Source organism: Alligator mississippiensis, chromosome 11 (assembly GCF_030867095.1).
Source record: "Alligator mississippiensis isolate rAllMis1 chromosome 11, rAllMis1, whole genome shotgun sequence".
Classification (NCBI taxonomy): Eukaryota; Metazoa; Chordata; order Crocodylia; family Alligatoridae; genus Alligator; species Alligator mississippiensis.
Genome location: NC_081834.1, coordinates 47586324 through 47728214, shown reverse-complemented (window position 1 = coordinate 47728214; position 141891 = coordinate 47586324). Strand labels below are relative to the sequence as shown.

The following is a 141891-nucleotide window of genomic DNA, read 5'->3' as shown; positions in this document are numbered from 1 at the left end:
GAGCGGCAGGAGCGTGGAGCCCAGGATTGCAGAAGCGCTGGCAGGGGCTCTGCGGGCAACCCCTCCCCTTCCACACATGCCACAACCCTCCCCAGCCACACACTCACAGCCCCCCATAAGCCCCATACTCACCCATACCCCATGTATCCACACACACTCACATGTTCCCCCACCCCACATACACATGCACCCACACCCCCATGCCTATCCACCCCTCTACAAACCCCACACACACATCCACACCCTCCCCTATACCCCACATACCCACACACCCACAGCCCCCCACAAACCTATACCCACCCCCCATGCCTCTACCCCCACAATATATAAGAGTAAGACTTAATTTTAAGCTATTATACAATCACCTCTATTGTATATTAAACAAACACATGTAAATCAGGACAAAATTATTTTTTCAAATCAAATTAATGCATGTTGTAGTAGATGTTTGATTTTTAGAATATAATTTGGTATTTTTTCTGGTTCTGAGATGGCAAACCCCCTTGCTGAAAGGAGTATTTCCAGGGGCCAAGGGGTGGGACTTCTGATGGCAAAAGTCAGGGGTTAGGGGGCAGGATTTCTGGTCCCAAGATGCCAACCAGGGGGAGGGGCTACCCTTGCAGCCCTCAACAACTTGCCAAAAGTCGATAAGTAGCCCTCCAGCTGAAATAATTGCCTACCCCTGATCTATATGTTAAAACAGCACTGGTCCCAGCACAGATCCTTGGGGGACCCTGCTGTTTACTTCTTTCCATCCTGAAAACTGACCATTTAAACCCATTCTTTGCTTTCTGTCTTTGAGCCAATTTCTAAACCATAAGTGGACATTCCCTATAGTACCATCTGTAATGCCATGACTACCTAATTAATTTAAGATAGGGGCAACTAGATTGCCCCAATCCACCTACTTATCAATAGCCTCAAAGAACTCTAGTAGGTCGGCAAGGCATGGTTTCCCTTTGACAAAGCCATGTTTATGCCTCCCAGCAAGCCAGGTCCATCCATGTGCTGAACAATTCCTTTCTTAACTGTTGTTTCTACCAGGTTTCCAGGAACAGATGTCAGGCTTACTGGCCAGTAGTTCCGTGCCTCCCCTCTACATCCTTTATGGGCATCACATCGGCAACCCTCGAGTCATTTGGTACCAAGGCTACTTTTAATGATAGGTTGCATACTACTACAGTTAGGAGGTCAGCAATTCCCAATCTGAGCTTCTTCAGGACCCTAAAGTAAATGTCATCAGACCCTAGTAATGTGTTACTGTTCAGTTTATCAATTTCCTCTATAAACTCACCTATTGAAACTTCAATTTGGGTCAGCTCCACTGATTTGTCCCTAGAGAGGAGTGGATCTGATAACAGAATTTTCCTAACTTCTTCCACAGTGAAGGTGGGAGGGAGCAAAACTGCATTTAGTTTAGAGGCCCCTTTTAACTTCTGTCTAACTAGCTTTTAAGGATGTGAGGAACTTGCAGACAGCATGGGAAGTGCTTCAGAATGCCGTACTGGAGGCGCAAAGCAAATGCATGCCAGGAATTTAAAGAAACAAACAAAAAACACACATTTCCTGAATGTGTCACCATCTGTCCAAGTCACTCTTTCTTCAGTCAAGGCCACATTATTCAAAAACATCACATAACCATGGCATCCTTCAAAGCATCCCTAATTAATGTATCCGGGACTAGCAGAGATTGGGATGAGCTTCATGCTGTACCAGTTAGACCCCAATCTTGACTAGAAACTTCTCAGCCAAGAGTTCTTAGCCACTTAGGTAGGTAAAGTGATATAGTATTTATATAGTATTTGCGGTTAACCCCAAAATGAGAAAAAGCATGAAAACCTGAGAATAGATTATGTATTGATATAGATATATATATATACCTGGGATGCCAAAAAAGGGAAAACAAAAATAATACCTGAGCAAATATTATCTTTCTAGAACAGGAGAATACTAATATAAAATGTTATAAGCCCACAAATGTTTAGAAAGACATTTTTAAAAATGGACTTGGACAAAAGAGCAACAGAAATGCTTTGTTGCCACCCTAGTCAAAATGCCAGACAACCAGGTTTTTCTTCTTTGTAGAACATTAAAAAAATGTTGGCTCCAATATTAACTGTCTTAAAAATTCACTGTCTTTGTTTTGATATGCTTTGTTCAATCTCATGATGTAGATGTGCATCATTGGTGTATAGAGACTCTGGAGATAGAACTCTATGTTCTTCGTGAGATATGTACGCAGCAGTATATCTAGAGGTAGGTGACCAGAGCACAAGCCCCAAGGCACCAACTTAGAAAGCACACAAGATTAGGAGCCCTACTGGGAGGGCACAAAATTGGCAGCCCCACTGCCAGGCCCGCTGCCACAAGGTGCAAAAACAGTTTGTTCCACCTCTGCCTACAAGTGGCACACAGTCTTTGGTATCTAAGTCACCCAAGGACATTCTGCTTTGCCTCACCAAATCCCGCAAAACCAAAACACACAACCAAAACTACAACTAGCAACTCTTTGATGCTGGTAGCTGAGTATGTTGCACTTCTGCCCAGTAGCCTGGCAGCTAGAGGCAGGAAAGAGGAGACCTGGAGAACCCAAGTTTTAGGGTCACTTCCTTCTTACATGACACCAACCAAATCACTAGGCCACAGCTCAGGTAGGGCTAACAGCACCTTCCTGCCACTGGGCAGGCGAGAGGGAAAGCATCCTGAGGACAGAAAACAAGCAGAAAGGAGCCTGACTCTGTGGTTCAGGGATGGAGCCCTTTCTTCCTCTGCTGTTTTTGCAGTTTACATTACTGACTCATTGGGAAAAGTGAATAGGAAAGGAACAGGCTCTCCACATGGTGCCCCACCTACCTGGCGCACCCCATGGGACTGGACTTGATGCCCAGTCAGCAATCTCTGGAAAGCTTTCAAGCAGCAGTCTTCATTACAGTACCTCTTCATGCAGAAGCCTGTTGGAAGACATGGCTGAAAAACCCTAAAGGAAGGAGTGCGTTGCTGTGTTTGGAGAAAGGAAAAGAAATCCTGATGGATTGAAAGTAACAAACCTCAAGGTCTCCAATTTTCCTTTTAGAGAATAAAAAACCCTATTCATGCAAAATATGCAGCCTTCTCAAGATGTCTATCTCCTGCCGCTCTGACTTTGGCTGCCTCTTCCCACTGTCATTTTTTTAAAAACCCCACACGCAAAGACTTTTTTCTAGTGATCGTATTTCTATATTATAAAATATTTTTCACAATGCTGAGAAGGCTTTTTTCATCAGGTACACACTGGCTTCACGTATTCATACTCGGTGACTGCCAACCTTCATGGTGTGAGATTTGGGGAAAGCGGGCTGCAGGTCCACAATGGAACTGACTGACTTCTGCACAATTAATCACAGAATTAATTGTAGAATCACAATTAATCGTAGAATACAGAGTCTGTATTCTATAAGAATAAGAGATTTCAAAGGATATGGTTATGGGGGAGAGAGGAAGAGTACTGTATGCACTGCAAATAAAAGGGCTGCAGTATACATTGTCTTAACTGTAACTTCATCACCATCTCTCTTGATCCTTGATAACACTGTGAAAATGTTGATCAAAGATTGCTGTAGAGAAAGGCATAAATAAGGACTCATAGGATCATAGAAAGTTAGGGTTGGAAGAGCTCAGGAGGTCATCTAGTGCAACTCCCTGCTCAAAGCAGGACCATCCCCAACTGTATCATGCCAGCCAGGGCTTTGTCTAGCCAGGTCTTAACCTCCAAGGATAGAGATCCCACAACCTGTCTGGGTAACCGGTTCCAGTGTTTTACTACCCTCCTAGTGAGAAAGTTCTTCTTAGTATCCAACCTAAACTTCCCTTGCTGCAACTTGAGCTCATCGCTCCTTGTTGTGTCGTCTGCCACCACTGAGAACAGCCCAGCTTCATCCTCTCTGGAACCAACCTTCAGTTGAAGGCTGCTATCAAATCTCCCCCTCACTCTTTTCTTCTCCAGATTAAATAAACCCAGTTCTCTCACCCTCTCCTCAGTAGTCATGTACCCCAGCCCCCTAATCATTTCTATTGCCCTCTGCTGGACTCTCTCCAGTTGGTCTACAAATCTGTGAGCATGTCCTTTCACAGCATTTGATTAAGCTCAGATTCATGAAAGCTTATGCATCTCTATTTAGTTAGTCTACAAAGTATATCTCCATCCTACCTTTTGCATAAATAAGGATTACCCATCTAATCTTCATTTGAGATAGCACAAAAGTAACACTGGTAGGGAATAGGCCAGTACCCCAGGGTATTACTGAGTCTTATTGCAGATAAATGAGTGGCCGTGGACATTACCTGAAACATATTTTAGAAATCTGGCCAAGTCAAATGTTGCTGTTGGATGCCATGTGACCAGGCACAGCTATAATAATTGCTCCTTTTTCCCCTTTTACAGATGCTTCAATTTGTCTGCAGGTGAATTTCAAGCTCAAACTTAAATCACAAATGAAGTTATGGTGACCAGTAGCACAACTAAGGGGGCACCTACCGTGGGCAACAACCAGAAGAAGGTGCCAGAGCCAACCCACCACCTTCGCCCCATCTCCCTGTCCAGGAGTTTTTACCAAGAAACCTTGTACTGCCCCCACCTGACCACAGGAGCTGGGCAGCACAGTGCTGCACCAAACAGTGTGTCTGGAGGTGGGGGGCAAGTGGGGAAAGCACATTGGTGCTCCCCCTGCCCCCCCAAGGAGCCTTTGCCACACCACAGCCCTACTTCCAATGGGTGCCTGTACATGCCACGGGGGTTTAATTCAGTTTAGTTCTCCCTAAATTGAAACTGTGGGTTTTTAAAAACCCATTTCTACTGTTTCAATTTAAGGAGAAATAAACTGAATTAAACCCCCGTGGCACGTACATAAGGGTGGGGGCCCACTTTTTACCTGCCTCTCTGGGGGTGGGGGTGGTGAGCTGTCAGCAGGCCAAGTGGTTCCTGAGCTGCACAGGGGCCCAGTTCTTCCTTCCTCAGCTGCGAGGGGGCTGGTGCTTCCATCCGTGGTGGCAGTGGCACCCCCCAGGCAGCACCCGCCTGCTAGCACCCAGCCTGGGTGGCCCTGGGAGCCATGGAAGGAAGCACAGACCCCTATGCAGCCATGGAGGGTAGCACCAGGCTCCTGCACAGCTCAGGCAGGCAGGCTCTGGGGAGGGGGAAAAAACAAGATTAGGCTCCTCACTGCTGCTTCTTCTGTGGAGCCTGCCTGCACAGCCCCTGAGCAGCAGGAGAAGGCAGGAGAAGGCACAGGATGCTGGAAGCCTGCTAAGCCCCGAGCACATCGGCTTCCAGTGCCCCACGCACTGCTCCACTTTGTTAGGTAGCAAACTAAAACACCTCGGAGGTGTTTTATCTTTCTACATAACAAAGTCATTTAAAGCACGGAATACACTACCGAGCATGCAAAAAGCAACACCATTAAAGAAGAATACACCCCCAAACGTGCAAACAGCAATGCCATTAAAGCAGTGCAAAGGGGCATTTAAGCTGCTTTATAGGCCAATTTTGTGGTATGTAAAAAAGCCCAATGTGTATGTATCCTAGAACTGAGGAGCGGAGAGGGCGCCAGGATCTGCTCCCAGGAAGCCTGGCCATGAGACTGCCACTAGAGCCCATGAAGCTGATGCTGAGCAGCAGCAGAGGCAAGTGTGACTTCCCTTCCTCTCACCCATGCCGCCCCCTTTCCCTTCCCCTTCCCCTTCCTCCCCCACCCCCATCTACCATGGTCAGCAAACCCACACCCCCACTCTCCACGCCACCCTAGGCTCACTACTTCCCTGATAGTGACTACTTTCAACCCACTAATCCTTAGTTCCCTTCCTCCAGGATTTCTTTGTTATGCAGTAGGGTCTTCAGTGCCCAACCCAGCTGTGCCATTCAAGAATAATATAGTCATGATCAGGACATTCACTTGCTCATGTCTGTCTTCTGCACCAAAATAAACTCTACCTTGAAAGGATTTTGTGGCCTCAGCAGCTAGCAGACCTTGTTCCCTGTTGCTGCACATAACCCCTGTGAAATAATCTGCACTGGGTATTTAGATGTGTGGAATTCATCAATAGGAAAGAATGTCACTGCTGTAGTATAGCCAAAAAATAGCTGCAGTGGCAACACCTGCTTCCAACCCCCTCAGGCCTGACTGCAATAACATCACCTATTTCTCTATTATGGCACACACGGGTTGGTCTCACTAGGCCTCCCATCCCTTGATGGGATCTTGCATTTCCCTTTGTTGTTCATCTGGGGAAGCAGCAAGAAACCTCCTGCAGTGCTAGCAGACTCCTGGCAGTAGTACAAGACACTCTTGTGTGGGAAACAAGGCAAGACTGCTACTAGATCTGCTGCTATCGGATAACCCGAAAGCCAGTAAGCAACACCATTATAGGACACACCTGCTGATAGCCAAGGGCAGTAAGTTTCTTGCCACTTCCCCAGGTTACTCTACTATTGCACTATTGCTTCACAGCTAGTACAGCCATATGCGCTTGCCATTTATGGGCTCTGGCTGCCTGTTCCTTTATGGCTATCCCAGCTCTGCACTGCCTGAGCACAGTTTGCCCCTATTTTCCTCTTTGTAAGTAACAGGAGCCATAGGCTGTGTTACAGGGAGTCATTTGCTGCCCAGCTGAGCTTTTTAAATTCTCATAGAAAGATTTTTCACTTGGATATTGGTCTTCCATTACAAGATACTTTGCCTGCCCTCAGGAATGCTGACACCCACAGGAAAACCCCACTGACCAGCCACATCCTGATTTTCCTTCCACGGAAACAAGATGTAGAGTGGACAGACATGTGAGCCAGAGGGGAACACCCCTCTTGTACCTCCTCTGAGATCAAGCCACTCTCCTCTGGCTCTTCAGCCTCCTTCTCCACCTCCTTCACACGTGAGCTGGCAGAGGTATTCCACATTGCATCACAAGATGATATAGGATGGGCTGTGCCAGGAATACCTTGTTCACCTTTACAGTGCTTTGCTGTACTGTAGCAGATGGATGGAGGCACCTCCATCGCATCCTGCACATGCTGACAGCTGCATCAGTCACTGATGTGGTGATGGCCCCACAACGGCATTGCAAGGTGCACGATCAGGATGCAGTGCAATGGTTGAAGGCAATAACTTTAGTAACCCATAGGCAGAGTGGGAAACAGACATGCTTCAGCACTCCCAAAGGGCAGCTTTGTGTTGCAGGGGTTGTGTGTGGAAGTCTCCAAAGGTTGTGTCCAGCCTGTTTGGAAAGCATGCTGTGCTGGCACAGGCAAATCCTGAGGGGGGAGATCAAGCATTCAGGGTAATTCACTGACCAGCCAAACACGGTTGAACTCTCCCCACTGGAATCAGCTGCAGAGATCAGGCCGTGACCACACATAGATGCCATGCAGGGCTATGAAGGTAAAAGGAAACTTATGTCTGATGCAATGGAAAAGTGGAGCCAGTGGAGGGATGCAAATGAGGGATAGGAAAGCAAATACTTTATGGTGTTGGTGACACATTTGCAGACACCTCATTTAAGTACCTGCTCATAATAGTATCCCAGTGGGTAGCCGTTAGCTTAGGTACTAGCCAAGATAAGAAAAGGCAGTAGAAATGAGTCAGGATAAGCACTGTTCCGTGCAATGTCAGAAGTTCATCCTTCACTTTCAGAATCACACCCTTCAGTTTGGGAGGATCCTTCACATAAAAACATTTGAATAGCCATACTGGATCCGACCAGTGGTCCATCCAGCCCAGTATTCAACAGTGGTAGAAGTAGATGCTATAGAGGTAAAGCATTGAACCAGATATCTCTACCCACCCTGGCATCCACAATTTATTGGTTTAGAGACGCCAGAGGAAACATCTCCAATCATTCTATCTAATAGCCTTTAATAGTTCAATCATCCATGAATTTATCCGGTCCCTTTTTGAACCTGGCTGTGCTATCTTCTGCCACCACTTCCTGTGGCAATGAACTCCACAAGTAAACTAGGCATTGCAAAAAAAATTACTTTCTCTTGTTAATTTTAAACTTGTCACCTACTAATTTCAGTGGGTGCCCCCTAGGCTCTAGTATTTCAGGACCTAATGAACAACGGTTCCCTGTTCATTTGGTCCACACCCTTTATGATTTTATAGACATCTATATATCCCACCATCAGCCCCTCCTTTCCAAACTGAAGACCCCTAGCAGTTTCTAGTCTCGCCCTATATGGCAACAGCTCAAGACCCCTGATCACTTTGGTGGCCCTACTCTGTATCTTTTCTAATTCTACTGCATCATTTTTGAGGTGTAAGGATAAGAACTGCGCACAGTATTCCAGATGTGGGAGCACCATGGATTTGTATAATGGCATGATGGTGTACTCTGTTTTGTTTTCAATTCCCTTAACGATGCCTAACATTTGGTTGTCATTTTTGGCTGCTGCTGCACGCTGAACTGATTTTTTTGAGTACTTAAAGAAACTTTTTGTCCTACAGCCCCCTACCATAGCAGGATCAGGAAGTGTTGCATTCCAATTTTCTCAGAAATGAAATAATTTACAAGGTCTCTGAATATACTACATTCTTTTACTCATTCCAGGATACAAACATTTGTTTCTGCTGATGGTCCCTGAGCCCAAAGCTGAAGCACAAGTAGCAAACACTTGCATGTAAAATACCGAGAATTATTAGCATGAGTTACAACACAGATCAGATGCCTGGTAAAGGCAGCACTTTAATGCCATCAGGATCCACCTGTTTTCATGTAATTCAGTGTTAGGGATATTCTTACAAAAACGTACCTGACTAGAACTGATGTGGAATTAAAATGAACATCACCCTTACCTATTCCATCATCTCTCTCCTGTAAATGATCATACTTGATAATTAATAAATAGAAAAAAATATTGACAGAGAAATATTGACTTATTTTCATGTATGTTATCACTGATAATATGCTAAACAATACATATAGAAATAACATTATATATTATATTATAGATTATATATGCCCCTGCCCATTCTGTTGCCCCTCACTGCCAAGACACAGCCCCCTAGCCCTGCTGCTGCCCCACACTGCTGACCCACTGAGCCCAGCCCTGCTTGTGCCCCTCACTCATCAAATTGCAGTACCCTGCCCCCTGGGCCATGATGGTGCCCCTACTCCTGACCCATAGCCCACTGGTACTGCCAGGGACCTGCATTCCCAACTCACAGTCCCCCGTCCCAAATCCGGTGCCCCTCACTACCGACCCACAGCCGCCCCACTCCCTGTCCCTGCTGGTGCCCCTCAATCCTGACACAGCCCCCTGGCACTGGCAGTGCCCCTCACTCACCAAACTGCAGTATCCTGCCCCCTGGCCATGATGGTGTCCCTCACTCTTTACCCGCAGCACGCTCCTCCCTGCCCCCAATTCCCTGCTTGTGCCCCTCGCTCCTAACCCACAGCCCCCTGGCGCTGTCAGTGTCCCCCACATTGCCAACCCACAGTCCCCTGTCCCCACCCTGGTACCCCTCACTCCCAACGCATGCAGTGGCTCCAATTCATGCAAGCAGCACTGGAGCATGTCTGGTCCCAACGTGGATTAGAAGGAAGAGGAGGGGAGGTTTGTGGCACCCTTGCCCTGGGATAGGGCTGTAGTGCCCTGTGAGCGCCTGGCTGCAGCCCATCTCCTCCTTCCCTGCTTCCCCCACCCCGGGGAACTGGGTCCTGGCCGCTCAAACCCTCAGAGCACAGGCTCCTGTGCTGCCAGCCTGGCCACAGAGTTCCCCACTGCCCCACTGCCCCTCTTCCCTGCAGGAGGGGCAGGCAACCCACCCCTCCTGCACTGGCCTCTCGCAGCTGCAGCCCCTGCTCCTCCTGCCCTGACCAAATATCCTGCATTTTGCTGTGTTCCAGGGGTGGAAGCAAGGGGAGGTGATTAAGGGAACCAGGGAGCCCTGCATGGGTCTGCATTTGCCTCTGCAACTGCTGGCACCTACATCTGTGCTCCCTGATGCCTCTGATTGCCATCCCCCTGCTCCCACCAGTGGAGCACAGGAAAAACTTGGACATCTGGGAAGATTTAAAAAAACCCACCCAAATGGCAAACAGAGGGCTCAAAAAGAGGACACTTCCAGGGAAACCCAGACGTATGGTCACCCTGTCTCAGGAGTGCATGTGCACTTGAGCAAAAGCATTACGTACAGACAGACAGACAGACAGACTAAACCCTTTATTATATATATATATATATATATATATATATATATATATATATATATATCTTATAGCTATATAAGATGATATATGAAGTGTGCGCTTGAGTTATAACTGTATGCTTGTGCATTAAATAAAAAAGTGAGTGTAGTGCATTTGAGCAGCAATTATTTTGATGAATGAGTTTTCTCTACTGTTGTTCTACCTGCCTAATGTTTCAAGAGAGAAAGCAAAAAATAATCCTATTTGAAACACACCTGGGGCCAAATTCTAAGCTGTTATGTGTCAATGTGACATCATTGACTTGAAAGGAAACACCTGGATTTTCACCAGCTGAGGATGTGTGCCAGGTAAAGGTGCGTAGCAGCACAGTTACTATGTCTGGGTTTGGTGTCCAGCTCTTTTGTTTCTTCCCCAAATATTCCTGGAGACATTAAAGTTCATCTCTGAAACCCAAGCTAACAGTCTCCGGCTCCTCTTCCTGCTGCAGCTATTGTCCTGGAGGTAGGTTGCTATCCCGGTGAATGTTTCTTGCTGCTCTCACAGCAGATTTCATAGAAGAATCAATCCAGGCATGAGGCCAAGCTGTGTGTTCTCCTGCAAAATAGACCCTCCCTTCTTTCTGAAACAGGGCCTTGGAATAGTCCATAAACTGGTACGGGGTGAAGAAGGCGAATGCCCCCATGGAATGTTTGTCCAAGTTCCACCTTTGTATCACGTGCTTATCACAGACGTACTGGATGTAGTCCTTGGATATGTCGTGTACTGCTGAAAGGTCGTCTAGCACTACATCAATGCACTTCTCATCACTGAGAGGAACAAAGAAGTCAGCATCATCGTTCCAAGTATAGGAAGCCAGGATCACACCCACACCACTGGAGAAGTTGTGGTTGGGGTAGTAGATGAACCTGGAGGGACGATCTGTGATTGACTGCCCACCATGAATCCCGTCTCTTTCCCAGAACCTTTCAGTGCAGGCCAAGGCAATCTTGGTGGAGCTGGAGTAGTGAACAGAGCGCAAGGCACATGCCTTTTGGGGGGAAAGCAGTGGCATAAAATTGATAAGTCTTGTGGCTTTGGCTGAAACTGTAATGAGGACATAGTCAGCCGTCAGAACATAAGGAGTCAGTGTGTCTGGTGCACGGTAAAGCACTCGAACCATGTTACCATTTGTTATTATCTTCTCAACCGTGGAGTTAAGCTGGACAATGCCAGGCATAGAGTAATAGAAGGCAATGGGCAACTGGTCGAAGCCCCCTGCGATCTCATCAAAGCTGAAAAAATAAAATAGACACTTAACTATTTGTAGCAGTAACATAATTGCTTCTAAGAGGTATGGCGGAGAAGGGGATCCCTGTAAGCTATGGTTAGCATATAACGTGACTCTCATAATACGATTCCCACCTAAAGGAATCTAGGTGGAGTGATTCAAACAGGCCCCAAAACTCAATAGGCACCGCTATTTTTGATGGCAAATTTCCCTAAATGTTTACGCTGGGGCTTCTGAGTATCCTCAAAAGTGATTCTGAGCATCTAATTACTGTCTTAGAGCCACTGCAATTCAAAGTGTTGCGGGGTGCACCTCAATTCTGCTTAAGTCTCTGGAGAGGTTGGTGCAGAAAAAAAGTACACCTCTCATTCATGCTGACTATAGCACAGTGGTTAGAGCACTGTGCTGGGAAGCTGGAGGGATGCAGTTCCAGCTTCACTCTGGGTGAGAGGCCTAGAGCTCCAGTTATCTACTTCCCTGGGTGAGTGCCTTAACCATTCAGCTAGAAAGGCTGAAATCTGAAGAGCTGTCATTTGGGTATGTCAAGTGCAATAGGTGTTGCCACAAGTAATAGGGTTGCCAACTTGGACTGAAGCTATTCCAGGAGATTAGCTGTGAGCAGGGGCCAGGGGTGGCACCGGGCTCTTCCCAGCAGGAGCGGCTGGGGCGGGGCGGGCAGCGGCACTGCTGGAAGGGGGGCTGCAGCCACCTCAAAATTTGCACGCACCCCCTATGCCCTCCCATCGTGTGTGCAGCAGCAGGAGCCACCCACCACCCTGCCTGTGCCACCCAGACAAGCCGCTAACTGCTCCGTCCTGCACCCTGCCCCGGCTGTGCAGCGCCTGCCCCTGCCCCAGCTCCAGCTCCTCTCCCTCCCTCACCACCGGGGCCTTGTATGGCCCCTCCCCGACTTCCTTCGCAACAGATTTACCTGCTGGACCCGGGTGGTCTCCACCCTGCCGTGCTGCACTCCTGGCCACCTGCATGCTGCGCTGCGGCTGTGCACATGCACAGGGCATTTATTGGCTGCTCAACCCATTCATAACATCAATCTCCTGGATTGCTTTCAATAGTCACCGGGAGATCAGTGCTGATTCCAGTAGACTCCCAGCCAACCTGGGAGGGTTGGCAACCCTAACAAGTGAGTTAAAGTTCCTGTTCCTGCCTGGTAACACTAGCTTAGGAAAAGCAAAGGCAATGTCTTAGCAGTAAAGTAGAATTTGAGGCCTGGCATACTGTACATACACATGACACACTAGGAAGAGTGACTGTCCCTGGTTTAGAAATAGGGAAACCAAGGAACAAAGGAAGCAACACTCTCCAATGCTGCCCCATGAAATCTTTACTTGAGCCAGGAACTGAACTCACATGAGCCCCAATCCAGTGTTTTAACACTCCTTAAAAAGAAAATGACTGAGAAGGCAATAGTAAGAATTGCAGCCCACCACAGGCTTGAGCCAAAGACCTCCACTTGGAGCAGATAATCATATCAGGGACTACAAGGCCCCCAGAAATCTCTCAAAACACAGCATAAGATGACATGGGGCACTGTTGCTGCTATTGGCTCTCTGTGCAGAGGTGAATTTAAGTCAACCTTAAAAAACACAGGTCGTTCTGCAAAGGTTGTTCCCCAATAATGTTTGTAGCAATGAAGGGATACAACGCAGGCAGCATAGCACCTGTGGTTACACACACAGGATGCATTCTGCATATCCTAACTGCCACAAAGCAGTTTCAAGCTGAGAAGCCACAGTTTCTGTTTCTTTCCCCCTCAACTCTGCAAATAAGGATTTTTTTTTCAATAACATCCAGGTCCCAGCAGCCAAGAACTGGATCCCATTTCCAAGGTCCTCATTAAACTTGTACAAAAGTTGCTGTCCACCCCAAAGAGTTTGGAATTTCAGTATGTTCCTTCCTTACCCCTCTTCATGAGAGAAGATATCAAAATCCATGAGAGAGCTGAGAAATGACAGGTAATACCCAGAATCCTCATTCAGCAAGTCACCAATCATCTTCACAGCCCCATGGCTTAATTTTCCTTTTTTAATCAAATATTCCTGTTGGTGAAAAGAAGAAAGTGACTAACTGGGCAGCATTTGGGACCTAGCTGGACTGATCCTGGTAGAAGAAAAAGTCACCATGCAAACTTGGTGCTAAGCTACAAAGCCTGTATACACACTCTGCTGTCCCTGACACAATAGAAACAAGAAATCAGGAGGCAGTTTTTATATCTGCCTTTTCAGGAACTTCTGTCCCCAAAAGAAGTTGTGTCACTTGGTGTCTTCCTAGGACCATGCTCAGCTCTCCTACTCTCTCACTCTCCTGACTTCTTACCTTCCTCACTTAAAGAAGCACACAAAGGCACGGACACATACACATGCACATGCACACAAGTGCACGCACACATACACACAAGCACACACCTTGCAGCTCCTGCGTTTGCAACCAGTCTGAAGGAAATACCATCATCCTACATGGGTTAGCCTCTGCTTGGTCTTGCCATGTAGCCTATTGCATTGGGTAGTAGCTTCCTTTGTCTCAGATGTCTCATATGACAAAGAATATTAATAACACCAATGAAGAATGGTTACTAATAAACATGGGGAAAATACAGAATTTGGGGATTGGTGGCAGAACCAAAACTCAGAAAAGAAAATAATTCAGACAAAATGGAAACAGATTTTCCAATATTTTGACAAAGTAAAAAACACAAACACATTCATTTGGTTTTCTTAAGATTTTTAGCCCTTATTGAAAGCTTTTTCTTACCCTTTTTAAATTAAATTTAGATAGATTTTTAAATGGAAATATTTCAAAATTTAGAGTAAAAGACATTGTTTAAAATAACATTACCATGTAAGGTTTTGGCCTTTCCAAATGGAAACATTTTATTTTGAAAATGTCAAAATGAACTTGTTTGACATTTTCAACATTTGCCTCATGTTTTTCAACTGAAACCATTCACTGAATCTCACATGATACTGTAAAACTAATCACTTGAAAACTGTTCTTCAGAGAATTTTTAATGACTCCAAAAACTTGTCTAGCACACCCACTTACTTTATCCAAGTTTGTGATTTATCTATAACAAGAAATGCTTAAGCATGAATCTCAGTGCCTTCCATCAAAACAACGTTACAGTAAAAATGGAAACAAGATTGACATTTTCAGGATGTTTTTCCCCACAAGCTTGACATTTCCTTATGTTTGATTAATAAAGCCATAACTCAGGAGCTAGGTTAAAATGAGGATTCTGGTCATCCAAACCCAGCCAATTCAAATAAAGTGTTCATCCAACTTCAGAATATGATTTTTCCTTTCTCCTTTTAGTTTCTGCTTTATTGGTTGTTTCAGTAGATGACAAAATTGACATGAAAAATTATGTCATTAGGTTTCCTCTTTGGGGTGAATATGGGTAGCGCAGAGCAATTGTTTCAGTCTTGCCGTTAAACATTTGGATGTAGAAGCACTCAACAAACATTTCCATTACCTTGGTAGAAAAAGAGTCGTATTTATCCAAATATTTCTTGCATTCTGAACTCTGGAGCTCCGATATGGCCTGTGTAGGAACCAGGGGCATATGAACAGACAGAAAGAGAAATGTGTTTAGAAGGAATAGCAGGTGGGATTCTGACAAATTAACTGGGACCTGAGAAAAACTAGATCAAATCTATTCTGCTGGATAAGGCTATGGACACATGACAATATCACAAATAGTCATTAGGCGGTGGGGAGTTAACACTCACTAGCTGTTTTATGATAGCTGTTTGTGTGCCAGCCCTTATTCCACAGTACGGGGAACTAATCCATGGAACATTAGCACGTTTTCATTCAGGACATAAGAAGTTTAGTATCCGTCTGCCAGGCAGTAAATGCATGCACATGGACATTTACCATACAGCAGCTGATGCATGATAAAGCCCCTCAAATTTCACCCCAAGATAGTATGCTCCTACAGCCATAGGGTTACCATACATCCAGATTTTCCCGGACGTGTCCACTTTTTGGATCCTCTGTTCTCCATCCAGATGGGTTTTTGAAATATGAACAAATATCTGGGATTTTGCTGGGTTTTTTGCTGCATTTCCCAGCTTGCCCCAGCAGCATGCATGTTTACCAGGGATTCAGGTTTTCCACTTGCTGCGGAATAATGCGGATTAGCCTCTTTAAAGGAGGAAACCATGGGTTTCCCATCGCAGGCTGGCAGCCTTTCAGCCTGCAAGGAGCTGCTTGGGGTGACTGGAGGCAGGGGGTACCACATGCATCTATGCACACACATGCATTTAGCCAACATACAGCCAGGCAGGATGGTGGGAGCAGCTCTGGCAGCTGGATGCAGATACTCCTATGGGGGATGGGGGTTGGAGGGCCAAGGCTTGGGGACTGTCTTGGGGAGGTGTGTATGTGTGTAGCAGGGGTGCGTGGAGGAGGATGGGGGTGGGGGCTATATGGTAAATGTCCATGTGACCTTACTTCTGGATGAGAGCATTTAAACAGAAGTTTACTGCATTTTAAATAATCCACTTGACATTCACACCATTAGTAAATGGACTGTCCTCAGTATCTCTGTATGGACAAGACCGAAGAGAAGAATCATGGCCAGATCCAACATTAGGTGCATTTTAATGCAGCAGCCAATACTTTCCTTGTCACTGGGATGGCCTTAAGAAGGGATGTGTTAACAAAGGAGAAACCCAGGACAGGTCAGACCACGAAAGACCTAATATGCCACAATACAAATGAGAGCAATCCAAAATAGTCCTCCAGTTGCCCCCAAAATGGTACAGCAAGGGAGAAAGCCAATATTTTAAAACCTAAATCGCTGATTGTCCTCCCACTCACCCCAGTGCAAATCAGGATTTTATCCCACTGAGTTATTGGGGCTGATTCCCAGAAATAAATCAGGAATATACTCCAATGGACTCACAGTAGCGGTAACTCGGAGTACTGAATGAATTTGAAGTTCACTGAACTAGTGTTATGATGCATGTCTGTCTCACAGTTCTTGGCCTATCATACAGACTTCATCCCATCTCTACAGCAGCGATTCTCAATCAGGGTGCTGGGGGACCCTGGGGTGCCTCAAGATCCTTTGAAGGGCACCTCAGGAAGCGAGAGGAGATAAGCAAGGTGTGAAGAAACAAGCATCTAGGGGAAGACTCAGAGTGTTCCTGCCTAGCTGCTCTCCACCCCAACTGCCTTCCCTATCTGCAAAGAGGTAAGCACTGTAATAAATAAATTAGATTTTTTTATGGGATGCCACTCACTTCACAGAAGTTATGGAGGGGCACCTTGAGTTTGATGAGTCTAAAATAGTCTAAAATAGTTAAGAACCTCTGCTCTAGAGACTTCAAAGCTATGATACACCTGCTCAGGACTGACCCCCACACCAGGAATTAGCATTCCTTTCTACAACCCACCAATATACATACCGCCTGCAGAATTTCCCTATAAAGTTCACTAGCAGATTTGCCCCTCTCTGAACGATGCAGAGTATAATTCAGCATGTCGGGATTTTGCTTGACTTCTCTTACTCTTGCCCTGATGCCATTAACCAAATACCAGGCATTGTCGTTCATCTGAGAGAACTCATTTAGCTTCAGGTGAAATTGTCTAATAAATTCACGCACAATCCTGGAAAAGAAAAGGGGACAGACAGGAGAAAAAGAAAGTCAAAATGAGAAAACAAATTACATGCTTAATTGGATATAAAAATGGTATTGTTTGAAGTATGTCATTTGTCAAATTGAATAATCCCCGACTACAACTTATGTTAGGAATATTATTCATAGATAAATGAATAAATATGATGATAGAACCTGCTCCTTGCATTTTCAATTATTTCAGTGGTGTTGCCACCTAGCGCATTAATTAGTAACAATATTTCTATGGTTGTTCTGGTCATAAACTTCAGTGATGATTTCCTTTGAATTAAAAGTGTGTGTTGTGCTTTTTTGTCTTATTCTTTGTCATGCTTGTGATTTTGCTTTTGTTCCATACAATTAAACAGAAAAATATTCTTGTCTGATCTAGTCTAATCTAGTCTGATCTGACTTTGGTGCAGGACTTTATCTACCTTCCTTCTGTTAAAGTTAATGGGAGGTTTTCTATTAATATAACATGTGTGTGCTGAGGCTCCTACAAGTTATCAGTTGCCAATCCTACAAACCAGGCTACTGAGTGTTCTGTTTACCCCTGGGCATGGTCCCACCCAAACTGATGAGACGAGGAATGGTGGGAAATATTACGTCCTGAAGTCAGACTTTTGCCTCCTCCTTAATCATAGTACATATTCTTCACACCATCCTCCCTTCCTGAGTGTGTTGGAGAAATGAGAGGTACATTACCTGTGGCTTCTTGGTAAACGCATGGCTCCCAGCTCCACGTACCAATCTTGTGTCTCATCACGATAGGTCTTGACCCGTCCTCCTATACTACCACTGGTTTCCAGGACTATAACCTAGGAACATACGCAGCCCATGACTTCCAGTCACTAATGAAGTCGCTGAAAAGTTCTTAGCTGCCAATGAACCACCCTCCAAGCCCTGGGACCTTAATCCTGGTCCAGGCAATTAAATGTTTTGATATCTCAAAGGTGCTCCACTGGCACTTCATCAGAGTCAACAGAAAGGAAGAAGTGCTTTGCCCCTCCAAAACTGGATGGAGGACAGTGCAGGTGGTAAGTTTCTGCCTCATTGAGTGCAAGCAGCCAGTCGAGAACTCAAGGCCCCTATCTCAAGACACCTCCATGAACTGTAAATCTTCTGGCTGGTTTGCTTCTTTTTGACCCCAACTATCACCTTCTCATGGCTGCCTAGGGGGCCACTTTCAAAAGAAGTACTAGACAATGAATTGGCAGTACTTGATGTGTGGTTGGAGTCAGAGCTGTCCCTAGAGGTGTGTGGGCCCTAGGGCATATCAACCCATGTGGGGCCAGGGGGTGGCGAGCAACTAGAGCATGGAGTGGGGTAAAGGGTGGTGAGCAGCCGGAACGTGGAGATGAGAGCTGCAGCAGGGCCTGTACAGCACTGTCCGCAGGTCCCCCCAAAGCGCAGGGCTTGGGGCAGTCACCTTGGTTCACCCCCCCCCCCAGCGCCTCCCCCGCAATGGTCCTGGTTGGGAGTATCATGCTAGAAAGGCAGATATTCAAACCCTCTTGGGAGAGGGGGAGGGCTAAAACCTGGGTCTTTGGTTTCCTAGTCAAGTGCCCCAATCACTGTACCATCTACATGTGCAGAACGACCTGCACAGGAACAAAACCCCTACATGCACATATATGCAAAAAGTGCCATGTAGACAACCAGAAAACAGCCACTTAGATAACCAGGAGGGAATGTGAGCTACCCTGACTGTTCATGTGGTTTCTGAGTCAATCAAAACTGAGTGTTGTTGTGTTGGCATTTCAATCGTCACATTCTTGAATAACTCTTGTAAAATGTAGGTCCTTTACAGATATTTGTAACTTGACATTTACTACTTTGATTTATTCCCTTTTTAGTGTGGCTAGGGTTATTTTTAAATTGTAGCTTCTCCATTATTTTTCCACTTTCTGTGTGCTGTGCTCTTGACTGTAATTCCCCCAAATTTACTGAAGATTCAGGGAAGTGTTCAGAAACAGAAATGTGAGCTAGGTGCAGGGGTGAATCTAGGGAGGCATGCTGTGCTGAAGTTGCACCCCGCTTTGATTTCTGCTCCACCCAAACTTTAAAACCAACTGCCTGAGAGGTGCAGCAGCATTTCTATTCAGACAGCACTGAGAGAGTCAATTAACATCATGACTCATTGTCATCTCACTCATCACTCCACAGGTGTTAATAATCCTATCTGTTTTAATGGTCTTGACCTTCCACTATTCAGACTATCCTTTCTTCTGCTATTCTGCTGTTTAATAGCCATTCCTGGAAAGATGATTCTTTCATTTCACAGCCAGGCAGACTGCTTTTGATTCTATCTGAAAAGCTTAACTCAGGTGTAGAAATGATGGACATTAAAGTATTGGAGGCACTATCAAGACACTCAAGAAGGTTACATTTTGTTTCATGAATATGAATCAGAGATGTATATTTAGCTACAATGATTATGGGATAAATGAGAAAATATTTTTTGACTATTTTTGACTATTTATGTGGGTTTTTTAAATGTTAAATATAATGTAGCAACTTAGGGCACATTCCGATAGTTATATTAGTTTTTTGCTTTAATCTTAAACCGAATAATATTGTGTTAGCCCTCTAGCATATAGTAAAGCTGCTAGTTTCCCTTTCATTGGAGAAAAATAATTGCTATGTTGTATGTAATGATGTACCACACCAACTGCACCCCACTTTTCAAAATCTTAGATCAACCCTTGGTTAGATACCTGCTTATTTCCAAACAGAGACAATAGGGTCTGGGAACCAAGTCTCATTGGTGCTTTTGGAGGTGTCTTCCATTAGGGCATAAAAACCTACAGCAGCTTTTCCTCCTTCCTGCCTTCCACACCCTGAATAGCCATTTTAAGTTTCATAGGATCATAGAAGAGTTACAAGGGACCTTGGTAGGTCACATCTAGTCCAACCCCCTGCTCTAAGCAGGACCATCCCCAACTAGATCATTCCAGCCACGGCTCTGTTGAGCTGGGCCTTAAAAACCTCCAAGGATGGAGATGCCACCACCTCTCTAGGTAACCCATTCCAGTGCTTCACCACCATCCTGGTGAAAAGATTTTTCCTACTACCCAACCTAAATGTCAGTGGCTGCAACTTGAGACCTTTGTTCTATCAGTTTAACTTGGTTTGGCCCGTTCTTCAGCCTAACCAGTTTGATTTTCAGAAAATAAAAAAGGAAAAATGTGATAATTAGCACTGACTGCCTCTGACATCTCTTTCTTCAGTCAATTACCTTATGACCCGCATCCCTGAGAAGTTTGGCAGCAGTGAGTCCACTTATTCCTGCCCCCACAATGACAATCTTCTTTGGATGGGCTGCCTTTCCCAGTCCGTGTTTGGCGATCTTCACCAGATGATCATAATCAGGATCATGAAGGCAGTGTTCAGGATAGCTAGAAAAGCCTCCCACACTTAGAGCTAGCACAAGGACAAACAGCTGGAAAAGTGCTAGGGATAGATGCACAAAGGAAAGAATAGTTCTGTTAATGACACAAGTAATCAGCAACTTCATTCTCTGTAACCCTGAAGGCAAGAGGCATGACAACTGAGAGACCAACTGGCGGCTTCGGCAGTGGTGTCTCGAGGCAGGCTTCGGTTTCCTGGACCATGACCCGCACATCACGACGAGGGACATGCTCAGCTGGGATGGGCTTCACCTGTCCCCCAAAGGTAAGCGTGTGTTTTCTTCTAGGTTGGCAGATCTCCTCCGGCGGGCTTTAAACTAGGCTCGTCGGGGGGAGGGGAGTACGAGGGCAGGGGAAGCTGTGGACCACCAAACCATGTGGCACCCACAAGGACAGCCCAGCCTGAAGAAGGAGAACATTGGGAAACTGAAAGCCATGGGGAGGCCAGCACAACAGAACAGGTAAGGAACAAGAAGGTAAGAAACAATGGGCCCCATGGGACTGGGAGCGGGGGGGCAACAAAGGCACCAGTCGCAGGGCTCAAGTGCCTATATACTAATGCTAGGAGCATGGGGAACAAGCAGGATGAACTAGCGCTCCTGCTTGCACTAAACACCTATGACTTAGTGGGGCTAACAGAGACCTGGTGGGATTCATCCCATGACTGGGCGGTACATATTGAGGGCTATAGATTGTACAGAAAGGACAGGTCGGGGAAGAAAGGGGGGGGGGTTGCACTTTATGTCAGTGAGCAATATACATCAACCCTCATCAAGACAGAATCCGAGGCTGAGGAAGTAGAAGGATTGTGGGTTAGGCTACATGGGGGGCAAGGAGAAAGGGATTTGGTGGTAGGGGTCTGTTACAGACCCCCACACCAAGGGGAAGAAATAGATGCGGGGCTCCTGAGGCAACTCTCGGAGACCATAAAAGCTAAAGAGGCGGTAGTCATGGGGGACCTAAACTACCCGGACATCTGCTGGGAGACGCAGACAGCAAGGTCCCATCGCTCACGCAGGTTTCTAACTTGTGTACAGGACCTCCACCTGACACAGGAGGTGTATGGTCCCACTAGGGGGAATGCCATACTGGATCTGGTATTGGCAACGGGAGATGACATGATAGGGGACCTCCAAATCGGTAGCTATCTGGGAGACAGTGATCACCTTATGATAGAATTCAACATAAGACGGCGAGTGGGTAAGGTAACTAGTAGGGTGAAAGTGCTAGACTTTAGGAAAGCTGATCTCATTGCACTCAGGCGATTAGTCAAGGAAGCACTGCAGAGTAGGAGTTTTGATGGGATGGGTGCCCAAGAAGGGTGGCTGTGCCTAAAGGAAACGATCCTTTGGGCACAAAGCAAGACGATCCCCGAGCGAGGCAAAAGAGGGAAAGGGGCCAGGAGGCTTCCATGGCTGACCAGAGAAATCCAGGGCAGCCTAAGGGCCAAAAGGGGAGCACATAAAAAGTGGAAACAGGGTGAGATCACTAAAGATGAATATACCTCCTCTGCTCGTGCTTGTAGGGAGGCAGTTAGGCGGGCCAAAGCTACCATGGAGCTGAGGATGGCAACCCAAGTAAAGGACAACAAGAAATTGTTTTTTAGATATATTGGGAGTAAAAAGAAGGCCCAGGGAGGAATAGGACCCCTGCTAAATGGGCAGCAGCAATTGGTGACAGATAGAGGGGACAAGGCTGAACTCCTCAACGAGTTCTTTGCCTCAGTGTTCCTAAGCGAGGGGCGCGACAAGTCTCTCACTGGGGTTGTAGAGAGGCAGCAGCAAGGCGCCAGACTTCCATGCGTAGACCCTGAGGTGGTGCAGAGTCATTTGGAAGAACTGGATGCCTTTAAGTCGGCAGGCCCGGATGGGCTCCATCCGAGGGTGCTGAAGGCACTGGCCGACGTCATTGCAGAGCCACTGGCGAGAATATTCGAATGCTCGTGGCGCACGGGCCAAGTCCCGGAGGACTGGAAAAGGGCTAACGTGGTCCCCATTTTCAAAAAGGGGAGGAAGGAGGACCCGGGCAGCTATAGGCCAGTCAGTCTCACCTCCATCCTTGGTAAAGTATTTGAAAAAATTATCAAGGCTCACATTTGTGAGAGCCCGGCAGGACAAATTATGCTGAGGGGAAACCAGCATGGGTTTGTGGCGGGCAGATCGTGCCTGACCAACCTAGTCTCTTTCTATGACCAGGTTACGAAACGCCTGGACACAGGAGGAGGGGTGGATGTCGTATACCTGGACTTCAGGAAGGCCTTCGATACGGTATCCCACCCCATACTGGTGAACAAATTAAGAGGCTGTGATGTGGATGACTGCACAGTTCGGTGGGTGGCGAATTGGCTAGAGGGTCGCACCCAAAGAGTCGTGGTAGATGGGTCGGTCTCGACCTGGAAGGGTGTGGGTAGTGGGGTCCCGCAGGGTTCGGTCCTTGGACCGATACTCTTTAATGTCTTCATCAGCGACTTGGACGAGGGAGTGAAATGTACTCTGTCCAAGTTTGCAGATGACACAAAGCTATGGGGAGAAGTGGACACGCCGGAGGGCAGGGAACAGCTGCAGGCAGACCTGGATAGGCTGGACAAGTGGGCAGAAAACAACAGGATGCAGTTCAACAAGGAGAAATGCAAAGTGCTGCACCTAGGGAGGAAAAATGTCCAGCACACCTACAGCCTAGGGAATGACCTGCTGGGTGGCACGGAGGTGGAAAGGGATCTTGGAGTCCTAGTGGACTCCAAGTTGAACATGAGCCGGCAGTGTGACGAAGCCATCAGAAAAGCCAATGGCACTTTATCGTGCATCAGCAGATGCATGACAAATAGGTCCAGGGAGGTGATACTTCCCCTCTATCGGGCGCTGGTCAGACCGCAGTTGGAGTACTGCGTGCAATTCTGGGCGCCGCACTTCAAGAAGGATGCGGATAACCTTGAGAGGGTACAGCGAAGGGCAACTCGTATGGTCAAGGGCCTGCAGACCAAGCCCTACGAGGAGAGACTAGAGAAACTGGACCTTTTCAGCCTCCGCAAGAGAAGGTTGAGAGGCGACCTAGTGGCTGCCTATAAGTTCATCACGGGGGCACAGAAGGGAATTGGTGAGGATTTATTCACCAAGGCGCCCCCGGGGGTTACAAGAAACAATGGCCACAAGCTAGCAGAGAGCAGATTTAGACTGGACATTAGGAAGAACTTCTTCACAGTTCGAGTGGCCAAGGTCTGGAACGGGCTCCCAAGGGAGGTGGTGCTCTCCCCTACCCTGGGGGTCTTCAAGAGGAGGTTAGACGAGTATCTAGCTGGGGTCATTTAGACCCAGCACTCTTTCCTGCTTATGCAGGGGGTCGGACTTGATGATCTATTGAGGTCCCTTCCGACCCTAACATCTATGAATCTATGAATCTATGAACTGGCCTGCCACCACCTACAGTAGATCTTGGGTCGAGTCTCAATTGTATCAGAAAGCAAAGATCAGTGTTTGACTTTACCAGCAGACATGTAACGTCATCATAGATTATGATAACTTTTGGGATGGGACTGCCATTTAAAATATGTTTCTCCCATGCCTTTCTGAATGCTGGGGGTGAGCCCAGGTAGCACGACTCAAGAATGTGACTTGTTCTCCAGGACAATGCAGGTGACACCCTTCACTGGTACATCATACCCAACATATAGGGACACAGTAGTAACTTCTCCCCTCCCAAACCTCCTAGTGATTTTGTGTAACCAGACTGAGATGCCTCAACAGGGCTAATTTTCAAATAGCAGGATGATCAGCCTTTCCAGAAAAAATAGGTTTCTTTTTAATACCTTTCAACATGGAGACAAACAAATTTCTCTTTGCAGCTCAGGTCATCTACAAGACATGGGCTTGCTGCTGGAATTGTAAAGTGAAATCCTGCAGTTTGTGTTACACAGGAGTTCAGACACAGTAGTTGTAACTGTCCCTTCTGGCCCTTAGCTTCTTGGAAAAATGAAGCCACCTATAATCTACAGACATTTAAAAAAATCTCAGCCCAAAAGAGAAAAAATATCATTGTTGCTCTAAAGGCCTTGTCACACTGAGAATATTTCCCTCAAAATATAAAATCAGTTTTAAAATCAATTAATATCATTGTTAAACTATTTAGCCCTAGGATAGACCATAGATTGTTCTAGTGATGTCTGAATTGTAGTTATAACTTTCTTCATGCTGATTTTCAAATTAGCTTGATTTAAAAACAACAACAATTTCACCCATGTGGAAAATGCTTTTAGTTAAGGTTACTACTTAATTTTAAAGTCATAAAATATTTAATTTCATAGTAGGCGCATCTACATGAGACACTACATTGCCATAGTGATGAGCTACCGTGACATAGCTTGTCATTATGGCAACGTAGCATTGGTAGGCACAAACCGTGACACTGATGCTACATCACGGTAGCACGCCCAGTGATGATGTTGTAAAGACTAGTACCTGTTGACTTATCTCCACAAGTCAATGAATTACCACATTTTTATAGTAAGACTACATGAATCCTACATAAATACTAACTGGCTGGGTCTACATGGGATGGTGACTGCGCAGTAGCCCCTGACTACTGTGCAATAAGACTGCAGGGCAGGAAGCATGATGTGATGCTACTGTACAATAGAAGCTACTGCATAGTCAGCATCATGAAGAAGTCATTCCTCAGCACAACTGTGCAGTAACTCCAGTTACTGTGCAGTCATTTAATATTTGTTTATACAATACTAAATGACTGTGCAGTAACAACTGTGCAGTCAGCATCTCACATAGACATGGTCACTGAATACTAATTCAGTTCTTCCTGAACAGAAACTTAGTTTCCAATTTCTCTTTCTATTTCCAAAGACCTGCTGCAGAGTAGGACTAGTTCTCTCTTTCCTTCTCCAATGATACCAGTTTCATTCGAGAAAAGAAATTACATAAATTCCCCATGAGCAATATCGCTGGCTTTAACCACAGATGCTATAAATCTTATTCACATAAAAATGCCCATGAAATCATTGCTTTTATTAGACTGGTCTTCTCCTGTGCAATCCTGGACAAGCAGAGGTATTGAAGATGGAGCCATCAGCTTACTACCATTTAGTTTTTGTCTCACAAGAGTTACATCACATGAAGAAAACAGATCTATCTGTTAGATGCTGATCCTGTTTCCCATTAAGTCAATGGGGAAACAAAGAGTGTTTCAGGATCTGACCTTTAGTGCGACCAAATTTTACCTTTGATACTCATGTATGTAAATGAGCATTTTCTCCAAAAATTGCACAAGCACTACTAGTGTTTGATCCAAAGTATGATAATGCATAGGAATTTTCCCACCACTGGGGAAGAAACAATAAATATGCATGCAAAACAAAAAACACAGTTGGGAAGAAAAGGGAAAAAAAGTAGAAGTGTTAAAAAGAGATGGAAGCAAAACAAGAAATCAAGTTGTCAGTTAACACGCAACACAACCCAGCCCCACATCAATGAACTCAACGTAGAAGTTTCACTTACAGAATTTGTCCATGTTACCAGCACAAGCACAGATCATCAACTGAGAACATTTATAGCCTTCAGCACCCTACCACACAAAAAAAAATATCCTGAACCTCCTGACAGTCAGTATTTCCAAATTAGAGATGTAATTAGTACAGTGAAGGGGAAGTCATGTTCACCAAAACCAATTTCTACATAAGTTTCCCTCTCCCTGTGATGCATCCTTTATTCTTGTATCAACTGTTTATTACAATGCACGTAATTTTTTTACTGGAAAGTCCCATATGCTTTGAGTTCTGGTTCACGTATCTATCTGTCTTCATCTCACTGAGGATTATATTAAGGCCTATTTCTGCTAGGCTGATATCATATCCAATGACAGAGGCAAGGATTTCTAAAGGGGATATCTTTTATTGGACCAACAGTATAGTTCAGATAGAGTTAAACAAACTTTTGAATGCACAACACTCTTCATCAGGTGTGGAGAGCACAGGCTGCTCCTGGCTGACTGAGCTCTCTTGCCATAAATCTATCTGGTGCCTGTCACACTAAAGCAGCACAAATTGATGCACGCTAAAGCTGCACCACTTGGGCATGTCTACACAATGTTTACTGTGCAGTAGATTAATTAGCTGCGCAGTAAATGTCTTGGCATCTACACATGCGCCCCTATTATGCTGGAGTAAACTAATTTACTTCACAGCATGATAGTAATTGTAAATACAAGTACTGTACTGCTATGGCTTAAAATACTCCGCAGCAGTGCATGTGTAGACACCAGAGGGGTTGGCTGGGGTACAACAGTGCGTCAGTGCTGGGGCTGCCTGCTGGCTAGCCTCACAGTGAAGCACCCTCATGCCCCAGCCAGCCCCTCCACAGCACATTGAACTGGGGGAAGCATCCCCAAGTTGACAGGAGGCCCAAGGGGCCAGTCTGCCAGCCTGGGAGGTCAGCCTCCTAGGCACATGTTCAAACAGTAATAAACTCTGAAGTTTATTGCTCCTGGACACACATTCAAACAGTGTACCCAAGAGCAAAAACCTCTGGAGAAATAAACTTCAGAATCTATTACTTCACATTACTTGCATATGTAGACATGTCCCCTATGTTGCAGCCACAAATGTGGGGCTTTTGTGGTGTGACAAGGGATAGGGATATTGTTTAACTTTTGTACCACCATAACATTTTTTATGGTGGCACAAATGTGATGTCTCTTTCTACCCTCTGCTACTTGGGGGGCTGCCAAAGATTGCTGGGAATTGCTGCTCCAGTCAGTACCTTTAAGGGTCACCACCACTCCTCCACCACCTCCAGGGGTCATCCTTTCTCCTCCAAACCACCCAGGATTGCTTCTGGTCCTCTTTGGGTTGCCTATGAAACCCCAGTTCTTTTAGACCACAACCTACCTCAAAAGCTGGCTCAGGGATCTTCAAATGCCTCAATTATTGTGAGTGTCATGCTTCTGACTCCATTATGGCACTTTCCCTTGAAAAGTTGATGATTCACAAGGCCATCCAGGGCATGACACCGTCCCTGCACTAAAACTGAGGGCCACTCCACTGCAAGTCTCTACATAGCTCACAGTGAATGAACTTTGTGTCACTATAGCAACTGAATACATATGGTTACTATTATAGACGGGAACCATAGCCCAATATAGAGAAGTACACGTACAAGGAGGATTACACATACAAGAAAGCTGACAAGATGAGGTTATTCATGCACTGAGGCCACTGCCTATAATGCTAAGCAAGAGTTTTTTTGTTTCTTTTGTGCTCCCCTGCTGACAATGTCTACAGTCATCTACTGTCCCATCTCCTGCACTCAGACTGTAACCTCTTTAAAGGAAGTTTCTCATCTTTTTTTTCTATGAGAAAAAAAGGGACCTGCAGATAGAGGACCCTGTCTATGACTAGGGATCCCATGCTGAACACCTGTGCAGTGGCAACGCGCCATAGCTTTATGCATGTAAGTAATCCCCACTGAACTTAAGCACAAGTTTAAGAGCCAGATACAATCAACTTTATGGGGTCCTTCATACAGGTGTTGGAACACTTAAAAATGTAGATGGCTCACTTGAGGAGGTTAAGCTAAATGAATAGGGTAAGGGCGTAGGCAGCTAATAGTGAGACCAATGTGCCTTCAAAGGCTGATCCAGAACACCTCGGGACTAAGCAAGGAGATGAACCAATAGAAAATACAAAGCAGAAGGCTGTGTCTGCCTTCTTCCAGGCTTTCACTTCTCACTAGGCACTTTCACCACATGGGGATCCTGAATGCCCAGAGAGGAGGCGTCTAATACTCCTCAAAAGCAGCACTGATTTCTGTACAAAGTACAATTCTCCAAGCCCACTCCAGGTCACAAACAAGGCCACTGGATGTGACCACTTTTTACACTCAACACCACAGTGGGGAGAGCACTCAGCCAGAAAGTGGGATACCTGAGTTATTGTCCCTCCTCAGCATGGGGAAGGACTCAGAAACATCTCCCACCTTCCTAACTAATAAGCTATAAAATAGTCTGGTTGGGGCCATGTGTTTAAACTACACCAAAGGTCAGGAAAGAACGCAAGATTCCCGGGGACCAGAAAGACAGTAAGTAGGGAAAGGCATGCCTTTATTGCTTTGACAATCTGGTGATGAGGGCAATCTCCTGGGGGGGAGGGAAAGACTTGAGTTCCAATTGCTGCTGTTGGGATAATTTGTCATTTCTAACAGTTTAATACACAAGGCATAAACATTGCTCAAAACAGGACTGTAACCCAAGACTCCCCACTTGCAAGGCAGTGTGCTCCTCCCTGAATCATATAATCATGTGTCTTCTTGCTTATTCTTCTGACCCTGTGGCTAAAGAGTCATTGACCCTTCTACCCAGTGGCCCAACCTTATCAGGAGGATGGAGGGTGCTTCCTTCCCTAATCCCCACCACCACCCCACAGCAATTTATTCTATAGCCTGGTGTTCAGGATAATCTGCTTGTAAAATGGAAATTGGACATGGTAGAAGCACAGCCTTAAGGGAAAATGACCTCCAAGCTTCTGTTCATGGCCTCTGACCACTGCAGAGTTGCTCATTTTCACCTTGGGAAGACACATCAGTGTCATGTGTATCACTCGGGTCCACAGGTCAGCAAGAGAGGTAGAGAATTGTTGGGAAGGGATGGCTTCTACCTCACCCTGACAGAGAAGAAGCTGTTCTTGGCCAGAATGGCTGACTTACTTGACAGGGCTCTAAACTAAGATCGCTGGGGGACAGGTGGGCAATCAACAGTTCTAGCCCATGTCATGTCAACTACAGTAGTAACAGCTTAGGTAGCCCAAGGGAACCCACTCCGATGACAGCCCAAGAAAAGGTCACATCCCATCACATAAGGAAGCCTAGGGCTTCCCATGGCAGACTCAACTGCCTGTACACCAAAGCCAAGAGCTTCAAAACTGTCCAAGCAAGAGGAACTGGCCCTTCGCTTGGGCGATACAGATTACGATGTGGTGGGGATAACAGAGATCTGGTGCGATTCCACCTATGACTGGTCTGTGGGTATAGAAGGCTATACCTTGTACAGGAGAGACCAGGTTGGGAAGAGGGGTGGGGGTGTAGCTCTTTACTTTAAGGAACACTACACTTCCCTTCAAACTGAGTTCACTAACCAAGAAGGGCATCTTGATACCCTCTGGGTTAAAATACAGGGAGAGCATGGGAAAGGGGATATAATTGTTAGGCCTGTGTGAGTAGGCAGGCATTCGATCTGGCTTCAGATCCAGCTGCTTTGGCTGTCAGAGATCTGATCTGGAGCTCCGGACCAGTTTGCCGTTTCGATCCGGCTGAAGTGACTCTGAAGCTTCAGAGCTGCCTCGGAAATCTGGCCATAGGGTATAATGGGGGATCACTGAAATATCTATAACTTTGTTGTTTTGTCTCTGATTTGGGTGACACTTGCAGGGATAGTAGCCTCTGCTGAGAGCATGAAGACTGCCAAGTTTCAAGAAGATAGGTGCAGCAGTTTGGGGGAAACTGTACCTCAAGCTGCTGACAGGCAAAACTTGTGACATAGATGACCCTGTGTGTGTTAAGGCGCAGCAGGCTGAAAACTGCAGGGATGGTAGCCCCTGCTGAGGCCATGAAGCCTGCCAGCTGTCAAGGAGATCGGTGCAGGGGGAGTCTGGCTTCTGGGGCCCTGAAAAGGCCAGCTCTGAAAAGTGGTTTGTACAGTCAAACAAGTACCTAACATCACCAGAACTGAAGCCAACTTCCTGGCTCAGAACACAAAACCTGCCAACTATCTCCAGTGCCCCACAAACTGCACACCAGAGTCTATCAAAGACAAGAAAACCCAACTCCCTGTGGGGGCACATTCCTCACCAAAAACCCCCCACTCTGCCTCCAGTCTCTCAGGCCTGATCCTGAGAGGGAACAAATTACAATGCAAACCACTCTTCAGAGCTGAGCCTATGAACTGCACTTCATCAGCCTCCTAGGTAGTAGGTACAGAAACTCATGAACTCGATATAGACAGTGGAGTTCTGCATGCTGCGGACGGCCAGACACCTGACACCCCAGGCACCTCTGCACTTTTACCTGCACTGTTACATCCCCTTTCCCCCTACCCCCCACCCCAGCCTGTCCCTCCCCCCCGATACCTCCATTTCCATTTTCACTGACTGGCTTTCTTGCCCAGATCGCAGGCCAGGCCAGCCTCTGGCTTCTTTACTATTTTTTCCATCCAGCACCAACTGCAGGTACTTCCTCAGCTGAACAAAGGGGGTTTCAACACAAAAGCTGGCATCCCAGGAAGCTAAGTTGAGCTTACCAGGAGCCTCACAACTGCACTGCAACTAGCAAGCGTCAGGCCGGTCAAAGATGTGACGGGTCTGGGCGTTCCCCAGCCAGGACTTTGTGCATGCGTGCATTAGCTGGAGGTTATGGTGCCTCCTACCCACCTTTCACCAGGGGATCGTTGGTCCTGGCATTTACTGGGCTGCCGCATCGCCAGCAGTCCCACCAGGCCTCCCTACCCTGGCAGGGTGCAGTTTTAGTGGTCATGCCCAGGACCTGGGGCCTCCTCCTTCCCCAAAGCCCCAATCCCATACCTCCAAGTTCATCCTGGCAGGGGAATGAGCTCAGCAGGGACATGTTCTTCCCCTGCTGGCTGGTGATGCAGTTAGTGCCCCTTCCAGCTGAGAGCGGGGCATTACTTGGCTTTCAAAAAACTCAAAAAAGGAAAATTGGTGCAGAGTGAGGAGGGTGGCACTTAGTCCGTCTGCAGGTGGAGCTTCGGGAACCCCAGCAGGGGGAGGTTCACCGTCAGGAACACCAGCTGCTCCCCCAAAACAGGATCCATGCAGGTGCAGTGGGGTGTCACAACATCCCCAGCAATGCTGAACACCCTCTCGCTTGGAACACTGCTCGGTGGACAGGACAGGTGTTGCCGGGCAACCGTGGCCAGATCCTGCCACATCTGGCTGCAGTTTACCCAGTAGGCCAACAGGCCACAGTCCAGTGGCTCCACATCCTCCGCGAGATAGGTAGCCACCGAGGCCTCAGCACTACCTGCCCGAGGCTGGGGTCTGGTGCGTTTGGATCCCGGCATTGAAGCCATGCCTACGGCTCACATTGGCAGTGGCTGGCGTGGAGGAGACTGGCTGGTGCTGGTGCTGGGAGTGCTGCCACAGGAAAGTGGATCCCCCTCTTCCACATCCCCTCGCCTGTGCACTTCAGCCTGCTGACTTTGTTGACCAACACCTTCGTCCAGTGATCAAGGGTTTTGGAGCTGCCAGTACACAAGGTCCCCTTCACCGTCAGGTCGCACATGCCTGCCGTCATGTGGACCGTACTGGACCGCAAGGGATCCATCCATCTCCTGATGCCCTCCTTCAGCCACCTCACCAGGGTCTGCATGTTTGGTGACAGCGGCTTGCCCCAGCCAGGAACATCGATCCCCTGCAACTTCTCTATTTGGTTCTCCAGCTCCCTCACTAGGGGATCACCTGGCTGAGGAGGCCATTGCCAGCACTAAGGGTCTCGGTGGCCTCGAGGAAGGGCTTGAGGACCACCAAAATCTGGGAGATGGTACCCCATTCAGCTCTGTTCAGGGGAGTGCTGATCCCAATCTCCCCAAGCAAGGCCATCTCGTGGATGGCCTTCTGTTGCTCCACCAGCCTCTCGAGCATCAGGTACATGGCGTTCCACCAAGTCTCCACATCCTGCATGATTCTGTGCTGCGGGATGCTCAGCTCTGCCTGTTTTCTCCCGCAGCATCTTGCCCCTCTAGAAGCTGCGGTGGAAGTAGCCCACCACCTCCTGCAGTTTGAAATCAGCTCACTTGTAGCAGTAGTGGTGGCAATGCCATCACTGGCAGCCCTGTCCCGCTCCAAGCCATCCCTCACTATTAGGTGCAGCCTGTGTGCCACACAGCAGATGCCAACAAAGTTGGCATCACAGACAGCCTTCACCATATTGGCCCCATTGTCAGTGACCATGAACGCGCGGGTGAGCTCAGCCTGCCCAATGAGCCACCCCTGCACCATGCGGTTCATGGCCCCCATGATCTCCCTTGCCGTGTGGGACTCATCCAGTACCTGAGCTTGCAGAAGAGCCCACCAACAGCCTGACTGATCACACCAGTGCCCTGTGAGGGAAAGGTAGGTGTGATCACCACCCCGACTGCTCCATATGTCAGAGGTGAAGTGCAAAGCTACCTGCGGCCCTGCCTTGCACAGCTCCTCCCTCATGTACTCCCTGCATGCCTCATACAGGGAGGGCATCACTGTCTTGCTAAAGGTGGTCCATGTGGGCACTTTGTAAAATGGGGCCAAAAGTGCTACAAACCACCTGAACCCTGGCTACTCAACTAGGGAGAAGGGCTAGCTATCCCAAGCAAGCATCTCCCCAGTGATCTGGGTGATCTCGCTCACCTTGGGAACATGCCCCCCTTTCTGTCCACCTTTCCCACACTGGTCCAGGGTGGCCTGCCTCTGCTTTGTGGGGAGGAGGTCTTTGGAATGAGTGGGGGACTTCCCTTTTGGCACACTTGCACTGGTGCCAGGCTGAGTAGGAAGAAGGGCAAGGGGGTGCTGCCTCCTCAGATGCATCAGCATCACCATTGTGGAGAAGTGTCTCACGTCCTTGTCACGGTTCATGTGCCTTCAGCAGTGCTGACAGATGGCAACCCTGGGATCATCTGCCAGCTCAAAATGTTCTCACACTACACTACTCCCCCGCTTCTGGGTTGAGGGTGACGATCCTGCCTTATCTCACGCCTCAGCAGTCTAAGGCTCAACAGCTGCCTCAGCTGAGCCACTTGGCTCCACAACCTCAGCCTCCTCTGAGGTGCTGCTTTCTGGAGGAGACCTGGGTCTAGGGGAAACTTGAGGGGTGTGGAGCACAAACTCTGATTCCCCCTCGGTCCCCAGAATTGCTTGAGCCAGCGCACTCAGCATCCCTGGTTCCAGCTCCAGCTCCTCCTCTGGCAGTGGGAGGCTTACACTGAGAGATGACATGGGGGTGGAGGAGACAGTGATTCCACGGCTGGTGCCCACTTCGGGACTGAGCGGAGGTGGTGCAGGTGCAGGGATGTCAGGTGCTGACACTACTCCCACCTCCTTGCTTCCCCTGGCAGCACAAGTGTCATGGCTGCCAAGGAAGAGAATGCATCTGTGTTTGGGCAGGGAGGGGCTTGCAGCTCTAGCTCTCCCTGTACCCCCTCTCCCTCCCCTGCCAGAAGACCTGTCACCTGGCTTTCCAGAACACTTCATATTGATCTTTCCTGTGCTACAACAGGTCTGTGTGTGTGTATCACTCCTTTTGTGTTGTGTGTTTTATTCCCTCTGTTGCATGTGTGCACTGGACTCCTCTTTGATTGTTTGCTTTGGTGTTAAGAGCTATGTAAAAATTGTGTGCTGTCTGTCTGTCTGTCTTCTTCTCCTATGAATATCTGATTTGTCTTCTTTATATTGTGTGTATGTGCATGTGTGTGTGTGTGTGTGTGCATGTGCACGTGCATGTGTGCAATCTGTGTGCCTCCCTGCACAGTGATGGATCACACTGGCAGGGAAAACACAGCTTTCTTTTTTCAAAATTTGCACAAAAAAAGAGCAAATATAAATTGAAAGAAATGAATTGAATAGTACTAAGAGAAGCTAGGCTAAGGTAAGATAAGCTAAATCCTACCCAATCCTTTCTAACAACAAAAAGGAGCAGGCAAGTTCAACTACTGAGTAAAGCAACCAAGCTGAGATGCCTGTGTCTGAGGGTACCTTTCTCACACAGTTCCTGAGAGAGAACAATCTTGCAAAAGGCACAGCATTCCTCCAAACAGAGGCTCTTATGTTGTTTCTAGGCCCCTCCCCGCAGATGCTGTCACTGGAAAGGGAGCCAGAGACAAATCTTTCTCACTGGCCACCCACACGTCAGTCTTCCCCCCTACCCACCACCCCCCCCCCCGCTCTCCCTCCCTCACCCGTTCCCCTTCCCTCTTCTAACTTTCATTTTCAGCATCCAAAGCATCCAAAGCTTTTCCGAAGCTCTTTGGAAGCTCTGAACCACTTCAGACAACTTGAATGAGCCGGCGCTTCACTCCAGGCATGCTGCTTTGGACACCAAAGCGTCCAAAGAGGCCCCGGATCTGAAGCGCGATCCGAAGCTTCACACAGTCCTAATAATTGTAGGAGTCTATTATAGACCTCCCAACCAAGAAGAAGAACTGGATCATGAATTCAATAGGGAACTGGCTGAGGCCTCATTCTCCTGATGCATGATCATCATGGGGGACTTCAACCTCTCCAACATCTTGTGGGAAGAGTAGACAGCCAAATCTGATCAGTCGCATAGCTTTCTCTCTTACATTGATGACCTCTATCTAATGCAAGAGGTCTATGGGCCGATTAGGGGTAGAGGCACTGCTGGATCTGGTTCTGGCCAAAGGGGATGATCTGGTGAGGGATCTGAGGATCAAGGGGAAGCTTGGTGACAGCAACCATGAACTGATCACTTTCTCTATCCAATTCAGGGTGGGCAAATCCTTCAATAAAACAGAAATCCTCAACTTTGGGAAGGCTGACTTTCACAAACTCAGGAGACTCCTTAAGAATGCAATCCTCAAAGAGCAAGGGAAGTCCATCCCGACCCACAGGAAATGCAGTCAGCGGACAGGGAATCCCCCTTGACTAAACAGGGAACTTTTGGAGCCCCTGAAACTTAAAAGAGAAGCCTATACCAGATGGAATATGATGGTGGGGGCGGCAGTGATATGCCAGTGCCCTGCCCCTGCCCGTTCTGTTGCTCATGACACACATGCCCCCTGCCCCCAGCCCTGCTGCTTCCCCTCACTCTGGACCCACTGACCCCAGCCCTGCCAGTGCCCCTCACTCCCAAAGTGCAGTACCCCGCCCCACACCCCTTGCTGGCGCCCCTCACTCCTGACCTGCAGCTCCCTGGCACTGTCAGTACTCTGTACACCCAACCCACAATCACCCATCCCGTCCCCCATGCCCCTCACTCTCAGCCAGCAGCCCCCTGCCCCTCAGCCCTGCTGGTGCCCCTCACTCATGACCTGCAGCCCCCTGCCCTGCCCTCCAGCCCTGCTGGTGCTCCTCACTCCCAATCCATAGCCCCTGCCCCACCAGCACTGCTGGTGTCCCGCACTCTACACCCACAGCCTCTGCCTGTTCCCAGACCTGATGGTGCCCCTCATTCCTGGCCCACAGACCCCTGCCCCCACCCCAGCCCTGCTGCCCAAGCAGCTCCCACATTGCATATGCCTGCTCTCTCTCTTACACATACACACTCACTCACTCTCTCTCACCAGGCTTCCTGGAGCCCGCTTAGGGAGCACGTCACCTTCAACAGCCAATTGCCCTGCCCGCTGCTCCCAGCCCCAAGCAGCTGGCCCAGGAGAGCAGAAAACCCAAACATTTTCTATTTTAAAAACCCACCTGGATGCAGCACAGGGGGGCCAAAAAAGGACACGTCCAGGAAAACTCAGACGTATGGTAACCCTAGTTCAGGTCACCACACCACATGGTACACATTTAGTGCCTGTTCTAGTTCGCTTCTTGAAGCTGGCTCCCTGGGCTGCAAATATAGGGAGATGTGTGGGACCAGGAAGTAGCAAATAAGCCAGAGCTTACAGGGTCCATGAAATGTGGTGCTGGCCTTGACAGGAAAGGCGTCTGGTTTCTCATCTGGGCTTTGGTCCTAGATCTGTTTATCCAGGGAACATTCAATGCCAGCTGTAACTGTGCTGTATTTTCCAGTCATATTGAGAACACACGCCATTTTTTTCCCTGAAGGACCAGTAATTTTTATGTGAAGAATCTCCATCTCTTACTGCAATGCGGGTCAGTCTTTTGCTAGGCTGCAAACTCACAACCGCTCTAAACTACAGGTCAATCCCTGAACCCCCGGGACCCAACAGGAAACATCTATTGGGTCCAGGGAATTGCTGTAACTCCTGGTGCTTCCTGCCATGAGTTACAGTGGAAATTTGCATGTCTATCAGCTCCCTCTGTTTCCACCATCAATAAGTATCAGTGAAGGAAAGTAAATTGCCTGAAAACCCATAGGAGGGAGACTTAGCCATTGACAGGAGCTGAGATCAAGCCACTCTCCTCTGGCTCTTCAGCCTCCTTCTCCATTTCCTTCACATGTGAGCTGGCAGAGGTATTCCACATTGCATCACATGATATAGGATGGACTGTGCCAAGAATACCTTGTTCACCTTTACAGTGCTTTGCTGTAGTGTACCAGGTGGATGGAGGCACCTCCATCACATCTTACACATGCTGAGAACTGTATCAGTTACTGATGTGGTAATTGCTCCTCACCATCATTGAAAGGTGCACTATCAGGATGAAGTGCAATGGCCAAAGGCAGTAACTTTAGTAACCTGTAGGCAGAGTGGGAAACAGACACGCTTCAGCACTCCCAAAGGGCAGTTTTCTAATGCAGGAATTGTGTGTGGAAGTCTCCAAAGATTGTGTCTAGACTGTGGAAAACGTGCTGTGCTGCCACAGACATATTCTAAGAGGGGAAATCAAGTTTAAGGGGTAACTCACTGAACAGCCAAACACAGAGCAGAGCAAATAGTTAGTGGTGTTGGTGACACATGTGCAGGCATCTCATCTAAGTACCTGCTCATAATACTGGCCCAGTGGGTAGCCATTGGTTTAGGTACTAGCCAAGATAAGAAAGGGCGGTAGAATTGAGTCAAGATAAGCACTGTTCCATGCAAATGTCAGAAGTTCATCCTTCACTTTCAGAATCACACCCTTCAGTTTGGGAGGGTCCTTCACGTAAGCACATTTAAAGAGCCAAATTGGGTCCAACCAATGGTTCATCCAGACCCTATTCTGTCTCCAAAAGTGGTAGAAGTAGATGCTATAGAGGGAGAGCTTTGGACTAGATATCTCTACCCACCCTGGCATCCACCATTTACTGGTTTAGAGAGGCCAGAAGAAACATCTCCAGCCATTTTGTTTCATAACCATTAATAGTTCAATCATCCATGAATTTATCCAGTCCCTTTTTGAACCTGGCTGTGCTATCTTCCTCCACCACCTCCTGTGGCAATGAACTCCACAAGTAAACTAGGCATTGCATTAAAAAAGTACTTTCTCTTGTTAATTTTAAACCTGTCACCTACCAATTTCAGTGGGTGCCCCCTGAGTTGATGTTTGTAGAGTATGGCATGCTGGGCTGATGTTTGTAGGGTACTTAAAGAAACTTTTTGTCCCACAGCCCTCTACCGTAGCAGTATCAGGAAGTGTTGCATTCCAGTTTTCTCAGAAAAGAAATCACCACAAGATCTCTGAATATACTAAAGTCTTTCACTCATTCCAGGATACAAACATTTGTTTCTGCTTATGGTCCCCGAGCCCAAAGCTGCAGCACAAGCAGCAAACACTTGCATGTAAAATACCAAGAATTATTAATCTGAGTTACAACACAGACAAGATGTCTGGTAAAGGCAGCTCTTTAGATTAATGCTATCAGATAATGCTAAACATTACATATTTTTTTTATGTAATTACAGCATTAGGGATATTCTTAGAAAAATGTAACTGACTGGAACTGATTTCGAATTAGGATGAACATCACCCTTACCTATTCCATCATCTCTCTCTTGTAAATGATCATACTTGACAATAAATAAGCAATAGGGGAAAATATTGACAGAGAAATAGTGAGTTATTTTCACATATTTTATCACTGATGCTAAACTATACATATAAAAATAACATTATATATATAGCAATATAAGGTGATATATGAAGTGTGCAATTGAGTTATACCTGTCTAGGCATGTGCATTAAAAAGGCAAGTGCAGTGCATTTGAGCAATGATCATTTTGATGAAAGAAACCTTTGATTACTAAAATTATTCCTATGGAATTTTCTCTACTCTAGTTCTATCTGTCTAATATTTGAAGGGAGAAAGAAAAAATTAATCCTATCTGAAATACACCTGGGGCCAAATTCTAAGCTGGTATGTGTCAATGTGGCATCACTGACTTGAAGGAAACACTCTGATATCCTCCAGCTGAGGACTTGTGCCAGGTGAAGGTGTGTAGCAGCATAGTCGCTATTTCTTCGTTTAGTATCCAGCCCTTTTGTTTCTTCCCCAAATACTCCTGGAGACATTAAAGTTCATCTCTGAAACCCAAGCTAACAGTCTCCGGCTCCTCTTCCTGCTGCAGCTGTTGCTCTGGAGGTAGGTTGCTATCCCGGTGAATGTTTCTTGCTGCTCTCACAGCAGATTTCATAGAAGAATCAATCCAGGCATGAGGCCAAGCTGTGTGTTCTCCTGCAAAATGGACCCTTCCTTCATTCTGAAACAGGGCCTTGGAATAGTCCATAAACTGGTACGGGGTGAAGAAGGCGAATGCCCCCATGGAATGTTTGTCCAAGTTCCACCTTTGTATCACGTGCTTATCACAGACATACTGGATGTAGTCCTTGGATATGTCGTGTACTTCTGCAAGGTCGTCTAGCACTACATCAATGCACTTCTCATCACTGAGAGGAACAAAGAAGTCAGCATCATCGTTCCAAGTATAGGAAGCCAGGATCACACCCACACCACTGGAGAAGTTGTGGTTGGGGTAGTAGATGAACCTGGAGGGACGATCCGTGATTGACTGCCCACCATGAATCCCGTCTCTTTCCCAGAACCTTTCAGTGCAGGCCAAGGCAATCTTGGTGGAGCTGGAGTAGTGAACAGAGCGCAAGGCATGTGCCTTTTGGGGGGAAAGCAGTGGCATAAATTTGATGAGTCTCGTGGCTTTGGCTGAGGTGGTAATAAGGACATAGTCAACCATCAGGACATAAGGAGTCAGTGTGTCTGGTGCACGGTAAACAACTCTAACCTTATTACCCTTTGTTATTATCTTCTCAACCGTGGAGTTAAGCTGGACAATGCCAGGCATAGAGTAATAGAAGGCAGTGGGCAACTGGTCGAAGCCCCCTGTGATCTCATCAAAGCTGAAAAAAATAAAAAAGTGAAAGTCAAACCAGACACTTTACTATTTGTAGCAGTCACATGATTGCTTCTAAGAGGTATCACAGAGAAGGGGATCCCTCTAAGCTACGGTTAGCATATAACATGACTCTCTTAACAAGATTCCCACCTAAAGGAATCTAGTTGGAGTGATTCAAACAGGCCCCAAAACTCAATAGGCACCTCTATTTTTTATGGCAAACTTCCCTAGATGTTTACACTGGGGCTTCTGAGTATCCTCAAAAGTGATTCTGAGCACCTAATTACTGACTTAAATCCACTACAATTCAAAGTGTTGCTGGGCGCACCTCAATTCTGCTTAAGTCTCTGCAGAGATTGGTGGGGGAAAAAAGTACACATCTCATTCACACTGACTATAGCACAGTGGTTAGAGTGCTATTGGGGTAACAGGTGCCTCCTGAGTTGGGGGGGCACAATTTGTGGGAGGACCAAAAGCCCCACATCCACTCATATACTTCTGTGTTGTGGCTTAGTGCCTCCCCTGCAACATGCTACCAGCCCGCATAGCAAAAAAACTGCTCTGTCCTGGGTGGTGCCAAGTCAGGGACCAATCTCAGGGGGGCACATGCCCACCCTACCAGTTGCCTGTGAGCACTGTGCTGGGAAGTTGGAGGGAAGCAGTTTTAGCTTCACTCTGGGTGAGAGAGGCCTAAAGCCCCAACTATCTGTTTCTCTGGGTGAGTGCCTTAACCACTCAGCTAGGAAGGCTGAAATATGAAGACCTGTCATTTGGGCATATCAAGTGCAATAGGTGTTGCCACAAATGAATTAGAGTTCCTGTTCCTGCCTGGTAACACCTCAGAAAAAACAGAGGCAATTCTTAGCAGTAAAGTAGAATTCAAGGCCTGGCATACTGTACATGCATATGACACACGAGAAAGAGTGACTGCCCCTGGTTTAGAAATAGGGAAACCAAGGAACAAAGGAAGCAACACTCTCCCATGCTGCCCCATGAAATCTTTACTTGAGCCAGGAACTGAACTCACATGAGCCCCAATCCAGTGTTTTAACACTCCTTAAAAAGAAAATGACTGAGAAGGAAATAGTAAGAATTGCAGCCCACCACAGGCTTGAGCCAAAGACCTTCACTTGGAGCAGATAACCACATCAGGGGCTACAAGGCCCCCAGAAATCTCTCAAAACACAGCATAAGATGACATGGGGCACTGTTGCTGCTATTGGCTCTCTGTGCAGAGGCAAATTTCACCAAAACTGAAAAAACACAGATTGTTCTGCAAAGGTTGTTCCCTAATAACATTTCTGATTGAGCAATGAAGAGCTAGAACAGGGGCGGGCAAAATACAGCCTGCAGGCTGGATCCGGCCCTTCATACCATTCTGTCTCGCACACAGGGCCCCTGAAAACTTTAGAAAATGAATATTTGTCAGTTCCTGGCTGCCTGTCAAAGATGACCAAAGATGAACGCCAGCCAGCCTCCAGCACCACCTGGCCCCCGGCTGTATTGCCAGACCATGGGAACACTGGGCATGCAAACACGTGTGTGTGTATGTGTGTGTGTATGTGTAGTGAGAGAAGCACAGTGTGTGTGTGTGTGTGTGTCTGTTCATAGGGTAAGTCCCACATGCAAACCCCACCATCCCCATTCACCCACACCCTCCTTGCACTGCCATTCACACAAATCCCCACACTCACACCCTCCAGCCACCCTCCCCACTCCACAGTCCCCCCACAAACCCCATACCTACCCACAGCCCATATATGCACACACACCCACATGCTCACCCAACAGCCACACCCCACACTCCTAGCCACCCCCCACAAACCCACCACACACACCCACAGCCTCCCCACACCCCACATATACACCCACCTGCAATATACAGGAGTAAGACTTCATTTTAAACTATTGTGCAATCACCTCTATATATAATACACAAACACATGTAAATCAGGACAAAAAATATTTTTAGAAGTCAAATTAATGAATGTTGTAGATGTTAGATTTTTAGAATATAATTTGGTATTTCTCCGGTTCTGAGATGGCAAAACCCCTTGCCGAAAGAAGTATTTCGGGGAGCAAGGGGTGGGAGCTCTGGCAGCAAAGGTCAGGGGTTTAGAGGTCGGGACTTCCAATCCCAAGATTGCAACCAGGGCGTGGGGTACCTGTCAATGAGTGGGGCTACCCATACGGCCCGTGATACATGCTAAAACTCGGCGAGTGGCCCTCCACCCGAAATAACTGCCCTCCCCGGGCTAGAATGCAGGCAGCATAGCACCTGTGGTTACATACACAGGATGCATTCTGCATATCCTAACTGCCACAAAGCAGTTTCAAGCTGAGAAGCCAGTTTCTGTTTCTTTCCCTCTCAATTCTGCAAATAAGGATTTTTTCCTTAATTTCAGTAACATCCAGGGCCCAAAAACCAAGCACTAGGGTCCCATTTCCAAGGTCCTCATTGAACTTGTACAAAAGTTGCTGTCCACCCCAAAGAGTTTGGAATTTCAGTATGTTCCTTCCTTACCTCTCTTCATGAGAGAAGACATCAAAATCCATGAGAGAGCTGAGAAATGACATGTAGTATCCAGAATCCTCATTCAGCAAGTCACCAATCATCTGCACAGCCCCATTGCTTAAGTTTCCTTCTTTAATCAAATACTCCTGTTGGTGAGGAGAAGAAAGTGACTAACTGGCAACATTTGGGACCTAGCTGGATTGTTTCTGGTAGAAGAAAAAGTTACCGTGCATCCTTGGTGCTAAACTACAGAACCTGTATACACACTCGGGTGTCCCTGAAACAATAGAAACAATAAATCAGGAGGCAGTTTTTATATCTGCCTTTTCAGGAACTTCTGTCCCCAAAAGAAGTTGTGTCACTTGGTGTCTTCCTAGGACCATGCTCAGCTCTCCTACTCTCTCACTCTCCTGACTTCCTACCTTCCTCACTTAAAGAAGCACACAGAGGCATGGACACATACACATGCACATGCACACAAGTGCATGCACGCATATGCGCGCGCACACACACACACACACACACACACTCACACACACTCTGCAGCTCCTGCATTTGCAACCAGTTTGAAGGAAATACCATCCTACATGGCTCTGCTTGGTCTTGCCGTGCAGCCTATTGCATTGGGTAGTAGCTTCCTTTGTCTCAGATGTCTCATATGACAAAGAATATTAATAGCACCAGTGAAGGATGGTTACTAATAAACATGGGGGAAATACAGAATTTGGGGGTTGGTGGCAGAACCAAATTCAGAAAAGAAAAGAATTCAGACAAAATGGAAACAGATTTTCCAATATTTTGACAAAGTAAAAAACACAAACACATTCATTTGGTTTTCTTAGGATTTTTAGCCCTTATTGAAAGCCTTTTCTTACACTTTTTTAAATGAATTTAGATGTGTTTTTAAATGGAAATAGTTCAAAATTTAAAGCAAAAAATGTTTTAAATTGCATTACCGCATGTAAGGTTTTGGCCTTTCCAAATGGAAACATTTTATTTTGAAAATGTCAAAATGAACTTGTTTGACATTTTCAACATTTGCCTCATGTCTTTTTAGCTGAAGCTACTTACTGAATTTCACTCAATACTGTAAAGCCACTCTCTTGAAAACTGTTCTTCGGACAATTTTTCATGAATCCAAACACTTCTGTCTAGCACACCCATTTACTTTATCCAAGTTTGTGATGAATCTATAGCAAGATGTGCTTAATCACAAATCTCAGTGCCTTCCATCAAAACAGTATTACAATAAAAATGGAAACAAGATTGAAATATTCAGGATGTTTTTCCCCACAATCCTGACATTTCCTTGTTTGATTAATAGAGCCATAACTCAGGAGTTAGGTTAAAATGAGGATTCTGGTCATCCAAACCCAGCCAATTCAAGTATTCATTCAAATTCAGAACATGATTTTTCCTTTCTCCCTTTGGTTTCTGCTTTATTCATTGTTACAATAGATGACAGAATTGACATGAAAAATAACATCACTAGGTTTCCTCTTTGGGGTGAATATGGGTAGCGCAGAGCAATTGTTTCAGTCCTGCTGTTAAACATTTGGATGTTAAAGTACTCAACAAACATTTCCATTACCTTGGTAGAAAAAGAGTCGTATTTATCCAAATATTTCTTGCAGTCTGAACGCCGGAACTCCGACATGGCCTGTGTAGGAACCAGGGGCATATGAACAGACAGAAAGAGAAATGTGTTTAGAAGGAATAGCAGGTGGGATTCTGACAAATTAACTGGGACCTGAGAAAAACTAGATCAAATCTATTCTGCTGGATAAGGCTATGGACACACGACAATATCACAAATAGTCATTATGGGGTAGGGAGGTAACACTTATTAGCTGTTTTATGATAGCTGTTTGTGTGCCAGCCCTTATTCCACAATACGGGGAACTAATCCATGGAACATTAGCACGTTTTCATTCAGGACATAAGAAGTTTAGAATCCGTCTGCCAGGCAGTAAATGCATGCACATGGACATTTACCATACAGCAGCTGATGCGTGGTAAAGCCCCTCAAATTTCACCCCAAGGTAGCATGTTCCTCCAGCCGTAGGGTTACCATACATCCAGGTTTTCCCGGACGTGTCCACTTTTTGGATCCTCTGATCTCCATCCAGGTGTTTTTTTAAAAATTGAACAAATATCTAGGACTAGCAAAGTGCCCATCAAGAATGACAGGGCGGGACCCTGCATCTGTTCCCATGCCTCCCCCTCCAAGCCCCTCCCCACCACTCTGAGTGTGGCCCTGCTCTACCCCTCCCCCGCTGCCCCCCTTGCATACTCCGCATCTGACCCACTCCATCTCCCCGTCCCCCTCCCCCTCCCCACCCCGCCGCTCTGGGCCTCCCTCTACCACCTCCATGCCGCTCCAGCTCCGGCTCCAGCCCTCCTCCCCCACCATACAGCCAGGCAGGATGGTGGGAGTAGTCCCAGCAGCTGGATGCTGGATTGCCAGGGCTTGGGGACTCTCTTGGGGATCTGTGTGTGTGTGTGTGTGTGTGTGTGTGTGTGTGTGTGTGTGTGTGTGTGTGTGGCAGGAGTGTGCGGAGGGGCATAGGTGTGCTGGGGGGAAGCACGTACCTGCCGGCGCTGGGGGCTGTATGGTAAATATACATGTGGATGCATGGAGGATGATGCCTGAGTGCTGGGGCTGTGGCAGGGCAGCAGGGGCAAAGGGGAGGTGCCTGCCCTTCCAGTGAGAGAAGGGACTGGGGGGGCCTTTGGGGGCAGCAGGGAGCTGTGCATCTGGGTCAGCAACACCAGAGTCCATGCCCATGCCCGCAGGGGCAGGATGGCCAGGTGATGCTGCCCAAGGTGGCCGGTGCCCAGGCTGCCTGGCACAGTATGGCACAGCATGGGAGCCCCAGCCCAAGGCAGGGGGTGCCACAGGCCTCCCCTCCTCCTCCGAGCCTTCTCTGGTGCACTGGATTTACAGCACATCAGAGCAGCCTCCCTGCACATCTATAGGAGCTGAAAATGATTAGTTCGTTTCCACAGAGTGAGTTAGACCTTACTTCTGGATGAGAGCATTTAAAAAGAACTACTGCATTTTAAATAATCCACTTGACATTCACACCATTAGTTAATGAACTTTCTTCAGTGTCTCTGTACAGACAAGACCTAAGAGAAGTATCATGGCCAGATCCACCATTAGGAGCACTTCAATGAAGCAGCTGGTGCTTTCCTTGTCACTGGGATGGCCTTAAGAAGGGATGTGTTAACAAAGGAGACAGCTAAACCAGGACAGGTCAGACCATGCCACAGTACAAGTTAGAGCACTCCAAAATAATCTTTCAGTAGCCCCCAGAATGGCACAGCAAGGGAGAAAGCCAATACCAGACTTTTTAAACCTAAATGACTGATTGTCCTCCCACTCATCCCAGTGCAAATCAGGACTTTACCCCACTGAGTTATGGGAGCTGATTCCCAGAAATAAACCAGGAGTATACTCCACTGGACTCACAGTAGTGGTAAATTGGAGTATTGAGTGAACTTGAAGTTCACTGAACTGTTGTTATGATGAGTCTGACCTGTCATACAGACCTCATCCTATCTCTACAGCAGCAATTCTCTATCAGGGTGCTGAGGGACCCTGGGGTGCCTCAAGATCCTTTGAAGGGCATCTCAGGAATTATGAGGACATTTATAGATTTCATGTTCCAGGTCACATAAGCCAAATCAGTTCCAAATCATATCAATTGAGCAGAACTCCATCGTTCCCGAAAACCATATCAACTGAGCAGGCAGAACTCAACAGTTCTAAACACTACGTATCACACTACAACTGGTGACCATCCTCCATCCCAGACTCTCACCCTGGGAATTCAGATATTCCCAAATCCACTGGCAGGCATCCTATGCACACGCCCAAGCCTGGAGGTTTTGGGGTTCGGATGCCCCAAATACTACAGGCAAGCATCCTCCATCCCAGACTCTTTAGCCCGGGAGTTCAGATACTTCCTACACTCAGTCTTAGCTCACAAGAGGCCAAGAAGCAAAGTATGAGGAGATAAGCAAGGTATGAAAAGATAAGCAGGTAAGGGCAAGCTCATGCTGTCTTTGCCTAGCTGCTCCCCACCTGAACTGCCTGCCTCTCCTGCAAAGAGGTAATAAACAGTGTAATAAACATATTCTTTTTTTTTTAATGGGATGCCACTCACTTCACAGAAGTTATGGACGGGCACCTTGAGTCTGATGAGGTGTGCCTTGAGTCTAAAAAAGTTAAGAACCGCTGCTCTAGAGATTTCAAAGCTATGATACACCTGCTCAGGACTGACCCCCACACCAGGAACTAGCATTCCTTTCTACAACCCACAAATATACATACCGTCTGCAGAGTTTCCCTATAAAGTTCACTAGGAGATTTGCCCCTCTCTTTAGGATACAGAGTATAATTCAGCATGTCGGGATTTTGCTTGACTTCTCTTACTCTTGCCCTGATGCCATTAACCAAATACCAGGCATTGTCATTCATCTGAGAGAACTCTTTTAGCTTCAGGTGAAATTGTCTAATAAATTCACGCACAATCCTAGAAAAGAAAAGGCAACAGACAGGCAGAAAAAAAGAGTCAAAATGAGAAATCAAATTACATACTTAATTGGATATAAAAATGATATTGTTTAAAATATGTCATTTGTCAAACTGAAAAATCCCCCACTACAACTTAAGCTATGTTAGGAATATTATCCATAGATAGATGAATAGATACGATGATAGAACCTGCTCCTTGCATTTTCAATTACTTCAGTGGTGTTGCCACCTAGCTCATTAATTAGTAACAACATTTCAATCATTCTTCTGGTCATCAGCTTCAATCTTCAGATGATTTCCTTTGAAATAAGAGTATGTGTTGTGCTTTTTGGTATTATTCTTGTCATTGTTATGATTTTGCTTTTGTTCTATACAGTTAAAAAGAAAAATATTCTTGTCTGGTCTAGTCTTATCTAGCCTGAGCTTTCTTTGGTACAGGACTTTATATACCTTCCATTAAATTTAATGGGAGTCTTTCTATTAAAATAACATATGTGTGGTGAGGCTCCTACAATTAATCCTACAAACCAGGCTAGTGAGTGTTCTGTTTACCCCTGGGCATGGTCCCACCCAAACTGATGAGATAAGGAATGGTGGGAAATATTACGTCCTGCAGTTAGACTTTGTTTTGGTTTTGACGTTTTGCCTCCTCCCTAATCATAGCGCATATTCTGCAAACCATTCTCCTTTCCTGAGTGTGTTGGAGAAATGGGAGGTACATTACCTGTGTCCTCTTGGTAAACGCATGGCTCCCAGCTCCACGTACCAATCTTGTGTCTCATCGCGATAGGTCTTGACCCGTCCTCCTACGCTACCACTGGTTTCCAGGACTGTGACCTGGGAACAAACAGTCCATAACTTCCAGTCACTAACAAAATAGCTGCAAAGTTCTTAGCTACCGATGAACCACCCTCCAAACCCTGGGGCCTTAATCCTGGTCCGGGCAATTAAATGTTCTGATATCTCAAAGGTGCTCCACTGGCACCTCATCAGAGTCAACAGAGAGGAAGAAGTGCTTTGCCCCTCCAAAACTGGATGGAGGGCAGTGCAGGTGGTAAGTATCTGCCTCATTGAGTGCAAGGAGCCAGTCAAGAACTCAAGGCCCCTATCTCAAGCCACTCCATGAACTGTAAACCTTCTGGCTGGTTTGCTTCTTTTTGGCCCCATCTATTCCCTTCTCATGGCTGTTGAGGGGGCCTATTTCAAAAGAAGTGCTAGACAAGGAGTAGATAGTGCTTGACTGGGGTTGGAGTATCATGCTAGGAAGGCAGATATTCAAACCCCCTTGGGAGATGGGGAGAGCTAGAACATAGTCTGTGGTTTGCTAGTCAAGTGCCCCAATCACTGTACCACCCACATAAGCAGAGCTTCCTGCACAGAAACAAAACTCCTACATGCACATAAATCCCAAAAGTGCCATGTAGACAATCCAAAAATGGGCACTTAGATAACCAAGAAGAAATATGAGCTGCCCTGCCCTGACCGCTCATGTGGTTTCTGAGTCAATCAAAACTGAGTGTTGTTGTGTTGGTATTTTAATCTTCACATTCTTGAATGAAAAATATAGGTCCTTTACAGATATCTGTATCTCTACATTTGCTATTTTGATTTATTCCCCTTCTAGTGGCTAGGGTTATTTTTAAATTGTAGCTTCTTCATTATTTTTCCATTTTCTATGTGTTGTGCTCTTGAATACAACTCCCTTAACTTTACTGAAGATTGAGGGAAATGCCCAGAAACAGAAATGTGAGTTAGGTCCAGGGGTGGATTCTGGGGGGGTACAGTGATGCAGTTGCACCCCCTTTTGATTTTTGCTGCACCCAAACTTTAAAAGAAATGCTTGGAAGGGGCAGCAGCATTTCTATTCAGACAGTGCTGAGAGAGTCAATTGACATCATGACTCATTGTCATCTCCCTGATTCCTGTTAACTGCTCACCACTCCACAGGTGTTAATAATCCAATCTGTTTTAATGGTCTTGACTTTCCACTATTCAGTCTGTCCTTTCTTCTGCTATACTGCTGTCTGAAAGCCAATCCTGGTGAGGTGGCTCTTCTATTTCACAACCATGCAGACTGCTTTTGACACTATCTAAAAACCTTAACTCAGGTGTGGTAATATTAACTCAGGTATAGAAATGATGGACATTAAAGTATTGGAGGCACTATCAAGACATTCAAGAAGGTTAGATTTTGTTTTATGAATATAAATCAGAGATGTATGTTTAACTACAATCATTATAGGATTAATTGGACAATATCTTTTGACTATTTTTTGCCTATTTTTCTGGGGTTTAAAATGTTATATACAATGTAGCAACTTAGTGACATTCCAATAGTTATATTAGTTTTTTGCTTTAATCTTAAACTGAATAATGTTGTGTTAGCCCTCTAGCATGTAGTAAAGCTTCTAGTTCCCCTTTACCTGGAGAAAAATAATTGCTATGTTGTATGTAATGAATAATGATGCACCACAACACCTGCACCCCACTTTTCAAAATCCTAGATCCACCCATGGTTAGGTACCTGCTTATTTCCAAACAGAGACAATAGGGTCTGGGAACCAAGTCTCATTGGTGCTTTTGGAGGTCTCTTTTCTTAGGGCATAAAAACCTACAGTAGCTTTTCCTCCTTCCTGCCTTCCACACCCTGAATAGCCATCTTAAGTTTCGTAGGATCATAGAAGAGTTAGAAGGGACTTTGGTAGATCACATCTAGTCCAACCCCCTGTTTAAAGCAGGACCATCCCCAACTCAACCGTTCCAGCACCAGCTCTGTTGAGCTGGGCCTTAAAAACCTTAAAAACCTCCAAGGATGGAGCTGCCACCACCTCTCTAGGTAACCCATTCCAGTGCTTCACCACCATCCTAATGAAAAGGTTTTTCCTACTACCCAACCTAAATGTCAGTGGCTGCAACTTGAGACCTTTGTTCTATCAGTTTAACTTGGTTTGGCCCGTTCTTCAGCCTAACCAGTTTGATTTTCAGAAAATAAAAAAGGAAAAATGTGATAATTAGCACTGACTGCCTCTGACATCTCTTTCTTCAGTCAATTACCTTATGACCCGCATCCCTGAGAAGTTTGGCAGCAGTGAGTCCACTTATTCCTGCCCCCACAATGACAATCTTCTTTGGATGGGCTGCCTTTCCCAGTCCGTGTTTGGCGATCTTCACCAGATGATCATAATCAGGATCATGAAGGCAGTGTTCAGGATAGCTAGAAAAGCCTCCCACACTTAGAGCTAGCACAAGGACAAACAGCTGGAAAAGTGCTAGGGATAGATGCACAAAGGAAAGAATAGTTCTGTTAATGACACAAGTAATCAGCAACTTCATTCTCTGTAACCCTGAAGGCAAGAGGCATGACAACTGGCCTGCCACCACCTACAGTAGATCTTGGGTCGAGTCTCAATTGTATCAGAAAGCAAAGATCAGTGTTTGACTTTACCAGCAGACATGTAACGTCATCATAGATTATGATAACTTTTGGGATGGGACTGCCATTTAAAATATGTTTCTCCCATGCCTTTCTGAATGCTGGGGGTGAGCCCAGGTAGCACGACTCAAGAATGTGACTTGTTCTCCAGGACAATGCAGGTGACACCCTTCACTGGTACATCATACCCAACATATAGGGACACAGTAGTAACTTCTCCCCTCCCAAACCTCCTAGTGATTTTGTGTAACCAGACTGAGATGCCTCAACAGGGCTAATTTTCAAATAGCAGGATGATCAGCCTTTCCAGAAAAAATAGGTTTCTTTTTAATACCTTTCAACATGGAGACAATGGGCTTGCTGCTGGAATTGTAAAGTGAAATCCTGCAGTTTGTGTTACACAGGAGTTCAAACACAGTAGTTGTAACTGTCCCTTCTGGCCCTTAGCTTCTTGGAAAAATGAAGCCACACATAATCTACAGACATTTTAAAAGATCTCAGCCCAAAAGAGAAAAAATATCCTTGTTGACCTAAAGGTCTTGTCGCACTGGGAATATTTCCCTCAAAACATCAAATCAGTTTTTAAATCAATCGATATAATTTTTTAACTCCTTAGAACCCTAGGATTCTAGTTAAATTCTTCTAGTTATGTCTGCATTGTAGTTATAACTTTCCTCATGTTGATTTTCAAGTTAGCTTGATTAAAAAAAAACCTAACAGCAATGACTTCACCCATGTGGATATTGCTTTTAGTTAAGGTTACTACTTAACTTTAAAGTCACAAAATATTTAATTAAAAAATGATGGTGAGGTAAGAATCTGTTGATTTATCTCCACAGGTCAATGAATTACCACATTTTTATAGTAAGTCTACATGAATCCTACATAAATACTAACTGGCCGCGTCTACACAAGATACTGATTGTGCAGCAGCTCCTGACTACTGTGCAGTAGTGTTGCATGACAGCGTGATGTGACACTACTATGCAATAGTCATAAGCTACTTCACAGTGAAAGCCATAAAGAAGCTATCTCACCACAAGTGCACAGTAACTCCAGTTACTGTGCTGTCATTTAGTCCTTGTTTATACAATACTAAATGACTGTGCAGTAACGACTGTGCAATCTGCATCTGATGTAGATGTGGCCACTGAATACTAATTCAGTTCTTCCTGAACAGAAACTTAGTTTCCAGTTTCTCTTTCAATTTCCAAAGACCTGCTGCAGGATAAGACTAGTTCTCTCTTTCCTTCTCCAATGGATACCAGTTTTACTCACGAAAAGAAATTACATAAATTCCCCATGAGCAATATGGCTGGCTTTAACCACAGATCCTATAAATCTTATTCACATAAGAAGTCCCATGAAATCGTTGCTTTTATTATACTGGTACTCCTCCCATGCAGTCTTGGACAAGCAGAGGTATTGAAGATGGAGCCATCAGCTTACTATCATTTAGTGCTTTCTCACAGCTATATCACATGAAGAAAATAGATCTATCTATTAGATCTGATCCTGTTTCCCATTAAGTTAATGGGGAATTGCAGTGTTTCAGCATCAGACCTTTAGGGGGACCAAACTTTATCTTTGATACTCATGTACGTGAATATGCATTTTCTCTAAAAATTGCACAACCACTCTTAGTGTTTGATCCAAAGTATGATAACGCATAGGAGTTTTTCCACTGACTTCAAAGGCTTTAGGAATAGTGGAGAAAAAGAAAAAGGATCACTGGAGAAGAAAGAAAAATATAAGCATGCAAAACAAAAAACACAGTTGGGAAGAAGAGGAAAAAAAGTAGAAGTGTTAAAAAGAGACGGAAGCAAAACAAGAAATCAAGTTGTCAGTTAACAGGCAACACAACCCAACCCCACATCAATGCACTCAGCATAGAAGTTTCACTTACAGAATGTGTCCATGTTACCAGCACCAGCACAGATCATCAACTGAGAACTTTCTGTTTATAGCCTGCACCAGCCTATCACCAAAAGAAATGATCATAGAGCTCCTGCCAATCAGTGTGTTCTAAATCGGAGACGTGGTTAATAATGTTAAGGGGAAGTGATAAGGCCAATTTCTACATACATTTCCCTAGCCCTATGATGCGTCCTTTGTTCTTGTGTCAACCATTTATTGGAACGCACGCAACTTTTATTTGGGAAACTCCTCTACACTTAGGAGTCCTGGTTCACATATCTATCTATCTTCATCTCACTGATGATTGCATTAAGGCCCATTTCTGCTGGGGTGACATCAGATCCAGTGACCGAGGCAAGGATTTCTTAAGGGGATATATTTTATTGGACCAACTGTATAGTTGGGATAGAGTTAGACATGCTTGTGAATGCAAGGCACTCTTCATCAAGTCTGGAGAGCACAGGCTGCTTCCTGGCTGGCTGAGGTCTCTTGCCATAAATCCAACAGGTGTGTGTCGCACTAAAGCAGCACAAACTGATACCACCTAGGCACACCTACACAAGATGTTTACTTCGCAGTGGACTAATTAGCTGTGCGGTTAACCTTTTGGCATCTACACATGTCCATCTATTTGGGCTGGAGTAAACAAATTTACTCTCCAGCATGATAGTAATTGTAAACACAAGTACTAATCCTGCTGTGGAGTAAAAAATTCTGCCTCAGTGCACTTCTGCCTGCCTGCTAGCCCCACACTGAAGCACCTTCATGCCCCAGTCAGCTGCTCCACAGCACACTGAACCAGGACGAGCAGCATGGACGGGCAGGCTGACCCCCTGGGCCTCCTGCCAGCCAGGGCTGCTCCAACCCAGGTCAACATGCTGTGCTCCTGGGCACATGTTCAAACGGCAATACACTCTGGAGTTTAATCTTCTGAGTTTATTGCTCTTGGGTACACGTTCAAATGGTGCACCCCAGGAGCAATAAACTCCAGAGCAATGAACTCCAGAATTTATTACTTCACATTACTTGCATATGTAGACGTGTCCCCTATGTTGCAGTCACAAATGTGGGGCTTTTGTGGTGCGACAAGGGATAGGGACATTGCTTAACTTTTGTACTGCCATAAATTTTTTTATGGCGGCACAAAGGTGATGTCTACTTCTACCCTCCGATACTGGGGGGGCTGCCAAAGATTGCTGGGTATTGCTGCTCCAGCCACTGCCTCCAAGGGTCACCGCTACTCTTCCACCACCTCCAGGGGTTATTGCTTCTCCTCCAAACCACCAGGGATTGCCACTGGTGTTTAGGTTGCCTATGGAACCCCAGTTCTTTTAGAAGGCAGAAGGCTGTGTCTGAGTTCCCAGCCTTCTCCAGGGCTTTCACGTCTCACTCGGGGATACACATTAAGCACCTTCATCATGTCAGAATCCAAAATGCCCAGAGGGGAGGTATCTATCACTGATCAAAAGCAGCGCTGATTTCTGTACAAAGCATAACTCTCCAAGACCACTCTAGGTCACAAACATGGCCACAGGGGGGTGACCACTTTTTGCACATAATGCCACAGTGGGGAGAGCACTCAGCCAGAAAGTGGGAAACCTGAGTTATTGTCTGCCCTCAGCCTGAGGGGACTCAGAAACATCTCCCACCTTCCTAACCAATAAGTGATAAAATAGTCTGGTTGTGGCCATCTGTTGAAACTACACCAAAGGTCAGGAAAGAATGCAAGATTCCTGGGGACCAGAAAGACAGCACGCAGAGAAAGGTATGCCTCTATTGCCTTGACAATCTGGTGATGAGGGCAATCTCCTGTGGGGAGGGAAAGACTTGAGTTCCAATTGCTGCTGGTGGGATAATTTGTCATTTCTAACAGTTTAATACACAAGACATAACCATTGCTCAAAGTAGGACTTTAACCCAGGACTTCCCCTTTCAAGGCAGAGCTCTGCTTGATGAATTATAAAATCATATGTCTTCTTGCTTATTCTTCTGACCCTATGATGCAAGAGTCATTGACCTTTTCTTACTCAGTAACCCAGTCTTATCAGGAGGATGGAGAGTGTTTCCTTCCCTAATCCCCACCACCACCCCACAGCAATTTATTCTATAGCCTGGTGTTTAGGATAATCTGCTTGTAAAATGGAAATTTTGGTTCAAATCCCCTTACCCAGGTCTCCCACAGCCTGGGTGAGTGTTCTAACTACTAGGTCACTGGGGAGAAGGTAGGAAGTATCACCACTGTGGTGTAATTAAAACATTTAAATGACCGTAGATGACCCCTGTGGTCATTTAACAGATTGGAGATTTAAGCAGAGGTTTGTCAAGCTCAGTCTGGAGCTAAGCACCCCTGAACTCCATCACTTTGAACTCAATCACTTCTGAGCATGCTCCAAAGAACTTTAGAGCACTTATCAGGATGAAACGGAAACATGTAATAATTTCAGGTATCTAAGGTTATGGACATATGTGAAGGGCTTCAAAAGTGCCACTCTAAGTTGAAGTGCTTCAAATTTAGAGTGCTTCAGTACTGTATGTACAGGGGCCTCTCAACCGAAGTGCTTCATAGTGTACTGGAGATGATGTTGTTTTTGGTATTCTACAGCCAGTGGCCTAATTACGGCATCTCAGCATGCCTCTTGGCCTATCGCCATGATCCCCCAAGGCTTCTTAGGATAGCCAAGGGGTAGAAGCACAGCCTTTAGGGAAACTGACCTCCAGGGTCATGGCCTCAGACCACTGTAGAGTTGCTCAGTTTCACACTGGGAAGACACATCAGTGTCATGTGCATCGCTTTCACAGTGGGAGCATAATAGACCCATACCCAAGCATGTACAGTGGAGCCATATGAAATACTGGCTCTGCTTTCCTGCTTACAGGAGAGAGACTACCTGGTCCTGCTTTCCAGCTGCTTCTATCTTGTCATGCTGTGACACAACAGATGGAAGAAAAAGGATGCTAAAACTCAAAAGGCATCTCCTTGCAGTGTACTATATGCTCACTATGTCCAGGAGCTACATTCCTGAGTGTGATGAAAGGTGTCTTAAGTGGGGCTTCCCCAAGTGGCATACTATCCGTCTGGTGAGGGGCCCCTCCCCTCAGCTCACCTGCCACGACTTGGTGTTATTGGATAAAGGGAGGGTTCAGTGGAGATCTTCTTCCTGGGGGACCCTGGGGACAGTAGTACTCACAGTTTGGGCGCAATGTTCCACGGGGATCCGCCCCGTCCACTCTCCAACCAGATGGGTGCCACCTGTGTGGTTTGATCGTGCTTGGTCAACCCCTGTTTGCCTAGGGGTAACCTGTGTCAGTGTGGGTCCTGTTGGGACCAGTCAGGCTGCCTCGATGGGTAGCGCTTCCGCTGCAGAGACTGGCAAGCTGGGCTCGAGTAGGCTGGCACCTTCTTCAGCACCTCTGGGCAGGCCGCTTCTGGTTTGCTCTTTTTTTGTCAAAAAAAAAAAATAGACTGCTGGAGAGGAGACTGGTGTGGGATTGCCTCCTTCCTCCCAGCCTGCTACAGGGGATTCAACTGTCTCCCCTGATCTGAATGCTGGTGTCAAGCTGGCTGTACTGCTCCTGCCTGTTGCAGGAGACCCAGCACATCTGGCACGCTCCACGCCAGTGTGCTCCCTCACTCTCTCTTCCCCCCAGGTCCCGATGGAGCTTTTAAATCTTCCCACGGTGGCCATCCCAACTGTAATTGGCTCAGCTTTTCCCCACCCAGGGAACAGCTGATTAAACAGCCAGCATAACGCCAGTTCGTGTAGCCACAGCTCCTGCTCCAGCTGAGCCCCTGGAGGTGAGTTTCCCCCATGGGGGGGCTGCTCGTGTGGTGTGGGGCCCGTGGGGACTGCCCTCTCCCCTTCGGGAGCCTGTGGGGACATCTTGCTGTCACAGACCTCCCCACTTAAGTTGCCTTGTGGCGTCTGGACCCCTCGTGCAGCTTCTCACAGAGCCTGATGCTCCTCCATATGGGTGTGGCATGCTTCCTCAGCCAACTCACCTGAGCTACCACATCTGGAAAGGAAATCAGCTACAAAATTATCTTTGCTGGGGCAGTGCACAATCATAAACTTAAAGCGTTGTAATGCCAAAGCCCAGCAAGTAATATGAGCGTTTTCACTTTGTTTCCTGGTTAGCCATTGCAGTGGGGCATGATCTCTCACCACCAGGAATTCTCATCCCATCAAGTAATACTTAAAATTCTCTATTGCCCAGCGTATCCACTGTGCCTTGTTGATCCGGTCCTGCCGTTCTTGCCAGTATCTTTCCGCGGATGTTACTAACCCCACCGGTCGTTCCCATTCTTTTCTGATGACCTGTAACAGCCCCCTAGGGCTATGGCTGTATACTAGCTGGAACGGGGAATACTGCATCAACTCTTGGGGGGCATCCCTTAAGGCAAACAGTAACGGTGTTAAGATGGTATCCTACCTCCAGGGGGTCTTCCTGCGAACACCGCCTGAGTGACCTCTTGATTGTCCCATATAACCTTTCAACTAGACCGTTCGTCTGGGGATGGTAAACCAATGTTTTCAACTGGGTGATGCCGAGGGTCTTACACAGAGCTTTCATCACACCAGACATGAAATTCATCCCCTGATCTGTGAGCATTTCACACGGTATGCCTACCCTAGCTATCCATTTAAGTAATTCTTCTGCTACCCGAGTTGCTGTAATGGATCTGAGCGGGACTGCCACTCAGTATATAACCAATATATACTGATAATCGCTGTGCAATTTTGGGAGGGGACCCACTATGTCAAGCCAAGTGCGACTCAGGAGAACAGTGTCTCTTTATTGGCATGGTGTGCAACGGTGCCGTCTGTGGTCTCCACTCCTGGACCCTCTGGCACTCTGAGCAAGCGGCCCCCCATCTTTCCACCTCTTCTTGCAGACACAGCCAAAAGAATTCTTGGACCAGCCTCACCCAGGTCTTGGTACGTCCTAAATGGCTGCCACTGCGCTGGGGAGTCATGGGCCAATGTCCAAATGGAGCGGTGGAGTGAGGACAGGACCACTAACTGTCTCCCTTTCGATGTGCCCTCCTCACCCCATTGGACCCAATATAATAACCCCCCTATTACCTCAAAGTCGGAGTGACTTCACAATGTTCCTTCTCTGGGGTCTTCTGTCCAGAGCCACTGGAGTTCTGGATCTTCTAACTGGGCCTGGCGAAACTGTGACACACTAACCACCTGCTCTAGGTTGATACTGCCCAGAGTCACTTCCCTACGGTGAGGTGGGCTCTCGCTGGCCCAGCCTTCTCCCGTTCGGAGCCTCTTCCTTTCATCCTCCATTGCTCATACCCATTCGGGCACCATGTACAATGGTCCCCATTCTTGTCCAAGGATCATTTCACAGGCCAAGACAGGTGCCAATCCAACCCGCAGTTCGCCATAGAACTCCATCACCTTCAAAGGAAGGTAGCAGCTTCGGAAATGCATCTCACCACCCAGTATACACGTCATCGTTAAGGGTCCAGTCTCCTTCACCCCAGTCCATGGGGCTAGGTCTGCTCAGAGTAGGGACTGGGAACATCCCGTATCCAGGGTTGACCTTACCGCCTTGCCCCCTATCCAGGTGGTAACAACGAGGCAGTCCCATCATCCCTTATGTGTGACGAACCCAAAGCTACAGTCCATGGGCTCCCCTCTCTCTGTCTCTTTTCCCCTCTCGCAGGGCAGAGTGGACGCAGCTGGCCTGTAGCCCCTGGAGGAGAGTTTCCTCCATGAGGGGACTGCTCATGTGGCTTAGGGCCCACAGGGACTGCCCTCTCCCCTTTGGGAGCTTGTGGGGCCATCTCACTGCCACACTGAGGAAGAAGGAATACGGGTCTCCACGGAGGACAACTTTCTTTTGATCCACTTGCAAACTGTATGCCACAACCTCCGGACCAGAGACACAAGCAGTGACAAATGGAAGTGGAAAGGCCTGGCCTGCTGGGACAATGCAGTGGCAGCAGAGCTTCAGGATGATTAGGACCACATTGGTGGTGATCTCTGCTAAGATGACCCTATTCCTCCACAGGCAAATTAGTAGCGTGAGGTGGCAAGTGACTATGGAGAACCGGTTGACAGTTGCTATCTGAAAGCTGGCAACATCCACAGCCTCTGGTCCATCATTAGCTATATAGCATAGGAAGGTTGACATACAAATCAGCCATCAAAGAGACATCCAGAATGTGCTGGCACCATATTTCCTCTACTTCTCCATCCTGTAGGACAGGAGCGGGCAAAATACAGCCCGCGGACCAGATGTGGCCCGCCAGGCCATTCTATCTGACCCACGGGGCCCCTAAAAATTTTAGAAAATCAATATTTATCTGCCCCTGGCTGCCTGTCATGTGGTCCTTGATGGCTTGCCAAAACTCAGTAAGCAGCCCTCCGCCCAAAATATTTGCCCACTCCTGCTGTAGGAGGTTAGAGGTGGATTTTCTTGGATGGGCTTTCCATGCTGCCATAAGGCCATCAATGGCACCTACATTCCCATGATGCACCTACTGCACCACGGCTCAGGGTACATTAGTGGCAAGAGCTACTTCTCCGTCATGCAGTACTGGAGGATGGTTCACCCCTGTGACCACTGGGTGGTGAAGCAAAGTCCACAATTCCAGAGTTTACAAGAACTCTGTTCTGATGCCACCCAGGACACAGAGAACATTTTTTGCTCATGGTGTGAGCAGCACTGTGTTAAAGGAATTAACCATTTGTTCCCCACATCTTGGTGACACAACTTACTGACTACCCCCATGACTGGGGTCTGAAGGTTACTGTCACAGCTAGGACTAAATGGGAAGAGTGAGCTCCCAGCAGCCAATCGGGAAGCCAAACAGGTCACTAGCTGGGACATAGGTCATCAGCCAGATACTCAGATCAGGTGTGGCTGTTTAGGAAATTAGCCGAGGTTGGGTGTTTTCCAGAATGGAAAATTCTTGAAACTTCCCAGCAGGTTTTTCATTGTTTCCCCTCCCCTAAAAGGCACCCCCTTCTTTACCACCTACTTGGTGTGAATGGGCTGGATGGGAGAAGTGCTAACTCCACAATCAACCTAAAAACAGCATCCCCCCAACACACTTCCTCTTCCCTTGTGACCACAGTAAGCTTGGCTAACTTTCCACAGCCCTAACATACAAAAGATGAAGAGATAGTAGCACCCCACTCCCAAGGTGCCTAGACCCCTCCCCTGGGGTCTTCCCAAGGTCCCTGCCATGTCCCTGCCCTCTATTCACCCTCTGATAGGCCCTGCAACACTTAAGTCCTGGCCTCTGTGGGTACCAGAAATCAGCTAGTGGACATGTGTGGGTCCAACAAAGCACAGACCTTGCTCCAAGCTGGCTTTGGCATTACCCTCACTATTTTTTGGCATGTTGGGAGTGTACCCCTGCTTACATATGGATGTTTGATTATGTGTTTTGATAACACAACTCAGCTCTCCTGTACATGTTCTAACATTTGGTCTGCGTGTTCAAAAGTTTAGGGACCTGTTTGGGCCTATTCCCTGATCTGTATCCTAAGAGACTAAATGTAAGGCCAGGAGAGATTCCCAAATGGAGCTACCTGTTATGGGTAGTTTTGTAGAGGCTGGTAAAATTCTCTGGATTGGAACACAGCTGGAACTATTCTGTTTGCAAAGTGAAGAGCTGCAATCTCTGAGCAGCAAGCAAACAGGGTGGGGTTTGAAGGTGTTAAACTGCCTGAACTACTAATGAAAGAGTCAGGATCAGAAGAGTTCAAGTCGGTTTGATAACCCAACAAGGAGCTGCTGTGACTCGGGATGGTGCTGTGGTGCCGGAGACACCAAGAACCCAAAAGGAGTGATAGCAGGCAGCACACCTCTTTTGATGGTGGAGTGGCAGTGACCCAGGAGTGGTAGCCAGTGACATGATCTCCACCAGAGAGAGCCTGAGGGAGATGCCTCTCCCTCCTGGACTGGGCAAGGCAGCAACTCCTAGGGAAAGGGCAGTTTCAGAGACTAGATTAAGAGACTAAGCATGGGTGACTAGTACCTCCTGAGAGGGCACCAGATCGCCGACTGGGGGGGGGAGCCCAGCAGCCAATCGATGACCACGGGGAGTCCCCCAGTGGCCAATTGCCAACTGGGAGGAGGGGCCCCCCAGCAACCAATCGCCAAGCCAGCGGTGAAACTGGAAGTGCACTTCCGCCGGCACTTCCAGTTTTGCAGCTGGTGCTTGCAGGGGGTGCACAGCCAATCTCAGGGGGTGCACATGTACCCGTGTGCACTCACGTGCACCCCTTATGTATCACCAATGAGACTAAGGATGATTTGGGGTGTTTGACAGTCGGGGGTTTGATATTTTGGAGTGTTTAATAAGATGTTGTTGTCCTCATTTTCCTTTAATCAACTTTTATTCTCTGTTCAATAACAAATTGCTTGTGAGTGGGGAAGTTGTTCTTTTACCAGCAGAGGTCATTTTTCCCAGGTTTGTAGGTGGGGGTTCCAGCCCAAACCCCCAAATTTGAGCCCAGCCCTTGTACTGCCATCCAGGGCCTGGCAGAAGTGTTACAGGAGGAGGGAAACAGTCATTTGCGATGATAGAGGATAGATGGGTGAGAAGCTGCCAGGATGGTTGGGTTTCTCTCTCCAAGGTTAGCACCCTCAGTGTTGTCCTGTCCCTGCTGGTATATCTCCAGCAGGACAGTCCCAAACAGGAGCGGGGGATTCACCATTATGCTCCTGACCTTCCTGTGATTGCACATTCGCTGGAGTCTAGGCCAGGGCTCCTGTACAAGTTCTCCAGATCTGTCCAACACTGACATTGGGTGGCTCTGGATTAACTCCACTTTCAGCAACAAAGCAGGGCTCAATGGAGTCATCCACAGCAAGGATCCATGAAGTTTATCTTATGAAAGTAGGCATGTCATTCCATGAGCACCCAAAACACAGTTGGTGTCCCATGCTGTTTTATACTGAACCTCCAGCACGTTAGTATGGCATTGATGCCAATCCCGGTTATGGCCACAAGCTACTATCCTCACTATAGCCCTCTTGTATACAGCTGTAGCAAAACCCCCAGGTTTTTTGTTTTATATATATATATATATATATATATATATATATGATAAATATAAATTCCCTTCCCTTCCCCAATCATTTCTGGCTTTTCTTTCTCTCCCTCTGTATTTCCTATAGACAAGCATAAGCGAGCTCAGACTTAGGATAAGCTTTAACATTTTTATTTTGGTAACAAGTTTTTGGTTTTGGATATCCACAGACCTCACCCAGGAACAGAGACAAGACCCCAGCATTTGAAAGACAAAAGACCCTGCAGAACCAGCAACTCTACCATTGCACCCCACCATTACAGACACCCAAAACTGCAAATCCCTGCATGCAGCACACATGCTCAGTACGCCAGGGGCTGACCCTTGCCTGGGCATGCCTCCTCTCACTAGGGTCACACAAGGTCTGCCCCTATAAAAAGGGGCAGTGAAGACAGACCCAGTGGGACGCTCTCTTCATCTAGACCAGCACCGTGCCACACCACCTATCCACCCAGAGGCCCTGCTGGCGACCCCCCTCTGGACAACACCTACTGGACAAGGACCCCTCCCAGCCTGCTTAGGTAGCTATTACCCCCCATCCCCTCTTCAACCAAGGACTTGGACTCTGCTTCTCTTCCCCACCTGGACTCCAGCCCTTCCACGGAGTCTCTTTCTTCTGCTGCCATTATGAGTGCTTGTGTGTGTGTGTGTGTGTGTGTGTGTGTGTGTGTGTGTGTGAACCAATAACTTCATGGGGCTGTGTAGTGTGTTGTCTTTGTAATAAAACTGTTATTTGGACCCCTACATTGGGTTTTGCTTTACTATGGTTTGGCCCTGCTCCAATCTCTGCTCCTTGCCCCTCTAACTTCTGTCTCATTTCTCCCTCTCCTGCTTCTGGCTCACTGCCACCTCCAACACCTGGCCTGAGCTCCTCTCTGCCTCCAAACCCATGTTTCTTTGCCACTGTCTTATCCCCACTGCCTTTTCCTTTTCCCCTGAGCAACCAGGTTTCTGCCTCTGTTTCTTTCCTGGCTGTCTCCTCCTTGCCACCACTTATCTGCCCCCCTCCCCCCATATCTCAGCTGTCTGCCTCAGTTTCCAGCCCCAATCTACCTTAAGTAAACCCAAGCCTCAATTCCTCAGCCAGCTTCTCTATAGTCCACCAGTTCTAATCCCTGTTCTGGCAACTTTCACTCCCTACACTTTAACTCTCTCTCTCTCACCTGAACCTTCCCCCAGGTACCCCAAGCACACACATACACACTGTACCATCCAAGTTAGGAACTTACTTGTGTGTATGTGTCGGTGGAATGGTCTTATGAGCTAGCCTCAATGGAAATGTTTCAGCAGTTTTACCAGTGTATTTAAATGGATAAACTTACATCAGGGCCCAAGAGTGGTTGACATGTGGCCCCAGTGGCCACTTCCCCTACTCCTATGTGGTGGGGCAGGGCCCATGGGATTATATGTCTCCAGTGCATCCCATGCAGCAGTGAACCATGAGTACATCCCCTGTGGTGGGCGGTGGGGATAGCAACGTACCACTTGCACAGCCAGTGCATCAAGGGAGCAGGGCACCACATGCCACCAGCACAGTCAGCACAGCCTGCAGAGAAGGGAAGAAACTTAGTGGGTGCACAGAGTGTGCAGCCCCCAGCTGCTCTGAAGTTGGACAGCCATGACCTACATCAAATTAGTCTAACTAATAAAACTCACTATGCAGACACTTCTATTCTAGAATAACCTATTATTATTTTCAGCTTAACTTCAGTGCCTTCAAAACTGACACAAGTTTAACATGAAAATACACACTCTTCATTGAATTAGAAAGTCCTTACGGGGAGTTATACTGGTATCACCAAATAGGTTTAAATGCACACTTCTGGGTGTATCTACACGTGCAATTAATGCCACTGAATAAATGCCAGCACAATCTGAGCCAGAGTAAACCAATGCAAACATCAGCATATACATGTGCCTTTAAGCACAGTAATTTACTCCACTGTTGGATAGTACTTGTATCTGATGGGACTGCCCAATGATGCAGTAAAGTAGTCTACACTGGCCTAATTGCCTCACACATGTAGATGGTGATGATTTCCTGCACAGCAAAATAGTCTAGTGCACAGTAAAGTATGCATGTAGACGTGCCCTATAGGTGTAACTTTCCTGGGTAGACAAACCTTATTAGGTTTGTTCTCCAAAATATTTGCCATCTCTTCTACTCATCTGGCAATCAAGAAATCTAGTAATTAAGTGAAGGGGGTCATCTGCTTGCTTCACTTAAGAAGTGAAACCTTCATTTGGCATTTCCCAGGTTTCTAAATGTTCAAGATACACTGCAGTTTGAGGGGGGTTTAATCCTAAATTTCCTGCAAGGGCACGTGTTCTTAATGTGTTCGTGCAAGAACATGTGTTCTCGGAATTTCACTTCACTGGGATATTTTTATATGTTGCAATAGTGTTTATTTTTTTAGCCACAAGACAACTTCCTACTGCAAATACTTTCATTTTCTCTACTTCTACAAGAAATCACAGGCTCCAGTGAAGAGGTTATAGTCCAGATTCTATTCTACCTGTTAGATACATAAGAAACCCAGGGGAGAAATGTATTTCTCTTTATGCATCTAAACTGAAGTTTTTGGCCAGAGCTTTACAGCAGAGATGTGCAGGAGTGCACATGAAAACTGAGCATTCACAGAAAAGCTATATACATGCCTACATTCCTGAGTGTAAATCTCAAACAGGTATCAGAGGGGAGACAGGATAGCTTTTTTTAGTTGTAGCTACCCAATAGCTAAGTGGTTTGGGTACTCACCAAGATACTTACATAATGGTTCCCCTCACCCAGAGCGTGTTTTTTGACTCTGTATCTCCCTAATTTGCAGCATAGTATGGTAACCTCCAAGCCACAGGGCACAGAATACACAGGTGTCCCTCTCTGGTGCTCCTTTTGAGGTCGAATTACTGATCCTTATATTGAATTAGTCATTGGCTGAAGAGTGCAAAAGATTCTGCCCAAACTAAAGCTACAGTTGAGACTAGAGTCCAGAGCCCCCTCTTTTTTAACATGATAAATAACTCATTGAGGTAGATGAGATACCTTTAAGTACAGCTGCTCTTTCCTGGCCCTACACTTGACCCCACTCCTATTCATCAACTATTTGAACAAAAACATGGGAAGACTCTGCTCCTCCTCCTCCTGAGTCTAACACCCACTAGTCATGGACTTCTAGCCAGCTAAATCTTCATGAGTTAGAAAGAGGTACATGTCCAGAATGGAGGCACATCCATAACCATGTACATGTAAGGTCAGTTCATAGCCAGCTGCGTAAGTTCAGTGTATGCATGAATATTTTTACGTGTTCATAATACAGGGGGACTAGCTATGTTAATGTAAGTGCCAAAAATGCCATGTATGCAGCTGGAGAACTGCCATTTAGATGTACAAAGGGAAAGACTTTGACTTTTAAGAGGTATTTATTCCAGGGAGGGTGACAAATCGGGGCCAGTAGAGACTATGTACAGGTTGGCCCGGGACATGGCCTGGGCTCATGGCCTGCAAGGCCTGCCTGTACACTCTAGACTAAAAAAACACAGCGAACAAAAGGACTATTTACATATTTACAGTTCTGCCAGTGGGGACACCCATAGGGGCCTCAGGGGTCAACCCGCATGAAACAAAGTCCAAGGCCTCGGCCCGCTGGCCGCGTCTCCGCAGCTTGAGCAGCTGGTGGTGTTACAGGGCAAGGAGCAGGTGTCCCGCCTCAACTCGGCACAGCGCCCCCTCGAGGGCCTAGCGTTCCTCGAAGGTGGGCACCGTCCACCGCAGGGCCGCATGCTCAAACTCGAGCGAGAGGGAGGCCCGCACCAGCAGGCGGAAGAGCTACAGGGTGTCAACCATCCTGGTCCCGGTGAGCCAGTTTCGCCAGCTCTTCAGGGTAGCCATCTTGGCCTGGCCCAGCAGGAAGTTGGCCAGGCTGACCTCAGCCTGTTCAGCCGCCCAGTAAGGGAAGGAGTGGATGTAGATGTCCTCCGAGAAGTCCTGGCCCAGCGCCCAAAGCAGCGCGCCCAGGGTGGCAAAGAGCAGCTGCAGCCAGGGGCAGTCGAAAGCGTGGAAAATGTCCTCGTCCAGCACCCCCGGGCAGAAGGGGCAAGCCGCTGAGGCCACAGGGTCCAGGTGGCGAACAAAGGTGCCGGTGGCCAGGATGCCGTGCACGAGTCGCCACTGAAGGTTGCCGGTCTTCTTGGCGGTGGGCGCCTTATACAGCATGCGCCACACTGGGGTCCTGGGCCACGCCAGGCACCGCCGTCACACGGTATCAGGACGGCCGGCCAGCACCTGGGTGTGCCGGGTGCGCACCACCCACACGTAGAAGCCCTTGCAGGGCAGGGTGCCAAAAGGGCATCCCGTATTGCTGCTGGGGAGCACCGGAAGCCTGAGCAGCATGTTGGGCCACTCAGCCAGCTTGCCGGGTACCGCTGGGATGACAGGCAGCGGTGGGAAGGCGTCGTGTGCAGCGTCCGTGGCGGGAAGGGTCCGGCGAACCTGGAGATAGACTTCCAGGGCGGTCGCTGCTTCCGTCAGGAGGGCGCCCCTAACGGTCCACAGAAGCTGGCCCGCGGTGCGGACGGAGCACAGCACCAGCCAGGCAGCCAGGGCTTCGGGTGACAGCCAGGCCGACCGAGCAGGGTCCAGGACGTGCTCCAGGCGGGTTGTGCGCGCCTCAATGAGAGCTGCCACGAGGCTGGCGGAGGCCAGGCTCGGCGCAACACGCTGCAGTGCCGGGTTGTAGACCAGGGGCTCTCGAAGCAGGTGCGGGAACTGCAGGTGCCTGGCCTGGGGACAGAGGTGGAAGGCCGCCCGCCAGGCCCGCACCATGCTGCAGTAGAACGGAGGAAGGACCGCCCCATTCAGGAAGGTGAGGTCCAGCAGAAACAGCTCCCGGTCAAAGCTGAGGCCCCCCACTCGCCGCAGGAATCAGCACGCCAGCTGCCACCACGGGAGGTGGTCTTCAGCGTACAGGAGCCGCTGGAGGGCCTGCAGCCAGTAGGCAGCCACCCTGCTGACCAGGTTGATCAGGCCTTGGCCCCCCTCACCGGTGGGCAGGTAGAGGGCAGTTCGTGGGAGCCAGTGGCGTCCTTCCCACAGGAAGTCAACCAGGAGCCACTGCACTCTCTCCAGGAGCTCCGGCGGAGGGTCCAGCACCGCGCAGCGGTGCCACAGGGTCGCCGCCGCCAGGTTGTTGACGACAAGGACCCAGCCGCGGTAAGAGAGGGCGGGCAGGCGCCAGCGCCAGCGCTGAAAGCGGGCCTCCACTCCCTCCGCCAGGTCCTCCCAGTAAATTTTACCCTACGTGGGATCCTATTCCATCCTGCTCAAGTTCCTGAAAAACAGTTAATGCAAAAGGTAGAGAAGTCCTTCTGTTCACTTTTTGTTTTGTTTATTTGTTTACCTTTTTTGCAACTTGGTGTCAAGGCTAAAACTGCATTGGTTTACAAAACCAGATTAATTAATGGATTTGGGGAACTTGAATAGGGTGGAATAGAATCTCACTGAGGGGTTTAAATACCCATAGACACCTAATAGGTGGACTTGAATCTGACCCTACATAAACTCATAACAAAAACAAAAAATAATTTTCCTTATAATAGTGTGGGCCTGATTCCTCAGGGTACTATGCTGCCCCTAAGACTGTCCATTTTTCATTACATCAGTGGAACATAATCATTTGGCATGAGTCTCCTTTATAGACACTTTCAGTTCCTCTGTAGTTTCCTCTAGCCTTCTGTTAGTAAAGTCTGGTGTCTCTTAATCAGCCACAACCCCATTGAGGGATTTTCCTTTCGTACTATTTTCTTTTCAGGTCTAAACAAAGATGTGAAGAATTTCCAACCCTGACATCATCATGGTCAAAGTAAAATCATGTGCATCATCATGTCAGATAATCCAGAACAACTGAAAAAAATGTGTCCTGCTTTATACAGTCTTATAAACAGTGGCCGTGTCTACATGAGCGGCAGACTTTGCAGTTGTTACTGTGCAGTCACTTAGTACTTGCATAAGCAGTCCACCTACATAGCTAAGACTCACCCAGTCTCTCACTATGGCTCATCTCATGTACTGCAACAGTCTCTCTATTCTTGATAACTAGACTCCTGATCCACTCATATCCCTCCAGAAGGGTGTTGCAAAAATCATTTCCCTTATTCTCACTTTGACCAGGACTCTTTTCATTCTGCAACCCTCTACTGGCTCTTTTCTCTAGCACAGCAAATATAAACTACTTCTCTGCACTTTTAAAACCTATTCAATCTAGAAGAGCACATACAAGACATTCATTTATCTCTTGTTAATCATAGGAATCATAGGCCACATCTACACAAGACACTGGCTGTGCAGTAGCCCAAGACTACTGCGCAGTCAGGGGTCACAAAAAAAGCCATTTGTCAGCACTATTGCACAGTAGCATGGATTAACGTGCAGTCATTTAGTACTTGTATTACCTGTTCACAGGTGCTTGCAGAATCAGACCCTAAAAAATTGAAACTGCTACCCCATTAGGTAACATATAATTATTACTTTTTTATTACACTATTTTCTTCTCCAGCTAAATGGCCTGTGAAACACATTACCATTTGCATCTTAAGAGCAATATTTAATAGATTTAGGCAAAGTAACACATTTTTTTCCTTCAAAACTATGAATATGACATTTTCCTTCCCCTGCCCAGAAGTCAAACAGGGGCCCTAAAAACAAGAGCAAAAAAGCCCAACCACTTCTTTATGCTAGTTTAAGCAGACATGCTGTAGATGGGTGTGCCATTTTTCTGATCTGGGAGTGGTTCTCTGTACTTGCAGAAACAGCAGAGGGTGAAAAAATGACAATGGACTTCCTCACTGCCATAAAATAAATCATTGTCTGTTATCACTGGCTTCATCCTAAATCATTAAGATTTACTGTGCTGACCAAAACCTTTATTCCACAATTCTGACTTAAAAATGAAAATCCTGAGATATGTTTCCCAGATAATTATTGTATATCATGTCCCAAGGGAAGCAAAAGTTAAATGGTATTTTAATTGTAAAATTAATATGTCTTGATATTGAATGATTTACTGTTAATATTTACCATTTAATAACATAGCCTTCTAATAATAAAATTTAGTTGCATTACAGCCTATGTTAATAATGCCAAGTGTTTATGTCCTAAAACTATGCAATTATGTTATACATAATAACAATTGATTTAATCATACTTAGATACAGCTTCTGTTAATAATACCAAGTGTTTATGTCATAAAAGTATGTAATTACGTTAGTAATAATAGCAATCAATTTAATAATACTTAGAGTGTTGTTTTAATAACTGTATCCATATATTTTTCATCATGAAAGAATATTGGCCATTCCTCTCCAAAACACCCCTTCCCACAAGAAAAAAAAAAGCACACCAAAAAGAAGAAGAAAAAGGAGAAGAGAGAAATGAAGGTCTTGTGTGTGTTCCCCTGGGTTTCCTGCACTGTAACTAATGTTTCCTTCCTGTAAGAGAAAATGGTGTCGGTGTGTTTAATAAAGGAAGGTGCAGGGGAGGAAAAAAAATGCATGTCAGAAGTGGGATTTGAACCCACGCCTCCATACGGAGACCAGAACGCCCAGGAGAGGGAAGACAGAGCCTTGAGTCTGGCGCCTTAGACCACTCGGCCATCCTGACATGTACGTAACACGTTTCACCCTAGACATACTTCTGTTCTGGTTGAAAAGTTGTAAATGTTTTCTGCTGTTCTGATCCAGCTCTAGCCCTGATCCCTATGTGTTTGAACTGAAAAGGAAGGCAAACTGCACAGACAAGCCAGCAGGCTGCTGCCACTGCGCTGGGGAGCAAGCCAGCAGAGTTGGTTCAGACACACACTGCCACCTGCCTGGGGCCCTGGGCTGTTCGACTGAGGTGCCTGCAGGCAAGGAGCGCTAGGCTCCAAATCAGGGCATGACGGAAAAGGCAGCGGCAGTCAGTGGGAGAGAGCTGCCTTCCAGGCTTGGTGCTCCTTCAAGCCTGCTGGATACCTTGGTAATTAATCCTAGAGGGACTCCAAGTGGTCAGCTCTTGTAATAGCCCCCTAACTCCTAGAGGCATGTGATTATGAGAATTGGTTATATTTTTAAAGAGGAATTTCTATCTTAATGGCAGAGAAAAATTTAAAAATATGACTGAAGTATAGCTCATTTTCTCAGGAACCAAAAAGCTAAAGAAATACACACACACCGACACACACACACACACACACACACACACTGCATATGTCTGCAAGCTGGTGTGTGTGTGTGTATGTCTATATCTATATGCAGATATCTGAAAGGTGGTCTATATATAAAGCTATAGATTAGGGGTATGTGTGAGCATTTACATGTGTTCATTTACTGCACAGTAACCAAAATTACTGCATAGCAGAGACGCACATCTACACGTGCATATCCAGATTGCACAGTAAATATGGTGACTTATGCCAACTTGAGTGTAAATTTGATACCTGCATCATGCAGGTATCAAATTTACGCCTGATTAGTTACTGCGCAGTAACACAAATGTAGAAACCTTACTGTGCAGTAACACTGTATACGTAGACTGACTTGGGACTAACTTTCAGCCACAAATCAGTCCACACACAGCGTTAATGTGTTGTAACACCTGCTGGGCAGTAATTTACTGGGCAGTAAATTTAAGCCGGCATAAATGCACATGTAGACACTCCCAGTGTGTATGAGAACGTGTGTGTATTCACGTGTGTATACATACACAGACACACACTATAAAAAAAAAAATCTTATGCCAAACTGATGTCTATGGAGGATTTACTGGGGTGTAGAGGAAGCTGGAATATTCTTCTTTCACCCTTTTTCATGTTTTTTTCTTTCTAGGCCTTTGAAGACTTGTGTGCGGTGACACTGCATGTCTTTCTGTCATCAGAGGGAAGCTAAAATAGTTTATAATCTTTAAGGACAAAGTCACAGGTCCACTTGAGTTTAGCATCTCATTATGCTGGCATAAGGGAAAGTGTGGTCATTTCTTAAATGCTCAGAAATTAGATTACCGCTATATGAGAAAGAAGGAAATACCTTACAGGAAAGTGGTCATAGCATTGTGAACTTAACATTTTTTCAGGGATCTCATGATTGCTAGAAATTTATTTAGAGCTGGGTGGCTAGAATGCAGTGACTGAAAAATCTCAGCTCGATTTAAAAAACCTCTTAGTCCTTGGAATTACACAGAAAAGTTTTAAAAGGTGAGGCCTAAAGTTAGACAAACACACACACACACACACACACACACACACAAAATGACATTTCTTTTTGGAAAAACAACTAAAGATTTTTAAGCTGGTCTCTTGAGTTTGGGGGTGGGGCCCAATTTATTACAACTTCAAGCCCTTTTAATTGATAATACTGGAATCGGCAGCTCCAGTGTGCCTAGGTATGACCACACATTAGGAATGGGGCTGCTTCTCTCAGACCTGGCATGCTAATTATAGGCAGTAGCAATAGGGGCTGATTTTGCAGCATCCTTTAGCAATTGCTCAGAGATTAGCTCTAAATCTATGTTGGCATTTGATTAATATCCTGCTTGGATAGGAAGGACCCCACACACATACATACACACAGGATTATTATTTGTGTACCAACTCTCTGAACACTGACACTGAGTCACAAACTTTTTTTTTTACAGCAAAAGCTGTGTTAACCGGCACTTTGTTAGCTGGAAAACTCTATTAACTGGCAACCGAGGGATGCGGCAAAAGTGAAACTGGAAGTACCACTTCCGGGTTTCGCTGCTGCTCTGAGCAGAGTCCTTGCCACTTCTTCAGCACAGAGCCCAGGGCAAAGCAGCCTGCGCAGGGCCCCCGTCCCTGTCTCACAGCACACTGACGCCGGGGAGTGCACCAGACGGTGCACATTTGATTAACCAGAATATTTGATTAACCAGCATCCCCCATTCCCGGGGGATGCCGGGTAACAGAGCTTTTACTGTATCTAAGAGTGAGATATAAATGCAAATAACATTAATTCTAACATTAAAAGGGGAGGAATTTTTAATAAAATACGGCTGTTTGTTATATTTTTCTCTCAGTTCTGGTCTTCCCCATTTCCGCCAAGGGTATAGGTTTTAGTCATGTTGGTCTAAGGACACAGGCAGACAAGGTTCTTTGGGTAAATCTGGTATCTTTTATTAGACCAACTCAACTATTTGAGTTGGTCTAATAAAAGATACCAGATTTACCCAAAGAACTTGGTCTGTTATTTAGGCCGAGAGACTTGTTAAGGGTCTCAAACAGACTGGGAGCTTTTCTGCCTTGATTTGATAGGGTCAGGGTGCTGAATTTTTCACAATAATGTCTTGGTACCAGTCATTTCTCAAGTGGTTGAGTCAAAGGTGAGGAGGAAACTGGTACCAGCTTCCCAAAAAGACTTGAACTGGAAGACAATAGGGAAACTGAGTTGGAGAAACAAACCTATCCATCTAACACACCCCAGTCTGTGGCTGACATGTTATCGCTGCCTCTGTCTCATAGAGGAGCATAGCCCATGGTTACCCATTATGAGGCGCAAGGGTCTGCACAGCCATCATCACAGTGAGTCTGATTGGGCATTGTTCCAGCCAGCCAATCACTGGCCTCAAAGCCAGTTCCCTCATTTGAATGCCTGCCACTATATATATGCAGAGCTGGGGGAAGGACAGTGGCATTTGCAGACAAGGGGTTGAGCAGAGCAGAGCAGAGCAGGACTGAGCAATGGCTGCTGCCCAGAGAGGAAGGAAGAAGACCCAGAACCAGCGGAGACGGAAATCCTATGGGAGGAGGCACCAGACCAAACAGGGGAAGTCCCAGCACAAGCAAAGGAGCCAGACAAGACGAAAGCCAGCACTGAAGCAGGAGAGGAGCAGCCATGGGAAGAAGAGCTCCTCCAAGGAGTATGACTCCAACAAGGTGCTAAAACAGCTGAAACGAGATAACAAGCTCTTATCAAACAAAGCCAAAGGGCTGATGATCAGCTTTGTGAATGACATCTACAAAAGAGTGTCCATGGAGGCCGAACGCTTGAGGAAGCAGACTCGTCGCCCTACCATCGGCCCCACACAGATGCAAGCTGCTCTGTGGGAAGTAATGCCAAAGAAACGGGTCAGGCACTCAGCCGCCCCTGTCTCTAGGAGGTCTTATTAAAGAACCATCCCTCCCCTTCCCCCAGAGCTCAGCCTGGCTGGGGTGAAAGAAAGAACAAGAGGGGAGAAGGGAGAGGAGCCCAAAGTAGCTAGATAGACCTCTTCACCCACCTGCTTCAAGACCTGAAACTGCCTTAAAGATGACAATTATAAAGTCTACATGCTGCCCCTTTGGTGAGGGGCCTGCCTTGAAAACAGCTATTCTTCACAAAAGAGATTCCACCATGGGAGGGACTTGAATCAGGGTCTCTCACCATAAAAGAGAAACTATCGAGACTGATTAAAAATCTGTGAATAAATGGACTGAACAGATTGTGAGGTGCTTTCCTGATGGAAATGAAAGTCATCTTGCCATTCTAATAAAATAGAATTTTGGCTGCATTTTGTCAGTGTTATGTGTTTTCTTTAAATTAGGGAATAACAAGGGGTATGGTGAATCAGAATTTAATATGGAGTTTGTGAGTTTTCAAGGATCTCGTATTTGGGATGCAAAGGCCTTCCCAGAAATAATCCTCCCCTTTCAGTTGGAATTGAAAGGATACACACACATTCATGCACAGATGTTAAATAATTCAACTACTGTGCAGGCAAATCCAGTACATATATAAATAGTCACTGATTTCTGCTCTGTCTAGTCAAATAACCCAGGAATTAAGTTCAGTTACAAATTGAGGGCAAAAGGCCATGATGGTTCCCTTTTATTTATCTTGGTTGCTTCCTTCCAGTGTTACCTTACCATTGCCAATACGGATCTGTAGCCAATTGGCTTTCACATACAATCCAACCTGCTCAATAAGGGCCAGGTCTCTACCCACCCTAAAGTCTTCACTAGGGTAAATAAGCCTATGAAACCTTGGCTGCCATGCTGATGATGCCTGCTCTGAAAAGAATAACAGGCTTTCCACCATCAGTGCAGCAGTAATACAGGGAGCATCTCATAAAGGTCTCCCTATAAAATGAAACTAAAGAACCAGTCAGAAAAAATAACAGGGTTGGCACGTAGGGTTGACAAACCTCCCGAATTGGCCAGAGACAACCCTACTGGAATTGGCATAGATCTCCCTGTGACTATTGAAAGCAATCTGGGAGATGGATATTGTGAACGGGTTGAGCAGTACAATTAATAACATTATGTCCCATTGGAAAAAAAAAATCTCCCAGAATATCTTCAGTCCGACTTGGCAACCCTATTGTCACAGCCAATATTCTGAATGCAAAAAAATCCAATGGGAATCAGCAAACTTCATAGGCCTAGATGTCCTTCATCCATTGTGAAGAAGTCAAAAGAGAGTAAAACACCAAAGGGCACAAACACAAATACATTTTTTTTCACATACCCATTACTTTCACCAGAAGAAAGAGGTTATAAGCACCTATTCACCTGCAGTTAAACCCTTTTCACTCCATTTTGAATGCTGTGATAAGCAGTCACTAATTGCAGGAACAGATTTCCTACCGTTTACACATCTAAGTCTGTATCTGAGTGCAGGATCTTATCCCCATCCCATCAAAGACATAAAACTGCTCACAGGCCTGTGCTGAGCAAGCTGTATCCCTTGTCTAGATATATACAGGATTTTTCCCGCTGAAGAAGGGTGGCTAGGTCCTTGAACCAATTGTCAGAGAGTTGGTTAATACCCAGACCTGTCAGCAAAATCACAGCACCTCACCATGAACAAACCTTGCTTGTAGAAAAATTGTCCATCAAACACTTTGAGCAGTGCTTCATTCTGCGTGTTGTCCTAGCATATTAAGGCCATTGGGAAGATACACAACAGCACTAAATCAGGCATTCCTTGAACAATCTGGCTTCTTAGGTCATGTCTAGCCTATCAAAGGACCACTACAGGGAGTACAGGGAACCGTGCCCCACTCACACCACACCCTGAAATGGGTATAGCATAGATACTTTAGCATGGTATTGGGCATGTGTCAGTGAGTTGTCCTGATACAGCCACTACTAAGGCAGCTATATTACACCCATTTCAAAGTATAGCATTTGCAGAACAGGTGTGCCAGGCTTCACCTGCTAGCATGGTCTTTTGTGAGCGTATGCCTGTCTCCACTCAGCTATCAACCTTTTTCAGGTGCAGCTCAAGGTTATTTCTGCTTCCTCAGGCCCCTCAGACACTTCGTTATTAAGTTACAGATAGGTCCAACTACCCTACAGGTGATGAAGGTTCAGATTCAGTGGTCCTTACTCCCCAGTTTTGACCAACTGATTTCAACACAAACCTTCCTGGAGCAAAATGCAGTCCCAAATATTTTGATTTTGGCTGACACTGAGCACCTGCTTTAGCCCAACATTTTGAGGATGTTATAGTGAAGAGACAGAAAAATTCAAGTGATCTTGTTGTTTATCCTCTCAGGCTCTTTCTCTATTCAGTAACATCAGAAATTGATGAAAATTATTCACATTTGATTCTGTGGGGCCTCCTCTCAAAAATAAGTTCTCTAATTTTACTGAAGTAAATATAAGTATATCTGATATAAGTATATATGGCATAAGTTCTCTAATTTTACTAAAAGCATCACTAACTTTTTAGTTTTCCAAGAACACAGGCGAGTAATTTTTTCACAAAAGTAATGCAAGAGCTCCCACGGCATCACTTATACACAAAAATTACTCAGGTGTATTTTTACTTGCAGTATTGGGGCTTAAACATGTGAAATGACCTTACATCTTTATAGCTGAGCAGACATTTATTAAGGCATTTGATACTATATTATGTAGGTACCAACCATCAGTATCATCTTCGTTATTGATACTTATTAAAAGTAAAATTACTGTGTATAATGAATTTAAAGTAATAGTGTAATAATAAACAAAAAATGATGGGGACTTCTGTGGGTGGATCTAGGATTTTGAGAGGGGAATAGGAGGCGGGGGCTAGGGTTAGGGTTGGGGGCTGGGGGGGGAGGTGACATGATGCATCATCACCTACAACACAAATTTTCCTCCTGTTAAACCAGAAGCTTTACTAGGGGGCTAACCCTGTATTATTAAAAGCAAAAATAAATCTAAGTATCGGGATGTGAATTAATTTGCCAGATTATATAGTCAATTTTAAAAATACAGCAAACTAGGCAACAACAGTCAAAAGATATTGTGTCAATTGATTTAAATTTGGGTGGAGCAAGACTCAAAGGTGGAGGGATGCTACTGCACCTCCTCCCTCCCCATCAGCCCCCAGGGACTTCTAAGATATTAAAGAAGTTGCAAAGTTTTGAAGCTTGCAAAAAAATAATTCTTCCAAATATGTGAGCTGGTCTAATAAAAAATATCAGATTTACACAAAGAACCTCAGCCTATGAAACTAATTAATGCCTATTAAACTAATTAACTCCTAAGCACCGTATACAAGCCAATGCTTACTGTACACAGCCCCGCCCCCCCTCGATCTAAATTACAGTTGTTTGCATCTTTGCCACGGGTTGGGGGATTACTATATCTTCCTGAAAAGAATAGCGCAACGTTGACGCCAATACCGAGTATAATGCCCCACAGGAAAAAAGCAACCTTTTCCTATTTAAAGCCTATCCGCTTGAAAGGCGAAGGAAAAGGACCTTCCCTGACCGGGAATCGAACCCGGGCCGCGGCGGTGAGAGCGCCGAATCCTAACCACTAGACCACCAGGGAGCCTGCAGCCGGCTTCACGCAGCAGCCTCAACACGCGGCTGGCCGCGCTGCCCGCGCCTGCTGCTTAAAAGAAGAAATGAAAGGAGAGGACGGCACAAGCTTCCAGTGCAGAGACCACTGCGAGCGGGGCTCCCCAGCCGAGGCTTCCCTGCCTCTACTGGTTAAGAAATGTCTGCTACTCATCTAATGCTGGAGAGCAACAGAGCCCCCCCCATTTCCACTTCTTTTAAGCTGGGCTAACATGAGAACAATTTCCACGGGGCTGGGGACAGCCCGCAGGCGGCCGCCGAGCCTGCAGCGAGCACCCCATGCCCTGGCTGGCCTGGGACGAGTGGGGGGGATGGCCGTGTCTCTCCGCCCGCAGCGGGGTCCCGGGGCTGCCGGCAGGGCGCCCTCCACGCGCGCTGGGCGGAGGGAGAGGGGGCACAAAAGCAATGTGTCAGAAGTGGGATTTGAACCCACGCCTCCATACGGAGACCAGAACACCCCGGGGGAAGGCCGTGCCTTGAGTCTGGCGCCTTAGACCACTCGGCCATCCTGACACATGCCATACTAGCACGGCCGGCCCCCATGGCTGCAGCGGGCCTGGGGCGCCGGCACACGGAGAGCCCAGGGCGGGAGGCCGCAGCTGCGCCCCGGCCCAGCGCAAGCGGAGCGGCACCTCTGCCCCTTTTGCTGCTGTTTACACGAGCCAGCCCCGTGCCCCCCCAGAGCAGCCCCCAGGCCCCTCCGCAGCTCTGATTGGTGGCTTTTGACATCATGCTAGCTCATCCAACTGCGTGCGCCCTGGGGCAGCGTCCCGCCCCCCTCCTGCTGCGGGCAGGGAAGCAGGCTCCCGCGGAGGAGCCGGAGGGGCGGGTTCGCGTCCCTAAGCGCCGTGTGCAAGCCATTGCTTGCTGTACACAGCCCCCCTGGCCCCCAGCTGCACACCTGGCTTCCCTCACAAGGCGAGGTCTCCTGCCTCGCCGCCTCTCTGCTCCTCACCAGCCAGAAGCCAGCCCCAGGGGCACCGCCAATCTGCCAAAGCAGCTTGTGGCCTCAAAGCCCTGAGCTTGGGCTGCTTCATTCAGTGAGGCCTATTGAACTGGCTGATTTGGCTTGGGACATGAAAAAATTTTTTTTTAAAAAAAATCAGGCCTGTAACACCATGCATGCTCTTCTTTGAACTGATTTCAACAACTGTCCCCAGTAGACCCAGCTGTAGATGTGTACCTGGCCATTCATTGGGAAGTCAAAGCAGTCTGGATGGGAGGCTGGTACCACTACTACCTGGTGTGTTTTTAGCTAAGACAATGGTGCATCTTAACCACACTAGGCCCAGCTGGGTCTTCCTCTGATGTATGTACCAAGCAGGCGAAGTGCGAATCTGCAAAGTGATCCTTTCAGGATTGACGCCAAGTTACTTTCCAATATTTATCCACAAGGAGATAGCTAGAGATTAAATGAAGTTTCTGTTGCAGGACACTGAGATGCTTGTGTCTACTGTACCCACCTCAGGTTTTCAGTGCCCAACAATTCAAAGTAGCACTAAGTGAACTGCTTACTATTATGAACTCAGTAAGGACTTTCACTTAGAAAGCTGCCTTTATTACATGCAGTCATCTGTCTCAAACTGACAAAGGCCTAGAGCAGAAAGTATAATAATGATGATAAACAGTCGGCCAGATTCTCAACTGGCATCAGTCAGTAAAGCACCAGTTAAATCAATGGCGTTGACCCAATGAATATACAGCAACAGCTAATAAAAATAAAAAACTAAATAAATGCAGAGGAGTGAAACTGTAGTTATTAATGGTAGAAAAATAACAATATTTAAATAAAGTCCAAGGTCTACCTGAGCCTAGCAGCCTGCAGGGCTGGCATGCTTAAGGCACACCATTTTCTGTAGCCAACAGCACTCCAGGAAGGGATGTGGCTAGCACTACCACATCCATCCATCTCTGAGTCCCCAGACCAAATGATCACATGTCCATTTACAGCTGGGTCAACCAGGGACAGAGCAGAAAATACCCATTAAGTGCTCCCCCACCACTCTCCGTTTAAATAAGAATAGTACATTACAACTAATAATCAGCTAGGGGGCAGTAGGAATCCATTGTAGATTATAAAAATCACCCTGGCAAACTAAGACCCAAACTCTATTTCACCTCTAAGGCACTTGAGTGGTACTTAGGCACCTAAGTGCAATCCTATGCCACCCTCTTTGAGTTCTTGAAAAGCTGTTAATACAAAAAGTGCCTGGGTCCTCCTTTTCTTCACTGTTTTATATTGCTTAGTTTTAAGATTAACACATGTTAAGACATGTTACAAAAGTTGATGGATTACTTGGGCCTTCCTGTCCAACTTATCCTGCCTAGAGCCAAAAGACCTGAGGAATGTTACAGGGATGTATTGGGTAGCCATGTTGGTCTGAGACAAAAAAGAAATACAAAACTCTAAAACGCTAGGTTCAGAAATGATACTTTTGATTAGACCAACTAAGAAATTCCAACAAAAATTATCTTTCTTTGCAAGCTTTTGGGTACATGCACCCTATTTCGTTTTGCACAGAGGAAGCTGAAGGTGGATGTGTGTTCCTCTGGGTCCAGGAGAGTTCCTTTGTGTGAGCTGCCCTTTGATGTGCAGGGAAGGCAGTTTTTCTTCCCTGGTGGTGTCAGATGGCAGAAAGGCAGGGAGGTGTTGAATTTTTTCTTTCTTGTTTAGTACAACTTCCTTTATGCCCACAGGGGAGAGAACGGGTTACGGTGATCCAGACTGAGGAGCGCCATTTCAACAAGCCTGAAAGGGCATTGTTCTAGCCAGCCAATCGCTGGGCACCAAGTCAGTATCTCATTTGAATATTTGCCACTTTATGTGACTACACCTTGTATTGAAGGCTGAGAATTGAGGGCAGAGACCAGGGTAGAACAATGGCAGCCACCCACAGAAGAAGGAAGAAGTCCCCGATTCAAAGGAAGCAGAAAGCCCAGCAGCTGAAGTGTCTGCCCAAGAGGAAAACATCCCAGCTGCAGCAAGGGAGGTGGAAGTCAGTACTGAAGCTAGTAAGAAGCCATGGGAAGAAACTTTCTCTCACCAAGTACATTACCACAATCATGGGCCAGCTACAGCAAGGGAACAGGCGCATGTCAGCCAAAGCCAGAGGGCTGATGAAGTCCTCCATGTGCAACCTCTATAGTGGAGTATTTACAGAGGCCAACCGCCGGAGAATGAAGAGACGTGGCTCTTTCATAGGCACCTTAGAAGTGCAAGCCGCCCTGGAGAAAGTGATGAAAGGGAACATTAATGTTGCCAACTGCACCACAACCTCCATCCATAGCAAGTCTAATTAGGAAAAAAAATCCCTCCCGTTCCCCTTAGATGTACCATGGCTGGGCTTAAAAGAAAAACAACAGGGGACATAGGAGAGGATCCAACACCAGCCTCAGAGTCTCTAACGCTTGCCTGATTAAAGATCTATAATTCCCTGAAAGATGATCTACAAAGCTGTCCTGTATCCTGCCTCTAAAAGCAATTCTCCATGCAGGAGACTGAACAATAGGAGCAAAACAGAACCAGTATTGACATTTCCAAAATTGGAAAGGAGCAATGGTCCTGTGGTATCCTGACCCCCATTAAGACTATCAAGCATCAGTCTAGATCAGTGAAAGAGAGATTGTTCTTCACTAGAAATAAGAGAGATGGGGAATATATTAACAGCAAAGACTTTTCTCACTTGGGAGGAAAAAGTCGTAAGTCACGATCCCTGAATCAATGTGAGACACTTCCCCTGGATGAACATAAGAGTCTGGACCCTCTGCTCACTGGGATATCTTCTGCTCACTGGGACGTCCTTCATGGCCACAAGCTCAGCCGGTGTTTTCACAGCCTTGGAAATCAGGGACAGTTTGGGACTAGGCCAAGAGAGCTGCCATCATTCAAAACAAAAGGATTGTCTGTGAGGTGTTAGTGAAATGGGACACATTGAGGTCATCTTGGCATTATAATAAACAGGATTTTATCAGCATCTTCAATGATTAAGAGCTTTCTGTAAACTTTTCTTTCTTTGTTTTAAAATAAAAATCCAGTCAGAGACGGTAGAGGTGTGTTAGTTAACCACTGTCATTTGGGAATAGTATTATATATAAAGAGAAAGGATGAAGTAGTCTTCATCACAGAGGACAGTAATGATCATCCCCAATTCACCTTCCTACCACCCTACTTTGGTTTTGTCTGAATTAAGAACAAAGACAGACAGTTTCAGCGAAATACAAAGAGAATGAGACTGGAGAACCTGGGTCTGAATCGAAGGAGTAAAGACATGTTAGCATTAGCAAACACTGGGTGATCATCAAACTCCTGGACAGTTTTTGCAGCCCTAAACAACTTGCTGTCTCTTATATCTAGCATCTTCATGTGCACTGTACACATGATAGGTAAAAACAGGTCACCTTGAGGTCCTGTAGTGGGTTAAATAGAATCCCGTTGTTTTGCCATAGTTCTTTCAGGGAACTGGTTTAAAGTATATGACAAAATAATTCCTTTGCTGTTACAAGCAGTATCCACACTAAGGTGTACTGGGATTGTTGTCCTGGTAAAACCTCTTAAGAGTAGACCTAATGCAGTCCTAATTCTGCATGGAGCTCCATATGTATAGATTAATGGTTCTCAACCTTTTTAGACAGAAGGCACCCCTTGGACAGTCCCAAATCTCAGTTTTTACTGATTTGTTGACTGCAGAAAAATAATAGAGCAATTTTTCTGTTGCAGAGAACTCAGAAGGATCACAATAGTTCAAACTGTTTTTAACACTATGGATTCCTGTTTGAAATCAGTGGATTCATCCAGACAAGTACAGCCACATGGCATGTGGCATCGCAAGCATGTCTGCAGCGCCACATACCATGCAGTCAGGTGTTCTCCACACTGCAAAGGCACACTGCCCAGGTGTGCGTTGCTCCCTTTTTTTCCATGGGTGTTTTTGACCCCTGGATATTCTAGTTTAAATTAAATGGATATTTTTTAAGTAGGCAAAACATTTTTTCATATTTTCCCCTCATCTTCATGTTCCCATTAGAGTTGCTCTAAGGAAGCTCCATAGACAGACCTTTTTAAACCGCAGCTACTTCGCAGCCTTATTTCAATATAATCCCTTTTAAACAAGTAGCCCCATGCATTGCTTTTTGAAAATATAACAGGATTATAGCTGATTCACCTCTCTGGGGAGTCCTATATAATTAACTGGTTGTTTAAAATGCTTATTTGTGGCCTGTAAGGAGTTTAAGTGATGTACAAAACTTAAATTCTTACCAGTCGGATTAATATCACACCCAAGGAATAATTTGGACTTGCTTCCAAAGTCCCTTCTAATGATATTGAGTCTAGTTATTTAAGGTACTTAGTGTTTAAGGTACTTAGTGCTCATTCTAGCAGGACTCTCACTGAAGTTACTGCTTCCTAATCTGAATTAAAGCAAGTGCCAAAGTGTTTTGCTGCATTGTGAAACCGTGCAGCCTTGGCACTGGATCAGCCTGAGATTTTTTGACGGACTTGAGCAATCATGGATGATTCAGCCCCAGGCACAGGTATTCAGGCCATAAGGGAACAACTCGATCATCCAACCTGACATTCTGCCTAACACTAGAGGCCAAGGAGCAGTGATCTTGAGCAGGATTGTCAGAACCAAAACATTTTGGCTGAGTGGGCACTTCTATACATGTCCCTGACTGCACAGTTGGTACTGAGCAGTCATTTAGTACTTGCTTTAGTAAGTACTAAATGACTGAGCAGTACCCGCTGGTCCTGCACAGTCCCAGCGACACATGGGTCATTTTTTACCCTACTGCGCAGTAGCAATGGAGCTACTACGCTGCAGCTCACCGCCGCTGCACAGTAGTGGCAGTGTCACAGTTAGTGCCTGCCAATGCCATGTCACTGTAGCGACGAGCTACATCGCCGTAGATGAACCCAGTTTCTACCAAACTTGGTAATAAAGCAATGCTCAGAGCAACCTTATGCAAGCACCTGGAAAAATGAATTCCTTGCCCAACCTTTTCCTACATCCCTTGGTAAGGGCAGGGTACCTGGAGGCTCTTGGCCCAGGAGCCAGCTCTTTTCATCAAAATTTGTCTGTTTTTGCCCAAACTCAAACCGTCCCTTTCTGGAAAAGGATTCTGAGAAGGGTGCAATTAGCTCTTTTCAGTTATATCTAAAATATTCCTAGTACCAGGATTTGAAGCTAGATTCACAATGATATTTAGGTCTCTAAATACACAGATAGATGCCTGAGGGAGGTTTAAAAGTGACTGTATAGTTTTGACACTGAACCCCCACCAAAAGTCAATGGAAGTTAAGCCCATATACATCTTTAAGTAACTAAATGCTGCTGTAAATCTTTAGTCTGACTTAAAAGCTAGGCATAGCCTAGGAATGGAATTGATATCTCTGCATAAATATTTTGATTTAACACACAAAAGTCAAGGGACCACGCACAAGTGATTCTGTCTCTTGGTCAGAAATGACTAGGTTGGCTCTACGGTACCCGACATGAGCCAAAGGAAAGTGACTGAGAATGTTTCTCCTCTTCACGCTCTGGGAAGTCCCAAAGGATTGTAACGAATCTATCTGGGCTCCCACACAAATTCATCATCTCAATCTTCTTGTTTAATGTGTATGACATATTAGCATTTTTAACACGTATATTCCCTAAGTTAAATGAAATATGTAAGACTGAAAAATGTTGCTAAATTGTATTTTATTAGAATGCCAAGACAACTGTTTCATGTCTCTCAGGAAAGTGCCTTGCATACATTTTTAATCCATCAAATCATTAATCAGCCTTGGGAGCTTCTCTTTTACAGTCAGAGAGACTGGTTCAGTCCTCCACGTGGTATCTCTCATGAAGGATGGCTGTTTGTGAAGAGGGTCCCCCAACTAAGAGGCAGCGGGCAGGTTTTGTAACTGGCATTTTTAAGGCAATGTTAGATCTTGAATCAGGTGAATGAAGAGGTCTTTCTGGCTGGCTTGTGCTCCTCTCACTTATTCTTTCTCTCATTCCAGCCAGGATGGGCTCTGGGGGAAGAGGGAGGGAGTGATGGTTCTTTAATTAGACATCCTAGAGAGCATTACTTCCCGCAGAGCGGCTTGCATCTGTGTGGGGCCGATGGTGAAGCGATGGCTCTGCTTCCTCAGGCGTTCGGCTTCCATGGACACTGTTTTGTAGATGTCATTCATGAAGTTGATCATCAGCCCTTTGGCTCTGGATGACAAGCTCCGGTTGCCCCACCTCAGCTGTTTCAGCATCTTGGAGGAACACGAATTGAAGGAGCTTTTCTTCCCATGGCTGCTTTTCTTTAATTATGGCTTCCTCCTTGTGTGTCTGTTCTGCTTACGTTGGGGCCTCTGCTTGGCAGGAGATCTCCCACGGGGACTCGTTTTCTGCTGATGCTGGGTCTTCTTCCTTCTTCTTTGGGCAGCAGCCATTGCTCTGTTTGGTTCTGCTCCACTTTGCTCTGCTCTGTTGAGCTCAGCTCAACCACACCCCCTTGCCTACAAATACCATTGAACGTCCCCTGCTCTACTTATATATAGAGGCAGGCATTTAAATGAGGTAAGCGACATCTGAGACCCCCATGATTGGCTGTCTGGAACAATGCTCCAGAGAAGCCCACTGTGATGATGACTGTACAGGTGCATGTGCTTCATAATAGCTAAACATGAGCCTGGAAATTAAAGGGATAATTGGCAATTAGAATGGTAAACTGGATTTTAATATACTCCACTAGCACCTTAGATGACTAGAACCACTGTTTAATTCTTATTTTTCTGTCCTCATTTTATTACATTCGTCTTTATTATTTTAATTATTTTATTTATCTGGTTTTATTTTCATTTGCATTTTAGCGTAAATATTTACCCTTCAGTGGGCATGCATTTATGCCAGCTTAAATTTACTACACAGTAAGCAGGAATAGGCTGGCATCTTACATGTGGAGGTGAACAGGGACCACGTGTAGTCCCAGGTCAGAGCAGCTTGCCACATGCCCTTGTAGCCACCAGGGAAGATCTGACCACATGGCTGTCAGCCCTTGGGACTAACTTTAGTCCTAAATTGAAGCCAGACCCAGCTGCCAGCACTTGGGACTAACTTTAGACACCAAGTTGAAGCCAGGGGCAACTGCCAGCATTTGGGATTAACTAAGAAAACCTAGCTATACACTGCCTCCTCCCTGTGCCCTCCCTCCTCCCCCACCTTGCCTCCCCAGCTCAGCATAATGCCAAAAATTGCAGTTACGCAGCTATGTATGGGTGCCATTTAAGCACATAAAGTGAAATAGGACTTACCCTGATATGACTCTGTAATTAAAGAGAGGACACAAGGGGTCAAGTTATGGTAGCACAGACAATGTGTAATTCAGGCATCTCTCAATTTCCAAGGTCTTGGTTTTGCAACTTAATCAATATGCTTTTATTGTGGTATGGGTGACTGGTGCCTCCTGAATCTGGGGAAGCACCAGATTGCCGACTGAGGTGGGGGGGGGGGGGTCCCCCAGCAGCCAATCGCCGGCATGGGGGTAGGAGAGAAGGTCATCCCAGCAGGATCACTGAGTCAGCGGCAAAACCAGAAGTGTACTTCCGCCAGCACTTCTGGTTTCATGGCTGGCACTTCCAGGGGGTGTGCATGCACCCACATGCACCCCCTACACATCGCCGATGTATTGTGGGGTGCTGACTGGGGGGTAATTTAATTGTAATTTCTATGGTGTTCATTTTAATGGAAAGGATAATAATAAATCCTATTATACACAACTGTCACAAACTCCTTAGTGTGCATCCATAGCAGGTTGAATTCTTAATCTTGCAGTATACTCTGGTATCATTCAAGTTACTGCACCATCTCTATAAAGTGGCAGGATTCAGAGGTTGGTATCCTGGAGAGGGATACCAGTAGAGTCCAGTTCCTGAATTCCAGGTCGTAATCATGTGGGGCAAAAGACTTCCGCCCAGCCCAACCCAACCCAGCTAGGCTCCCTTTCTCCTTCCTCCATAGGAAGCTGAAGAACTTCTGCTCCAAGTGGCCCCTCTGGGAGCAACAGCAGAGGAAAAAGAACCCTTGGCCTTGCTGGAGATAGCAATCCAGCCGTAATACAACCATAACATGTTCAGTGATTGTTTCAGCTGGCTGCCAAATTATTCCTAAGGGAAGAAAGCAACGTGAGAAATGATGCTTTGCAAACCCATGACAGAGATTCCTGTGACTGAGGAAATGCACTCGCCACCGTGTGCCATGGAAAGTGTCAGGCAAAATAAATGGGCAGGTCAGTGACAGCTTAGCTTTCAGAATAAAAATAATAAAGTGGATAGAGTAATAAAATAAACATAATATAATTTCTGCATTCATGTAGCAATATGATTTGGCCACCATTGCAACCACTGACCTGCCCATTTCACTATCCCCCTCATTTCCAAGGAATTGGCCATAATCACATATGGTGTCACAATGGGGACCCTAGTCAAAATGCAGTTGCCTAGAGTGACAGCCCAGCTGCCCAATCAGCAGGCACATAGCAAGCTCCTCATTTGCATGCCAGCTCCTTTATCTGGCCAGCACAAGGGACAGGCAGCTGGCACTTACTGGCAGGGAGCTAAGCTGAGTGCAGCCATGGTTTCCGCCCCAGCACAAAAGATGGTCCAGCTACTGAGGAGACTGAAGCCCCAGAAGAATAAGCCACAGGCTGCCCCCAAGAAGAGACTCCTGCCCCAGCCAGGCCACCCAGCCAAGCACAAGCCCGTGGTGAAGCTGTTGAGCAGCCAGGAGAAGAGGCGCCGCATGAGGAATGGCCGTCCCACCCTCTATGCTTCCAGGATGCTGCGGCAGATGCAAAAGGTGCGCATGTCGGCCACTGCCAAGGGGCTCATGAAATCTTTCATGGCTAGTCTCTACAGCCAGGTCTCCATCACAGCTGAAGACCTGAGGAAGAAGAAACAGCTTCCCGGCATCCGCTCCTCGGAGGTGCATGCTGCCCTGGTGCAGGTGATGCCGAGGGAGGTGGCCAAACACTCCACCACCCCCACCAAGCCCAAGTCTACATAGAAGAGCACCCCTCCCTCTCTCCTGGGTGCCGGGCTGGAAGAGAGGAGGGAGACACAAGCACCAGCCAAAGAAAGATCCCAGCACCTGCCAGATTAAGATGTTGCCTGAAGGATAAAGAGTTGCGTTTCCTGAGCTGCTAACCTCACACACAATTCCTCCTGCGAATGACTGAGCTGTAGGGGAGACTTTTAGCTCTGAGCAACACTTCCTGCTGCTGCAAACATAAAACCAGCATGCTGTCTGCAGCCCAAAGAGAGAGAACAGCAACTAGATGCAAAGATTTGTCCTTGCTGGAAATGAGAAGATTGCATGTGGTGTGTTTTATCCAAGGGCAGATAGAAAATATCATCTTGCCTTTATAATAAAGCAGCTTTTCAGCAGCAGCTTTTGTTCTCCTGGGTGTCTTTTCTCATGGGGGAGTGGGGCAGAAAAATTAATTTAACATATCGATAACAATGCAGTGTTCTCCTACGTTAAATAACAGAAGTAAAAGGCTGAATGGAGCCTCCTCAAATGATCTGTTTCCTCCTGTTTTAAAATTGACTATCTACCCCTCTATGCTAAAAGCAAAAGTAAAGGCCAGCACTTTAGAAGCTGAAGATTGCTAAAGTTTTCCATAAGATCCCATAAGATTTTAAAAAGCCAATAAGATTTTAAGGGCCTCACATCAAGGACAGGCACCCACCTGAACTGGGAGAAAAGTCACTGTCCTCCCAATTTATTATTCTTTACACTTTACCCTTCATCTAGGCCTGCAGTAGAAGTGTGTTTTTGTTTTCCCCCAGAGCTAGGTTGGTTCCAGGGCTCACATCTGCTGAATACTGAACCTAAGGGCAGAATCCTATTTCACTATGCATGCTTAATTGGTCCATTCACAGCCACATAACTTTTCACTTTGGGGCACTGACACAGAGTTTGGGATTCCATGTTGCCCTGAAGTGGGAAGTAAAATGGATTCCATGTTGCCCATACTTTAGGGAAGTAAAATGGAGAATGACCCTTCCATGTTTCAGTTCAAAAGCCTTGTGATTTGAGCAGTAGCCCAGGGAACCAAAGACCCAGATTTAGCTCCCGCCAACCAAGCGAGTGTTGGAATCTGCAGCTACTGCTTCTCAGCAAGCCACTGATGATTGATTAGGCATTATCCAGGCTTGTCTCCAGCCCTCCTTCAACTAACGAAGTGCGTCTTTACTCCCAAACCCCTCCACAAATGCTATAAATCTCCCAAAAGTTACATTGTTAAGCCATGCAGAAGCTCCTAAAGAGGATGGGATTCTTACTACCATGTGGGAAATTCCAGACGGTAAAGCTCTCAGACACCAGTCCGACACGAGAAAGGGCAAAAAGATCCAAAGCTGGGGCTGTTTGCAGGAGAGGAAGCCGAGGGCCAAGGGAGAAGGAACCTGCAGAAAGGAAGCAGTTGGAGATTCCAGTCCATGGGACTGTCCACGCAAAAAGCAGCAGCACAAGCACTGAAAGAGAAGGGTGATTGTATGTGGTGTGTTTAGCTATAGGCAAATAGAAAATATCATCTTGCCTTTATTTCATAGATTTCATAGATTTCATAGACATTAGGGCTGGAAGGGACCTCCGAAGATCATCGAGTCCAGCCCCCTGCCCAAAGGGCAGGAAGTCAGCTGGGGTCATAGGATCCCAGCAAGATAAGCATCCAGTTTGCTTTTGAAGGTGTTCAATGTAGGCAGTTGAACCACCTCTGGTGGCAGGCTGTTCCAGACCTTGGGGGCTCGGACAGTAAAGAAATTCTTCCTTATGTCCAGCCTGAAATGGTCTTGTAGTAGTTTATGACCATTTGACCTAGTCATCATCCCTTGGGGCGCTCTGGTGAACAAACGTTCCCCCAGATACTGGTGGTCACCCCTGATAAACTTGTAGGTGGCCATCAGATCACCCCTGAGCCTGCGCTTTTCCAGGCTAAAGAGCCCCAGGGCTCTCAGCCTGTCATCGTAAGGTCTGCTTCCCTGACCTCTGATCATGCGCGTGGCTCTTCTCTGGACTCTCTCAAGCTTCTCCACATCCTTTTTGAATTGTGGAGCCCAAAACTGGACGCAGTACTCTAGCTGCGGCCTCACCAAGGCCGAGTACAAGGGGAGAATGGCGTCCCGGGATTTGCTTGAGAAGCATCTATGGATGCAAGCCAGCGTTTTGGTCGCTTTACTAGCTGCAGCATTGCACTGCAGGCTCATCTTCATCTTGTGGTCAATGATGACCCCCAGGTCTCTTTCTTCCATAGAGCTAGCCAACATAGCACTGCCGAGCCTATAAGGATGCTGCAGGTTTTTCTTCCCGAGGTGGAGAACCTTGCATTTATCGGCGTTGAACACCATCAGATTCTCATCCGCCCACTTGCTGAGCCTGTCCAGGTCAGCCTGGATCACCCGCCTATCTTCTGGTGTGGATGCTTTGCCCCAAAGTTTGGTGTCATCGGCAAACTTGGCCAGTCCACTTCTGACTCCAGTGTCCACATCATTAATGAAGATGTTGAACAGTATGGGTCCAAGGACAGAGCCCTGGGGGACCCCACTGGTCACAGGACACCATGATGAGTGACTTCCATCAGTTACTACCCTCTGGGTCCGACCACGGAGCCAATTTTCCAGCCAGTGGATCGTGGTGGACCCAAGGCAACAATTGGCCAGTTTCTCCAAGAGGCGATCATGAGATACCAGATCGAAGGCTTTTTTGAAGTCAAGATATATGACATCAATCTCTTCTCCCTTGTCCAGGTGATAGGTCACCTGGTCGTAGAAGGAAATGAGATTGGTCAAGCAAGACCTACCCGCAACAAACCCATGCTGGCTATCCCTTAAGATGTTGGCGTCGGCCAGTCCATTAAGGATGGCCTCTTTAATAAACTTTTCTAAGATCTTTCCCGGGATAGAAGTCAGGCTGATGGGCCTATAGTTAGCCGGATCCACTTTCCTCCCTTTCTTGAAGATAGGCACCACATTGGCCTTCTTCCAGTCTTTGGGCACTACACCAGAGCGCCAAGAGTTTTCAAAGATCCGCGCTAGAGGCTGGGCTATGATGCTCGCCAGCTCCTTGATTACCCTGGGGTGAAGATTGTCAGGGCCAGCTGACTTGAAGGTATCCAGCTTCTCAAGATGTTCCTTCACGAAGTCAGCATTAATGGAGGGCAGGGGATCACCCTCACCCGGACTTCCCTGTCCTGTAGCGGGCATGGGCGTCCCATGGGACTGATGAAAGACCGACGCAAAGTACCTATTTAATAGGTTGGCTTGTTCCTGGGCATCAGTTGTCAGTTGCCCCATCTGGTTCAGCAGGGGTCCAATGTTGTCCCTGCTTTTCCTCCGGCTCCCCACGTATCTAAAAAAGGACTTTTTATTGTCCTTGATGCTCAAAGCTAGTTGGAGTTCAGTTGCAGCCTTGGCTTTCCTGGTATGCTCCCTATTATTTTTATAATAAAGCAGGATTTTTAGCAGCAACTTATGTCCTCATTGTTCCTTTGGGGAAGGGTGGATTGGAATTAAAATGTTAATAAAAACTGTTACTTGCTGGTGAATAAAGAAGATAAATATCATATAGCCTTCTTTAGTCCTTTTTGTTTACTAATGTTTAAAAACAGATTTCTTCCCAAATGCACCGAGAGTGAACAAATAGAACATCATTGCCCGGCAGAAGGTCAGCAGTGGTTTTAGGCCATTCAGAGCAAGAAACTTCTATTGATTTTCCATCAATAGAAATGTAACTCCTAGATTCCTCTGCATATATTCCTTTCCACACTCTTGCCACCTGGGTGTTGACTGATTTTTTTATTGGAAGTTCTACTTTTGCTACAGAGTCAGAGGGCGAGGAGAAGATGCAATCTGGGGTTGATAGGAAAGAGATTTGGATATTTTCAATATCTTAATAGCGTGTCCTGCTCAAAACACTTCACAACCTTAGCTCCCCTCCATCCTCTCCACATACATAATAAAACTGTAAAAGTTGCATAGTCACATTTTTAGGACTCTTGAAGAAGATAAGCCATAGACAGCACAGAGAGGCCTTCTAGAAAGTAAAGCATGTACCTGTGGAAAAGTCAGTTCTATTCTATACTGCCGAGTCCCACACATGCATTAAAACATATCATATTCAGTATATCAGGGACTGATGACAGGTCATGGGCAGCTGAGCTCCATGCTTCTCCAGAAGGAGGCCACGAACTAGAGAGATCTGTACAAGGCTTATATCCTCTCTCACCATAAAGCCAGACCACTTAGAAGCCCAGAAATAGTAGAATAGTCTTCATCAACAGTGATGGCAATCCCTCGATTCAAGGATGATCTCTGCCACGGCTCATTAATCAGTCTTGAGGTGACATAAGAGTCCAATCCTTGATCCACATTATTCACTTCCACCTTCCCAACAAGACTTTCCAAAAATGCAGAGCTTAACAAAGGTGACTTTTTCAGCTGGAGCTAAATTGCCATTTGTTTCAGGGTATTAGGTAAGTGCTCTCCCATGGGGCCTGCTATCATTTCCGATCAGTAACAGCTATGAATTCACGTTAGCTGTAATGAATAGCAGTTTTGCAAGTGGCTGAGGCGAACTTATCCTGGGGGCTGTGAATCTAGGGTGAAAATGTGGGCCCCTTTTGAAGAAGTCTGGGATGTGCTATATTTATCTCACAGCCAGTCTAAGACCATTGGGAATCATTTGTGCTGAAAGATGGCCTGTTCCAGTCATTGTGCTAAGGCAGAAATTATAGTTTTCTTGGCATTATAATAAAGTAGCATTTTATCACTTTGTGCTGTTGTTTAGGACATTTTTATGCCTTGGGGACTAATAATGAATGGGGGTCATATCTTTAGTCTCTAAAACACAACTCCTTTAAGTTCCTTAAGGCAGGGACTGTTTCTGCCCCTTGTTTCTTGTCTTTTTGTCACAGTACCTAAGGGAAGAGATGGAGGGGAGGCATCTTGGTACCACTACAATAAAAATAATAAACAGTTACTGGCTTTAATTCAATCTACCCCAGGGAAAAACATTGACTTTTAGGGCTGTGCGTATCTGGAGTCCTAAATGCAATGGGGCTTTTAAACATTCACTTTGGTTCTCTTCCCTTTTTTTGGCAGTGATTAGAAGTAATATCCAGTCAAAGATGCTAAATACACTGAAGGCCTCCACTGACCTTTGGAGTCCTGAAAAGCGAAAAGGCAAATTTCCAGCATTTCTTTTAGTTAGGTGTGAATTTTGAACCAGTTTAGTTATGACAGTGCAAAAACCACTGTGGACTCTCTTACTTCTGTTTAAACTAAGCTGATTTCAAATTAGCTGATGTGGTATGAAGAGTTTTAAAACAAAGCGAGGTCTACACTACAAAGTTTTGCAGGTACAGCTATGTCAGCTGGGGAAGTAAAAAGACCACAGTTATGTCAGCAAATTCCCTGGCTCACATTTTGTAGCTATGACAAAAGAAAAGGTTTTGCACATGTGAAAAGTAAGGGATTTTTGGGTGACTTTTTTATTGGAGCAAGCGCACAATTGAGAGAAATGCTAGACAAGCTTTTGGGCACAAAGGTGTAAAATCTCTCTCAACTATACAACTGGTCCAATAAAAGACATCACCAAAAAAACAAAAAACAAACACACACAAAAAATAAAAAAGAAGCCTTGCTTCTCCCATATTTCCTGGACCATCATGACTACCACAATACTTCAACCCCACAGTAGGCTTGGTATGGTCCCATGATTTTCAACCAGAGTGCCTTGAGATCCTTTCAAGAGTGTTGTAGGGTACCATGTAACTTTAGCATGACTCATGTGCGAGCATAATTCACAAGATAAACCCAGAGATTTCATATAGGACTCCAGTGTTAAAAACATGCTGACCTGTTATGGTCTAAAATCTTTGCAAAAGAAAAATTGCTCTATTATTTTTCTGCTGTCAACAAATGAGTGAAAACTAGGAGCTGACATTTTCCAAGGAGGCTTCATGTCTATCAAGGAGTACCTTGAGTCTAAAAAACTTAAAAATCACAGCCATAGTCATTTGGAAAGGTGTCCGCCAGAAGAAAAACACCCATTTTCCAGTATTTGGTATACGTCCACTAGCGAGCTCCGCCAATACTGGCACAGGATGGGCTTTGTAATACAAAAGAGCTCTTCAGTCAAAATGAGTTGCTATGAAACCAAACTAAGAGTGTTTGAGGTCTTCACAGTCTTAAAAAACTGGCTTAACTAAAAAACTGCAAGTGCAAAGGCCTTAATCAAGTTTCAAGATCTCATATCCAGAGCTTGCCTAACTATACTGAGGGCCAGTCACACTACAGTCTAATCCAGTGGTTCTTAGTGTTTTTAGATTGATGATCTGCTATCCATATAGAGTACATTTATTCTTAGAGCAGCCTTTGGTGTAGAGGATCTGAAGTTACTAAAACTAATTTATGGGACCTTATGGCAGACTAATTTATGGCAACTCTTTTATTTTCTTAATGGGATCCTGCATGGAGCCATCTTCTGGTGTCCCTTATTTGATGTGTATGTAAAGATATTAAGAGAAACCAGGAGATGTTTTGGGTTGGACAAGCCATCAGTTTTTCATCAGATTCAGATGTCCCATTTCTAATGTTCTCTCAGGGCTGGATTTTCAACTGGTATATGTCAGTGTATGATCACTGACTATAATGGAGTCATACCAGTTTACAACACCAGAGGACATAGCCCTTGCTGTACAGAAGCGATGGGAGTTGAGCCAGATTTAGCTTGATGGAAGCAAGACTTAAGTACATTTTAATGGCAATGGAGATCAGAATGGAGTAACTAGAGAGAAATGTGGCTGTCCATTCCACATAGTGGCAGTCCCATATTTGTGAGTGATTTAAAATTTAGAGTAGAACAATTAGCTAACCATCAACTGCTAGGTGACACTGGTGGTCTAACATTTTAGGCAGTCTATTTGACTTTTAATCTGTGAAGAGAAATAAGGTGCAAAGATGAGATGCAACCCTTTTTTTTCGAGAAATAAAGACCCCAGAACACCTGGTAATTTTAAATAAATGTCGCCCTAAAATTGACACCAATACTATTTCCTATGATAAAAGAAACACATAACACCAGATATGCTGCTAAACTTCTACTTTATTTGAATGCCAAGATGACTGTTACATTTCCCTCAGGAAAGCAGCTCACATACAATCCTTTCAGTCCATTTATTTGCAGATCTTTAATTAATCTCGATAGTTTCTCTTTTGCGATCACATGGTGGATTCTCTCTTGTGAAGAATGGCTGCTTGCAAGACAGTTCCCTCAACCAAGGGGCAGCATGCAGGCTTTGTAAAGTGGCATCTTTAAGGCAACCTTAGGTCCTGAATCACATGGGGGAAGAGGTCTTTCTGGCTGGTTTGTGCTCCTCTCCCTTCTCTCTTATTGTTCTTGTTCTTATCCCAGCCAGGATGGGTTCTGGGAGAAGGGGGAGGGATGGTTCTTTAATGAGATCTCCTAGAGACAGGGGTGACTGAGCACTTAACCCGCTTCTCAGGCATCACCTGCTGCATGGCAGCTTTCACCTGTGAGGTGGTAACAGTTTGGCAGCGACTCTGTCTTCTCAGGCGTTCAGCCTCAGTAGAAACCTTTGTGTAGATGTCATTCATGAAGTTGATCATCAGCCCTTTGGCCTGGTTTGATAAGTGCCTGTTGCCCCGATTCAGTTGTTTCAGCATCTTGGAGTCATATGAGTTGGGGGAGCTCTTCTTCTCATGGCTGCTCCTCCCACGTTTCCGTACCGGCGTCCCCCTGGCTTGCCTCTTTTGTTTTTGCTGGAAGCTCCTCCCGTAGGAGTTCTGCCTCCTTCGACTTTGGGTCTTCTTTCTTCCTCTCTGTGAAGCCGCCATTGCTCTATTCTGCTGAGCTCTGCTTTGCTCTGCTCAGTTCAACCCCTTTGCCTGCAAATGCCACTGTCCTTCCCCCACCCTATTTATTTATAGTGGCAGATATTCAAATGAGGGAACCCACTCTGGGGGCAATGATTGGCTGTCTGGAACAATGCCCCAGCAAGGCCCATTGTGATGATGGCTGACCAAAGTATGTGCCTCATAACAGGTTACCACAGCCTATTCCCTCTTTATGGAAATGAGGAGACTGGCAATGTCCTGCCTACTCTTGGCCACTGGCAGAATGACTCTTAAAATAAGGCTCATATGACAAATTTAGGACATTACAACACATTGTGACTGAATCTGTGGTCACATATAAATGATTGTTTATCGGTAGTTAATATTATTTATATTGAATCGCACAATGTTCATATTTAATATACCACTGCCACCATCATTTGTAATATTGTAATATCATTATTATATTATTATTGGTATCACTATTCTTTATGTTTTTATTATATTTTATGTTCAATATATAATGCTATAAGACATTGTGACTATATTTAAAATTTGAGATTGAGATGTTCAGATACTTATAGGATATAGATGCCTCATTCCCATTAATTTTAATGAGACTTGTATGCTTACATCCTTCAGTTTCAAAACCTCAGGCTACGTTAGTATCTGAACCAAGTGTATTATTTAAAGAGAATGTGTAATAACTCATCTGTCAAAACAACTAGCCCTGAAAATGGATGATGCTGGCATGTGGGGCCCATATCTGATTGTTGCTAAGGGCACATTTTTTTTCTTGCACCCAAAAGTCTTCTAAAAGATATTAGAGGTGACATAGCAAGTGAGTTAACAAAATAGTAGGATGGGGATCTGGCTTGGTTAGACAAAATACACCTGTAAATATATTTAATAGATATAAGATGTTACCATCACACCTATCTCCATAAGTACATTTTAGAGCCGTAACTCCACAGCGGGCATGTCTAGACGTGCATTTATGCTGGCTTAAATTTACTGCACAGTGTGCAGGAATAGGCCGGCGTCTACACGTGCAGGCATTAAAGCACATTAACACTGTGTGTGGACTAATTTGGGACTAAAGTTAGTCCCAAGTCAGTCCGCACACACAGTGTTACTGCTCAGTAAGGTGTCTATGTGTTTGTTACTACACAGTAACTGATCAGGTGTAAATTTGATACCTGCATGATGCAGATATCAAATTTACACTCAAGTCAGCATAAGTTGCCATATTTACTGTGCAGTTAGGGTGTGCACATGTAGACGCGTGCCCATACTGTGCAGTAATTTTGGTTACTGCACAGTAAATGCGCACATGTAGACATGCCCAGTGAGCAGACAACTGATCAAATGTTTAATTCTGGATTCAAGCTAAATGTGTTTCTTATTCCTCCCCCAGAAACAAATAACTGCATTTATATGAAAAATCACTGTTGCAACAAACTGAAGGAGGTTCGTGTCAGTTTTAACTACATAGTTCTCTTGGTTCTCTGTTCTTCAAACATAACCTACTGCAGATGGCACTGACTCCCAGGAAAACTTCCTTGAACTCATTGGGTTTGGTCATAGCTGCAAGTTCTATAATTAATAAAAGACATTTGAAAAAATGTACCATTCACAAATGTGTGAATCTATGAATGAATAAAAATGTAATTAAGCCTTGTTCAGGCAGACTGAAAGTGAAGAAATCAGTGCTCAGCAGGCTCCCAGAAGTATATAAAATATTTTATTTTCTCCGAAGACGACACATGACATGACTCTCACTAAAGTCAATGTGTAACATGGGCTGGAGTAGGCCGTGTTTCAGGGCAAGTCATTATATTAATATTTTGAGTCCACACAGACATGAACATTAAATTGAGATAAAAATGTATTTAAATCAGCTGCAAATACAACACATTCTTGGCCAGTTTTTAAAAAGGCCCTCCTTCTCACTGGGGAATTTGTTCTGAATTTCCAAGGTTAACTTTCCTCCACCATCTGCAAAATGCAGGCTGGTGGCAAACTGGGTGGCAGTTATTACCAGGGGAAATGACAAAACCTTTCTGTGAAAGTAATCTGTTACCACTCAGGAGCAAACAGAGTTGGGCTGCTGCTGGAAAAGCAAGGAGAAGCTTCTCTTTACATCCTCATGTTGTCCGGTCTCAGGCTTCCCAGTTTGGAGGCAGGCTGTCAGGAAAGTTGAAGTGCGCTAACTTAAGCCACGTGCATATTCTGCTAATTTCTGGGATTCTAGGAGGTCTTGCTTTGGATCAAGATAAATAAAACCTGCAAGAATCTCTCTTGTTTGGCAATTCTTCCTGGAGAAGTGCAGGCTTCGGCTGCAAGCATACATTTGACCTTTCATCAGCCTCTGGAATGGCTTAACATCTGGTACTGTCACCCATCTGTGGAGCTTATTCAAGTTTATTATGGACATGCCTAAGGACTGATTGAGCATAGGATCATTTTATACTGGGCACTGTACAAACACAGGGCAATGACAAACCCGCTCCCCACAAATGTACAATATAAATAGAACAGACAGACTCATTGGGAATGTCTACACAAGACACTACATTGCCATAGCAATACACTACAGCAACACAGCATCGGCAGTCATGAACTATGATGCCACAGCTATGTTGCCGTAGTGACGTGCTCCCCCATTATAGCGCATTGCTACAGTCATTGGTGATGCGTAGGGGGTGCACGCGGGTGCACATGCACCCCCTGAGATCGGTCATGCACCCATTCCAAAAAGTCCAAAATGACAGTGCAATAACAACGGCACTGTACAGCCATATGTAGACACACCCAGTGTTGGGGAAGGGAGGGCAGTTTTAACCCCCTTCTCTTTCAGTGCTGCTTGAGCTGCTGCTTTTCCCATGGACGGTCGCATGAACTGGAATCTCCAGCTGTCTCCCTTCTGCAGGTCCCTTCTCCCTTGGCTACAGGGCAGGCAGGGGTACGATGTACCAGCTGCATCCTAGTGCTTTTCATTCCCTCCTCTCCTGCAAGCAGCCCCAGCTTTGGATCTTTTTGCCCTTCCTCTTGTTTGGCTTGTGCCTGAGAGCTTTACTGTCTGGAATTTCCCACATGGTAGTAAGGACCCCATCCTCTCCAGGAGCTTCTGCATGGCTTAACAAAGTAACTCTTGGAGGTTTATATAATTTATGGAGGGGTTTCGGTGTCAATATGCACTTGGTGAGCTGAGGGAGGGCTGGAGACAAGCCTGGATAATGCCTAATCAATCATCAGTGGCTTGCTGAGAAGCAGTAGCTGCAGATTCCAACACTCGCTTGGTTGGTGGGAGCTAAATCTGGGTCTTTGGTTCCCTGGGCTATTGCCCAAATCACAAGGCTTTTGAACTGAACCATGGAAGGGTTCTTCTCCATATTATTTCCCAAAAGTATGTGTGCAAGGCAATTCTGGTACATTGCGGGGCAACATGACCCAAAATGTGTGTAAGTGCCCCAAACTGAAAAGTTTTCTGGCTGTGCATGGGCCAATTAGACATGCATGGTGAAATAGGATTCTGCCCTTAGGTTCAGTATTCAGCAGATGCGAGCCCTGGAACCAACCTAGCTCTGGGGGAAAACAAAAACACACTTCTACTGCCGGCCTAGATAAAGGGTACAGTGTAAAGAGTAATAAATTGGGAGGATAGTGACTTTTCTCCATGTTTAGGTGGGTGCCTGTCTTTGATGTGAGGCCCTTAAAATCTTACTGGCTTTTAAAAATCTTATGGGATCTTATGGGAAACTTTAGGAATCCTCAGCTTCTAATGTGCTGGCCTTTACTGTTGCTTTTACCATAATGGGACAGATATTTAATTTTAAAACAGAAGGAAACAGAGATTGTTTGAGGCGGCTCCATACAGCTTTTTGCTTCTTCTGTTATTTAATGTAGGAGAACACTGCATTGTTATCGATATGTTAAATTAATTTTTCTGCCCCACTCCCCCATGAGAAAAGACACCCAGGAGAACAAAGGCTGCTGCTGAAAAGCTGCTTTATTATAAAGGCAAGATGATATTTTCTATCTGCCCTTGGATAAAACACACCACATGCAATCTTCTCATTTCCAGCAAGGACAAATCTTTGCATCTAGTTGCTGTTCTCTCTCTTTGGGCTGTAGACAGCATGCTGGTTTTGTGTTTACAGCAGCAGGAAGTGTTGCTCAGAGCTAAAAGTCTCCCCTACAGCTCAGTCATTCGCACGAGGAATTGTGTGTGAGGTTAGCAGCTCAGGAAACGCAACTCTTTATCCTTCAGGCAACATCTTAATCTGGCAGGTGCTGGGATCTTTCTTTGGCTGGTGCTTGTGTCTCCCTCCTCTCTTCCAGCCCGGCACCCAGGAGAGAGGGAGGGGTGCTCTTCTATGTAGACTTGGGCTTGGTGGGGGTGGTGGAGTGTTTGGCCACCTCCCTCGGCATCACCTGCACCAGGGCAGCATGCACCTCCGAGGAGCGGATGCCGGGAAGCTGTTTCTTCTTCCTCAGGTCTTCAGCTGTGATGGAGACCTGGCTGTAGAGACTAGCCATGAAAGATTTCATGAGCCCCTTGGCAGTGGCCGACATGCGCACCTTTTGCATCTGCCGCAGCATCCTGGAAGCATAGAGGGTGGGACGGCCATTCCTCATGCGGCGCCTCTTCTCCTGGCTGCTCAACAGCTTCACCACGGGCTTGTGCTTGGCTGGGTGGCCCGGCTGGGGCAGGAGTCTCTTCTTGGGGGCAGCCTGTGGCTTATTCTTCTGGGGCTTCAGTCTCCTCAGTAGCTGGACCATCTTTTGTGCTGGGGCGGAAACCATGGCTGCACTCAGCTTAGCTCCCTGCCAGTAAGTGCCAGCTGCCTGTCCCTTGTGCTGGCCAGATAAAGGAGCTGGCATGCAAATGAGGAGCTTGCTATGTGCCTGCTGATTGGGCAGCTGGGCTGTCACTCCAGGCAACTGCGTTTTGACCCGGGTCCCCATTGTGACACCATCTGTGACTATGGCCAGTTCCTTGTGTCATGCAAATGAGGGGGATAGCAAAAATTTGGGTGTCCATTGGCCATGGGTTGGATATTTAGTCAGTTAGGTTTATTCTGGGTATTTAGAAAAATATATTTACACTCCAATTAACCTATACAATTCTGAGGTCGTTACTGACATTCCCCTGTTCACATATTTTTATTTTTAATTTTATGTACAATATTTGTTTTATTGGTCTCATTCCTAGTCTCAGCAATGTATTGGTAGTATTTGCTTAATGTTTTGATATACAGTATGTTATTACAACACCTGCACTTTTTTTTATGGCCTGAAATATTCTCTCTTCCTTTGTTGTCAATCCAATATTTGCTCCTCTTGTCTTAGCAAATCCTTTATAACTGTTATATTTCAGGCCATGTAAATCCATTTTTGTGACATATGCAATATTCCCATTCTGCTATACCTAAGAAAGTATAAACAAACTGACATATATAATGCTAGTCTTAGGAAGTCTCCCTCTCCAGAACAAAAGCAATTAAATGGCATTTCTTCTGAGAAAGTAGTTAATGATTTAGAAAAAAAAACCCTTCATGACAACATATTGAAATGCATCTTTCTGTTTTAATTATACTCAATCCTGTTAGTACCTAGTTCGTCAAACACTTTGTCTTCAAACTGCCACCGAAGTTGCCGACAACCATGAATCTAGTCAGAGTCTATTAACCTCTTGGGTTAGCATGGTTAAGATGTAGAGAGACAGCTGCATTAGTCTGAAGTCAAGTAAAAGGGAGGGTAGATTTGCACCCTATAGACTAACCAAAGTGGAAATAGAGAAATATACACACACACATCTCACAAGCTTTCGAAGCTCATGTTATCAGATGCTGTGAAAGGAGGTGCAGAAAACAAAGTGTAAGAAGGAAAGAGAAATTAGAATATAAAAGACAAGGGAGGGGAAGAGCAGTGCTGGGAGAAACAAGCAAACAAGCAGTAAAACCATAGGAGCATGTCACAAAAGCCAATCTGGGTAACGAGATAAGAATCCACAGTCCCTGTTTAAACCATACTTAACATAATCCAGTTAACATAATGGTTAAGTTATGCCAGTTTCTATAGCCATTTGCACACGAGGGAATGACAACATCTGGCCACTCGACTCCTCAACCTGAATGAACAGAAACCCATGTACAGCTGGGTCAACCAGGGGCAGTCTTTGGCACAAATCTAGAGCAAGGCTCAAAGTCCTGCCTCTAGGACCCATCTTGGCCACTCTGCCACCACACCTCAGTTACAATCATGAATCCCAAAGTAATCATGGGATTGCCTCTAAAATCATGAGCTTTTCTGTGTGTACCACTAGTATTAGTAGGGTTGAAATACTTTTTGTCCAGATCTGGTCCAGGAAATGAGTGAGGGGCAAGGATTTTCTGGTGTTATCCTTTACTGGATCAACTGTATATTTGGGAGAGATGTCACTTTACAGCAAGAAATATGATTCTGGCCACCCCATCACTGATATTATATCATCTTCATACCCCATCAACCCATTACTTTTAGGCCTCAAACCCAACTCCATACATACAGCCATGAAGCAAGCTGACAGCTCATGTTGGTCCCCAGCTCCAAGCCTGCTTCTTGCCCTGAATAAAACTGTGTTGTAGCTGAAGCTCTTTGTTCATGCAGCTCTGCCTTCTTGTAGCCCCAGTGGAAGGGTGTCTTCAAGGGATCTTCAGGTGCCTTGAAGACATGGTTAGCTGAAGGGGACCTCCCAAGCCTGCAGAATCTGTCTCCTCTTCCCCTTTCTATGCCTGGTGTTGATGTATTTAGCAGGGAAAGAAGGTGGCAGACTGCCTCATTTCTCACATCAGAGGAAAAGACAGAGCCACTCTCTTCCCTCCCCTCTCTGCCTTTCCAGAGTGCCGCCAGCTGCGTGGATCAGATTACTCAATAAAGAATGTGGTATTTTGCAGTCTACCTTGTATGCATCTTTCACAAATGCATGGGTGCTCACCCAGTGGATCCTGACCACCCTCTTGTTTTTATTTTATAACTACTTGTGGAGGGATCCCTCTTATTTTTTCACGTAACAGGGATTCAAAGTATAAAAATGTTTTAAAAGCATTCAAGTGCTGCAAGTGGCTGCTTAGGGTGAAAGTTAAATGATCTAGTTTCTCAGTAGCTGGATAAAATATGAAACACACAACCCACCCTTATGCCAGGCAAACCTGGGGTAGCACTGATAGAGAAGGTTACAACCACCCTATTTCAACTGTTGAAATCCCTGAGTGATATTAGTGGCCTTTATCGTTTTCTATTATCCTTGGTTAGTTATTTTTTTTAATCTCTGACTAGGACAAGAGAATTGATGGAAAGGTTTGTAACATACTATACGGTAAAGTACAATTTACACCCTCCTCCCCGCTCCATCATTACTCTGCAAAATAAAGGAAACACTATTACAGTAAAAATGTTGCTTAAAATCTTGCTTTATTAAAGATGACAATTTTTCTCTCGGGCAAGCATCGCACAAGCAATTCTTTCATTCCTTTTGATAGCAAATCCCCATACTCAGTGTGTATTGTGTATTGTTTGCAGACTAGAGTAGTGGAAAGTCTTTAGCTCATTCAACCCTCCACATGATATCAACTTCTCTCCAAAGAAGAAGGATTTGTCACTGGTTCACTTTGCAACAGGAGGATCTTTTCTTTCCCAGGAGAAACAGAGTTCTTGCACTGATTTGATGCAAAGCTTATAATCTCATTAAAAATCTTTGTTTTATTCATGCATGCTGCAAGATACTGGGTCAGTGACAGATTCTTTTCTCACTCATTTTTTTCCGTGGCTGAGTTTCTTGCCTGAAGAATCAATGCATGTGAGGTTGCTCTCTTCATAAGAAACAGCGGGCAGGTTTTCTTGGCATCTTGAAAGCAATTTCAATTCTTTTCTTAGGGGGTGTTAAGATCTTCCTCTGGCTGGTATTTGCTGGTCTCCCTCCTCCCTTCTCTTACAGCAGCCCAGAGGGAAGAGGAGGGAGATGTTTCTTTAAGAATAGCTGGTTAAAGGAATGGCCAGCTGCCTGCCCATCTTCCTTGGTACCACGTGATGCAGGGCAGATTGTAGTTGTTTGGAGCCAATAACACAGTGGCTTGTGTTCTTTCTGTGGCACTCAGCTGCTGAGGACACCTTGTTGTAGATCTTCTTCACATAAGAGATCATGACTCCCTTGGCTTTAGCAGAAATGGGCACTTTGTCATGATGCAGCTGTTGCAGTAGCTTGGACACACACAAATCATAGGGGCGTTTCAACCCTCGACCTCTTCTCACACGTCTCACTGCAGGCTTCTGCCTCCCCTTCCTCCCTCTTGTGACCTGCAGCTTCTTCCTCCTTAGCTGGGGCTTTTGAATCTTGGTCTTCCTTTGTGAGGGATCTTGCTGCCTTCTTTTCCTCCTTGTCTGAGTAGCAGGCATTTTTCTTCCGTGCCCTGTTCCTCTTATCTACACTCTACCTCCACACATGCAAAATGCCATGGACCTCCTTTCATTGTCACCTTTATATAACAGCAGGCATTCAAATGAGGGGGTCATCTCTAAGCCCAGTGATTGGCTGCTGGGACAATGCCCCAGCTAGTCACCATGGCTAGGGACAGACGTTACACATAAACCCGTTTAAGTGATCAGAAACTGATTTAAACCTGTAACAGAACAGAAAATGGCTGAAACTAGTTTAAGATAAACCTGGTTGAATGTAGTACCAGGCTTAACTGATTTAGGTCAAACTGGTTTAGGAAACTTCTGTCCCAGACCAAAGTAATAGCAACTTCACAATCTCCAGATCCTCATAGTATTCAGGAGGGTATTCCTTCTGGTGTGAAAATGAAGGGGATTGTAACACCCGAACCAGACCACTGATCACTGCCAGTACAAGGAGAAAAACTAGAATGCCACAGTGATTTTATAGGGTTACAACTGAACTCTGCTGTCCATGTGGTGGTACTATTTAAAATTAAGCATTTCAGTGTATTCATGCATAATTTGTTTGACCTTAATTAGTTTTCTCCATTGGCCTCAATTGTCTTAAACCAGGGGTTTTCAACCTTTTTTGGTCAGTGCACCCCTGGTGGCCAGTGTAGAAGTGGGGAGTCCCATCGCCTGCCCCCCCCCCCCGCAGCCGATCAATGACGGGGCAGTGGGGAGGGGGCGTCGCACACCACGCAGCAGCAAAACTGGACGTGCCAGCAGTGTGTGGCAGCAAAAACAGAAGTGCCGATGGCACACAGAGGTGGATGCACCAGCAGCACGCAGTGCTGGCAAAAACTAAAGCCCCCTGCTTCTCCACACTGCTGAAGGTACCAGTATCCCCAGGGGTACGCGTACTCCTGGTTGACAACCTGTGTCTTAAACCACCGAAGGACTCCATGAGCTTCTTAGGCTTCTTCTTAATTTTGTTGGATGCTGTCAGTGTGTTTTGGCCATTTCTCATCAGATTCACAGTGAATTTTCCCTTTGCCCCAAAGGTGTTAGTCTGAAGAATAGATTGGGACAGACTGCAAGGGTAACTTGAGAGCAGGGAAGACCACTGAGTCCCAGAGAATGAAGACTACATAAATACATATATGATGAATAATATGGAGCACTCTCTTTGCATACATGCATGCTTTTTAAAAGAAAAGACTATTTACATTTTCAGACCTTGTGTTATTTGGGATTGCAGCGTGTGTGAAAAGGCTTTGTTCAAATCCAGAACTTTATTTTCTCCATCTGGCCCTTTCAGAGTAACCCAACAGTCAGGTACACAGATCACACTGATTTTCTATGAGAACTGGGCACCTAATGCATTCACATAGATGCAGCTTTTAGGACCAAGACAGGATTATCATTAGAAATGTAGTTAGTAGTAGTAGCAGCAGCAGTAGTAATAGTATTTTGAGTATCATTAGCATTATTATTGCAGTATACGGCAGTCCCAATAAGGATTAGACCTTTATAAGAATTATCTATTTCAAACTTCCTGTATAAAATTGTCCAATGTTTACGTCAAAGTCCCATATACATAATAATTTTACAAGCCCCAGCTCTGGTCTTGTTATACAGGTAAGAATCAATAACAACTCCAGTAAAAAAAAAATTGAGTTTCACCAAATTTTAGATCAGACAGAAAAATTCAAAATCTTGAATTTCAAAATTTAAAAAGCAATGGAGAAGCAATATGAACACTCTAAGGGTGGCTACCCTATGGCACTTGTGCTACAAGGTGCATGGGCAGCCTGTGTGTGTGGCAGACTAGGGGGAGTGGGGAGGGAACGACAAGCAGCACAGCAGCAGATTATTTTTTTTTTAATACTTTTAATATCCCAGGTCATATTAGCCAAATTAGTTCCAAATCCTATTGAGGAAAACTCAATTGTTCAAACACTGTATGTGGTGCAACAACCAGCAAGTATCCTCCACCCCAGACTTTTCAGCCTGAGGCTTCAGATACTCCCAAGCCCATTGGCAGGCATCCTACATGCAGGCTCAAGCCCGGAGGTCTTGGGGTTTAGATGCCCCTGAGTTTCACTTGCCCTTAGCCACCGGGCACAGGAGCAAGCTAGAGAACAGTCCCCCATTTCCACAGTTAGCTTGTAGCTGAGATCCTCCCACTGGGAGGCTATATTAGACTTTCATAAGGTGTCCTATCCACAGTGCGTTAGACAGGTCTGCACCCACTACTACACAATGCCAGTATAAGGTGATCTTGGCTGGGGCAACAGACCAGTGCAGCAACATAGCCCACAAGAGGCCAAGCCGATTTTTTTTGTTGGTAAATTTCTCGTATTCCAGGTCAAATTAGCCAAATCAGTTCTGAATCCTCTCAATTCAGCAAGACTTAATTGTTCAAACACTGTATGTGGTGCTATAACCAGCAACTGTCCTCAAACCCACACTTTTCAGCCTGGGGCTTCAGATACTTCAGATACAAACTGATTGGCAGGCATCTTACATGCAGGCCCAAGGCAGAGTCCTTGGAGTTCAGGTACCCCTGAGTCTCACTTGCCTTTAGCCAACAGCCGCAGGAGCAAGCTAGGGAAGAGTCCCCCATTTCCATAAAGTGGGCGTCTAGCTGAGATGCTCCCACTGGAAGCTGGCCCGTGGGCCTATCCAGACAGCGTTTGGACAGGGGTGCACCCTCCACTACACAATACCATTTAAATCCATCTTGGTTTAGGTACTAAACCAGTGCAGTGACTACAATTGATCTTAGCCCACAAGAAGCTGAGCAGATTTATTTTTTTAAGGAAAAATTTTTCATGTCCCAGGTCAAATTAGCCAGATCAGGTCCAAATCCGTTTGAATCATTCAGGAACCATATGTGGCCCTGGCTCCACTCCAGCCAGGGGCTTCAGATACTTCCAAAACCATCGGCGAGCATCCTACGTGCAGGGCCAAGCCTGGGGTTCAGATGCCTCCAAGTTTCGCTTCCCTCAGCCAATGGCCGCAGGAGCAAGCTAGGGAGGAGTCTCCCATGTCCATAAAGTGGGTGTGTAGCCGAGATGCTCCCACTGGAAGCTGGTCAGTGGGAAGCTAACCAGGAGGCTGTCAGAGGGAGTCCTGTCTGCAAGCAGACACGAGTGCAACCTTCCACTGCACGTTAACATTTTAATTGTGCTATCTCAGTCAGGGTATTTCCCCTGCCACCATCATTGTCAGGTTATTTCCCCACAGGAGGCCCAGCAGATAGGGCAGGAAGCAGAAGCAGGACATCAGAAGAAGCAAGATGCACAGGTCAGGAAGGAGGAAGCAGAGCAGATGAGGCGAGGTGGGGATGTGCAGTCCTTCCAGCTCACTGCCTGGCCCGCATGTCTGCAGTCTGCATGTCAGCACACAGGGTGGCAGGCAGCCTGAGCCTGCACCTGGGGACAGGTCGGGCCACGGGCGCTGGAGGGGCACAGGCAGCACAGGCTGGGGCTGGGGAGGGTGCAGCCCCCAGACACAAGCTGTGGCACAGACCCCTGCCCACAGAGACAGAGGTAGGGAAGCCTAGCTCCCATCGTGCACCTGGGGGAGGCAAGGACAGGGCTGCCTATCCCTAGGCGCAGAACTACAGCTCCCATGATGCACCAGTAGAACCCCCCCAGCGGGGCTGGGAGGGTGGGACTATAAATCCCGTCATGCCCTGCGCGCCGGACTCCACTGCCCATGAGGCGCGGAGACCCCGCCTCGCTGTGGCAGGAGAATGGGGGCGCCGCGCATGCGCCTGTCCCGCGCGCCCGAGGTGTGACGCCATCTTGTCCCGAGCTCGGCGGTGTGAGCGTGGGGAGGGGCGGGGGTCCTCTCTTAAAGGGGACACGGCGCGGGTGGGGCCCCCGGGCAGGGGCCAGGCCGGGGCTCCGGGGGTCGGGCTGGGCCGCGCGGGGCCCTGACCGCGGGGCCGCCTCGGCCGGCCCCGCTTTAAGGCGTCGGGCAAAGCCGGGGAGCCCGAGCGGGTCAGAGGCACGGGGGCCCGGCGGTGGGGAAGCGTCGCCGCTCGTTAGGGGCGGGGCTATGGCTGGGGGCGGGGCCATACCGTGGGCAGGGGGCTGGGGCGGGGCTAAAAAGTGGGGAGGGGCATTGGGGCGGGGCCTTTGGGGCACAGGGAGGGGCTTAATGGGATTTGGGGGCTGAGATAGAGCGTTGGGGGCGGGGCTGTTGGGTGGAGGGGTGAGGGGGCAGGTGTGGGCTGGTCCAGGGCCCCCTTGGGTGTGTGTTGGCTGAGGGACCCCCACGCGCTGCTGGGGAGGGCTGGGCTGGGCTGAGGCGCCCGCAGGGGCAGCACCCGACTTGCCCAGCTTGCGGGAGCCTGGCTTGTAGCCTGCACCCAGCGAAGGCCGGGGGCGGCTGGGAATGGGCGCGGAGCCAGACGGGGGTCTTGGCCCAGTGGGGAGGACAAGAAACCCTGGGCTCTCGCCAGGATGCCCAGGTACAAAGTTGGCAATGGCCACTGGGCAAACACGGGAGGTAGCAGCCAGTACCGGGATGTGTGCAGTTGCCGGCCCTTTCGGGAGCTGGAGAGACTGGCAGAGTTTGGTCCTGGGGTGCGGGTGCGCCCCGGGAGGGGGGCAGGGCTGAGCGGAGGCGGTGCTCACTGTTCTGTGCGAGCGCAGGGAGAGGCGGCGCGTTGCTCAAATGCGGCTGATTTGGAGAACTGCAAATTCGCTTCCCGCTCTGGGAGAGGAAAAAGGCCTGTGGGAATTTCCTGGGAAGGCCTCTTTCCACTCCCCGCATCCACTCGCAGCCCTTCCCTGGGCGATGATCTCTGTTCACTTCTATCTGTTCTCCCCCTGCCCTGCCCTCTCTCTTCCTGTTTTCACTCATAGCTTCATAGCCCAATTTCTCCCCTCTCACTTGCTGTGTGTGTGGGGTTTTTTTTCCTCTCCCCACCGCCAGGTAGCTTTGGACTCCTTGGCAGGAGGATGGAGCAGGGGCGCCAGGGACGCCAGCGGGTTCCTGAGTGTGTCCGCAAACAGAAGCGCAAGGAGTTGGATGCTCGACGTAGCAAATGTCGCATCCGTATTGGGGGCCACTTGGAGCAGTGGTGCCGGCTCAAGGAGCAGCTGGGTTTCTCTTTGCATTCCCAGCTAGCCAAGTACCTTCTCGACAGGTAAGGATTGGAGGTTGGAAAAAAGGAGAGATGTGAGTATTGCTAGAGAGTCCTGGACATGGAGATTGGGCCCAAGGGAGATGGTGAAATGGGGAAAGGAAACCTGTTGAATGGGAAGGGAGGCAGGAGAAAAGGAGAAGCATCCTGATGGGGTCTGTGGGATGGTAATAGGATAGGCTTATTTCCATCACAGCCCACCCATGTACGTACGTTACCATATAGGCCTTGTCTTGTCACTCCTGTTTGCCCTGACAGTCCCCCTCCCCGCACATTCTTCCTTGTTCTTCTCATTGGCTTTCTTTTGCCCATATATGACCCCTTCCCAGTTTTTCTCACTGGTAGCCATTCTTGATCGGTGGCCTTTGTTTCAGCCCAGTATTAGGTAAGAAAGTCTTGACAGGGACTGTGGAGTGGGTCATGGAATATAAGACTAGAGGCTGGGGCTTCCCAGGTCATTGAGTTCAGTCTCCTATATTCCCAAGCAACTAGCATTCAAAGGCTGCACAAGATCATCCATTCTGACCTCTGTTACACACCGCACTCAACCAATGTGAAAAGTCTATCACATACCTAAGAAAGAAGAAGGGGAGAGAAGGGTGCTGCCAGTGCTTTGCTGCTGCAATGTTAGGGAATTTGTTAGATTAGTATATGATCATTGAAAGCTGCTCCCCTGCCCTCCCTGCACTTGGTTTGACCTTGAGTGTATATAGAAGGAAGATCTAGTCAGGTACCTGAGAAGTTTCGAAGCGCCAGTAGGAGCACCAGCACATGGAGCATTTGCCCTCCCCCGACCCCAACTTTCTCCAAGGTGGACCAGCTCAGTCACCTACCCGCTTCCCAGCCCCAGTCTGTCCACTCAGTTTCTCACTTGGTTCTGACCATTCTTTTGCTTTTTTTTGCAGATACAGTTCTCAGGGCTGTGCGCTGAGTGCAGGTAGGTGCCACCTGTTCCCCATGGGCTCTCTGATTCTGCACACATGCCTCTCCTGGCAGGAAGTGCCATATAGTTTTGACATCAGAAGTCCCCCAGTCCCTTTTTAGGGGCTGGTTTGTCAAAACTAAAGAATTGTGGAGGGTTGACTGTTCTGCAACCTGTGTGGAGGGTGTCGAGGAGATGCAGCTGTTGTCTCCAGAAGTGCTGAGTTACATTGCAAGGTGGTGCAGCAATTCCTGGAAGTATTCGGCATTAAGGAGGTAGGGACTACCTGTCTCCCACATGTTTTCTTTTTCCTTCTCTTCCCCTCAGGGCAGGATGAGTCTGAGCACAGCCTGCTGCATGCAGATGCCCTTCAGCGCCTGGTCGTCCTGTCCCATGATCACAGTCAGGAGTGCCGCTTTATCCCAGATGTGAAGCCTGCCTCCCCTGGCCTCAAGGAGACACCAAGGAACCTGGTGTGGGAGTGTGTAGCTGGACATACTTTCTCTTGGGGTCCCCCTCCATTGGACAAGGAGGTCTGCACACCAGCAGAAGGTGGTCAGCAGCCCCAGAAAGCCAACTCCCAGCACAGAGAGGAGAGAAGTGGAAGCTCAGGGCCCAGCCCCCCACCTTCTCCCATTGCTGGCCACAGGCGCTCACTCCGCAGGGCAGCACTTGCTCAAGACTCCTCTGGGACAGCACATGAGGAAGAGCCAAGCCCCACCAGGGATGGAGCCAAGGCAGAGAGAATGGAGACTCCCCGAGTGACCAAGGAGCGAGCAACCAGGAGCAGCAGGCAGGGAAGCAGTTTGCAAGCAGTTCTCTGTGAGCAGGAGGAAGAAAGGGAAGAGGAAGAGAAGCGAGGCACCAGGCACCAGATCCTCCTCTGGGAAGGTAAGTGAACCAGGGCTGCCTGTGTGTTTGGCTTGCTAAATGTTTACTGGGTGTGTTTTGGGTGTGTGCTCTGAACAGGTGCGAGTTCTGCCAGCTGAGTGATGAGTACTGGATGATTGCTTGGTGTTTCTGACAAGAGCCCTAATGAGGGGGCGGAGCCAGTCCAAGCCCAGCGAGGTATAAAAGGAGATTCCCTGAGCAACCAGCAGACAGGGAAGTAGTTTATAGGTCAGTTTGCTGCCCCCTTCTTTGAAGGGAAGCCTTTAAGCTTGGTGAGAGGAAGCAGGGAAAAAGGAACCTTTCAGGGGCCAAGGAGCAGTAAACAGGGTAGCTTACAGGTGGGTTGAGTAGGGAAAGTCTATTCGGAAGAAGGGCAACAAGAGAGGTGATAGATTTAGAGGCCCAGAGAAATAGCTAGAGAACACTGTAATGCCAGAGCCACTGTCAGTGCCTCTGCATCCATCTGTAAAGTGTCTGTCCAGGTAGAACCACTCACTGGTGAGGCTTCCGCCCATTTCCTGGTTTGGTGCTGTGGAGACTGCAGCTTGCAGATTCCTTCCAGTGACATCCAGATAGGAGAGTGCCTGCGATGTGAGCGGTGCCTTCTTGTGGTGTCCCTCAAGGAGCAGACAAAAGAGCTACAGGAGGAGGTGGCAAGGCTCTGAAGTATCCTCTGTCATGAGGACTTTATTGATTCAGTGCCGGAGGAGACCTCTTAGTCTGTGAAGGAAGGGCTGCCAAAGGCAACCCTAGAGAAGGGAGAGGACATGGACTCCCAGGAGCGTTGAAGCTTGGGACCTCTGGCAGCAAGCAAAGATGTTCATCTCCACCTGCAGCAGTTTGCTTAGAGAACAGGTATGGAGCCGTAGCAACAGAGGAGGAGGTGTGCTTTCCACTGGTGGAGGAGGACAGGACACGCTTCCCCAAGGTTGGAAGGATCAAGATCCCTGCCACCAAGAAGTGATGGGGGGGAAGTGTGAGGGAGATTCCCTTTTCATGGTGAGGAAAGAGGCATTCATCTGCCTGCCTGACCTGTCATCCTGGGAGATCTGCTTGCCCAGATCCAAGATGTCACAGAAGGATTACCGAGACTCATCCTGCCCTCTCACTGCTACCCCATGCTGCTCATCTATGTGGGTACCGGTGATACCACCAGGGGAGACCCTGAGCAGATCAAAAGGGACTGCAGGGTTCTGAGTGCAAGGGTGAAGGGGACGGGGGCTCAGGTAATGTTCTCCTTGATGCTTCTGGTCAAGGGGAAGGGGCTGGGCAGGAGTGGATGCATCTTGCAGATCAATACATGGCTACACAAATGATGTCATCAGCAGGGCTTTGGCTTTAACCACACGATGTTGTGCCAAGGAGAAGGATTGCTAGGAAGAGACAGGATCCACTTGACAAGAGGGAAAAGCATCTTGGCAGGAGGAGTTGTGTTTTATGTAAAAGAGCTCTGTGGTTGCTCAGATCTCCAGTATAAAACTGGAGACAAGCCTGTTTGAAAGTCTCTGGGTTAGGGTGTGTGCTGTAGGCTACCAGACCAGGAGGAAGTGGTGGATGAGGTTTTCTTCAAACAGCAGCAGAAGTTTCCCAGTCACAGGTCCTGGTTCTCATGGGGGACTTCAGTCACCCTGACTTCTGCTGGGAAGAGAATACAGTAGTGTGCAGGCAATCTAGGAAGTTTTTGGAGAGTGTTGGGACAATTTCCTAGTGCAAGTGCTGGAGAAGCCAACTAGGGGCCATGCTCTTCTTGACCTGGTGCTCACAAACAGAATTGGAGAGGAATGCAGTAGTGGATGGCAACTTGGGCAGCAGCCACCACAAGATGATTTAGTTTAGGATCCTTAGGAAGGGAAAGAAAGGAGAACAGCAGGGTATGGACCCTGGACTTCAGAACAGTAGACTGACTTGCTGATGGAACTGATGGGCAGAATCCCCTGGGAGACCAGTCTGAGGGGGAGAGGAGTCCAGGAGAGTTAGCTGTTCTTTAAAGAAACCAATCAGGTCAGGAAGGAACCATCCCAGTGTGCAGACAGACTACCAAGCGTGGCAGAAGACCATCTGGGCTTAGCTGGGAACTTTTCAGTAAGCTAAAACACAAAAAGGAAGCTTATAAGTGGAAACTTGGACAAACAGCAAGGGTGGAGTATAAGAGTATTGCTTAGTAATGCAAGGATGAAGTCAGGAAGGCCAAAGCACAATTGGAGTTGCAGCTAGCAAGGGATGTGAAAGGTAACAAGAAGGGTTTCTACAAGTATGTCAACAAGAGGAGGATCAGGGAAAGTGTGCATCCTCTACTAAATGGGGGAGGCAACCTTGTGACAGAGGATGCAGAAAAGGCTGCAGTGCTCAATGCCTTGTTCACCTCAGTGTTCACAAGTAAGGTCAGCTCCTAGACTACTGCATCTGTTGTACAGTTTGGGGAGGAAGTTAGCAGCCAACTGTGGTGAAAGAACAGGTTAGGGACTATTCAGAAAAACTGGATGTGTACAAGTCTATGCAGCCACATAGGATGCACCTGAGGGTGCTGAGAGAGTTGCCTGATTTGCAGAGCTGCTGGCCATCATATTTGAAAACTCATGGTGATATGAGGGGTCCTGGACGGTTGGAAAAGGGCAAATACAAAATGGCAAAATCCCCATCTTTAAGAAAGGTAAGAAAGAGGATCCAGGGAACTACAGACCAGTCATCCTTCGGTCTTCAAAGAATCTATTTTTAAGCACTTGGAGGAAAGGGTGATTAGGAACAGTTGGCATGGATTCACTGAGGGCAAGTCATGCCTGACCAACCTGATTGCCTTCTATGACAAGATGACTGGTTCTGTGGATTTAGAGAAATCAGTGGATGTGGTGTAACTTGACTTCAGCAAGGATTTTGATATGGTCTCCCACAACATTCCTGCAGGCCAGCTAAGGAAGTACAGGTAGGATGAACAGACTGTTAGGTGGATAGAAATCTGCTGGATCATGGGTCTCAGTGTAGTGGTCAATGGCTCAATGTCTAGTTGGCAAGTGGTATCAAGTGGAGTGCCTCAGGGGTCAGTCCTTGGGCCAGTATTGTCTAATGTCTTCATCAATGACCTGGAAGATGTCACAGAGTGCACCCTCATTAAGTTTTCAGGTGATACCAAGCTGGGGGGAGTAGTAGATGCACTGGAGGGTAGGGCTAGGATTCAGTGAAACCTTGACAAATTGGAGGATTGAACCAAAAGAAATCTCATGAGGGTCCATAAGGAGAAGTGCAAAGTCCTGCACTTAGGATGGAACAATCCCATGCACTGCTACAAGCTGGGGACTGACTGACTATGCAGTAGCTCTGCAGAAAAGGACCTGGGGGGGGTTACTGTGGACAGTAAGCTAAATATGAGCCAGCAGTGTGCCCTTGTTGCAAAGAAAGCTAATGATATACTGGGCTGCATTAGTAGGAGCGTTGCTAGCAGATCAAGGGAAGTGATTATTCCCTCTATTTGGTATTGGTAAGGCCACATCTGGAGTACTGTGTCCAGTTTTGGGCCCCCCACTGCAGAAAGGATGTGGACAAATTGGAGGTAGTCTAGTGGAGGACAACAAAAATGGTTAGGGAGCTAAGGCACATGACTTCTGAGGGAACTGGGCTTATTTTGTGTGGAAAAGAGAAGACTGAAAGGGGATTTAATAGGAGCCTTCAACTACCTGAAGGGTGGTTCCAAAGAGGTTGGAGCTGTACTATTCTCAGTGGTGGCAGATGACAAAACAAGGAGCAGTGGTCTCAAGGGGCAGCAGGGGAAATTTAGGTTATCTATTACGAAACACTTTCTCGTTAGGAGGGTGATAAAACACAGGTTACCCAGAGAGGTTGTGTCATCTCCATCCTCGGAGGTTTTTAAGACCCAGTTAGACAAAGCCTTGCCTGGGATGATCTAGTTGGGGATGGTCCCAGTTTGAGCAGGTGGTTGGACTAGATGACTTCCTGAGGTCCCTTCCAACCCTAATTTTCTATGATTCTATGAATGGCAGCTTCATTGCCCACCTGCAGTAGAGCAGAACAAAGAACCAGGAAAAGGAAGCAGTGACTCCAGTGTAGGTGAGGGACTGAGCTGCATCCTTGTTCCTATTCCCTGCCTCCCTTTGCAAGCTTGGGATTGAAAGTGGGTGCAAAGGGGAGAATGAGCTGGCCTCTGTCCCACTGGAATGTAGGATTCTATTTCTGCTGTCCCTTTTTTTTTTTTTTTTTTACCATGGGTGTTGCTCTGATACTAATCCAAATCCTCAGTCAGTCTAGAGTGTGGGCCAGCTGACTTTCACCTGTTGGAAAAACGAATTCAGAGCTTTTTTTCAGCCCTACCCCATCCCCTCTTCTGTACCACAGTAATAATCTTGGCCCTGGTCCACTTGAACCTTATTGTGATCTGCAGTGACAAAGGGGAGCTGTAATTATGACTGCTTATTCTTCAAATAAGACCATATAATCCTTACACTTGCTCCCACCCTGGGAAGCAGGCCACCCCCTCCCCTGCTTCAGGTGAGATGACCGATTTCCATCTCCCCCAGATGTTCCTGGCTCGGATGTCTCCATCTCAGTAAATAGTCAAAATTACTCATCTACCCTGTAACCTAGCTAAAGCCTTGGACTGTATAGGGTCTTCACTGTGGTATGGGAGCAAAGACAGGACATTAAAGCCACAACCATCCAAGACATTAGCTCAGATTTGGACAGGTGAGTGGGTACCAAGACTTGTAAGCAGTATTGTAAGCGATTGGGTCCCCCAAGTTAGTGATTCTTTTTGTGAGGATGTGGTCTTAGTGAAAACACTCCATCTGATGTCTGCTACTCCTGCTAGTCATGGCGAGGGGAAGGCAGGTCTGATGAGTGGCTAAGACCCAAACCCTGAATAGGACTTTTTAGATCCAAACTGCCATTTAGCTAAGTAAAAGCATTTATGCTGCTAAACTACAGAAATTGCCAGGCCAGGGTCTCTCAAGCTCTTTTTCATGCGTTGGCTATTAATACTGTCCACTTTAGAAAGTTTTTGTCCTTCCTATGAAACAGTTAGTAAGAACAACTTACCCATAACTTCTTTCTAGTCTCTTCCACCTGGTCAGTTAGTGTTGGCTTTGTGCCCTAAAGCAGAAGAACTTAAATTCAGTCTGGAACTCTGGAATCACTCACCCTGACTTTTCTCCCCCCAAATCCTGACTTGTCCTTCTCCCTCAGGGTTGTGGTTATTTCATCACTACCCCAACCTTCTGTGTAAATTGCAGCCAAATGGTTCTGTGTCCTGCCTCCATCAGTTGCAGCTTGTTTTCTTGTCATTGCAGCTCCTCAGAAAGAGGCAGAGATTGGCACTGATGCAGCAGGGTCAGAGAGGTGAGTGTTGGCTCTTACCCTCATTTGATCCTTCATCCCTGACACTTACCAATTCCCTGCGCAAGTTTTCAGGGTAGGGAGTAGCACTGTCTCATCCCTAAGCTTGCAGTGACACTCAGTCACTCCCATCAGATTGTGCCCTGTGTGAAGGAAGGTGGTGGATTCAGTCCTGCCGTAGCACAACAAACGTCTTTCACTGCTGTTCATGCTTATCAGCCCCTTTGCAAGCAGCCTCAGGAGAAAGCAGCCAACAACCCCCAGGGACATATAGATGAGGTGGACAGCTGGCTGCTAGGGGAGGCAGTGGGATCAGTAACCACAAAGATCACTTCTCAAGAAGTGCAGATGAGGGACATGTGCCTTATTTAACTTCTTCTCTCATGCTGAATTCTTGCAGCCCATCAGCATTGGAAGAGAAGCCAGAGCAGGCTTCTGATGCACAGGAGGAGGAAGAAGAGGATGACGATGAGGACTTCACTGAGGAGGATGACCTCGCGTACACAGATGATTTGCGAGATGAGAATTATCACCCCTCATTAGACAGGTAAATAATGGTGATAAGTATAGTCTGTAGAATCTGTGCATAGGTTGTGTTGGAAAGGAAAGGGATGTCAGGCTAGAATAGAGCCTAGCCACTTCTAATCCTATCTGTGGGCTTTATTACACATTGTACTTTGAGCCGCGCAGATGTTGATTCAATTAGTGCTAGCTTGGAGTCTGAAGCACTCGCATCTTTAGTCTAGAAACCTGACTGGCCCCCCACGCCCCGCACAATTGTGACTTGCCACTAGAGGCCTGGTGAGCAGGGAGGTCCCTTCCAGCCCCGCTTTTCTCCTTCGTCTGTCCCTCACCCATGGCAGCAGCAGTGTTCTAGATTTTTGGGGAGGGGAGGGAGGCAGTGAGATGCCTCAAGATTGAGGCTAAGGGACTCAGTGGCTGCCTGCCCAGCATCTATGTGCTCCAGGATTGCTATCAGAGGTTTCTGGATATGTGTCCCAGCCAAGGCCAGGGCTGAACCAGGGGACAGCTGTGGCTCGTACAGCCAGCTTCCCCCCACCCCCATTGGCTTCACTCCACAGCTGACAGCGGAGTTCTCCCATAACTGGCTCCCATGTCCACACAGGCAGTGGCAGAGCTCCACGTCCATAGCCTGTAGCCACCTGCAGCCACCCCACCCTGAAGCAGCAGCTTTCCCAGTTCTATTCATAACCTTCCTGATATAGCATTACAAACCTACTTTCACAATTAACCCAGAAAGCAAGAGGGCAGTATAAAACCAGAGAAGTCTGCCCTCTTTTTTTTCCAGTAACTCAGGTTTTTCTTGCTTTTTTCCCTTCTTTATCGTTGCCAACCCTTTTTGACCTAATTTAATGCCGTGCTCTAATTTAACGTGTAGCAGTGTTACAACAGTATACTTCCATTTAATTACTTGTTCATGAACTCAATGATGAGTTTATGCTTCTAATTCATGCTGGTGCGAGTGAGATCAGATTCAGTGAGGCCCTTTTTTTTTTTTTTTTAATGAGGCTGCTGGCTCAGATCAAATGCAGAGAAGGGAAAGGAGCTTGTCCACACAGGTATTCATAGCTGTAATGCTTAGCCGAACCCAGGCATCCTGATTTCTAATCTTGTCCTTTCATGTCTGCTGCTGTGTGACTTTGTTTAGCATCAGGTAAAGGACAAGGGAATAATGGGCCTGTTCCCTGGAGAGAGTTGGAAGAAGGCCTAACTAAAATTGCTCCAGCAGACCTAATGCTGAATTTTTTGTCGTTCAAACACTTAATGAATAACTTTTATTCATTTTCTGCTGGCTCAGAGAAGGTATTTTGTCTCGCATCCCATTTGCATTGGGATCTGTCCCTTTATTTCCCGTACCAAGCTTCTTCTGTCAATAGACCCTTCTCGTGTTGAGGGGAAAAAAAACCCTGTGTCTTCTTGCCCATCTAGTGATTCTGAGCTACAAAGACGACAAAGCCAGGCTAAAGGTCGCAAGAGACCTGGAAAGGAGGAGCAGCCACCTAACAAGACAAGTACAGCCAACTGTAGCCCCACTGAGGAGAAAGGGACACGATCCAGGTAAGAGGGGAAGGCAGACAGAGAGGGTCAAGTGAGGAGGACAGCCTTAGCCTGTAGGGTGATGAGGAGAACAGAAACATGTGAGCCAAGCTCAGTGAGTTGACAGGAGAAGGGGCTGGAATGCCTGACTATCAGATATTTGTCCTTGTGAGTCTGCCCATTGAATCAGTCTTGAGCAGTAATGGGCATTGGCTGCATTATTTCCTCTAGAGTGTTTTTGAAGGCTGACAAAGAGAGGCTTTAGGATGTGCTTGGGGCTGTCCTGAGAGCTACAGTTGTTGACTCTTGGCAATAGCATCTAGATGCTGCTGAGTGGATTTGGCTTTGGCTGCACATACCGTCCCTAGACCCACATGGAAGGTGTCACTGAACTATTGTGTTGTCTGTGGCTTAGAATGGAGGGGCGGCATGAGATCCTTGTGTTATGGGATACAGTAACTAGGCCATTGCAGTATGGACCATGTGAGGATCTGACTCATTGTTGACTTCAGTGGGAATCTGGATGTAAAGATTTAGAATAATAGTTCTAGGGAAGCTCAAGATGTGTGGGTCTGGAAAGGGGAAAAAGACAAAGTCTTAATAAGATGTAAAAAATATACCAGGATTGAATTTCTTCCCAGTGTCACAGCTGTTCTGTTGTACAACCAGTAGCAACTCCCTGGTCTTTCAACACACCCCCAGCATCAGGTAGAGCACTAGAGAAGCTACTCTATTTATGGCATAAGTACAAGTGACCCAGCATGATGTAATATCGATGGAGGATTGGCATGGCAATCTACCACTACACGCTCTGCACACCAGTACTTGAGGGCGTGAGGCTGCTATAGGAGTCACGTCCACTTGTGACAAGTTTCCTGACACAAAAGGATTTCGGTAATGTTCGTTGTCAGCCAGAACATGGCCACTTTGCCTGAGCCGTACAAAACAGTGTACTGACATCCTACCCACCTCATAAAGAGAAGAATGGCTAGGTAGGTCTCTGATGTGTTGCTGGCCCTCTAGCATTCATACATGTATTTATTCTAGAAGAGTGATTCTTAACAAGGGTCCTCTGGCATCTTTTTAAGGGTAGCATGGGATGCTGCACAACATTAGGACTTTTTAGGTGGACAAACATCTACATATGATTCACAAGATAAACCCAGGATTTCAGATGGGTATCCATAGTGTCAAAAATATTCTGACCTGTTATGGTCTACTTGAGGAGTTTGCAACAGAAGAATTCCTTTCTGTTATTTTTCTACACTCGAAATACAAGTGGAAGCTAAGAGTTGGCATTTTCCAAGGTGCTGCTTTTGTTTAAAAAGGTTGAGAACAGCTGTTCTGGAATGATAAATTAGGAAAAGGCAAAGTTATTTGTCTCTGAATACAACTTGTCTGTGCCATGCCTTTTGTACTGTAATAAATATTTCAGCTGTGATGTCTGGGACTTTGGAGCAGTGTAAGTGTGAATTTCTAAACATTTTGTGTAGTAAATGAGCTATTAGTATGTACTTGATGAACAGTGCTAAGGATTTACTCATAAGAAAGTGCGTATCGGTTTCAGTACAAGCTTCTAACGTTAGCATTTGAGTTGGTATCTGAAGATTCAAGGAAGCAAAGTTAAGCTTGGGTGTGGTGATTGGACCCAGTTCCACCTTTATTGAAATGAATAAAAAGAAACCATAATTAAATGGTCCCTTAGTGTATGATAGATTATTAAGATCCATTTTAACAACATGCTTAAATTTTGCTGTGTCTGTCTCTCCACGTTTAGGCAGATGAATAATCCCTTAGAAGTCAATAGAATAGCTCACCTGCTTAAGTCCCTTGCTCACTGGGGCCTTACACAGCAACTGAACAAGAGTTATAGTTTCCACACTTTCATTAAAATGATGACAGGAAACCTTTTGGAGCTACTTAATATTTATTAATATTTGGGGGGGGGTTGTTTTTGGTTTGTTTTTTTTTTTTTACCCTCAACTGTCTCTTAAAGTTTGTTTTTTGTGTGAGCTATGGGGAAAGAGGAGCAACACCAAAATATACACCCAAATACATTTCAAGGTAAGTATGAACCAAGCAAGACTTGCTTTCTACTTTTTATTTCTAGATGCTTTGTGTAGTTTCAGTTTTGTATTGAAGGTCTGTTCATTTTTTTACACAGTTTTTGAAACAGTTTGCTAGCACTAGAGAACAAGAGCTAAAGAAGCCAGTCCAAGCACAGCAGAGAATGATGGTAAATTATACATTTTCATTTCTGTTTTTGTTGCCCTATTGTTTTAGTTGTATTATTAGAGGAACACTGTCCACTTAAAAAATCATACTTGAAGGCAGAAGATTCTTAGGCACAAGTTGCTCCTACAGTCTCTGAAACCTGAAAGAGATTATTTTCTTCCTGTCTTCTTTTTTTTCTAGATTCTTTATTTTGTGCATTTGGCAGCACTCTAGCTATAATAATTTAGGACCATATGTACAAAAGTATCTAGGTACCTAATGATGCACTTACAGCTTGGCACCTAGTGAACTTTCAGAAGTACTTAAGGTAGGCAATAACCTTTTATTGATCAGCACAGGAGCATGTGCAGTGCCAAAGCATCTGCTTCCTTTAGTCTTTTATTTTTTTTAAACTTCAAGTTAATGGTGTCCCTTTAAAGGAAATGATGGTTTTGATCCAATAAGCTACATGCTGACCTCTAGCTGTAACAGTATTTTTTGTGGTACAAATTACCATTACAGCAGCTAGAGAGATGTTGACAGCATTACCTGGTATTTTATGCCTATTTATTCACAAAATCATTCACTGTTTTCTAACATCTGTGTTTTTGTTCCTTTTTTTTGAAGGACATCCACAACAGAACAGCTGCAGAAAGTGACTACAAAAAGTACATGGGAAGATGGATAATGCAGACAGAAAATCTGTTACTCCAGAACAACATAGTAACAACTGAATTTTATCCTGTGTGTTAGAATTTTTTGCAAAATTGTATACTAATGTCTTTGTATTTTTAATAAATGTTTTTGTTTGTGATCATGTAAACAGCTGCAAGTTTTAGGTATTGTTTATGGTGGAAAGTAATTTATTTTAAGATGACTCTCAACAGTTTAAAAAAAAAATCTTCTCTTATTATCTAGTGTTGACTTAAGGTTGAAGGGTTTTTAATTTCTATCGTGCAATTATGAACAAGTCTATAGAACACCTTGGATCTAGGGGTGTCCTCAAGGGTGGCAGCCTTCTGAAAGTTTCTGATAGTTCCATTTTGCGTGGAAATCTTAAGCTTTCTGACTACATTCTTATTACGTATCATGTTTATTCCTCAAGGGATGTGGTCACAAGATTCATAGATTGGAATGGACCTTGCAAGATCATTGGGTCCAGCCCCCCTGCACTAGGCAGACAACTGGGGTTAGGTGACCCCAGCAAGGTGATTGTCCAGTCTCCTCTTGAAGATTTCCAGGGTAGGTGGTTGCACCACCTCTGGAGGGAGTTTATTCCACAGTCTGGACACTCTTAACTGCAAAAAAGTTTTTCCTAATGTTAAGCCTGAAACAGTCTTCCAGGAGTTTGTGGCAGTACTCCTGGTTTTCCCCAAAGGTGCTCTGGTGGACAGTTGTTCACCGAGCCTTTGCTATTTTCACCTGATGTAGTGATAATCTGCTACCAAGCCCCCTCTCAGCCTTCTCTTCTTTAGGCTGAAGAGGCCCAAGTCCCTCAGCCTTTCCTTGTATGGCTTACCTTACAAATCTCTGATCGTATGGGTGGCTCTTCTCTGGACTCTCAAGCTTTTCCATGTCCTTGTTGAAGTGCAGCACCTAAAACTGGACACAGTACTCCAGCTGTGGTCTCACCAAGGCCGAGTAAATCAAAAGAATCACTTCCTTGGTTTTGCTCGAGATGCATCGGTTGATGCATGCCAGAGTATTGTTTGCCTTGCTGGTTACAGCATCGTACTGGTGGCTCATGTTCATACTATGGTCTATTATTACCCCTTGGTCCTTTTTAGTCATGGTGCTAGTCAGTTTGGTGCCACCAAGCCTGTAAGTCTGATGCAGAGCCTCAATCTAGGGCTTCATGCCTCTGTAGCAGGCAGTCTGCAGGCTCTGTGCCTTCACTGGGTAAATCAACATGTAAAATTAATGTGACCAAATATACTCTGGCTCAGCTAGCGTAAATTAATCCTGACATCACCATCTACAAGTGCGTTTAAGCCCAGTAAATTACTGCTTTACCTCATGCCACTCGTATCTGACAGGACTATCTGACAGCACAGTAAATTAGTCTGATGCCCAGTAAAGCATCTCATGTAGACGTGCCCACTGTTGCCAGGCTCCCAGCTCTGAGGCAGGCAGGTAGGCAGCAAGCCGGGAAGTCCTTTACTCTTGAGTAGTCAGAATTTGGGTGGTACCAAAAACTGCAATCTTAACTCCTTCGGTATCTGCTTTCCAGTGTAGTCTCCCAACTAGGCAGTTGTTTGCTATTTCTAATAGTGGTTTTTTTTTCCCTGACATCTCAGACACGTGTAGGATCTTATACTATGAAGTACTCTCTGTATGACAGACAGATTGAGTTTCATGCAGTTACTTGTGTGGAGACACAGGGTGCCTATACATGAGCAGCAAGGCTGCTGTGACACTGTACTTACAGCGCATTGGAGCAGGCTCAATTAATTGAGTCTACTAGAGTGTGATAATTACCGGGCTCAAGCAGACACCAGTGTCTCACATATCAGCATCCCTGCACTTAAAAATGGAGATGGGGGAGGTTTAACTAAAGCTTGTTGAATGAGCTTTAGTTAACATGCCCCCACCTCCATTATCAAGCATGGAGACAGTGCTACACAAGACACTTCAGGCATTTTAATTGGAGCAGCTCTTGGAGTAGCTCTAATTAAAGTCTCCCTGCCCTTGCTCCTGGAGCACATGTATAAATACCCATCACTAAGGACAAAGACACACTACCATTTGTAACCTGCTCTGAGTTGTCCTCCTACAACTGGTGATATTTTGGTCTCTGTCATGGGGCAGGGAGGCTTCTAGTGAGTCTTATCTAGCAAACTTTCAGTGTTGTCTGTGGGTGACTTTGAGGAGCTTACATGAAACATTATCTACTCCAGTAACCAGTGGCTGTTTGGATTGAGTTCTGTACCCTTTCTGCAATGGTTATGTTTATCAAAATGACAGGGTTTGCCCTTATCCTACAACATGTAGGCAGCTACTCCACGGAAACACCCAGCATTCATAGCAAGCAAGACCCAACATTGGTGAGGTTACTTCAGACATGAGCCCTTTCCAGTGATTGGGAAGAAACACTGTTCATATGACAGCCAACAAGATTTGGAGGTCAAGGAAAACAGGACTGATTTCACTGACTACCCTGAACTTTTGACCAAAGATTGTTTTAAGTCCTCAGTCCCAGAATTGATCAGAGCAGACTTAAATGCTCCTGGGCTTGGAAGTATTTGGAATGAAACTCCATTCTCTTTCACTGGTGTTTCAGTGTCGGTGATGCACTTTGCCTACATAGATTGGATTTCCCAAGGTGTCTACGGGTGACCTTGTTTATAGCAATGTGAAGAGTTTATTGGAGCCTTCATATTGTATTGACTCTGGTGTCTGAGCTGATCTTGTCTCCTTCTGGCAAGCTAGGCACAACTAAGCTGGTTCCTGAGCTCTTTCAAAAACTTTTGTTGTTTCCTGGAAAAGAAATATTGGATCCTTTGCTTTTCTACAATGAGTCTTGAGAGGAGGCCACCTGTGTGCCTTTTAGCAAAATTAAACTTGATCTTGAAACCCCTTCCTATAGGAGGGGGCTGGGAGCTGAGATCCTGCCCCCAAGGATTGCTCAGCATCTTCAGTCTCCTTTGCCATTTTGCAAACGCTCTGCATTTGGGGCCAGCAAAGTGAGAGGTAGTTATAGCAAATAAAGAGGGAGAGGGCTTGTGTACAGAAAGGGATGATGCAGGCAGATAGAAACAGTTTGGAGAGAAAGCGATACAGCACTGACTGGGAAAGAGGAGAGAATTCCAGCCTACTGAAGAGAGTTTTCAGCCTGTTTGTCTTTTTTTCCTGTTGTAGTTGCAAGAAGCGGGGACAACGCAGTGACGAGGACGTGGCGCAGATTGGCCCCAAAAGAATCAGGTGAGGACTCAGTCCTGTGACAGTGGGACTGACACTTAGCAGGGTGTCTAACCTGAGAACATTTCTGGTAACACAGCTGGACCAACAATTGCTCTTTTTTTTACCCATGCTCCCTGCATCTTGACATTTTGTTCCCAGTTCTACTGAGCATTTGCGCTATTTCCTGTGATGCGTGGAAGATTTGACTGTATGACCTCTCAATGGATCAACAGACTGCTTTCAGTCCCCACATATGGTCATTGTACAGAGCAACTTCTCCCCCTCGCCCAGTCTCCAGGACTTTCCCTGACTTGCTTTTTAGTGACTCAAGCAATGGGCTTTTCACTCCAATCAGCCTCTCAGATTCCCAAATATTGTCAGGCCCTTTGTTCTATTCTTTTCCCCCTCCCTCCTGTTTCTCTTGCCTCTTCAGCATCACTTCTTGTAGTGTTCCTAAACTTTTCTCACATCCCTGTATGCTAGGGGTAGTCAATTATTTCAGGTGGAAATGAGTTTTGGCAAGCCATCGAAGGCCATATGACAGGCAGCCAGGGGCAGATAAATATTAATTTTCTAAATTTTTTAGGGGCCCCGCAGGCCAGAAAGAAAGGCCTGGCGGGCCGCATGTGGCCCGCAGGCTGCATTTTGCCCACCCCTGCTCTATGCTTATGATTTGGCATCTTCCATGAGGGGGGTGACTAACTCCCATTTGCCCATTGCAGGTCCCCAAACACATGCACACATTCGCACCTTTAACATTACTACTGGTGTATTTTGTCCAAACCCTATTCCCAAATACTTTATACAGCTAAACAAGATGAAGTCAGAGAAAGGAACAGACAGGAGGAAAGAGGCCTTTTCAGCTGAGGTTGAAAAAAGATGGAGAGCTGTTAAGTCAGGGAGATGAAGGGAACTTTTGCCAGATGTCAGAAGCCACTGAGGAAAGGTGACAAAAGCAGCTGGTGAGCAGGGGAAGAACCAGGGAGGGGTGGCAGAAAAGGAGATGGATTGGAAGTGGCCTGAAGGAAGGTCCATAAGATGGGGCAAAAAGGATGGGTTTAAGAACCCAGGTGCATTTGAATGGGATCCTATCTCTTAAATATCCTGCAGTCATTACTACAAGTAGGAAACATTGCTTCTTTCATTCCACTAGCAGCTCTTCACACACACTTCTCTCTGCAGGAAAGCAGCCAAACGTGAGATCCTCCTCTGTGACTATGAGGGCTGTGGCAAGATCTTCTCCAACCGCCAGTACCTGAACGTAAGTGACACATTGGCTGTCTACATTCTCTGCGCAGAGTGGCACTACTATTGAGAAGCATGCCCTACCAATCCATTCCTGTTCAGCATGTGCCAGCATCGATATTTAAGCAGTATAGGCTGTTTAGCAAGGTCTTGAGCAGACGCCCAGAGCCCTGCTCAGTCTGTCTTGTGTGTGCTTCATGGAGCATAACCAGTGCAGATAGCTTAGAACTGCCCTGATAAAGTTCTGATGCATGTTATGTAGAAATGAGTGAATGGCGGTGCTCCATGGCACAGTTTTGTACTCAGCACAGATGTAGTGTAGACAAGCTAGTTAATTCAGGGGGTGGGGAGAATATCTGGTCATAGCCACTATCCTGTCCTCACTGAGATATGGAATGTACTGTGCTTAGGGTACTAGCATCAGCCCAGCCACAGGGCTTAAGAACTCTTCCAGGCTGACTACCCTTTCAGTTGTATCAAGACAACCCATAGGTTAGTATCTGTATTAAATGTTTCGTGCAGTCTTGATCTACCAAGTATTTGTGTCTGTTATCGATCCAGTAAGATAACCTTGACTTTTCAGATCAAATTGCATTAACTCATGCTTTTAGTTCTGCAGGTCTCTGGTTCAGTCCCCAGCATATTAGCCACAGCAGGGTGAGGGAGCTCAGTTCTCACATAAGCCTGTGTTGCTCCTGACTGACTGGTTGCTCAGTGAAATGAGCCCGTGTGTTGTTAGCCCAATTCTGAGCAGAGCCAAAGCATGTACAGCCTAACTTCAATGGAGAGGTTCCCTCTGACTGCACTAGACTTTGGAATAAGGTCTAGTGGGCCTTCTTTGCTGGCAGCCTCAGGAGAAAGGTCAAATAAGCCAGGGAGGCTGGACTACTCTGCACCATCCTGTTGGAGAATCTGAGCCATATGGATGGGTGATGGAGGCAGCCAGGTTCCCTCCTGTACTGGGGGTGCCAGCATAACTCAGCATGCCAGTAAATCATTCCCACTGAATCCTCACTGTGGTGGGACACCTGATTAGATAAAAACTATGGATGGACCTGTGGGGTATGTAGGATTTTAGGTAACCCTGCCCTTTGCTTTTCCCCGCCCCCTCCCCCCCAAATGGCAGCACCACAAAAAATATCAACATGTGCACCAGAAAACCTTCACTTGTTCTGAACCTAGCTGTGGCAAGTCCTTCAACTTCAAGAAGCACCTGAAAGAACATGAGAAACTGCACAGTGGTGAGTCTGCCTGAGTCCAGGGGTTGAAGCCTCAAGTCACATCCCACCTATATCAATGCTATGCTCCCCACATATACAGTACCCCCAGTACTCCTCTACCCTGACCCACTGGTTCCTTACTGTTGCAGCTCTGGACTACCCCACCCTGTCACCCATTCTGCCAGTGCTTCTCCGTCCCAATCTGTAGGCCCCAGCCCTCAGCTCCCCCTCACATCTCACTGGTATTCTGGCCTCTGCATCCTAATGCAGCTCTGCAAATGCACCTCAGTCCTCAAGCACAGAGTCCTCTGCCTTTCTGGGGTGAGGTTTTCTCAGACCAGTGCTCCCTCGTTCTGACCTATAGCCCCTCTCTGCTCTTCCCTCTCCCTGCCCTTTTACCACCCCAGATTCCTCATATGTATTGTTATGGCAGCACTGTGCTTTTCACCCTCAGGAACCCTGTCCCCTGTCACCTCCTGTTACTTTATTCTTTATTTTTCTCTGGGTAAAATACCCCTTTGGGCTTGAGCACCCAGTAACCTGCTCTCCTCTCTCCTGCAGACAAACGGGATTATATCTGTGAATTCTGTGCCCGCTCTTTCCGCACCAGCAGCAACTTGATCATCCATAGACGCATCCACACAGGAGAAAAACCCCTTCAGTAAGTAGCACCACCTGGACCTACCTGTTACACTTGAGTCTCTTCCTTTGTCTTTCCCCAGAAATCGCAACATTGAGAGACTAAAGATGGAAACAGCCAATTAGATCCTACTGATCGATCTTATGGGGTGGGACCTGGGAAGTGTAGTCCTTAGGGCTGTCAATGACACAGTGAGGCTTCCACCATCCTTCCACACTAGTACTCATCCTAAATTGGTGCTTCTCCTAACCAAACCTCCAATAAGCAATCGGGCATCTGGTTCTTCCAATAATAACCTGCACATAAGTGACACAGTTCATCATACAAAAGTTGAATTCCTTCCCAATAAATCTTTGCTAAAGTAAAACTCTCCAGATTTAGGGCATCCTGTGGCTTTCAGTGCCCTCAAAGTTGGCCTAGAAACTTTCTCCCTTTCTTCCAGTGCCATGGATTTGAGAATATGCATGGTGGTGTTCAAAACATAGCTACAAGCTCAAAAGATTTAGAATGATACACAAGCGTTCTGCTTTTGTCTGTGTTCTCAAAACACCATCTTTCACTGCATCTCCCTACCTCACTGTATTCTGCTGCCCTGCACCCACTGGAGTCCTTTACTCCAGTGCAATGTGGATGAAAGTGCTACTTTATCAAACCCAGAAGTACTTTATACTCACTGTGAAGTAGCATTTGACATCCACTTTGCAGTGGTCCCATGGATGGAACAAGGTGCAGGACAGAAATAAATCGGGCTGCAGGTTTTCTTAGTGTGGAGATGTGCTCACAAAAAGCAAAAATGTTTAGGTGGATCAGGAATGGGGTGAAAAATCATTTGGAAAACATTATAATCTCTTTCAATAAATCAGTAATACAGCTTCCCCCAAGATACTTGCTTCTGTATTGATTGGATATGGGAACTGAGGAGGGAGTTCAGAGATAGATGACAAAAACAAACAAGAGCTGAAATAGAGATTGGGATTGAGAGGAGGTGGGATAAATGCCTATCACTCTACAATAATGAATAGTCCAGGGAAGGTAGATTGGGAATGTATCTTGCCTTGTAACAAAAGAACAAGCGGGGGGGTACCTTTCCTCACCACATGTATCTAGTCTTTGAAACTCTTTACCATGAGAAGTCTTTGATAGCAAGAACTAAGCAATAACCCAGACAGCAATGGGGCATTTAGATGGATATCAAGAATGTCTGGGATTTCCAATATTAACAGTAACATATTTTGGGAGGGAAATTTAAATGTATGCATAAAAGTTCCTGCTGATCTCTAAATCTTGAGAGATCAGGATGAGACCTGGACTTAGGGCTGATTATTCCATATCAGCTACCGTGGGAGTCTACCTGTGAAATAGCTGTTGCTGGACGCTGTCATAGGATGCAGAACTAGATGAACCCAAAGTCTGACCCACTGTGGCGGTGCCTGTGTCCTTATCTCCTGTAGCCTATTTCATCAGACTGTTAATATTAATTAGTTAGTTATTTAACGTGTGGGTATTTGATGGGGTTACCTAAAGACAAAGGTGAAATTAGAGTGATATAATTTCATGTACAAGTCCAAATAAACAACATAACTGCAATCCAGCCAGAGAGAGAAAAGTAATGCAAAACAACCAGTGTTAAAATTACTCACACTGTTCTTTGGGGAGAAAGACCAGAAGCAAATGAGATAGTAGAGACCTGATGTTCCTTTCTCCCTGTGGCAGTATCACAGGAAGCGCTATATATAGGATCTACACTAATGCCCATCTCATCTTCTACTGAGAACCAGAGTGTGGCCTGCAAGAGTGTGAAAGGGAGGCACTCACAGCTGCTCTAGGCATCAGCAGGTGGACAGAGCCTATTTTTCTCAGCAGCAGACCCAAAGTCAGGAAAAAGTGGTATAGACATAGCTTAAGAGCTTTGCATCTTGGGGTGCTTGGCATGGCTGCACTCTGTGCTGCTGTTCTGTAGACTACACACACTACACAGCCTACGTTGGACATTCCTGTCCGGCCTTTCTCTTGCTGTGCACTCCTGCTGATCTTTTGTTCCTCCAGGTGTGAGATCTGTGGCTTCACCTGCCGCCAGAAGGCCTCCCTGAACTGGCACATGAAGAAGCATGATGCTGACTCCTTCTACCAGTTCTCCTGTGACATCTGTGGCAAAAAGTTTGAGAAGAAGGACAACGTTACTGCACACAAAAGCAAGAGCCACCCTGAGGCAGCCACTGGTCCTCCCCAGCCTGTGACAGAAGCATCAGTGTCTGGTCACCAAGATCCACCATCTCCACTCCCCACCTTTGCTTCAGGAACAGCAGCCCTGGAGAACCCAGATGCATCATGTCCTCTCAGCACAGAACAGTTGGACATTCCTGTATTGAGCCGTACTGAGGGTGTCACCTTGCTGGGACAATGTGAAACAGAGAAGGCAGAAGGGCCTGTGCCTCCCATTGTAGCTTCTGCTGAGTAATGGGCCACACCAATGGGATCCAAGCCTGACTTTGCTCAGGGGCTGGGAGGATTTTGTCAGGACACCCTTCCCCTTCCATCTAATTCTCACCAGCAGAACAGGACAGGACTCTCCTGAGAAAGGAGCATAAGGCACTAGCAGAGGAGTAGAGGTTATGATGCTGAATTGCAGGTTTGATTTGGTGGCTGTAGTGGAAGTTTTAAAGCCCTGTTGAAGGCACTGAGTATGTTGGGGGAGGAGCAGCCCTTGGAGAGGGAAAACTGACACAGCCTAAGCACTTATATAGGACAGTTTAGATAGGAATGATCCTGCCTTGAGCAGGAAGTTAGACTGGATGTGACTTCCTAAAGTCCCTTCAAGCCCTACTTCTCTATGATTCTGTCATTAACAAATAGCTTCCCAAAGTAGGAATTAGAGCACAGGCTCTCAGTGAGCAAGCAGAAGTGTTTCTCCAGACAAAGAGTATTTCTGGATTTGACCTCTTTATTGGGGGCCTCTCAAGAGAGACTCTGAGGTTGACTCACTCTAAGGAGGGGGCTCTGTTGTTGCTTGCACACTGCAAAGCCCCAGATTTGCAGCTTTCAGCTTCCAGGTTTTGGCAAAATCCTCAATAAAGAATTATTTTGCATAATGCAGAAGGTTAAGTTGCATTCTTTGGCATCAGCTCTAATAGGCAATGTTGGGGGTGCAGTGTTGGAGGGTGGGGGGGTGGGTTCTATGAAGCATTTATTTACTTCATTCCCAAGAGGTCCAGCCAGCGTGGTAACTCCACTCACCATTCCTCTATTCAATTGCTCCCTCACATGAGGTTGGTATAGCTCTTTTGATCAGAGAATCAGCAACAGCCCCCCGGAGCAACAGTGGAAAAGCCTGCCAGTTATTAGGAGTCAATTGTCATGTTAATTGTTTCATAATAGAAGCTAGGAAGCTGCAACTGAGATCAAGATCCCATTGTGCTAGATGGACATAAGGGAGAAACCTTGAGAAACTTATAGTGTGAACAGCACAGCTTACAGTGTAAAGCTTACAGAAAATGGCCATAAAAGGAGAAATTAAAGGTCATCTCAAATTTATACAAGGGGGATCAATGCACAGAGAGGTTACGGCTCAATTTAAATTTTTTAAAGTCACATTGCAAATCACTTCCGAAAAGCTGTCCCAGATGACATCCCCAGAGACTCTGGGAAGTCTGGCAGAGCCAAAAATTGAACACGTTTCCCTAGTCTGTCTGTCAGCCCCAACCCCATTTACTTTCTTCCTGGATATTTTTGTGCAGGTTCTGGCTCTCGAGTGACATTATCTCTGCATCAATCAGCAAAGCTTCCATGCTCTTTGGCTCTGCCAGGTTGTCTGACGGTATCTAGCTTTATCAGGAGAAAGTGGGTGAGAGCCTCTTGGACTCGTGCACAAGCCTTAGGGTAGCTGCCAACACCAAATGAATTGCTGCAACTGGTGCAAAGTTCGCTAGAGTGCATTTAGGAACCAGATACTCCTGTTTCAGAAATAGGTGACTATGGAAGTGATATGGGAATTGGGGAGGAGTGTTACAGGGAGGGACAGAGCATGTGTCCCTGAAGAAAGAGTTGCAGCAACACTTGAAATGTAAAGGTTAGTTGTGCTTTTAGAGACACTCCTACAACTCCATCCAAGAAGCTGTATTCTAAGGATAGGCATTTAGCTCATCGTGCATCTCAAAATATCTTGGTTTGTTTTCCTCTTGCCATTGAACATGCATGTTGGGATGATGAAAAATAGAAACCAGAGTGGCAATGAATCTCACAGTGTTTTTTATGGAGTTTCTAAATTTAAGAAAAAAACATGAGTAAGGCAGATAAAGTGACATTGAACCCTAAGTTATGTCCGGTAAACTCAGCCTGGTTACCATTTATTGCATCACCATTATTTTGGAGAGGAAGAAGCAGAGGAAGCTCAGATATGATGAGTCTTGCACCTTCTTTGCTCTCTCAAAGGGTGCCGGACTGGATAGATCATAGTTGGGAGCCCACATGGCAGAGATACTAGATTGAAAGACTCAAAAAGTCACTACATCATCAGCAATAGGCTCTCAATTATTTCTTACTTGTGAAAATTGTCTAATATTCTATTTCTGTTTGTATTCCCATAGGTTGGATCTGCAGCTAGAGAGAAAGACTCCCTAATTTAGGGAGTTTACATCCAAGTACACAGACAGACAGCAGAACAAGAAGATTAAATAGTTTGTCCAAGGTCACACAAGGAATATTTAACAGCTGAGACCATAATACAGATCTGCATCTTCATGTTGTGCCTTCCCCACATCATCTTTCCCCTCTGTCCTGGGATCTTCTATTAGGTATCATCCATACCATAAAGATCCCCTAAACATGAGTACCTCTTGGAAAATGATGCATGCCCTCAGCACAGATATAGGCACCTTAGGAAAAGAGTTCCTCAGGGAAAATTTGAGGTAAACGATTGCATAATAAAAGGATTTCATTATTTTAGTAGAATCTCTCACCGATTTACCATAAAAGCTGAGCACATTATTACACATTCAGGTCTTGCTGGTTATGGTTAGCTGGTGAGCTGTTTCTAGTTCATACAGGCACCAATTCTACCACCATCATATTCAAGTGCCTTCCAGTTGAGTTGAGTGACCTTATCTCTATTTCTCTTTGGATGAGGGTACTGTTTTGCTGTGGTGATTTGCATGCACTCGCACACGCATCCCCTCCACTATATGTAAACCTGCATACTCATACTAAGAAAGATAAAGCAGCGCACGTTGCATGTGGGGCAAAATGTGCAGAGGTTTGTAATGCGTGGGCACCCAGGAAAGATTTGTCTCTGGCATAGATGGACTTTACCCTTGTGGAAATCTCCTTTGTGCCAGAGCAACAGAGTAACTAAGCCGGCTGCGTAGGAGTTAATAAGGGCTACCTGATTAACTGAGAGAGTAACTAAGGTTTCAGAAGCACTTCACAGGTTTTGTTGATACGATCCCCAATGAATATTAGGAGAGAGAGTTGTTTTGGTGAAAAAAATTGGCACCTCTCAAGCTCAGATAGCTGTCACACTTCCCATCTACTTCACCCAAGACTTTCAGGAAAGACTGTGATTTAGCAGGACTTATACACCCCTTGGCAATGCTGCACATCAGGCATGCTTGTTTTTGGCTTATTTGCTCTGGTGTTCTCAGTTCCTTTTCAGGAAAGGGAGGAAAGATCCTGGCCAGATCCCTTTCGTTACCTCAATTCAGAGCATAGCGCTGGGATCTGGCTGCTCCTTCTCCAATTTCTAACAAAAGCATTGAAAGTAATTCCCCTGCCGGGGTTTTCACCATCCAGGACAGACCCTGTCTTTAGGGTTGCAGTAATGCCAAGTCTCGTGAAAAAATCACGAGGCTCCCGACTTCCAAGTCAAATTAACTCTGACTCATGATCTCATGATAGATCAAATCTCAGGATTTTTTCTTCTGGCACATGTAGAGAGCGCCAAGCTGGTAAGTCTGTGAAGGGGAAGGGGTGGGCAGGGGGAGGGGGAGGGAAAGGGAAGGGGCTGGTAGGGGGACAGATTGAGGCCCCCACAGTGAGGGAGGGAGTGGGACAGGGGCTGGGGTGAATGGGGCCCTGGGACCAGGGGAGGCATGGGGGTATGTGCCCCCACCCAGATTTATGCAAGGGGCAGAGGTGGGCTGCCTGCTGCAGGCTGGGGCTCTGCACCCTACTGCCTTTGGCCTGGGAACCGCGCGCACATGCTTCAAAAATAGCATATCGTGATTTACGGTCCAAATCTTTTGATTTTTTAGATTTTGTCTCATGCTTTTCGACATGGTGGGATTGGCAATACTGGGGTTGCCCACTCTGTTTTAATCTGTTCCAGGAGGTTTCATCACGATGTAATGCCACACAACATAAATATCCCCGCATGTTTGAGTATATCAGTTACTGATACCAGTTTGGTCAGGAAGGCAAATGCACATTACTATTATATATGAAAAACCCACTGAATTACTGTACAAATCAGCTTCAACATTTCAGATTTATTTAAATGAATGCCTATCATTTCTCTCCTGGTGACTCTCAGCAGTCTCCTGGAGAGTTATATCTGACTCCTGGAGACTCCAGGACAGTCCTGGAGGGTTGGCAACCCTGCCTGTCTTCAGCTGGGGATCCTCTATCTACCCCGGGAACGTGTCTGACAGAGGACCAGCCAACCTAGGCTACAAAAAGGGAAGCTAGACCGAACTTCTGTGTAGATGAGGGAGGGAGGGAATCAGGCTTCTCAGCGCAGCTTCATGGAACAATGCTCCTCTAATTTAGTTGATTAATGGCTGCATTAAAAGAAAGCCCCCCCCCCAGCCTTTAACACAAGGACAGGCCGGTTTAAGGAGCTTCTCCCCGGCAGGGGGCTCTGGTGGTTGCTATAGGGGAGCTGGCTGCTCTGGTTTCCTTTTTGCTCATATACCAGAGTTGAGCTTCCTGGGTCAGATGCTGTTGTTGAAGCTGCTGCCTCCACTGGGCTGGGCAGCAGCTGCTCCCCCAGCAGGGTCTGCGCTGGGCAGAGGCCTGCATTGCACCCCCCGGTGCCCAGGCCAGGGGGACTGGCTGGCACCAGCCTCCCAGGGCAGCCCCGGGCCCTGCTAAAACCAACTCCAGAGGCTCCAGGTAATGGGGAAAGACCTCTGGGAAGCACTGGGACAGGCAGCCTAGAGACTGTGCATCCCAGTAGCTCTGGCTGGAGCAGGAGCAATGAGCAGGGATGTCTCCCAGGCAAGGGGAGAGTCGCCCTGCAACAGGGCAGCCCGTGCGGGTGACTGCAGTGGCTCTGCCCCTTCCCTGGGCTGAGCCACTGGCCTGTGACCAAGGCGGGGAGCAGAGAGGAAAAGCCGGTCCCTGCCCCTGCCTGGTCCTTGTGATGCTGAGGGGTGGGCCGCCCTCGGGGCACAGGTCAGGGGGATCCCTGGAGACTGTTGTGCTCCAGTGTCTGGGTGGGACTCCGTCCCGGGGTCTGTGAGGAACGACGTGGGTGTAGCCCGGCTGGGAAGGGCTGGGGATGAGCTGCAGCTGCGTGAGCAAGCGTTTTCCCAGCACGGGGGTGGGATGACAGTTTTGCCACTGGGATGTGGACCAAAGCCCTCTCCGAAATGTCCCTTGTCCCCCCCACTCTGCAAGCTGGACAACATTGTCCACCTTAAGGTTGGCATCGCCCTGCAGCAGAGCTGGATCCGGGAAGGGATGCTGGGAGAGCGGAGAGGGGCAGGGGTGCACAGGGGAAAGCAAGGGACAGGAGGACATGGGTGTTAACAGCTCCCTAGGACTATTTAGCTGGGTGTGCAGGCTCGCTGGGGAGGCTGGGAGCTTCCTAATGCCTGGATCAGGGAAGCGATGGATGGCTGCCATCACTAAGCCCGTTTTCCCTCTGCCTACTGGGATTCCCGCTGCAGAGGCTACAGAGAACCTGTGGGGCTAGATGGCAGCTCTGACAGCTCAGCTGCATGACCTGATACACTGATGGAGCTGGTCGAAATGTCTCATCCGCAGCCTTTCTCCCAGCAGGGTCACCTGGGCAGCAATGGCCGGGATACAGCAAGAGTGCCAGGCCCAGGGGGGAGGTTGCAGCGGGACTCCCATCCTTCCTTCCAGCAGGGAGCCAGGTGAGGCTGAGGAGCAGAGCTTTTCCTGGCCCCTGTCATGGAGGACGCCCTCTCTGTCCCAGCTGGGACACTCTCAGGGGATGGCACTGACGCCTGCCCATGCTCAGGTGCAGAAAGATGGTTTAGAGCTGGTGACCCTGCCCTGCAACCGTCCTCATGGGGACAGAAATCCCTCTGCACTGCCCTTGCTCCCTGGAGAAGGGCCTGAGGCCTGTCACCCGCCGAGGGAAGCCCCTGCAGCTAACGGCGCTGAAGCAGAGGTGGCCGTGTCGGGGTGGGCCGGCGAGGAGGCCTGGCGCCGGCGGTTCCGCTCGGGAGCTGCGCAGCTGGGAGAAGCTCCCCAGAAGGCGCTTGCCCGCCTCAGCCAGGCGGCTTGGCAGTGGCTGCAGCCAGAGGAGCACACCAAGGACCAGATCATGGATGCCATCATCCTGGAGCAGTTCCTAGGGGAGCTCCAAGCAGACGCGCAGGCCTGGGTGATGGCGAAGGAGCCTTGCAGCAGCAAGGAGGCGGCCAGACTGGCTGAGGTCTACCTGGGGGAACAAAAGCCAACCCAGATTCCTTGGGGCATTGATAAGGTGTGACATTGGGAAATGGATGGAGGAGCACTGAGGAGAGACTAGCGGGCCAAGCCTGGGTAGCCAGCCGGTCATAGATGATTGCCAAATGTGGAGGGAGGGCAACAGGGGCATTTATAATCAGCTAGTTCGAATGCCTTCATAGTAGAAGACAGAGAATTTCCCCCACCAACGCCCGCATTGGAAATATTAACTTGTGGTCCAGCTAGAGCAGCAGTTCCCAAATGAGGGTCATGGGCATAGGCGACTGGTGGGGGTGGGGCGGGGGAGGGGGGGCACATGCTCCCCCCTGACAGGGCCATCTCTGCAGCTGCCAGCAGCTTCTGTGGGTGCTTGCCAGCCCCAACCCTGACCCCGATGCCAATGGCTACGCCGGCTTTTGCAGGCGCTCGCCAGCCCCATCCCCACTGGCGACTTTTGCGGATGCTTGCCAGCCCCAACCCCAATGCCAACGGTGACACTGGCTTCTGCAAGTGCTTGCCAGCCCCATCCCCACCACCAGCTTTTGCAGGTGCTCGCCAGCCGCATCCTCGCTGCCGACACTGCTGGTGGCTTCTGCAGGTGCTCGCCAGCCCCGTCCCTGCCACCACCAGCAGCTTCTTCAGGTGTCCCCTCAGACTCAGGAGGCACCAGTTGCCCATGGTTGTGGAAGCAATGCCAGAAGCACCGCATACAAAGGATGAGCCCTGCCGCGTGCCAGGAGCTCCCCACCCCTGCCCCAGGCCGCCGCTGCCGCCACACTCCACTCCCAGCAGCAGGTCACAGCAAAAAAAAGGTTGGGAACCACTGAGCTACAGCCTGTCTTTGCTGCGAGGCCTCTAGCCATGATTCAGAGGGTTCAAGTGATTGAAAATCAATCAGGGAGCTGCTCCAGGGCCTCTTGCCCCCACACTTAAAAAATGTGACCCCTATTTCCAGTTTCAGCGTAGCATGATGTGAGGAACAAATGTCAAACACCTGTGCAAAGGCTATGAGAGATTTTTCTATGAAAAATTTCCTGGATGCATAATGCTCTTTTTTGACCTGCATGGGAAAAATGCTGTTGGTCTGTGTTTTTCTAAGGTAAAGTTTGCTTGATTTTGCTAAGAAATCGTGCCACCCCCACCCTCCCTTTTTTCCCCCTCCTTTTTCCTCCTTTGGCAAACAGTCTATGTGCGAGAAAAGTAGCGAGTTTTCCACTGGAAGGAGGCAGCATTTCTTGATAGGAAGCGGAGACTGAGTCATATGGCTGTCCTGGGAAATGAGGGGACAAGCTGGGAGGTCTGTGGGTGTGCGAGATGCCAGCCTAGGACACACTAAGTAGCTGGGATTTTGGCTGGGGCAACAGGCACTGAGAGGACTTTTGCTATTTCAGGGGCTGGTGACCTTCAAGGATGTGGCCCTGTATTTCACCAAAGAGCAATGGGCTCTGCTGGACCCCGGTCAGAAAGCCCTCTATAGGGACGTCATGCAGGAGAATTATGAGACCGTGACCTCATTGGGTAAGGATCCCTGTCCTGGCTGGGTATGGGATCATAGAAAAACAGGTCTGGGACAGACCTCAGGAGGTCATCTAATCCAAGGCAGGATCTAGTCCTTGAGGCAGGATCTTGAGGACAAGGATCTTCCTCAGGGTCTTGAGGACAAGTAGCATCTCGTCCTCAAGGCAGGATCATCTCTGATTAAACCATCCCAGTCCAGTGTCTGTCCAACCTGCTCTTGAAATTTCCAGGGATGGAGTTTGCAATCCTGTTCTTAACCACCTCCACAGTGAGAAAGGTCTTCCTAATCTCCATCCTACGTTTGCTCTGCTGCAATTTGACATCCTTGTTCCTAGTCCTGTCCCTTACAGCCATAGAGACTGGTCTCCTTTTTATATTATTCCTTCAGGTATTTGAAGACGGTTACCAAATCCTCCCTTCAGTTTTCTCTTCTCCAGATTAACTTATCCTTGTTTGTTCAGTCTTTTCTCATAAATCATGTTTCCCAGGCCTATCATCACTTTTGTTGCTCTCTGCTAGACTCTTTCTAAATTGTCCACATCTTTCTTGAAGTGTGGATACCAAAACTGGGCACTGCACTTAAAGCAGAAGAATCACTTCCGTGGGTTTGTGAATGACACGGCTTTTAAAACATCCCGCTACGTTATTGGCCTTTCTTTGCAACAGGAGCACATGGTTGGCTCACAGTCACCTTACGGTCCACTGCAATTCCCCAGGTCCTTTTCTGATGCAGCCTAGCCCATCCTTCCCCGGTCTGTATTTGCAGTTGTTCCACATTTTCCTCCCTCTGCAGGACTTCTCATTCCTAAATACAACATGATTTCGCAGCTGGAAGAGGGCACCAAGCCATGGAGCCCAGATCCCCAAGGAGAGATCCCAAGGGATGCTGACACACAGAAAGCATTGGTGAAACCAATACAGGCACCATCCCCCAGCAAAGAAAATATCTGGCGCTCCCACTATGGTTGCAGCAGCTTGTCCAGTCCTCCCTCATCTTATTCAGGTCAGCAGGTTCATAGTAGACACCTCTCCTGCCTTCCCATCCATCCAGGCAGCAGGTGGTAGTGCCCTCCCAAATGACTTACCTCCTCCACCCCTCCACATGTCTGGGTGGGCCGAGGAGGCAGACTAGGTCTCTCCCCTTTTTGCTGGTAAGAGTTTTTGTTTGTGATCCCTGAATGAGTTTGGCTGGCCTCTGCTATCTGACCTGCATCCAGCAACATCTCCCCTCCCTTTCTCCATTTGCTTTCTATGCTGAATCCCACTAGCCCATGCCCACTGGCCCCAGTTACCCCGTGACTCTGTCACTGGGCTGCTACCTGCCAGCAAACAGATGGAGGGTGGCTTCCCCTCTGACTGGAGTCCTCACTTTCAGGGCCACAGAGCTGCCTTGTCTGTGTTATAGGCATGCCTGTGATAGCGAGCTGGACTGTGCCTTTCCAGCAGATACAGGATAAACCCCTCATTAACAGAGGCTCTGAACATGGGGTTGGGAGAAGGGGAGCTGGCCCTGGGATGTTACTGCTTTAAAATGAACTGAGGGCAAAACCGTGGAGGATTTTTTTTTCCATGAGAAATATCCAAAAATGTCCCCTGGTCTCTCGTTTTCTTCTCCAAGCAGGGTTTCCAGACTCAGAGCCTGATGATGAGATCTCCCAGCTGGAACAGGAGGAAGGGGCTCAGGTCCCATGTCTTGTAGGCTCTAAGGAAAGGAAAACTGCAAGAGGAGCCTGCATAGGTAAGGACTCAACTAAGAAGTGCTCAATCCACCACCTTCAACCTGCAGCGCTGTGACATTGGGCCCTTGGTGCTGTCATCTGATCCACAGGGTTCCCCGCGGGTCAGGAAACTTGGCAGTGGGGGAGTGGTGCCACTGTGTCCCTGCTGCCAAATTTTGGGACCCATGGGGAGCACCAGGCCCTGTGTGCTAGGCTGAGCAGGAGTGATGCTGGACCCTGGAGCCCAACCCTGGTTGGGGGGGGGGGGGGGGGGGGGGGGGCTAGGAGAGGGGTGGTGCCAGGCTTTTGGGGCCCAATCCTGGTAGGAGGGGGCAGTGCCAGGCCCTGGGGCCTGATGCTGGCACACAGGACTTGATCCAGCATGCAAAACTGGCCCTGGTCCACTCACCTGGAACACAGGGCCTAAGGGGTTGAATACCCCAGAACTGAATTGAGACCAACCATTAGCAAGTCAAGGGGACTGCTGGGATTCCCAAAAAGGCCTTGGCTCCTGCTACTTGAGGTGACCCCCATGAAAGGGGCTGTGTCCTTATGTCATCACCCTTGATGTCCCACCCAGTCTGGCAGCCATCTCCCTCCTGTGCACTCCTCCCCAAGCAATTGATTGGGATGTAGGAGTAGGATTGGTCCTTCCGGTCTCTTTTCTGGGGAAGGATGTGGTGGGGATGTGACTCTGGATCTTTGATTTCCCCCCCTGCCCAGTTATTCTGGTTTGCTTTTTGCCACCTTTGCTTGTTCCCCTGTCTGAGGTTCCCTTTTCACCCCCCACAGGAAACAACTCTTGTTTGGATTTTCCCGCTATCCCCGCCAGGGGTGGCACAGCGAGTGACCATGACAAGGAGAGTTCTCAGCATACGCAACCACATGGGACAATACCAGAAACAGCTGAAGGGGACATGGCAGGGACCCCTCCACTCGTGCTGCTGCAAGGGGCAGTATCAGCACCACCTGAGGACAAATCCTCCACAATGCCCGAGCTGGTGGAACCGTCCCCAGTATTATTGATCAAATCTGAAGGGGAGGTGCCTTGGAGTCCTGCGCCTGGAGCAACCATGGAAAATCAGGGAAGGACACAGGAGCCCCTGGGAAGCCACCCAGCTAAGCAACAGGGCAGCCCTGCTCCCCCCGGTGGCAGCAGTGAAGGCAGCCAGTACATCCAAGTGGTGCTGAAGCTCCAGACAGGAGAGCAGCAGTGGTCATGCCCTGAGTGCGGAAAAACCTTCATTGACAGTGCTCGCCTCCTGCAACACCAGCGGGCCCACAGGCGGGAGAAGCCCTTTCCCTGCCCCGACTGCTGGAGAGGGTTCCTGAGGCGCCGTGACCTGGTGATCCACCAGCGCTCCCATACAGGCGAGGTGCCTTTCTCTTGCCCTGACTGTGGGGAGGGCTTCCTGCGCCACTACGACCTGGCTGCCCACCGCAAGAGCCACATGGAAACCTGGCCCCACCAGTGCCCCAAATGCAACCGGCGCTTCCGCAAGCGCTCCCTCCTGGTCAACCACCAGCGCACCCACCTCCAGGACGACCGCTACAAGTGCCCCGAGTGTGGGGAGGGCTTCAAGCGGCCTGGGCAGCTGGAAATGCATCGCTACAGCCATATGGAGGAGAAGCCCCACACCTGCTTTCGCTGTGGGGAGAGCTTCAGCCACCGCTCCCTCCTCGTGGCTCACCAGAGCAGCCACCCAGGAGATGCCCCTTTCCACTGTGCTGACTGTGGGAAGGGCTTCACAAGGCACCCAGATCTCCTGGTCCACCGGCGGATCCACACTGGAGAGAGACCCTTCCCCTGCCACGAGTGCGGCATCGGTTTCAGCCGCAGCTCAGACCTGGAGAACCACCAGAGCATCCACATGGGACATCAGCCCCACAAGTGCCCTGACTGTGGGAAGGGTTTCCGGGAAAGCGTGCACCTCCTGGCACACTGCAAGAGCCACGGTGGGGAGGATTTTTACCAAGACCTCGCTGCTGCCTGGATGGGGTGAGCAGTGCAGCACCAGGAATCCAGAAGTGCCAACCCTGGGTTGAGATGGGACACTAGCAGCTGGTTGCAGACTATTTGAATACCCCAAGTTTTCCTGGCCAGAACAGGAGCAGACCTCTGGCCTGGGGTCTATTAGGGTGTGAAGTGGGCCCTGGAGGCCAGCTGTCTTATGAAAATGTCTGGAGGCCCCAGGCTAGGATTTGAGATTCCTCCACACCCCCAACCCCCTTGTGCTGGGCATCTTGCGTAATTTAATAAAAGGTTCTTGCTTAGAATAGTCAGTCTAAGGATTATTATTTTATCACAAAAACCACAGGTTTGATCAGTCTGTGATTCTTAAGCAAGGGTAGGTCATTATTTTGGGCAGAGGGCTGCTTACTGAGTTTCAGCAAAGCATCAAGGGCCACATGACAGGCAGCCCAGGGCAGATTAATATTTTCTAAAATTTTTTTAGGGGCTCTGCAGGCCAGACAGAATGGCTTGGCTGGCTGCATCTGACCCGTGGGCCTCATTTTGCTCACCCCTACTCTTAAGGTACCCAGCGCACTTGGGAAGGGAGCATTAGCCCTACGCATTATAACTCCCACATGACTCTCTTCGAGAGTTTGTTGTGCAGGAAAGACTGGCAAGGGCATCGCTGCTCTTTCAATTCCCAAGAAGCATTGTCTCTCAGGAAACCCACATGGTAGGCTGTTGTTTAGTTGCTTTTTTCCTTGCATCTCTGTACTGGTTTATTAAAAGTGACAAGAATAAAACTTGTTTTACTTATTAGAGTATGGTCAGGTATGAACAGTGGAGCAGATACTTGATAAACTATTGTTTAAATCTGGCAGGCATCAACTGTTCAGGCTGATGTTTCATCTGCCATAGGGCGTGCTGTAAGTTTCAGCTAAAACAACTTCCTGTATTTTTTGGAGCATTTATATACATACTGTTTCAACCCACAACACGCCAGAGATCTGCTGCAGTGCTCCGCATGCAAGCTGATGCGTACTGCGCTGCATTGTGTACAGGTGTATAAAGCAGCAAAACATGCGTCAGCATGCAGAAAGTGACGGAGGTGCACTTTTGAACTAAAGCACCTTCTGGGTTTTAGTTCAAAAGCGCACTGCTGGCATTCTCAGTGCCGACACACACACCACCACTTATACAACTGCAAGCACCACAGTGCTAGGTGCTTTCCAAAATACCTGGCACTTGCATGTGTAAAAATGCCTTAAAAAAAGTAGCTCAATGCCTTTCCTTAAGTGTTTTTTGACAGAGGTTTAATACCTCTGTCTAAGTTCAGACCCAAATGCAAAGCACAGTTAGGAGTGGCTGGAGTTGTTTCTTCCTCAATCCTGAGAGTCTACCAGATTTGGCAAAACTAAAGGACTCTATTGACCTCATTTGGTAGCTAAAGGTATGGACATACAAATTATGCATGTACTTCAGCTGCTCTGTAGTAAGTGTTTTGTGTATCCAATCCTAATCCCTGAAATAAATGAAGATAAAACCATTTTAACTTAAAGTCTCCTTTATGGGCAAGTGACCCTTATTTAGCTTTCAATTACTGCAGGATAGAAAGGGACACACAAAAACAAGGCAAACTCTGGATTCTTGTCCCTTAACCTAGAGTAGCTGTTAACCGACTCCCTCCAGGTATTAACTCCCTTGTTTATATCCTTTGACTAATTGCTTTTGTTTAAAACAAACAAACAAACAAACCAACCAACCAACCGTTTTCTTCCCCAACCCCCTCTTCAGTCCTATTGACTATGAAAGCTTATGCCTCCATGAACCAATTAGTCTCTAATGTCCTGATTCAGAATCAGGGTGAGACAGCCTCCTGGGGTGCCATAAGATCATTCTAAAGATGCCACAAAATATTAGCTGTTAAATTGTGCAAATACCAACACAATTCACAAAAAACAACTCAGATTTCAAATAGAAATCCATCACATCAAAAAATATCCTGATTTAGTATGATTGATGATCAGAGTTCTTTTCAAGAAAAGAAATTGAAGTCTGCTTGGTTTTCACTTGTTTTTTTGACTATGGAAAAAAGTATAGGGGTGACATTCTCTGAAGGGGCACCTCAAGCCTAAATAGGTTCAGGAGTGCCACACTGACCAGCCTTCTGCATGGCTCAGCCAAAGATCATGACTTCTGGTATTCCAATCTGAATGTACTCATGTGCTTGGGGTGGGGTGGGGTGGGGTGGGGTGGCAGGGAGAGAACCCAGTCTTGAGCTGCATGCCCCCAAACCCCAGTGGCTGAGTTGAGAGCTCTTTTTCTTAGCAGTATTCATCTACCCTGTGGTTTGAAACTGCTACTGTTCACAACTGGGCCAGTCCTGCTGTGTTTGTGACTCAGTTTGTGGCACTAGCAC

The 141891-nt window shown here is 46.9% G+C and overlaps 5 protein-coding genes, 1 long non-coding RNA gene and 3 other non-coding genes across 14 annotated transcripts; 3 read left to right on the top strand and 6 right to left on the bottom strand.

The window, feature by feature from the left end:
* Positions 1-10281: 10281 nt before the first annotated feature.
* LOC132243865 (L-amino-acid oxidase-like) lies at positions 10282-21340 on the bottom strand. Its single transcript, XM_059714381.1, has 6 exons — positions 20324-21340; positions 17791-17903; positions 16876-17077; positions 14934-15002; positions 13364-13500; positions 10282-11447 (listed from the first exon to the last, which is right to left on the bottom strand). The coding sequence occupies exons 1-6, from the start codon at positions 20723-20725 to the stop codon at positions 10664-10666; spliced, it is 1707 nt and encodes a 568-aa protein (XP_059570364.1). The 5' UTR covers positions 20726-21340; the 3' UTR covers positions 10282-10663.
* Positions 21341-38161: 16821 nt separating this feature from the next.
* Positions 38162-50373, bottom strand: LOC132243864 (L-amino-acid oxidase-like). Its single transcript, XM_059714380.1, has 6 exons — positions 49562-50373; positions 47232-47344; positions 46304-46505; positions 43556-43624; positions 41974-42110; positions 38162-39453 (listed from the first exon to the last, which is right to left on the bottom strand). The coding sequence occupies exons 1-6, from the start codon at positions 49838-49840 to the stop codon at positions 38613-38615; spliced, it is 1641 nt and encodes a 546-aa protein (XP_059570363.1). The 5' UTR covers positions 49841-50373; the 3' UTR covers positions 38162-38612.
* An 18092-nt stretch (positions 50374-68465) lies between these two features.
* Positions 68466-68573, bottom strand: TRNAL-CAA (transfer RNA leucine (anticodon CAA)). The gene is made up of 2 exons: positions 68536-68573; positions 68466-68511 (listed from the first exon to the last, which is right to left on the bottom strand). It is a non-coding gene; the product is annotated as a tRNA-Leu (tRNA).
* A 3070-nt stretch (positions 68574-71643) lies between these two features.
* LOC102563988 (uncharacterized) lies at positions 71644-72072 on the top strand. Its single transcript, XM_006269988.2, has one exon. It carries the CDS (start codon positions 71644-71646, stop codon positions 72070-72072), a length of 429 nt encoding a protein of 142 aa, XP_006270050.1.
* Positions 72073-75639: 3567 nt separating this feature from the next.
* TRNAE-CUC (transfer RNA glutamic acid (anticodon CUC)) lies at positions 75640-75711 on the bottom strand. Its single transcript has one exon. It is a non-coding gene; the product is annotated as a tRNA-Glu (tRNA).
* Positions 75712-76148: 437 nt separating this feature from the next.
* Positions 76149-76253, bottom strand: TRNAL-CAA (transfer RNA leucine (anticodon CAA)). The gene is made up of 2 exons: positions 76216-76253; positions 76149-76194 (listed from the first exon to the last, which is right to left on the bottom strand). It is a non-coding gene; the product is annotated as a tRNA-Leu (tRNA).
* Positions 76254-82422: 6169 nt separating this feature from the next.
* On the bottom strand, positions 82423-100473 carry LOC132244037 (uncharacterized). Its single transcript, XR_009455657.1, has 2 exons — positions 100187-100473; positions 82423-83408 (listed from the first exon to the last, which is right to left on the bottom strand). It is a non-coding gene; the product is annotated as an uncharacterized LOC132244037 (long non-coding RNA).
* Positions 100474-105771: 5298 nt separating this feature from the next.
* Positions 105772-128737, top strand: LOC102566551 (zinc finger protein 692). 3 transcript variants are annotated; one of them, XM_059714960.1, is made up of 12 exons: positions 105772-105856; positions 107008-107221; positions 108124-108155; positions 108468-109031; positions 114326-114374; positions 114772-114918; positions 116322-116450; positions 122502-122564; positions 123726-123804; positions 124915-125029; positions 125570-125669; positions 127695-128737. In XM_059714960.1, the coding sequence occupies exons 1-12, from the start codon at positions 105781-105783 to the stop codon at positions 128104-128106; spliced, it is 1980 nt and encodes a 659-aa protein (XP_059570943.1). In that variant the 5' UTR covers positions 105772-105780; the 3' UTR covers positions 128107-128737. The 3 variants fall into 3 exon arrangements, with proteins under 3 accessions (XP_059570943.1, XP_059570944.1, XP_014461649.1); XM_059714961.1 differs by lacking the exon at positions 105772-105856 and adding an exon at positions 105858-105888; XM_014606163.3 differs by lacking the exon at positions 105772-105856 and adding an exon at positions 106298-106540.
* Positions 128738-132758: 4021 nt separating this feature from the next.
* LOC102566787 (zinc finger protein 773) lies at positions 132759-140291 on the top strand. 4 transcript variants are annotated; one of them, XM_014606164.3, is made up of 5 exons: positions 132759-134319; positions 135674-135800; positions 136594-136803; positions 137422-137538; positions 138311-140291. In XM_014606164.3, exons 1-5 carry the CDS (start codon positions 133660-133662, stop codon positions 139519-139521), a joined length of 2325 nt encoding a protein of 774 aa, XP_014461650.2. In that variant the 5' UTR covers positions 132759-133659; the 3' UTR covers positions 139522-140291. The 4 variants fall into 4 exon arrangements, with proteins under 4 accessions (XP_014461650.2, XP_059570192.1, XP_006270060.3 ...); XM_059714209.1 differs by having other exon boundaries at positions 137419-137538; XM_006269998.4 differs by lacking the exon at positions 136594-136803.
* Positions 140292-141891: the final 1600 nt, after the last annotated feature.

What these genes read in the sequence shown, in the direction of transcription:
- LOC132243864 (XM_059714380.1), bottom strand. Translation starts at nt 49,840, where the DNA reads ATGAAGTTGCTGATTACTTGTGTCATTAACAGAACTATTCTTTCCTTT. An exon ending in TCAGGGATGCGGGTCATAAG is followed by an intron (nt 47,345 to 49,561) that starts GTAATTGACTGA and finishes GTTTGTTCCCAG; the next exon opens with GTCACAGTCCTGGAAACCAG. An exon ending in ATAGGGAAACTCTGCAGACG is followed by an intron (nt 43,625 to 46,303) that starts GTATGTATATTT and finishes GTTCCTACACAG; the next exon opens with GCCATGTCGGAGTTCCGGCG.
- LOC102563988 (XM_006269988.2), top strand. Translation starts at nt 71,644, where the DNA reads ATGGCTGCTGCCCAGAGAGGAAGGAAGAAGACCCAGAACCAGCGGAGA.
- LOC132243865 (XM_059714381.1), bottom strand. Translation starts at nt 20,725, where the DNA reads ATGTCCCTCGTCGTGATGTGCGGGTCATGGTCCAGGAAACCGAAGCCT. An exon ending in ACGACTCTTTTTCTACCAAG is followed by an intron (nt 13,501 to 14,933) that starts GTAATGGAAATG and finishes TTTCACCAACAG; the next exon opens with GAATATTTGATTAAAAAAGG. An exon ending in ATCTTCTCTCATGAAGAGGG is followed by an intron (nt 11,448 to 13,363) that starts GTAAGGAAGGAA and finishes TTATTTTTTCAG; the next exon opens with CTTTGATGAGATCGCAGGGG.
- LOC102566551 (XM_059714960.1), top strand. Translation starts at nt 105,781, where the DNA reads ATGAGGCGCGGAGACCCCGCCTCGCTGTGGCAGGAGAATGGGGGCGCC. An exon ending in ATTGGCCCCAAAAGAATCAG is followed by an intron (nt 122,565 to 123,725) that starts GTGAGGACTCAG and finishes TTCTCTCTGCAG; the next exon opens with GAAAGCAGCCAAACGTGAGA. An exon ending in ACAGGAGAAAAACCCCTTCA is followed by an intron (nt 125,670 to 127,694) that starts GTAAGTAGCACC and finishes TTGTTCCTCCAG; the next exon opens with GTGTGAGATCTGTGGCTTCA.
- LOC102566787 (XM_059714209.1), top strand. Translation starts at nt 133,660, where the DNA reads ATGGCCGGGATACAGCAAGAGTGCCAGGCCCAGGGGGGAGGTTGCAGC. An exon ending in TTCCTTGGGGCATTGATAAG is followed by an intron (nt 134,320 to 135,673) that starts GTGTGACATTGG and finishes TTGCTATTTCAG; the next exon opens with GGGCTGGTGACCTTCAAGGA. An exon ending in TGAGACCGTGACCTCATTGG is followed by an intron (nt 135,801 to 136,593) that starts GTAAGGATCCCT and finishes CTCCCTCTGCAG; the next exon opens with GACTTCTCATTCCTAAATAC.